Here is a 141585-nt window from a genome sequence, read left to right as displayed (position 1 = left end):
AAACTTACATAATATAGGCTGAGGAAAAACTTTTTCTTTCCAGAAGATTCTGAGCCATTGAGAGAACGCATTTGTGTTGAGATGTATCCTCAGCCTGGTTAATGCCAGTTCTTAGTGACTGGTGTAATGCTGTCTGCTAAAAATTACTAATATCTTGCAGGGGAAAATTAATTCACCAGCTCCTGTTTTAGTTGCCTTCTGGGTTTAAGTATGCAGAAGTATAGGGGAATGTTTAATAACAGGGCTCTTGTGTGCACAAGAAAACTAACAAGGGTTGGGCACGAGAGATGTTGAAAATCCTGTTGCACATAACATGGTAGTAGAGTACAACACAAACAGGTTCTGAAAAACAGGTATTTTAGTGTGTGAATGTTCTGCTTTAAACTGTTTGACATTTAAAATATCTTGTGAAAGATGATGACTTGCTTTTGTTGCCTGACTTCTGAGAACTTTTGTTGAATTTTAATACTTGTTTTTATTTTATTTTCAGGAAATTCAATCACATTTGTGAGCAAACACGATTCAAGAACTGAATACCTGTAGTCTGCAGAGGGGGGACAAAAACCTCTTACACTGCTTGTACAGTTTAAGGTTTCAGGGGATCTTCTCAGTTCCCCCATAGCAGGGAATCAATAATTTTTGCATCAGGTAGTCTGATGTAAAATTTTTAATTTGTAGAATTTTACAGCTGTACGTGAATAAGGTAGATTTTTTTTTTTTCCCAAGATAGTCCAGCAGGCATTGCATTCCATCCTCATGACTACAGTGTCCCTGTGTCACTTCAGTGAAGAACACGAACAGAAATCACCCCCACAAAACCCAGCCATATCTTGGGATGACCTAAGAATAAGGAGTGTATTTGCACTACTTGTGGAGAAACTAAGGAAAATCGTTAGACTTAAAATAGAGAAGTTTTGTAAAAGTATCTGATGGGTATTTCAAGAGCCATTAATATTTAAGAAGGAAATTGTCAGTGGATATTTGTAACTGCATTTTGTGGTAGTCTGATCTTTCGTTGCTGCCCATTGCATTTGGGCTGGAAACCACATGAATGCTCATTCAGAAAAATCCATCCATTAAACAGCTGTTTCAGCTTAAAGCTCCTACCATATGTGCAGTGTTACAGTGGAAGTAGGACAGTTTCTTTTCTTAGTTTAGACATGTTGATGTTTTTATTCACATGAAATTACAAAAAGAGTTGCACAAAAGTTTGAAAATCACGTTTAAAGTTGGGGTAATACTTGAAGCAGAACAGACTTCTGCTACTATTACTTCTGTATTGTTTTATATCAGAAGACCAAACAGTGCTTTTGACATAGAGCAGCCAGTAGGACACACTGGTTCCTTTTTTTTGTATTTCTTTTTTGGTTTGATACCGTGTGCTAAATATGTACCTCTGCAATGCAGCTGTTCTCTAGCATGCATACACTGGTGAAAATGTAGAAAAAGCTATAATTTAAAACAGAATATAGCAGCTTTACTGGAAGGAACAATCTTACACAAAATAAGTCAGTTTGGACAAATTGTAGCAATATGGAGGCATTTCTGGATAGGGATAGAGATAGGGATGATGAAGGGGAACACTGGTGTCACTGACATAATAAATGTAGATATTTTTTTTCATGCCTTCTGCAGAGCTCGTTTAGGAGATGTCCCAAGTGTCATTAAAAATAAGAAAAATCCCCCTCCTCCCCCTCCCCCCAAATTGATATGATCTAACCTGTTTCATCATAATCTGATTTACAATGTTGACAAGCCTCAACTGGGACCAATTTTTCTTTTTACATCACACCTAGAAGAGTGAAGCAGAATGAGAAGAAAGCATACCAAGTTACCTCTGTAGATACCATGTTGTTTTTGAGTATGCCTTATTTTATGAGCAGGATTTATACTTGGGTGTTAAAAAGTGCACACACGATATCTTGTGATATAATGGAGCACAAATGATGCAGCACATCGTGTCTACTGGTTGCAGTGAATTAAACAACTATTTCCAGCAATGCACATGTTAATATGAATGCTAATTAGAATTATGTCTTTCTGTTCAGATTTTTATTTTTTAAAATAGCTGTTGCAAGGATGGGTCTGTTGACCATGCCTGTATGCTATTAAAATACACTTTGGTGTGGACTTCTTTTCCTAATCTCTGGGCATTTTCTCCTGTGAGTAGGATTGAAGTTGGATCTGGAATATTACTTGAAACTTCTTTTAACAACAACAGTGTGTTTCTGTCTTTTAGTATTATTAACAATGTTCTATTGCTTCTGTATTTGTATTTTATGTTTAGATTTTTTAATGGTTATTGTATCTTCTCAGGACAACCATTCCCAGCTGGTTTTGATCTCATTTTCATCTCTGGCTGTGCATGTAGCAAATTAAGTGCAGTTGTGGAGATCAAGCCTTTGCACATTATATGCAGAAATGTGCTTTGCATTCCCATTCACCACTCCCACACCCCAGATGGGTTTTCAGCATAGGCTTGTCCCTGTTCTAGTGTTCAGGCCTCTTGTGCTGAAGTTTCTTTGTTGGTCCAGAGTAATGTGTCTGCAGTACAATGTACGACCTGCCTTGCACTTACTCGGGTTCTGTTTGTACAGGGGTGTTTTGTGTGACTATAAGAAAAAAAAAACTGGGGGGAAAACCAATCAACAGAAGTTGTGCTTAACATCTAAACTACCTGTGCAGTAGATGCTCTTCAGATTCCTTTTATAAACCCCTCTTCCTTTTCCCTGTCACAGGTCATTAATCTGCCTTTCTATGCATTTAGGGTTGCGGTAGTGCAATGGAATGAAGGGATTCTTTTATTTTTTTTTTCATTTATATTGTACCAGGAAGAGATCAGAAATTAACTTGCAGATAGGGAGGGTGAATAAATCCTGATCTTTATATGCTCTTAAGTAAGTAAGAGTATCTGTCATGGGTATTACATACTCTACATTAGACCTTTTCAAATGTATGTTTACCAGGTGATAGTTAATGTGATAAATGTATGAACTATGCTTGGTGTAATTGTTTAAATACTGTAAAGGTGCAGCATATTTTTAACCTGTCTAAAGCACATCCCCACCTCCTTTATAAGAGATGTTTGGAAGCTGAGCATGAAACGTGGTAGAATAGCTGTGGAAACCAAGGTGCTTATGATAGGATTTGACATAGTGGTGAACAAGGTATATAGTCTCTCTCTTTGAGGAAGTTCTTTTATAAAGAAGGTGGAGAGTAGTTCTTCCAGTTCTCTTTTGTGATTTATTTTTTTCCTGAACTAAGAACTTATTAATTAAAAAAAAAAAAAAAAGTTGTCTGTTTCTGTTTCTCTTGTGTCTGTCCCCTCCCCACAGAAATGGATGTAGGCAGCACTTTGCTAATGCCTGGTCATGAGCATGTTAGTTAGTTGAATGCTGGGGTTTTACAAGTGAATATCATCCCTGAACTTGTAGTTACTGAAAATTACAGGAATTGGTGTCACATGATATTGCAAAAGGTCATCAGTTGTCTCTACAGGATTTATAATGAATAAGCAAAATTAAGATGGCTTCAAGATGCTAACAAATAAAAAGGTTTGCTACTTCTTAGAAAGTAGATGCTATTTTAAATTCTTGCAACACCATAAACTCTGAAGTGACAAGCATTATACCACTGTGGACTTAACAGCAGGTTAGAGGAAATGATTGTCATATTGTGTTCATATTTGCAACCATCTAATTTGTATAAATTGTAAGGTTTCAAATGGCTATTGTTAATAGGACTTTTTCTGAATAGAACTTTTCCCTTGCTGAGTAAATAGGAGGACTTGTCTGCACCCTGTTGTATCTGAGGTGGAAGACTGATGCCAAGGTTCTTAAGCTTCAAATTGCAGTTCAGCATCCCAGGATTTTTGTGCTGCTGCCATTCCCATACTTGTAGCTGGAACCAGTTTAATGTTTGTGGCTAATCTGTGTTACTGCTCTTAAACCAGCAGTCATTTGTTCTTCAGACTAAATTTAAATGAAACTCAAATAACATAAAAGTGAGAACACTGTGTTGTTCTGTGTACCATGAAGTCAAGCTGATAGACCTTAAAACTGGTAGTTTTGGCTCGTCCTGCACTTCCATTGGTGGGTTTAAATGTTTTATGCTCCATTATATCAACAAATGACCTGTAACTACTTAGTTTGAGGCAGCTGCTGGTTTTGGATTGATGCTCTATTGAGTGATCTGTTCTGGTACAGCACAAGCTCTTTCTTCCTCTGTGCAGAATGAGGAAGGGTGGTGGTGTGATGGGAGAGGCAGTTCAAGGTCTGGCCCTTGGCAGCTGCCCCCAGGCTGATCCCAAAAGCCCAGGGCAATCCCAGAGCCCTCAGTGTGGCTCAAGGACTTGAAGCAGCAATTTTAGAGGATAATTTGTTTGAACTCTGATACCGTTTTCATTGAATTTGATAGGAAAATATTGATATTTGGCACTCCAGGGTTAATCATTAGCTCTTCATTCAGCAAACAGAACACATCCATTTCAGATCAATGTCTGGTCTTCAGCAGAGCTGGGGAGGGCAGGTGGCTTAGCCTGCAGCAAGAGCTGAGGGACATAAGTTGATTCAAGCAAAAGGACTTAGTAATTTGAGAAGAGAATGCTTAATTCCAAATTATGCTCTGAAAATCAGGTTTCCTGTGGCCCCTGAGAACCTTCTGCTGGAAAGGGACCTTATTTTGTACAGTCTGCCCTCTTAAAAGTAAATCAACTGTCACTGGAAGGTAGGAAAAGGCTCTCTTGAACATGTGGGGATTTTGCATTTTTTCCACCTATTTTGTGTAACATTCTTTCTGCATGATATTTGGGAGCTGAAATACCACTTACACAATTCCAAGGAATAACTTCTGAAGAAAACTAATTATACTATTTCCCACAGCAATGCTTAATATGCAAAGATTGCTTCTAAATCTGCTTTCCAGGTCATCCCTCTTTTCTTCACACTTCCATTTTGACTTTCAATGAGGTAATTTCACCCTTAAGCTCATTAGTTTCCATAGGAAATGAATTATAAAAAATGCTAAGTGTGCCATATGAGGTTTAACATCAAAGACATTTCTAGACAGACCATGAATATATGTTGAAGCTATATTTGGTCTCTGTTGGGTATCCTTTTCAGTGCTGCTGAGTTTCACTTGCTTTCGTTAGGTAAGTGTTGGCTTAGGACTTAACTTTTTTTTTTTCCCTTGCAATCCAAATTAATCTTTAATTGTTTAGAATAAAATCGACTGACTGGACTATTTGAATCGAATGTGTTTTGTTAGTGCCCATGTGCTGCCCTCGTGAGGAAAAAAAACCAAAGGAGTTTTGAGTAGAAAGCTTTGTAAGCAACTGCTCCTAAAGGAAAGTTAATTTTCTGAAAGGAAACCTCAGTTCATGTTTTGCTAATAAGTTATAAGTGGTCTTTTCTTGCTGAATACTACTATGAATCCTCCAAGTTAGGATGTATTACCTGCATGCTAAATCCACTGGATTGTTTGCCCTTTGAGCCTCCATTTCCCAACCATTGTAAGTACCTGACAGTAAGGAGCCTGGCACACAGGATTCTTGTCAGCCTGTATAGCTTCAAGCTTTTATTTTGAAACTCTGTTTGAAAAATGAAAACATAGGGAATGCCTGCATATTTTTGTCCTATTTAGTCTACCTAACACATTATCTAGAGGGATTGCCTAGCACATTCCAAAATAATAATTTAAAAAAAAAAAAAAAGGTGCACACTATTCAAACACAGTTTTGCTGAAAAGAATACTTCTCTTTGTTAGCTCCATAACATTTTTGTGACATTTTATCCCCGTGCAGTTGTGATTGAAATGATTTTCCTCCTCTTCAGTGAGTGTTCAGCATGTTTATCCCATTTGCTGCTTGGTTACAATATGCAGAATGGCACAGCAAACTGACTGCCCTGCACAAAGCTAAAACTGAACCTGAGCCCCTGCATGAGGGATGAGGATTTCTGTCATTGCAAGTGGCAGCAGAGCTCTCTGAAGTAATAATAGCTGTCAGGAACAAAACAAATGCCATAAGTAATACTATTTAAAAAGTAATCCCAGTCAATATTTACAGCTGAGGGTATTAGAGCACTTTATTCCACTTTCAGAATGTCTTAACTCTGCACTGTGACTTCCTTGAAGAGTTTGGGTGGAAGCCATTTGTGTTCCTGGGTGGGGGAGAAAAACATGAGAACTTATTGCTTTAGCTGTAAGAGGAAGAAAATATTTTATACATTCTTTGGAGGTTCAAAATAAAACACAACTACCTCTTTAGCAGTTGTGATCTGCCAAAGAAAAGGAAAAAACAAACTTCAAAAGGCGAGTCAGGAACTGGAGTCTCCCCTGGGGGCTCTCCAGGGCTGACCTGGCAGGGGGGTCTCTCTGTACCTGCAGCACCTGCAGGCATTGGGCTCCAGCATCTCCTGGTGCCAGAGGGCATCACCTTGGAACAGTTGGTAAATCAGGCCCGTCTGTTCTGGGAACAGGCAGCATATTGCAATATTCATCAATATTGCATATTCATCAGGAGGAGGGCTCTCTGCACATGGGTCTGTGGACAGTGCACAGTCTGATGGCTCTGGAGCTGGCCCTGTGCTGCTGCAGTGGTGGAAGGGGCACGCAGGGTTCAGACAAGCAGGATATGAAAGGAAAGCCAACTGCCCCAGAACCCCCCCAGCAGCAACCTGCACCTACTTAGCCAAATCTGCTCTTTGGTTGCACAACAGGTAGGAGGGGAGGTCAGGGTAAACAACCAGCTCCTCTGAAATCTGGCTCAGTTACTGAGGAGAAGTTGAGAGAGGTCTAATCCTCGAGGGTTTGCTCCTGTGCTCGTCCCATTGCAGCTGCTCCCGAGGCTGCTGTCCCAGGGTACCCCCCCGAGGCACCTCTGCCCTGAGCCACTGCCCAGGCAACTCAGTCTTTCAGCAAAATAAACAAAGTAAGTGTTGTTACACCGTGCAAATTAATAGTTAAACATGCTTTTATTGAAAAAGCCACTTTTTCCAGCCCTTCAAATGTAGCTATTGTCAATAACTGAACATAAGGACTTGTCAAAAGTAGATTTTAGTACTTCAATCTTTAGAAATGTAATAAGTAACAGAACATCGACTCTGAATTACAATGTGTATGAATTTAATGCAGTGGGAGTTATTGTTAGAGTGCTGCAGACTTCTAAACATTTTTTAAATCATAAATATATTAACTCTTCCCTTTGAATCAAGTAGCATTAATTTAAACAACAAAAAAATACCCCACAAAAAAGAAGCAACCAACGTGGAGCCAGACTTCTGCACTTCAAAACTACTCAACACAGTCTGGTAGTAATAGATGCAGAGACTTGTTTGCTGTTCATGTTTGAGTCAACTGCTAAAGGGCATATGTGTTTTTGCTTCCACTGCTGCGAGGCTTCTATGTCTGTGTAGACATGTAAACACACACACAAAATATAAGGCAAAACCTACTTGTGCTGCATATCTTAGACATTAATAGGTGGCAAATGGAAGCTGTAATAGCAGGTGAAATCATAAATAATTCAGTTAAATATTTCAGGAATCAGTCTTAATGCCTTCACACAGAAGGATTAAAATAACTGGGTGCACACTGCAGCCAATGCAGGGGAAGACTCGTGTGGAAGATTTCCTTCTGACACCTGTTTTATGACATACTATTGCTTCAAAACAATGTGCTGTGTCAGCTGCAAAGTACAGCTTCAGAGGGAATTTTTTTCATTTAAGAAAGAAAAATAATTCTAAATTGTGGGCCAAACATACAGGAGTCTTGCAGAGATAGGAAAATATCACCAGGAGGCAATTAAAATACTGATGGGGTTATTAAAGGCAATGAGACTAGCAGGCTTCCCTTTGGTTCAGTGCTCCATTGAATGCCCTGGCTTTGTACTCAGGGAGGCACAGCCACTTAGGAGTTAATTTCCAAAGAAAGCACTCAAAGTTTGCCCCACTTAATTTTGTCTTTTAAGTCCTGCCTGCTAAAGGAAGGGAAATAGTTCTGCAGTCAATGTGCGTTACCAGCAATAAATAGCTGGTGGATGTAGGATCAGAGCAGCTGCAAATATCCAAGGGTTGGATGCTGAAGACTATTCCTAGTATTTCAGTGTTTTTGTACACATGCTCCTGTTGCCATGAGGAGTCACTTAATGTAGTGGACTGAGGTGTTCTAAGCCTATGTAGATCTAACAAAGATAAAGCTACATCAGACTTTTATAGAACAAGCATCTGGTGTTGGGTTGCTCAGCTCGTCTGCACGCTCCTCTAAAGAGTTAGGATATGAGCTAATCATGGTCTTTGATAATAGAGATTCTAATGCTTGGTAAGCTTTGTGCTAGAGTGCAGAAGTTATGAAATGCTTAAAATTAAGTTTACAAAACTGTATGCAAACATGCATGACTGAATTCTTACCCTTGGCTTGGCAAGGCTTGGATTGTACAGGCATAGCTAAGTTAACTCAGAGCTCCCAACAGAAAGACTCAAGTGACACCACAGGGACAAGGGACTGATTTACATTTCAGATAGAAACCACGGTGTGACCATCCCAGATGACTTTCATTCCTACTCCAGATAAGGGTTTCTGCAGCCTGAAGTGCCTTTTCAGAGGATGCTTTCTTGTACAAACCACTTCAAAATTTCATGCAAAAGAAGAGAGAGGAGGTTAGTGGGCATAAGGGACGATGGCATTTGTGCTGTGCTGTGGTTTGTATCCTCATAATCTCAGTCCCAGCGTGTGGGAAGCAAAGGCTGCTCTTAACAAAGCTGCACTCAACTGCTTGGCACAGCTTCTGCTCTGGTCAAGTCCCTGTTCCCTCTGTTTTGGTGAACTGATGTTCCAGTCTTTCCAAGGGCATCACTGGACTGAAGCTTGGCATAGTGTAGGAGCAGCTGGGCTGTCACAGTCCTGTGAGGTCTCAGTAGTGTTGGCATCTACACCTGCTGAGCTCTGCTGGTCCCTGGAGGAGCCGGGGGCCTTCGTGTGACCTTTGTACAAAGCAGGAGATTTTGCCCAAAGGGGAAGATTCGATGTGAAACCGATGGAACTGTTCCCCTCCACAGTCAGAGCCACGGGCTGTTTGTCTGGCACTGCGTACACAGCACTTTGTTCTGACAGATCTCCACACTGACTGAGATGTTCTGCGAGGACCAGAGGCTGCTGATCATCCCCTTCTTCAGAAATAACAAAAACAGGTTTGTTTTTATCTGTTTCTACCAGAAGCTCCTTTGTTTTTGAACCGTTGACCAAGTTGATTTTCAGTGGGTTGGAGCTCTCTAGAAGGTTTTTGGGGCTTTGGCTGTTGACTGGAGATGCTGCCCCTAGATGTCTTGAGGGATCCAAGGACCTCACAGGTTTGCTGTCAGGGGAGCTGGCTAAAAATCCAAAATAAGGGTTCCCAAATCTGGATTTCTTCAAATTGCAGGAGGTTAGCTTCCGCTGCCTTTGTGCAGACTGAGTGAGGGGGTAGGAGGCATTACTGGCAGATGAATCAGAGTAAATGGTCTCTGATGCTCCCTCTATCTCAGTGGCTGAGATTACCTTTCTGGTCTGGACACCTTGGGATCTTGCAGCTGTAGAAAAACCCTGCACAAAATAACACAAAATTAGAAACTTTGATCCCAAGGGAACTAAAAGTTAAAATTCCTGGTTATGTTAGAGGTAAGATGCATTCTTTAGCAAAAACCTATGTTACTACCTCAAAAAGGAAGAAACATCCTCTATTAGCTTTGTAACAAGCTGTTGGTTTGATGGTTACAGTCAGGGAGACCTGGATATCCCTCCCACACCTACGGGCTCTTGCAGTGCAATAATAATACATCAATTATACTGAGTTTAAGGCATAACCAGGGGAAAAGGCACATATCAGAACACTCAAGGAGATGATCTTGCCTGAAGGCATTTTTTAATGTTTTTTTCAGGACTGGGGAAATTTCTTAACTGCTGGAAAATACGGCTTCTTAACGTTTGGGGAAAGCCTGGCTAAATTACAGTACAGTTGGGCAAAAGAATTTCCCATCCATCGAGGAAGACGGACTGAAATGTGTGGAAGTGCAGGATGGAGAGGCAAAGCAGTGGCCAAGGGGAAAACGTGTCCCAGCAGCAGTCCTGGGGTGCAGGCTCTGACCAGCACGCCCTCCCCTCCCCGCAGGACTCACGCCGCTGTCAACCAGCTTCGTGAAGGGGCTGTTGGTGGTGGTCCAGCTGCACCATTTCTTCTGCAGCTGTGGGATGGGGGCCAGGAGGTCGTGGAAGGTGCGGGCGCTCCACGTGCGCTGCCGGGGACAGGGGTTTGGGTTCTCCAGCTGCACGTTCCCCTTCTCGGCGGCTCCTGCGGGGTTAGAGCTCAGCCACTCGCACACGGAGCCCGGGCTGGTCACACTTCTCTTCAGGTTTTTGTCCTGAAAAGAGTAAAAATAAAGATCGTTTACAGCGTCTCTCATCGGGATGTTTTTAAAACACTTTAAAAAAATACGCTGTTGGTGCAAGAGGCTGAGTTATTCAGTCGTTCTCAGGGGACACGGGAATGCAACTTCTCCTCGTTGCCCTTCCAGCCAGGAGTTTGCTGGCTGCTGAAGTCTGGCTTCCCTGGAGGAAGGTTTTACCTTGCTTCCCCAGTTTTGGGTTTAACACTGGGAAATTTCAGTTATATGAGCAATCACACCACTCTCACTAACCAAATACATGAAATACCTACAGCTTAATTTTACTGGAGATACGTGACAGATCAGAATAGTGAAATTCTCTGTGTAAAACATAATTCTTCCACTGTGCTTGGCTCTTGGAAGGCTCCAGGTGTGCCTGTCTGGGGAAATGAAACTTCAGGGGGGATGCGGCCAGCTGAAAGAAATCCAGAAGCAAGAAACAAGAGAATTGGGAGTCTGAAAAATGCACAGTTTGGGAAAAAAGACTGAAGTAGTGCTCTTTATTCTATGTAAGGGAAGAATTAAGAAAAATAATTAAAAATAAAGAGAAAGGGAATAATCTGTTCTCGGTGTCTGTGCTGAATGGAACAAGAAGCACAAGGACTGGATTGGAGCCAAGGAGATTTTCATTTTGCATAAAAGATTCTCTTCAGGTGGAAAACGTGCTTTAGCAGCAGAACAAGACATCCAGACAGGGGTAAAATTGGCATCATCAGAAGGTGAGACCACATTAAATGTTGTCACCAGCCCTGTGCATAAGCAGAGCTGATCAGACATGGGAATGAACTATAGACAAAGAGCTCTTCCACACTTTATAAGTTCTGATGTTGCATTTAAAATCACAATTTTTGTCCTTAATATTGATATGGGTTTAAAGTTAAAGAATCCCTGACAGTCCTATGAATTTCCTTTCATTCTCACTAATACTTCACCTGTTATTTATATAAGCCTCCTGTTACACAACTCTATACATATTTTTAATTTTCAGCTGTGCAGATATGGTTGCCATGAGAAGAATGCCAACTCCACATTCCCAAAGTCTACACAGTCATTAAAAAGGGTCTGAAATAAATCCCACACTATCCTGGATTTAAAAGTCCTGAGAAACCAGAAACTTGTCAGTTGTTATTTCTGAGAAACTGAATCTTTCAAGTTTCTGCAAATCAAAGAAACTATTTAGTGAAAGTGTCATATTGGAAATGGATGGGCAGAGAGGCAAGAAATTAGCTACTACAGTAGAAAAAAAACTCAGTAGGAAGCCAGGAGAGGCGTCAGGCTCGGGATAAGTTTGTTTCAGTATTAAGCTCCTAGTCTCAGATTTAGTTAAAGCAACAATCTTTATTTATAAATTTATAAGCCAGCTGTCTTCTCCTCAGAAGCCCCTTCAGGCTGTCTTGGGATTTATTATTCTAATATTACTATAAATACCTCCAAATTGATGTAAAAATTAGCCACTGGTTTTGAGATAGATATACTGGAAGTAACTGTGAAGATGAATAATGTATTTTCTACATTTTGGAAAATGTTGCGGGAAAAAAATGTTTCTTAAACTTCCACAATCATTTTCTTTACTCAGACCTTTGCATCTGAAACTTGCAATGTCTGATCAGAAGTCAGAGATCACAGTTACAGGTTGGCCAAAGGCTGAATGATGCCTTAAAACAAACGGGACTTATGGAGCCGTGATCTCCTGGAGGACACCTCGGAAGCCACCCAAAAACCATCCTGCCCCTGTTTCCTCTCACTGGTCACACACAGAGACGTGTTTGCTCTCCCAGCTCCTCCCTCCTTACAAGGGACTGGTGTCTTCCAGTAGGTTTTGGGAGCTGAGAAGCAGAAGCTGGTTCATCACTGGCTCAGGCCCAGCAGAGCAGGGCTCACACTTGCTGGGTGGCACAGGGCCAAGCAGCCAGACACCATTTCCCAGTGAAAAGATTGGAATAATTTATTTAATGAAAGCTCCTTATATCTGGCTTTGTCTAGCAGAGCATTTTGGGTGAGGTGAGTCTGCTGGTGTTATTTTCTGCACCGTGAAGCTCAGGATTTCACACATATTTTCACAAAGGATAACTGCAGGAGGATCCCTGCCAAGAAACAGGCTCTGCTCCAGCGGGTAACTCATCCCACTTCCCTAGTGCTGGGCCACCAAAGCTCTGCACCATCCCCTCTGCAGGGCTCAGGGGCTGGCTGCCCAGCTGCATTTTACACCCTAAAAATACACGTTTAAAAATTAAACTGTGAACATGTTTAACATCCAGGAACCCTGAGTATGAAGTGGCCCAATGATGGCAGGTCTGTAATTAGCCAGCTGTGCTTGATTTCCACCCCCATGGAGATGATAGTCTTCAGCTGTGTGGAGAGACCCAGGGCTTTCAGAGAGGCCCTGCCATGGTTCCTGGGCTGTTTTTCCGCTTGTTGGGGGATTTGGTTGGGAGTGTGGACTCATCTGTGTACAGCACGGACATCACCAAGGAGGAGACACCTCTTGAGTTAATAATGAGGCAAGTCACTTTTATTCTTGGGTTACCTTCACTGTTTTAGCACTAGCTCTTTCATTTTATTTTTTTTTAAATATAAATCTCCTCTGAAGATGCTTGCAGAAGTGATGGTAGAATAGAAATGGGGATTATAAGTCTTCCTGACTAGGGTGGGGGTAGGAAAGAGGGTTTCCCCTCTGCCTGGAAGGTGTGTGTGTATGTGACTGCCACCAGGTGAAGCTCTCTGCCCTGGGAAGAAGGACCAGGGAGTTCAGGTGCTCAAGAGTGCCCAGTTTGGGTACAGCTCACAGTGCCCTGCTCCACAGAAGGTAATGTTTAGGCAGGGGAAGGCACCAGAGCTGTTTTCCCTTCTTTCTCTCTTCCTGTTAATCAGTGTGGCCAACTGGAGGAAAAGCTCAGCACGTGTCTTACACCAGGGTAGGAAAATCCTGACCAGCGTGGCCTCCTGGCTAACTTCCTAATCGAGTGTGGGGATACAGAATGCTTTTGTTTTGTAAACTGTGACAGAAGTATTACACAGACTGTCCTGGGCATGTGAGTTCCTTGTGCCTCTTGTTTATCCTCTTGTGGGAAAAAGAGAGGGCACTGGAGAAGAGAACATTGACCTGGGAAAGGCTTTAGCACACACTTGTAATGGATGTGCCCCGTCTGCACTCACTCAAGGCTGAAGAGGTGACAGCCAGACCTGAGGCTTCTGAGCCATCATTTGTTCCTAAACAGATAAAGGACCAGGAGTGCAAGGGAAAGGGCTAAAATAAGAACTTGCCTAATTGATTCAGGTTTCTGCCTGAATCTGAAAGGGCTCCAGAGCTTCCACTTGAAGCACTTGATTTTTTTTGGAGCCTACTCTGTTAATTTTTACATCAGCCTGGTGAGACAGTAAACTTTCTGCCAAGCTGAGGAGCCGAGTACCTTCCCTGATCTCTTGGGAGTGGTGGGCAGGAGCAGGTCTGACTCCCAGGTCTTTAAGCTGCTGCAGGTCATATTTTTAATGGAACATCTTTGCCAACTAACATATTTCAGAGGGCTGGTTCTACTGCCTGTCAGCAGACATCTGCATTATTGGCTATCAGATTCAAGGTAGACTTCTGTACTTACTCTTCCCAAAATTGGGAAGACACTGGCTTGGGGGATCCCAGCCCACATCATTCGATGGCAGCTCAGCTTGAGGGTTGGGAGAACTGCCTGGATCAGCCACTGCCCTGCCTAGAAAGTGGGTGGTAGTTGTACATGGACAGATATGACAGGTGCTGTCCAAGAGGGACATGCTGTGGCTTGCTAGAGAGCTCTCCTACCTGTATCCTGTAGGTGGTAAAGCTCAGCCCACTGGCCCCAGGTCCAGCAGAAATGATAAACACTTCGTCGCTCCCAGTCTCGGTGGTCACGGCGGAGATGGAGGAGGGCACGTCTGGGTCAGTGTCCTGAGGAGACCGTTCTGTGCTGCCCCTGCAGGAAGGGACTGACAAAGGAGGAAAATCAATAAAGGCTGCTTGCAAGAGTCCAAAACATCTGTTTCCAACTTCTCCATGACAAACCCTCCTCCCTCCCTCCCTCCCCAGGCAATCTAGAGCAGGCTTTGGCTGTCTGTCACACCAGCCAGAACAAAATTCAAGCCAACAGTTTGTTCTCCTGAAACTGCAAGTTTTTAGAAACAAAAGAGGAGAGGAGGAACACCCTTGGGTCTGCTTTCTAATACAGACAGAGGTAAACTGAAATCCTTTGTATTAAACACAAACAAGGTTGTGCAACAGATCAGAAACTTGCAGCCTTCTCAACTCATCATTTATTTGTGTTTACTCATTCCTGCTAATACTGGGAGCAGTCACCCAAAGCAGTTCCACATAGACCCACAGAAATAGTGAGCTCCAGGAGCTGGAGCTGACCAGAGCCCCTTTGAGCACTGTAAAACCAATCCTTTCTGGACAAGGTTAGGCACAGGGCAGGTGAAACTCTTCCACAGTTCATGGATCTGTAGCAGCCTGAACCCAACATCTTTGCTCTGCTAACCCAGTGTCTCTGCAATGCCTTGTGCTGTCACAGCTTGTGTTGGCAGCACGCTGGAGCTGTGCTTGTGTGTGCTCCTTGCCAGGGGAATCACCCTCCCAGGGAGGGGGGAGAGCAGCAAGGGAGAGTCCCCACAACAAAGGCTTTCTGCTGTGGAGCAGCTCTCCAGCTGTGCATGGGCAAGACAGAGAGGAGGACTGCAAGGAAGGAACTATCCGATTAACTGGCCCAGGGCTCCGGGTGCCCTGACCTGCTCCGCCGCTGCCCCGCGCTTACCCGCCTGCTCCCGGCTCACAGAGTGGTTGTTGTTCTCATTCTCCCGGCTTGGCACCACCAGCTGGAGCTCATTGATATCGACAGTGGAGTTCTGGATCCTGTTCTACAACTCAGAACATGCCCCAGTAAACATCGTCAGATAAACAGTGCAACAGCCAATATGAAAGAGAGAAACAGAAATTGCTGAAGCCATTAGCACTAACCTCCTGGTCACTGCATGCGTTGGATGAGCTCCTTTTGGGGCACGTTCTCTGCCTGAAAAGGAGAGACAGCGACAACAACAACAAGCCCACAAGTGAGTTAAAGGTCTGACGGGAAGGTCTCGGCTGTGCAAGGGGAAGCCAGCAGGTTGTGAGCTACCACCTACAGGAGCAGCCAAAATACTTGCCAAGGCTAAGGTAGCAAGGCCTGCAAACCAGGGGAGAAAATTATATGCTCATGTGGTGGGAAGCCAGCTGAAGAATAGAAGAACCTGTCATCTTCTTCCCGTGATCACTGCAAAAGCAGGAACAGAGTTCAGACCTCTGCCAAGTCCCACCAGGCTCCCCCCTCAGCTGCTCTTCCCCATCAGCAGTAGAATAGCAGGGCTGAGATCCTGCCTGGGTCTGGGCAGTGACATCCCTCTGATCCTGTTAGACAGAACATTTCATCTGCAGAGCTAATTCTGTGTGCTGGGCTATTTTTAGCAAGCAGAGAGCATCAGATGCTGCTCATTTGTGTGACCCTTTCACTAAGAGGCAGATCACTGTGGGGTGAATGTGCCCCTTGGCTGAAGGGAGGCACACGCGTGTTCTTAACCATTTTTTCACATTTTTTGTAAGACTGAGGTTATGAAACAACTAGTGTTATTAACTTTTGGATGGATAAGACTCAAAGATACCACTGGCACTAATGAATGTTACAATGACTGAGGCGAGTATATTTTGCCTTTGTGTTCAGTGGTTCTCTGTGGGACAGTAGACACATGGGAGCTTTAAGGGACTGACCAGATGGGATGCAACCAGTGTTACTGTTTTCCTACTATCTGTGCTGCTGGCTGTTGTGCTTCTCATTGTGGGGATTGGTTTAAGGCATTTAATCTCCTCCATGCAAGTGTTTTTAGTAGTTATGAGTTGAAGCCAAGATGTCGAGTTTTCAGTCACCGTTTCATTACTGTTTGTTTGTAAGAATATGGGCTCAGGGACCACCTAAGGAGGTGGCTGTGAGCCAGTGCCTGCTCTGTCTTGGGCATGATGGGTTTCATTCCTGCACCGTGTCATTGGATCTCTTAAAAAATGCTCATTGACTGACAAGTGAATTGAGGGAGAAAAAACCCATATGCTATTCCTGGTGAATACAGAGAGGACTACAGAAAAAAGAGGAGAGCAAGTTGGCACTTGGGAATTTAATCCAGAGGAGATCCAGACAGATAGCTGTTATTCCAGGAGGCACAGCCACTGCTTGGGCTTCTCAGGGAAACTCAAGGCTGAAGCAGGGAAGGCTCCTCTTTAATGCACTGATTCAGGAAGGGGGAGCAGGGAAAGGCTTCCAGTTGGCATTAGTGTTGCCTTATCAAGCAAGATCAAACAACACAGGAAATATTTCAGACTAGAAAATGTGTATGTCAATATTCAACACACACATCCCTCAGAAGCTCTTTTTGGCCACCAGAATCATTTGGCCACCAGAATCATTTCAGGAGTGATCTGGCCAAGCATACCCCAAAAAAATGAATCAGTGGGGTGGTCAAGGCATTCAGGTAGATTGTGGGAGAACTCTGTGTAACTCCCCTGTTTGTCCACATGGCAGTATTTTTTTTTTATCATCTTCCTCTCCTCCCAGCTCTTCCCTGTCAAAACCCATAGAAAAATTTAAACTATGGATAGACCGGGCAAGTTCTGCCTTAAGAAACTGAAATACCTCACATTCTTTTGGCTCCTTCCCTTTATAAATTTAGCAGACACCATAACTAACCTGAAAACCACACTGCACTTCGGCAGCATGAGCCAAAGGGAGAGTAAGGTGCCCTCAGCAAAGATGTTTCCTGTGTATGTTAGGATAAGAGAGAGAGAGAGAGAGAGAGTCCTGTTCTTCACAAAGTTTAAATTAGGACTGAAAAATGGTAACTGGCTGAAATATCACTGTTTTAATTTTTCTTCCCTCATCACGCTTTGGGTATTGAGTGTCTGATTTTCACTGAACAGTTGGATTTACTGCTAAAAACCAACACAGAGATGCTCTAGTTTGCAGGGCTGGAGACCTTAATGCTTCTTTAGCTCCTTCTCCAGCTGGACTGCAGCTCTGTGGTCCAGTGAGGACCTCTCCACCAAGGAGACCAGAGATTTGGATCAGTGCACAGCTCATGAATCTAAAACAGCCAATATGAAAAGAAAACATAACTAAAGAAAAAAAAGTTGCTTCAAAATTCTTGAGTAAACAACAACAACAAAAAATTAAGTCTGTTGGAAGCTTTGTGAAAATTACCCTGTGCTCCCCAGCAGGCAGCTCCAGACAGGTCTAGTTGTCAGAGGTGTCTAAGTAAATCAGTCTGATGTGTAGAGGAGAGAAGTAGAGGACACAGCTCCAGCAGGCAGGAAGGGGTGTCTGCATTGTGCCCAACACAAGGATGGCAGAGGAAAGGTCTGCTTTTAGCCCAGAAGTGCTGAGGATTCTCTAGGAGGGCATTACATGACAAAGGCACATTCTCATCCTCAGGTGCCAGCGTGGCAGGCAGTGACTGGCAGGGCAGCCTGTGTGGGCAGAGAGGGCAGCACGCAATGGTTTGATCACATCCCTGTCCCTGTAGGGCTGTGATGGGGAACAGGTCCTTGGCAGGCTGTGCAGATGTAAAATGCAGTTGCAATCCACGGGTTGCAACCATAGAGCAAAGGTTTGACTGCATGGGACAGGATTAGAACTAAATAAGGTGGACGTATCTGTTGTTCTGGGGGCTTGGGAAAGAAAATAAAAAATACCCCATTACTCGAGCCAGGCCTCATGGCCAAAAGTAATTAGAATTATTGGCCAACTAACAACTGAAGCTTTCATTCCTTCCCCAAGTAGCAAACAAAAGCTGCAGTGTGGCAGAGACTTGGAGTTTCCCCAGAGAGCTTTGCCCTGGCTGAATGCAATGAGCCCGAGCAGATACTGCTGACGACTTGGTGCATTGGAGGGGCAGGGGATGCCAAGCCCATCCCAGGCCATTTCTACTCCTGGCAAGGCAGAGCCTGCTACTTTTAGCTGAGCAAGAGCAGCAGATAGAAATGAGGGGGAAAAAAATCAACAGCTAAACCTGGTACCAGAGGAACAAATCAAGTATGAAGAGAAAACAAAGTGGAAGGCAAGTTTACAAGGCCAAGAGCTTCAAGGTGACTGTTGGCATCGTCTGCAATGGCACAGCCTGGCCAGGATGCGTGTCACTGTGCCTCAGGGAGCTGGTGCCAGTTCTGCTTGTGTTGCCCTGTTAAAACATTGTCATTTCCCCTGTCAGCCCACCCCTTGCCACCCTGACATTTCCTGCAGTGAGGACAGGCTGTGGCTGATACACATTTGACACCTGATTTCTCAGAGCAAGAAGCATAAAACAGAGCTTGATGGGCTCAATCTGAGAGAAGTTTAGATGTGCTCAGTGGTCTCTGCAGTCTTATTCTGAGCTGCATTAAAACCCCACAGCTGGGAGGGGTAGGCAAGCTCCAAACACTGCCAGTGGTTCTGGGGCCAGAGAACAAAATCCTCGAAGCAGTGAGCACAGCAAAGAGGAAAATAAGACTCTTCCAGTCCAATACCAGTGAGGTAACTCAGCACAGGTCACGGCATTGCTTCCACCTGGGTCAGCTCTCACTTAAATGCTTTCAGTCTGACAAGAAATACAGTGTTATAATCAAGACCTTTCTGGAATAGCATGCAGGGAATTCAGGCAGCTGGGACAGTAAACGCCCTTTCAGGAGGCTAAAGGAGTAGGGATAATCTCTGTTTATATCCAGTCAATAGCTGACTGAGGTATAGACATCTTCTTGTAAAAAAAAAATAATAAAAAAGAGTTGTAGAGCAATCAAAAGACATAAACACCAGTGTTAAAAGAAGTGAGTCTAATTCTGATCCTGTGCCATAGCGCTCTTGGTAGGATGTATCCCCAGAACACACAAACATTTGTGTGTGGGGCCAAAATCGTGTACTTTTTTCCTCTGTTGGTCAGCAAGAGCAGAACATTATTTTGTAAACATCTGACAAGCAAAAAGCCAAAATGTGAATGTGAGCAGCATGGCCTGACTTTCTAAGTGGGCTGTGCAGAGTGAACCTCAGCCAGTGGAACCTCAGATTGTCCATGTTCTTTTTGGTTTGAATAATCCTCTGCTTCATGGATGGTTACAGTGAAATTAAATAGGGGTGTTGGAGCAAGAACAGCCTACTCAACACGTGTATCAGCCCAGACTGCTGCCATAGTGAAGGGAGACTGTTTCTGTCTCTTTTGAAGATTGGCAAGGGTATAAAAATGAAGTATTTGGTATCTGGAAGACATTTTCCACCAGACGTTTTCCTTTAGAGCTAGCAAAAAAATTGTGGTCTAAATTAGTGTTCTGCAAGCTCTTTAAAAAAGGAAAAAGGTTAGTTAGATGTAACACATGCAAGTTTAACTCTTACAACTACGAAGACCTCAGACTCTGAAGGCAGGAATTTCTATACATGCAGCAAGAGAGATTATATTTAAGTTTCACCACTGTGCCTGTGTTCTCTGATACCCAGTGGGATGGCCCATATTTTGTATTTATTCGGCCAGAGCTAGAAATGCAGCCCCCACAAGGAGAAGGAAAATGAAGTTCCTCTATCAAACCACCCTCAGTGACCAGGAGTGTCTGGGCAATCCTGAGAGCTCTTGGGTTGGAGGATGCACAGTGACTGAGGCAGGGGATGCAGGAAGAGGGAGGACAGGCCAGTTGCCTGCTGGCTCTGGGAAATGAAGGCTCCTGCCAGTGCCCAGCCACCACCCTGCAAGGGACAGGGTTTGTGTCAGGTTACCCGATGTTTTCATTGAAACCGAAACATTGGAAAGGTCCTGTTTATTTTGACAAAAACCTGGGGAGCTCAGTCTCTGTTTTGAATTTGTTGGAAGGGGAAAAAAAAAATCACTGTTTCTACAAAAATGTTTTCACTAGGGAGTTAGAAAGAAAAATGCAAACATATGCTGGGGGGCGGAGAAGTGTTTTTTGGATAAATATAGAGGAAAGAAACATATGAAATAAAAGCAGTTGACTGGAGAGGTATGCTTTTGTAATTGTCTGGGTTTAGCCATTTAACTAGTTAGCACCAGGACCTGGAAATGAGCAACCCAGCCTGGCCATCAGATCCCTTGACTGTATCATTTTGGATCCCATTTGGGAACAATGAGAGGCACTGCAGTGTGGCTCTCGGCTCCTCCCCAGCATCACAGGGTGTGCAGATGACTCCTGAGCACACTGAATGCATTGGAGTTAGAATGTCTGCACAGGCTCTTGGATAAAATATGCTACAGACTGGAAAACAACTTTTAATCTTAATTCTAAGTGGTAATACTTCTTATTTACTTTTCTGCAGAGTGTTAGTGATGGTCAGTTAGAGCCAAACTGGGATCTCTGGGAAAAGATGCAGTGCCTGTCAGCTCAGTCTGCTTGGGAGACTCAGGGAAGGATGATCTCTCTGTTGTGCTTTTGTTCATTGGCCAGTTATTGTCCCAAAACTGAGGTTCAAAGGCACCACTGCCACTGAAATGAAAGAATGTCCAGGAAAGTCCTGACTTTTCAGGTATTCCTGCTGGAAAAAGAAAATAAATCTGAGGTACAGGAGCTTTAGAAATAGAAAATAGAAATAGGAGCCTGGGGCAGGAGCAGTGACTGGCACTGACCTCCTCTGTACCCACACACTTCACTGCATTTGAAGGACAGCAAACATCAGCAGAGCAAAGGAAACACGACTGTTTTCTGGTCTTTTCCCTATGAATTATATCACAGGCTTCAAGGGCTCTGATGTGTATCACCTTACCTGCAAACTATGCAGAGGGCAGAGAGCAAAGCAAGTGCAAAGACAACGATCCCTGTTACAATTGCCAGCAGCATCATGTTCTCCTTCCTCTCCTGCCTCACAGCATCGACAGCGTTGGGCTCTGTGATGTTCCTGTACTCAAAGAGCATCGCGAAGCCTCGGCCCCGGTCCGTGGTGGTGATCAGCTCCATGATAACCTCAACCATTTCCAGGGAGGAACCAAACACCATGGTCTTGTTTAAAGGGGAATTTGGTCCACAGAAGCGAGAGGAAAATGTGATGAGATCAGAAACATAGAGTACATCGTGGGGACAGATATCCACTGCTGGCTGGGGGCTGGAGGAGATTTCCACGGGCAGTGCTGTTGAGGGAAGGGTCCAGCTCTCTGCTGGAACTTCATCTCTCTCACTAGCAGCAGCTAGGTGGGCAAGCAAGATTTTCCCTTCCAAGTCATCTCCTGCTTCCAGGCCACTGGTATTTTCCCTCTGCACTGTGGCACTGCCAGCCACTGGGAATGGCAGCTCCTCTGCTTGAGCCTTGGTGATCACTTTGGGTTCCTTCATCTGCTTCGACTGGTTTTCTTCAGCTGCTTGTTTGGCTTCATCTTTTTTTGGGGTGATTCCTGGAAGTTCATCCATGTGACCAGTAAGGTCCTTTGACTCATCTCTGGTGCTGCTCAGATTCTGAGCCGCCTTTGACATCCAGGTCTGGAGAGAGGGTTTTGTAGTCTGGAGAGCAAAGTCCAGGTTTTCCTCAGAGGAAGGTGTGGCACTGTTTCCTGTTGTAACAGGGGCTGAAAAGCCATCCCAGGGGGTTGGAGTGTCACCAGAGCTCTCAAAAATGTCAAAGTCAAAAATTTCCAAGATGAGATGGGTTCTCATGGGAATGAAAAACTGCCAAACACAGTGTATCCCTGGGTAGTAGTTGTTTGGAAAACCTGGGGATAAAATCAGACCTCTTTCCATCGATTGCACCACTGCACCACAGGAATAATACACCTGGGAAATAAAACAAATCATCTTACAGATTGCCAGAGATTATACACAGGATGCAGTTCTGCTGGACCTCTGGAAGGTCCTGCTCTTTTCTTTCCCTTCAGAGATAAGACAGGGAAGTTCATTCAGCTTGTGCAAGTCTAACTCCTACTTTTGTGCAGCATCAATCTGATATGTCTAATATGGAAAGCCACTCTTAGAGACTATGGAAGTGTATATTGAATGGTCAGCCTCCACAGAAATATAACCCACATAAGTAATTCACATAATTCTCACTTCCTACTACTGATCATTTCCGCTGTTGGCAAATACACAACTTTTTGACCACACAAATGTGTTGCTCTAAACATTTGGTTGTGTGACAAAAATCTTAAGAAGCTAAAGAAAAATGTGTTACCACAGCAGCTCGAGCTCTGTGTTATTTTCACTGGAAAACCATGTTAATGTGAAAAAGAACCTTTGCATTGATGATTACCCATGATTCATCCACCCAACTCATCTTCTGTTTCAAGAACATTCAGCCTCTTTTACTTCAATAAGTGGTAAAATCTGGGTGGTTTTGATTTTTTGGATGGTTTTTCTCTTCAAATTCAACGCCTCCCAAAATAGTGATAGCAGATAACAGCTCTCTAGTAAACCAGCAATCAACATGCATTTTACATAACACAGCCACAGTTCCATGGGAAATTTGCTATTCCTTCGTTCTCCAGAAATAGCCTTTCAGCCTCCAAAGAGGAAGGAAGCCCATGAATGGTGGCACAAACTCCCACACTGCTGCTTCTCTAAAGGTACAGAAGGCTGCTTTTGCACATCATATTTACAACTGCCTTCTCCCAGAGATGCTCTCAGAGCCTTTTTCCAAGATCCTTTCATAAATTTGCAGAGCACAGGGCCCTGACTGTGCCTCGGGCAATTTTTTTGGAAAAGGGGGAGGAAAAATCCTAAGTGCTTAGGTCACAAGACCCTGTCTAGGAGTATGGGTTTGCAAGAATTAACTGGAAAAGAAAGGGAATGCTTTGGGTTTGGTGTGGTTTTTTATTGGAAATGATTAGTTGTCTTGGTCTGTTATCTATTCAAACACAAAGGAAGCTTGGCAGTAGAACAAACGAAGCTTGTGAAATCCATATAAAGCCACAAAGATCAAAATACTCCAGATTTTTTTCCTCTTGGTCCCTCCCCTTGGCTCATATTGAAATGGAAATAAAAAAAGCGCAATGCCAAATGTTAAAAGCCCCTAAATAGAAACAAAAAGCCAGACCTGTTCTGAGAGGCACGACCTTTGTTTTCCAGCAGGTGCTGCTCATATTCTGAGGGATTTCAGGATAGATGCAGGATGGCCACAGGAAAGGACCAAAACAGCAATGTGGCTGGAAACTGTGTTCTGTATTCAACTTGAAATCCAGTATTTGATTTGTAAAAATGTCATTTAAATCAAATCTTATGTTAATTATAGTGGAATAATCTACAGGTTTCTCATTTAAGGCACCTGGGCTGAACTGTGGCTTGAAGTCTCAAGTGGAAAAGAAACCACATTCATCTGCCACATACATATTATTTTCTGTTTATTGCCTTAGGAGTCCCACAGTATACAATACAAAAATAAATTAATAGAAATTTAGTGACCTTTTCTCTAGGAGGTAAAATTTTGGGGCTTAGTCTGGATTAGTTAATTCATGGTGAAAAACCAGGTGAAAATAGCAAAACTTTATGTCAATTTGAGAGGCTACAGATCCAAACATTTAGATCCATTTACTAATTCACATCTGAATTACAGACACATTTGTTGCCACTTGGATTTTACTGAAAACTAGCTGGTTTTCACTGAATATGCTCCTCTTTCCTCAGGGAGAGGGTGGCTCCTACACTTGGAAGAAGGAAAAAGGGATTTTCTGTGACTTCTCTTTTATTCCTTCCCTCCATCTCAGCACATCAGTGCAGTCTTCCCTCTGTTCTATGTTAATCTTTTGAGCTCACTTTTAAATAATATATTTGCATAGCAAGAAACAGTAAATAACTGACTTTTCAACTAAAATATGTGCCCAGTTTTGGAGGCAAGGTGTGCACCAGGGTGGCACCCCTGGCTGTGGGAGGGTCACAGATTGGCTCAAGCCTCTCTAAATTAGCAGTGATCAAGGGTGAGATTTTATTTTGAGGAATATGTGAACCGACTCTGAGAAGGGGCTGGGGGGCGTTCACAGCCCCACCTCTACTACCAGAAGACTTTGTTAACACCCAAAAGCATCGGATCAGCAGGTCCTGTGGATCAATCACCAAAGTGCTCAGTGAGTGAGTGCATCCCCCCAAAAATCCCTCCCCTGCCCTTGGGATATGCTCCCTTTCCTGCCTTCATTTTCACTTGAATCTGCACAGTTTGAAGGGAAATATCCTGCACACTCTGAACCCAAGGCTCCTTGGATGTGCCCAAACTCAGGTGTCCCTTGTTCCCCAATGTGCTGGCCACAATATCGAGTGGAACCCCCAAACCCAGGCACAGGGGGAAGTGCCATGTGTAAATTCCAGAATTGTGGCTGAAAGGTCATGGCAGTGAGGAAATTGTTCATTTATTATGGCTTGTGAGACCAAAAAGATTCAAGACTTGCTCTGAGGGAAAAAACCAAACCACAAGGGACAGGAAATGCAAGACAGATCAGAGGGGAGGGGAGGGGGAAGAATTTCTGATTAATTTATAGTCCACAACTGAATGACTGACAAAATGGTTTAGTTCATTTGAATCATCCATTACGAACCCTGAGTTTCACCAATTAGACACAGATGTTCCCTTCTGCAGCAAGTTATAGACTCGTGTGCTTTTGACAGAGGCACGCAAAAACTTCAGCACGTTTTTAATCTTTGCAAATGATAGGTTTTGTCTTTTTAAAAACAACACTTGATATATGCCCACACCAATTAGGTTAATTATGAGCAGGGAGAACCAGAATACTGGTCCTGTTCATCTGCTTTTCAGTCCTTCCCTCTCTGGCCAGGAGTCCCAAATGTTTCCAACAGTTGTGTTGAACTGAACCTCCAGCCCATCACGGTCAGACACATCCTACCTGTCTACTGAATCAGGGTAATGGGGAACAGCATTTAGTAGGTTTAGAAGAAACTCAAATCTCAAGTATTGCTGCTTGGCCACTGACACAATGTTTGGCTGTTTCAGAACAACCCAAGATGTTGCATTTCCCCTTTTCACACTAGACAGCCCACTCAGCAGCTTAAATCTGTTTTACTAAAACAGGACCCATTGTCATGCACTTGCCTCCTCCTGTGATGGTGTTTGGACTCTCTAGAAATGAGTACTTGATGTTGGCATCAGCTTTGAGCTATACCATTAAGATACACATATGTAGGGAGCTATAAGGCCTCTACACCAGGAAACACAGGGCTAAGGAGTACAAGGATGACCTTGTGCTAGTCCCTCATGGATGATTCTGGCAGTGGGTGGTGGTAAGAATGCTCTGCTGCCCTCTGAAGTGTATGTTTCCAGTAAACTCATGTATGATGCTGTTGTAGAGAGCCCGTGAGTTTTTCTTACTCTGTCATTTCTTCCCACTGGACACTGCACATCAAAGAGCTCTTTGAGCAGGAGGCCCTGAGGAAAAGCAGAATTTCCATGCAGAAAAGGGAGAATTATTGTTTTGGCCAGGTGGGTGTTTATTATAAGGCCCAATCAAGTATATGCACAGGGAAGAGTTGTTGTCATCATCTGAGGGTAATATAACCCCTAACTGTGCTCTCCACTTACACAACACCTCCAAATGTAGCTCTGGAGCACCTGCATTATTCCTGTAGGAGCATTTTCAGGGAGTCAACACATTCTAAAGGAATCCCACTCTCTCTGAGAATAATTCAGTTATGCCCAGGGGCACACACAGAACCAAGCTCTTCACTTTGCCAGGACAGGACAAGCTCTTGTGGCACTTTGCATCAAACCCTCCTGGCTGCTCCTACCAGAGTGAAGCCGAGCCCAAAACCTGCAGGACGGTCCTGCAGAATGCCATGAATGGCAAGTGGTGACAGCCTTTAGCTGGGTGATGGGTCCCAGCCTCTGCCTGCACCACTGGAAGCAGGAAGGGCTGTTTCTCTGTCTTGTCTCCAAAAGAGAAATGCTCCTGGCATGAGATGACACTGGGAGCTGTGAGGGAACGTGGGGAGGATGCTTTGACACGTAGCTGGTGAGACAAGGGGGCGTGACTGTGTGGTTCAGCCTGTAAAGATACAAGCCCTGCTGAAGAGAAGTGGAAACAAAGTGATGTGAGGCCTGGCCAAGGAAACCCTCAGCCCATTTGTGTTCCTAGTTTTTGCTGAAGCTCAAAAAGGTAGTGTACATTTTCTTTATTTATGCTAATGCTGGTTATGAGGAGCTGCTGTTTTCCACATCTTAGAGGACACATCTCTCTTGCATCCCAAAGACTGTTTATTTTTTAAGTGTATTTATTTCAAAGAAGGGGAAGGAGGACATCCTGTCTTGATATTTGATATTCCCCTATGAGCACAACCTCAGATTCTCTGGCTTGGGACCTGTCCAATGTAGCTTGTGTTCTTTTATAAAATACCCAAGAAATAGCAAGTTCTTGTGGTGCACACCCAGAGTCAGAGTGAAAGCTCAGCAGAGGAAACTGGAGACACACAGCTGAGCCACTGGATTTCCAAGACACCCTCAGGGGCCAAGCCACACACACCTAATAGAGAGACCCAGTTGCAGGCTTGCAAGGAAATGATGTGCAAAGTTCATAACCCACTTTGCCCTCATTAATGCCATGTGCACATCTCAGCTTCTGTGCATTTCTCATATGTATTTCAAGTCTCAGGCAGATTTAAAAATGTCACTTCTACTTCTTTTTAGAAATGAGAGAAGTAATAATCTACTGTATTTCAAACTGACTGAATATTTAAGAAGTGCTGCATTTATTAGTCCTTTCAGGAACAGACATGTATTAACTTCCTATCCAAGTTAAAGGACTTTTTGGTCTTTGCTAAAGACTGTACCAGAAAAATTTAATACTAGAGTAATGAGTGGAGGTGAGGATAGAAGCTTTTTATGCAGACCTTAGGCCCCTAACAAAAATCACTCTGAAGTCAAAATACTTGATTATGATCCTGTGATTTTGATGGTAATTATTTTATGTTTTGTCCCTTCTGGTAAAATAGCCCCACTGCATAAAAAAAAGAAAGAACCCCTCAGTGGGAAGATTTTTTTTTTTTGCTTAATTTAAAAATCAAAATCCACTGCAGCTGCCTGGTGCCAAAACAGGACTGCAGGCGGGGTAAGGGCATTCCACAGTAGCCTTATCCTGTCCCAGGGGTGTGCAATGAGTTTCTGCACAGAGATGGATGCAGTCTTAGAATCCAAGATTGTTCAGCCTGGATGATTAAATTTAACGATCTGAGCTCATTAAAGCATCAGTGGGATGAAAATTGTTTGGGATCTCTCACCCCTCCAAAATTAAAAACATCTTCCGTGCACACACGTGTGTTTCCTTCAAAGAGCTGGCAATGCTTTGAGGTGCCTCACCAGCTCCTGCACGTTTATTCTGCCCCAGGGACCTCTTTAAAGCTCTGGCTAAACCAACATCTTTGCTCAAAACACAGGGAGGCATCTCAGTACTGCCCCCTTCTCCCCTCCAGACATGGGAGGTTCATTCCAAGTTAAAGATCCCTCGGACTCCTGAGGACATTTGAACAGAGCCAGCCACCTGGATGAAATATGAAGTGGCCCAAACATTCAGCCAGAGCAGAAAGAAAATGCCAAACTTAGGGTTTTAGAAAGAAAATGAGAAGGAAAAAGGGAACATTTTCATTCCAAAATCCCAGCTTACAGGGGAAACACATAATATAGATAAAAGTCTTGACTTGCTGACATGGCTGGAACTGGCGGCAAAGCCACCAGAAATACAATTCTTGTGGTTCCCAGCACAAACCCCAAGTTCTCCTCTCACGATATTTCCAAGTTAGGGAAGTCTGAACTTTTTGGATGCTCGTCAAATCCAGAATCTCAGGAAACACTATCCCAAAAGTAAGATAGAAAACTCCAATCTGTTGGTTTAAGAAGTGACCACATTTACTTCACCAGCCAACTGATCTAGAGGTCAAAGCTGGTAGGACTTTTTCCAAGCAGAGGACAAGGTTGATCAGATACTTTAGAAAATTACTGCTATATTGAATTTTGCATTTCCAGCTCATCTTTGTGTGCAAGGTTTGTTTTCTTTCACTAGCATGAACCAAATTCAGCTGCAGCACATCTAACCTATTTTTTCCACCTGGCAGTACAAGAATTCCTGGAAATGCCTTGGAATCACCATTTCCCTCTTTGCCAAATTGCCTTTGCTGTAAAGCACGAGGAATGAGCAAAAGGACAGTCTCTTATCCTGCATCAGGGCAACTCTTCAAGTATCTCTGGATGACTGAAAGTAGCAGCAGATCAGACATGGGATTGACAGAGTGTAACAAAAATTGCTGACACTTTGCTTAGTTATTAGGAGAGAGTTTTCCCTGCCTCCTCTTTTTCAGCCTTTAGCCTGATTATTTTCAGATTTATCTCAAAAGAGTTCCCATCACTTCTGAGAGCATCCTGCTTGCTGAGGGCTCTCCCTTGCCCTCCCAATATCCCTGTCCCAACACAAACCCAGCTCCCTGCCCACACTCATGTGCTCTCCTCACTCCCTGAGTCATTGACACAAACAAGCTCTGAACAGGTTCAGTGTGGGATGTTGCAGCTGGGCCAAGCATACATTTGCTTTTAGTACATTTATGGTACCAGAGCATTTGCACTCCTGTTTTTAAACAAGGATCTAACACTTATTGGAGTGAGTGCAACCTGCTGGATTTAAGCAACCCCAAACCTACATTTTTGAACAGATGCTCTGTTATTTCAGTGGTGGGCAGCAGCAGTTCCACCACATGAAAGTGATCCTGGATGTGACATTTCCAGCCTGTAAATTCCATTTCCAGGAAACTGACTTGTCTTATGTTCCTTCTTGGCACACACTAAACAGCTTCGTGGGGCCCTGTTTTCACACTTATCTCCAACTTTTCTATTGTTTTTCATGATTTGCAGGACATTTGAAGAGAACAAATATGCAGGTAGGAAGGGGACTGTGAAAGCTTGTTACTGCAGGAGACAAGGAAAATAAAAATACAGTCAGAAGAGTAGAGGAGGGAAATGGGAATGCAGTTCAGCAATTAGAGCAAAGAATGCAAAGTCTGAATGAGTCTTGAGGACTTGGATGCCCAAATATGCCTCAGACTGCAGACATGCTATTCTCTCTTATTCTTCCCACATGGGACTGGGCTGCAGCTGAGCCCTGGGCTCAAACATCACAACCAGATTGCTGGGCAGGCACTGCTTTATTTCACTGGAGAACAGACAACATTCTCCTCACTCCCTGTGAAAAAAAGAATAATCAGGGAGGGCAGCAATGTTTGCTTACCCTTGAAGGAAGGCATATAAGCTCTGTTAGGATGGGAAGAGGCTGGTAGGGCTCAGGATATCCTCACCTGCTCTGGGTCTCCAGGGCCACTTCCCAGTGCCTGCCTGTGGCTGCAGCATTCCCTGAGGCAGCTTGCCAAACCGTTAGGCAGGCATGGCCACAACAAATCCCTGGGAATCAAAGCAGCTGCAGGAGAAGTGGCAGGAGAAGGTCAGTGATCTCATTAGAGCCAGGAGGCCAGGGCCCCCAGCCACAGCGAGGTCCCAGCCCCACAGCTGCAGTGTGTTTTGATACCTGGCCCTGGCAGATTGCATAACTGCACCATGAGGTCACCATCCCTCCTCCTTGATCCTCCCTGAGAACAGGAGGTGGAGAAAAGGAAAATCACAAAAAAACAAACACGGGCACTCCAGCCTCTGTGGAGAACAACAGCCCTCCTCATTTAACTCCAGAGATGCTTGCTCCCAAACAACAAAAAAATGCTTGTTCCCGGCGACACAAGCAGGGGCTGTTTTCCAAACAATCCCCCATGGAACAGCCCAGCTTTCCATAGCATGAGCAGCAGTATATGCACTTCAGGCATACATTGACATCCTGTAGTTGCCTTCAGAGCACCCAGAGGAAAGGCAGGCGAGTGCTCTTCTGCTTTGGGAGGCTCAGGTGAGAAGGAAAAGCAGTCCACTCTGAGCAGGTCAGAGATGCCAACCTACACTGCAGTTATGAGCAGTGGGCAGAATTCTGTGCAGTAGCCACAGACTTATGAGTACCTGATGCCAGATTCCTATGTAAGACAAAGATCACCCAGCTCTGGTGCAAGGTTTTACTGGCTGATTTGGCTCACCTTCCTCTGCAGGCAGAAGCCAGAGTTGTTTCCTGCAGAGGGGACTTCAGAGAAATTGAGATGGTCTTAACAGCCCTCTGAAAGAATATGTCCTCTCCTTTCAGCAAAGGTGGGACTGCAGGAGGCTTGCTGCTAACTCAGCTACCTAAAACCTCAGAGGTGAAGTCTCAGAACATTGAAAAGAGAATAAACCCATGCTAGTTCTTTCCCCCATATCATAAATAGGCAGAACTTTGTTATCCCCTTTCATTTCTTTAATTAAGATGGAGTTGGATTTACCTACAAGATGTCCTACAAGTTGCAGCTGTGTAAGTCTTGCTAAGCAGAGTTCTCTCTCCTTATTCAGTTCTTTCTGTGATTTAGATCCTCAGGGCTAGAAATGCTTATGATGGATAGTTTTTCTCTGGGCTTGGCAGTTTACGGGTGCATTTGCTACCTATTACTTTCCCAGTTTGAAGTTACCACCACAGGAGTAAGCCTGGCATTCACTGATTGCCAAGGTGCAGATATGCTTATGAAGTGAGTAAATGTTTGTACAAGCGTGAAAACCAGATAGAAATGCTCTGGAAGAGGCCTAGGCTAAGGTATAGGACATTTTTTTCTTTCAATTCACTTACATCCAGGTGCTTTTACTAGAAACTAAGGTCTTATTCTGAACTCTTCTCCATCTTCCACTACAGTCCCACATCACAATATTCATTTCCTTCTTCTCACCTTAGTTCTGAAAGGGACAAAAGCCAGACTGTTTTTCTATCAAATGATTTTAAAAATCCACATAAAATATGCAAATCTAGTGCTTGGAAAGACCCACTTGACTAGGCAGTGCTCCCTTGGGGACTGTGACTGTTACACCCACAAAGTCAAACTATTTTGAGCAGAAACCTCTCATAAGTGTCTCACAAATTTATTGTGCCATGCTCATGCAACAGATGCATGTGAGTCATGTCATTATGAGGGCAGTCTGAACACTGGCATTCCCCTTTCCTCCCAGTATTAGCTTTTATGGCCAAGGAAGCATACAGCATATTTAACATAACATCCACCAGGGAGTGCTGGAATTCCCAACAACAACCAGCCTTTTCTTGTAGACTTTTCAGACTAATCCTTGCAGGGAGAAAAAAAAAGAGCTAGCTCTTGTGACTGGACACTCAGCAGACAAATAGAGATTCTCCAACAAAGATGCAAGATGCCATACCAAATAAGATCCTACATCTATACAAAGCTGTTATCCATGTTCTAGTTTGTTGGGTTCCTTTTTCAGAAAATACCCTCATTCAAACATACAAAAAAATGTAAAGCCTTAGAAAGAGAAACAAAGGCATCATTTAGAGTGTCTCCTCAGGCAAATAATCATGAATATGATGGGACCACCGTAAATAAAAGTAAGGCAGTGTAATGAAGAGTTCAAGATGCCATGGCCATTTGCTTCAGGGCTTTAATAGGTCACATAGGTCTTTTCTCCACTAGAGCAAGTTCTCATTAACAAAGTGTACTCAACACACCATAGAAAAATTAACAGTAAACTCTAGGGTTGGTGGGAACTAACAGGGGTGATGAGGCAGTTTCCAGAAGATCAATCTGGTTTTCATTTTCTACAAATTGAACAGGCTAAAGCAGCTCAAATTAAAGAGTAGAAAACATGGTCAGATTGTTTTCTACTACTTGGTAGCCAGATGGTATAACAAAACAAAAGCTATAGCCCTGCAGTAAAACTTTGCTTGTAGAGTTCAGTGTAAAAGTCCATCGAGCAAGTTAAGTATGTCCATAGGAATCTATAAAACTAATGTTCCCAAATTAACTTTATATATGTCACCTCCCAAATGTGTGGGGGAGATTTACATAATGAAATCCATATGCAGCTTAGGTGCCCAAAACTGCTTTGTTCTGTTTTGAAAGTAGCAGAAACAGGAGACAGGAGGACTGAAAAGCAATTCCATGCAGATTTTGCTGGGCACTTCTCAGGAAACAAATTTGGATCTTTAAAAGCAAAACAAATTTGGATCTTTAAAAGCAAACAAAACACACACATACACACGTAAACTGGCCTGGCAAAAGAAGCAAGCTCTCTGTGCTTGGGTTTCCAGCTACATGACCCTATTGTTTCATTCAGACACTTCAGATGTTTCACATGTTGCAAGTCTATTGTACAGACACATGGAGAAGGAAACATTCCACATGTGAAAGCCAAAACCTGCAAATATTCTGTGCTGTCACTACCCTGCTGCAGAGCTGTTATCCCTGGGAACTAGGTTGTTGTGTCACTAAATGTCACTAGCTAGTGAGAAGGGTTATGCAGAAGACATGGATAGTGATCCTTAAAATGCAAGTAAAGGAAAACCCTCTCCCTTTCATGCAATATTTTTCACTAGGCTTCTGAAAGAGCCATTGCTGCAGCTGAGACTGGCCTTCAGAAATCTGTTCTGGTCTGAGCACTCATCCTTAGTTTTGGATGGTACACAAACAGCAGCACTTCTCTCCACCTCATTCTTGCAGGATTAGTCTCCCCTTGTACCCTCTGAAAAGGGAAATTTCCAAGACTCCACCTTTGCCAGGATTTCAGAGAGCAGGATGCTTGTAAATTTTACTTTATTGCCTACACATAAGGAGAGAGCATGAGAGCACAGCAGGGAGTGTTGGGAGAAAGCAGAAAAAAGACATCACAGATACTGCAGACAGAGGAAAAGTTGAGCCCTGGGTTTGTTGTTACAGGGTCCCAACCAGTGAGCAGTTTGTTTTTCCAAATAAATCTGCTTTGCAGACATCCTTTCTTCCTCCCCATTCAAGTTTCAACCAGGAAACCTGGAATAAGTTACTGTTGATTTTAGAGGCAAATCAAAGTGTTCAGCCTGCTAAGCTTGCATTTAAAGTTAGTCTTGATGAGCAACTGCTTAGGGCCCTTGTATTCAAATAGTGAGGTCTCAGATTCACCTGAACTGCCCACCCAAGCAGATCTGTGACACTGGAGGAAGTCAAAGGCATGGGCAGCCTGGACTTCAACCCTTAATGCTAACGGTAAAGGCTCCAAGTTTTCAGTCAAATCCAGAAAAAAAATTCCCTTTAAATAAAACAGTCACTCAAACCAGTGCAATATTTACTAACCTAAAACTAGGAGGGAGCTGGATTTAGGTAGAACAAGTGGATTAGATCTCCCATTGCTAACCCCAAATTAACTACACTACACACACCCTCCTTGGAGAGGCTGAGCAATCAGCTTCCTGGGATTTGGATCAGGCTGGACTTCCAGAGGTATTTCATCCCACATGTCCTGTAATCAGGACACTGTCCTTATTGTCGTCCTTGGCACCTGACCCTGCCTACAGTCCTGCTACTCCTTAACAGAATAAAGAAACCCAAACAGTACAGAAACAAATCAGGAAGAGACTGATGAACAACTGAAAGTCCTTCCTCAGGGCTGGAGGGAGTTCTGAATGGAGGCTTGTGCCAGCCCATTTTGTTTAGCTGGTTTGGTGGTGAAACCTGGCTGCTAATACAAAGAAATGAAAGGAATAAAATACTGGATGGAAATGAGATAGTGCAGCAGGTTATGGCTTGCATGTGAAAATTTTGCTTTTGTTTTGCCACTTTGAACACCACCCACCCCTGCTTTCTATTGGAGCATAATGGTACTACCTGTACTCCCCCAGGACCAAGGATTTAACAGAGTTTAATAGTTTCTGTAATTAGATATTTGTGAAACTCTGAAATCCTCTGATGAAAGGTTCTCTGAAAGTATTACCAACTCTTCTACTGTGAAAGGGCTCCACCCAAACCAAAATACAGAGGTTGTCCTCAATGTACATCATTGCTAATCCAAACCAGCAGTACTTAGTGACCTGATTTAAGTTTTCCTGAAATCCCAGATGACTTTTGTGAGCTCCAGCAGGGCTCCAACAATTCAAGAAAGGAAATATAGGCGAATTAGCCTTTGCTCCTCTCAAAATTGGAACCTCCTTTTCATTAGGAATGATGTAAGGATATTCAAAATGAACCATAAGGCCATTTGCTGCTGAGAGCTTGTAAGAGGAACACACAGTAACGCAAGACTGTGCAGTGCTCTATCCCTACTCCACCCTCCTCCTGCCATGAATTTGTACAAGAGGAATATTTTTTTAATTTAGTACTCCCCATACTCAAGGAAGTATCTAAACACCAAGCTGCATATTTATTATTTACAACCCTGAGATATCAGTGCATAATAATAATAGTGTGTAATGGGTAGAGCTGCTTTACCAGACCTGCTTTAGCTACACTAGTGCTGGGTAGCCACTCTCTGGTACCAAATATGCCCTGAGCTCCTTTTTTAAGAGGAAAGGGAGTCAGGAAGAAAGAGACCTGAATATTTTACCAGTGCAACAGGATTTGACAGATAGTAAAAAAAATAAATAAATTATTTCAGCGTTTCCACCCCAAGGATGGTTGGCATCTGTAGAGGCACTGCTCTCTTTTAGCTCCTTCTGCAGAAAGATTACCCACATCATTCCAGAAATCCTCTGCCATGGCCTTGTTTCTCTTACCTTGGCTTCTGCTTCCGTTGCCAGCCTTGGCAAACGAGAGAATTATGGTTCAGCTCTAAAAAGAAAGTGTCCCATGTGCTGTGCAGGACTTGAGGCCAGGCTTGTCCATCTTCTCAGCTTTCAGCTTCTTCAGTGCTTCAGTAATTAGAATTATCAGGACTAAAACACTGTGGACATTCTTGCTGCTTAGCGTGAAGCTAACAAGGGAGCGCCAGATTTACAACACTCTGGCCAGACAGAGAATTAAAAAAAAGTTACAAATCATTGCCCAGTTCCAGGGATACGTACTCCAGGATCTTATTTCGCCAGGGACTCCATGTGAACTTTAGCCTCAACAAGAAATCCGCCTGCAATTTTCTCATTTAAATACCAGTCAGACCAGTGGCGGGATGTAAACTAACATGCATGAAAAATAAGGGTTCAATGACCCAAATCAATTATGTTTTAAGGGCACTGCTCTGGACTCAGTAGGAAATATTTTAAACAGGAAAAAGAACTAAATAGGATCATTCATTGAACTGACCTGGAAATGAGGCAGAAATTTGGTAAATAAGAAGCTCAATGCAAGCCAGCTTTATGAACCAAATGCAGTGGATTAAAAAAACACCAAAAAACAACAACAAAAAAAATCAAACCAAAACCAGGGGAAAAAAACAAACAAACAAACCAAGCCCAGATACTTCTTAGATTCAAATAATGTTTCAGACTCCTGGGTGCTAAAGTGAGAAGTGCAATAAAACAAAGCAATTCTCATGCCTTCCTTGAGCACTGTAACACAGTTTAATTCCAGACATTACAAAAAAACCCAAACCAACAGTTTATAGAAACCCTGAAACTGTATCTTTATTAAAATAGGACAACCTGTAGCCCTTCTGTAGAAACCAATAATAATAATAATTTAAAGCAAAAACAAATTCTGAAGATCAGAACTGGATACTGTGACTGGATTTTTAAACCTCATAAACAGAAGATAGGGAGAAACAGCTCTACTGCTTCAGAATATATGAATATAGCTGCTCCCCAAATTGCCCAGACATCCAAACTGTCCTCACAGTAAACATCTGATCTGCCAAGATGCACTGTAAACACAACGGGATGCAGCTATGGCAATTAATCAAAATACAAAGAAAATAGGAAAGACTTATCATTTCCCTGCTCCTCAAGCCCAAAAGTACTTTCACAAACAGATTAATAGCTATTAAGCTCATTGCAACAAAACTGTCAGGTTCTTTGAAGGTGTCTTATTTGACTTGACTGGCTTAATTTCTCGAGACAGAAATACAGCCTGGTGTGCTTCACGGGGACTAATAAAGCAAAAGCTACCTGGACCTAAAAATCCCATTGAAGTGTTACTAAAATAACCCCTACACCTGGCAGCAGCTGGGATTGGAACCAGATGTGCAGCACATCTGGTGAGGAATGGGACTGCTGCTAACAAACACCGAGCCATTGGAGGAACACACTTTTCCAGTCCAGCAATTTTCTGCAAAGTCTTGGTAGAAGTGAGGCATTTTGCCTCCACTTTTCTTAAGGCAGAGGCTGACCACTAGCAGACCTATTGTGTGCCAATTTAAAACATTTGAGAAGTTCCCTGTCCTCCCGCCCCAATCAGAAGTGCATATTTTGCTGCTCCAGTTGCATAATTTACTGATTCAGCTGCATGCTTGGTTGATCTGGTAGGAGACTAGTACAGCAGTTGAGATTCTGGATACATTGCCAACTGTGCAGTGTGCTTTGTTGATCAGGGCCGTAGAATTTAATAGCTGAAATTTCATACACTTTACTAATCAGGCCACATTCTTTGCTAATTGAGGTGCATATTTTAGTAGTTGATTTTTTTTTAATCTTTCACTGATCTTGGGAAGGATCCTGCTTCCTCTGAAACCAGCAGGAATTTTGCCATAGCTCTTGCTGGGAACAGGACTAGGGCTCTCACTAGAGGGTCTTGGATTGCTAAGATTTCTTCTCTTAAAAGGAACAAGAAAGCCTTGTTTTTTTCTTCAAGCCAGCAAGTGAACAGAAGAATTCCAGATGAAGGATGGCACTGGCATAGTGACCTCCTCCACAGGGATTTGATTAAACAGATAATATTTTATGGACATACAGAGACATAATTTTGACTGTGTTACTCTTTCATCAGGCTTACATTCTTCCTTCAGGATAAACAAGCCACTTATCTGCACATCTTGTTCCATCATCTGATACAGACGCGGGAGGAAGCATCATTCACCTTATCCTCAAATTTTCTTTCATTTGATCTAACTCCTATTTTTAAATTGCTGTAGTGCTGGGTGAAGGATTCCAGACAGAGCTCTAGTTTGCCACAAAACACGTTTCAAACATCCACGCTACCTCACAGCATCCCAGAGTTTCTCAGCTCCGACTGGCAGAGACCACCTCCCTGGATGAAAAGATCAGTTCAGTTCCCTGTACCTCAGGCAGATTTTGCCCTTGCCAAGGGAGCTTCTGTTATGTTTTCATATTGTTAACTCTAAGACAGGAGACAAATAATTTCTCATAAATCTCTGAATACCTTTGTTCAGCTGATAAATTGAACTACATTTGAGCAAGTAACTTAGAGTGGGATGCGTATTTTTTTACTAGCATAGCAACACTATCAGTGTAGCCAAAAGAGATAAAAACAGTGAAGCCTACGCAGCATAGTGCAGTCCTTGATGAGTGAAAAGCAAGTGCAACTTACTCCAAAAAATAACAAAAACAGGGAGCAAGAGATGTACACATGTCTGTTTAGACAGACAGAGTTCCCTGTCGCATTTAGGAAGAAAAGCAATAAAAAATGCTTGTTTCATTCTACCAAAGAAATTGTCCAGTGTGTTAAGAGCCTATAAACAACATGTGATCAAAAGAATAATTGACACAGCAAGAAGTCAAGTCAGGAAACCAGGCAGGAGGCTGCTGCTTCTTCATTAAGGAGCCAGTTTCTTTTCTGTAGTGCTGTTGGTCAATACTTTAGTTCAGATACTGCCTGGTGGGAAATCAAACACTCTTGATTTCAGAGTTAGAGAAAAGCAGAAGTTGACTAGAAAACACAGAAAAAAAAGACAAATCAAGCTTGCTGATGCATTCAGTGTCCCACCATTGCCTCTCATGCCCAAAGGCACAGCACACAGCCAGTACTTGCTCCTCATGACTGTACAAGCAAAGTTAGAACAGAAACAGCACAGGAAGGATGCAATAATTCAGGGAAGCAAGGAAGTTATGTAGTTTAATAAGAGAGGTATGCAGCTGGGTGAGGGTAAGCTTGCAGGTTCTCCGTTTGAATTCTGACTTAAAAGAGAAACCAAAGACAAAACCCCAGAACCATATAATTCAATAGATCTTGGTAAAGTTAATACTTAGTATTTCAGTGCCAGAAATGTGGCTTAATTAAGTTCTCATCATAGCTGTCTTCACCGGGATACCAGAGTGAGATAAAACATCTTTATTTCAACCACAGCCATTGCTGTGTATATGTGCTGTGCCAGGGATTTGGTTTATCAGGCAGAATTATAATGCTGTTTCTCACCAGGGAAAGCAACCCCACGCCTTTATATATATATGTATATGCATATATATATATATATATATGTAACAAAAGACATAAATGTATGGAGTATAATTTTCTTATACTGTAGTGGCTCATGTTTTATAGATCTGATAAGAATCAAGCATCAAACCTTGGTCCTATCAGGGTCCATAGGAAAAGTTCCCTTCACTTCAGTGGGACCAGGACTGCTCACCCTTCCTAAAGCTCAGAGTGACTGTCTGCCCTGTAGCTGCCCCTAGTTTTGGGGTGCTCTGTGCTTCCTCGTCTGCCTTTCCATCGCTGCTCACCCAGTGGCTCCCAGCTCTGCCAGCATCCCTGCCCTGGGAGCTGTACCTGTCACTGGCACTGTTTGCCTGCTCCCCGAACTGCAGCCCAGGTGCTCAAGAGCGAAGGGGGTGAGACTCTAATACAGCACGAGGTGGTTTGTTTGGAGTCCTCATGCCAGGCACTGCCGTGGTCGGGGTGCCTTGGGGGATGCTCTCATTTCGGCTCTAGGCGCTGGTCTATCGGTTTCCACGGGGCTTGCACCGGATTTCGGGTCCGGCTGTATCGGTGCGGGGAGGGTGACCCGGAGTCACACTCCCGGAGCATCCTGTCTCCCGGTGCCTTTCGGACTCCGAGGCGAGTCACCGGCCAGCCCGACACCCCAAACCCCGCCGCCGAGGGGCAGGGGCCGAGGGGGACCCGCAGCCGCCCCCGGGCCGCCCCGCTGCATCCCCGCTCCCGGCGGCCGCGGCGCATCCTTCGTCCCGGGAGCACCCCGCACCCGGGACTCCCGGCAGCTCCGCTGCACCCCTCTCCCCCGGGGACTCGCGGTCCCTTCCGTCCTCCCGGCGGGGCTCCCGAGGCCGCCCTGCCCTGCCCGGTGCCGGTGCCGGCGGTGCCGCGGGGTTACCTTGGCTCCCGCCCCGCCGAGGCAGAGCGCGGCGGCCGCCGCCAGGACGAGCCCCGCACCGGGGCCGCTCCGTTGCATGGCGAGCCGTGCCGAGCCGTGATGAGCCGTGATGAGCCGTGCCGTGCCGTGCCGTGCCGTGCCGTGCCCGAGCCGTGCCGTGCTGTGCCGTGCCGAGCCGAGCCGCGCTGCCGCCGCGCCGAGCGAGCGGAGCTGCCGCGCCGAGCCGTGCCCCGAGCGGGCGCCGCTGACAACGACCCCCCGAGCGCGGCCTCCCCGCCCCTCGCCCCCTCCCCCGGCCCCTGCCCTCCCCCGGGGGGTCACCTGCGGCCCGGAGCTCGGCGGGGGCCGGAGGGGAGCGGGGGGTGCCCGGTCCGAACCCCCCCGTGGGGATGCCCCGGGGTGCATCCTCTCCGGGCTCGGGAAGCGCCGGGCTGGAGGCAGCCCAGCCCCTCGGAGCAGCCGTCGGGAGCGGGCTCTGCGGGGGAAGCGTCTCCTGCGGTCGGTGGGAGATGGAGGGGCCGGTGTGTTGGCACCGGAGGGGCAGCTGCCCTGGACAGCGCACCCGGCCGCTGCTCCGGTCACCTGCCAGACCCTGCAGCACGGTCAGGGGAGTGAACGGTCAGAGGAATGCGAAATAGGAAAACGGCTCGGGTCTTTCCAAGGAGGAAAAATCACCCCAGCTACATCTGAGCACGAAGCAAAGGACAGAAAAGGAGTATTCCCAGGCATCCTCGAGACCCCAAAGAGCAAGAGCTGCACAAAAACTAGCAGTCAGGGTACAGCAGTCCCTTAACCTCTCTGGAGAACATGGGAGGGCAAGGAACACTCCTCATTTCTGAGGCAGCTTTCTGGTTTTCCAGGTGAGACACACTCTCCTGTACCCCATCCACTCACACCTCATCCTGCCATGAGTGCCAGGCAACGACGTAATCAGTGGGAAACAGTGGCTAATACCTTCAGGTGATGTCCAAGTGGGTGCATATAGTAAGCATGAAGTTGGAGAACTGGCGTCAAAGAACAATTTTCTTTTTCATAAGTACATGGATGTACTTTGTATTTGATGTTCCACGCTATCATTTGATTGTGTAAATCAGAAGTGACATCTTGATTTTACACTTTGTAATGAAGATGGGAGAGGCTGGGCACAGGCACCGAGGCAGCAGTTTTGTGTTGAAGGCACCCTGGCACTGAGCTCATGTGTAATCCAGGGCCATTCACCTACTCCATGGGTTTGATGTCCTGTCCATAGAAAGTCATGGTTGACTCCCAGAGAGGCGAAGCCGATCTCCATTGAATCCTTGCAGTGCTCATGAGATGAAGGTGCTTGTTTTCCTTTATTGGGCACCTACAAAACGTAACAACAGGATTAGCCTAAGGCTAAGGGAGACTGAAGGGCCAGGACTCCGAGTGCTCACTGCCCACTGGGACCACGCTGGCTCCCTGGGAAATCTGCATCTGCTAATGCAGAAATAGCCCTTCCATGGAAGGGCACAGAAGGAACGTCTCAATAGCTTAATTGGGTTGTTTATACTTCTTGCACTGAAAGCAGAAGATGCAAATAATTCTTTGTGTGGTCACTTATTTCACCCTTCTTTTTTCCGGGCAAATTCTGTGTAAATGGTGTTCCTGGGCTCTGACCTTGTCAGTTATTTACTGTGACTGCTCATATTCAAATTTACATTTCACTCCTCATGGGTAATATTTCTTTGAGTTAGCTGTCAACAGAAAAAGCATATATCATAGAATATATAACTACATTATATACGTTCTGAATAAACACAAAACCCAAGACACTTGGCATCTTTGGCAGGAGGGTTTTTCTAAGCAGAACACTTCTGCCTGAAGGGCAGTCTGGTCTCTGTAGCACAGCACTGTGGCACATTGCTTTTCTTAACACTCACAGTTAAATCTCAGGGCGATGTCACCATAAATGTATGGTAAGCTTTGAAAAATCCCTGAAACAAGAAATCTACTTTTTTCTACATGAGGCTCAGTGTGACAGAAGTAAACGATGAGATTCCATCTGCTGTTTCCTTATGTTGATGCACAGTTGTTGATAAGTCAAGGACTAGCTGGCAGAAAAGGGTATTCAAAAAGTGGGTTTTTATCTTTGCTTGGACAGCACTGGAATAATAATATAAGAATATCTGAATGAGAGAGAACCAGCCCAAGTCTAGCAATGCAGTTCTCTTTTTAAGGATCTTACACCCCTGTCATTTGGATTCCTTTCCAGGGGTCATCTAAGTGCAGACACCCGTAATCCTTTGGAGGCAAAGAGGCTGCTGTGTGGGCTCTGCTGCCATTCCAAGCTGTAGACCTTGAGCATGAGGTACAGATGCAAATGTATGCCGACTTCTCATGTTTGTGTTTGCTCTGTTCTTGGCCCAGCAAATTCTGTCAGCATGTCTTTGATCCCTTATCCCAGCATCCCTTTGCTGGCAGGACCTGTCCACACCACACTTCATCACTATGGATTAGCAATGACTTAGCATCTAGAATTAAGGATCAGACATACAGTAGTCTGCTCATAAGTATTTTCAGCTCAGGTTGGTGACCCTTTCAAACCATATTTTTAGCGAGGATTATGTTTTACATATATGGTCTTGCTCTGTGAGCAGGCAGCAGGACCCTGTATGGGCTAGAACAACTTCCCACACCAGGCAGCGTGGAATTCTAGGTCCAAAAAGTGTCTGACTGCCCACTGAAGGTAATGGCTGCAAAGCCAGGCTTGTGAGTGGTGCCTGCAACCAGGGCTTCTCATGCCTCTCCCAGGGAACATCTTGCCTGTGAGCTGTCTTCCCCCAGTGCTGCCCATCAGACAGCTGTGCCAGGCAGTTGGAGGCAGACCAGTGATAGAATTACTGGAAGGATCGAGAAAGGACAAAAGGGTAAAAGGAACTTTGTTTCCTGCCCAATCTTTATTCCCTGTCTTACACCCTCTACAGCTCCACCTCTCACAGAGCTGTCACACAGCCCAGATCAGAGTTGTACCCCATTCCCACCACATGTCAGGAAGGGGAGATGCAGGTGCAACAACTGTGCACATCCCTGAACAGACAAGGCCAAGACTCTTCCACAGTCATTGAGACATCTTGAAGAAAGTAAATATCCTGTTCTCTGTGTTGGGCTCCCTGTTGAAAAATTCAAGGTTTCCATGTTCTTTTAGCAAGTCACTCCAAGGACTGGCCAGTGTTACCTACTGTACTATGCCATTTTGAGGGCTCTTGAAATGCTGAAGCAAGCACCAAATATCAGTGAAATAGTGACATTTATGAAGTTAGTGGATAGGACTTGTGTGTATAATGGCAGCACTTTCTTAACCAGTAGCCCCAGGCTGGGAGAGGAATTCCAGGAAAAAAAAAAAAAAAGATTCAGAAACCTACTGCTTCCAAAATGGCAGTAAAAATCATTTATTGTGGGAAAGCTAAGCTTGAAACCACTAAACCCCAGTCATTTCCATCAACTCTCTCTCTACCACACACACACACATACACAGATACATGGGCACAAACACACACAGATACATGGGAAGAGAACTTTCTGAATTAATTTCCCTGAATATTGGCATCCTGATACCAAAAGTAACCCTCCTTGCCCATGGAGACTATTGTGGAATGTCCCACAGAAATGAATGCAGCTCTTAGCAGTTTCTGTTTTTCAAAACAGCTGGTGTGACCAAACTGAATCCAGATTTAAACAGGAGGAGGGCATTGGCAAGATACTTTCAGTTACAAGGCCTTAAATCTTAGTTTATTCTCTGTACGCAAGAGCTCTCATCTGCAGACCTTATGGTTACACAATGTGGCTTTTTATGCTTTCCCAGCCTTCTCTTATGTAGAGGCTGCTTAAATCCATTCTGAGCTATGTTCTTATATCAGATACACCACAGTTGCATCTGTCTCCTCTGTTTATAGAAATGAGTCAGGAAAGTAACTCTTTAAATACCTATCCATGCTAGAACAGACATGCTAAAAATTGCTTAGACAGAATGCTGTAAAAATGTTTCACACATATAAATAAAATTTATAGGCAAATAAAATATTAAGGCAGTCTTTAACGAAGCCCATTTCTGAAGACCTGAATTCTAGTTCCATAATCTGTATTTAATACAAAATTATTTTTTTTTCCTCAGTGGCTGTGAGAGGCGAGCTGGATGCCTGAGCCTGATTGCAGTCTGCCAGTAATAGAGCTATTTATATGTAGTTAGCATGGGTTTCTTTTTTAATGAAGTTTTTGCAGACTGAGTGACACCAAATAATAGCAATATGCAAGCAGAAAAACATGCAATAAGCACAGGCAATTGGAACATGGTGTTGTCAGTGGTTAGAGAACAAGAATATCCCTAAGGAAATATGTAGAAAAACACCTTTGTAGCTATAAAAGCTGTAACTGGAAAGCACCACACACAGGCTTTGTGCTGTGCAGAGAGTGCCACCCTCTGCTCCTGCAGAGAATGGAGCCTTTCCCTCTTACCTGACTCTTCCTCTTTCACTTGTGCAGTTCTCACACACGCAGTGAGTCACAAAATTACCCATCTGGGTAGGCAACTCTGCAAATGGTCTGTCATTCCCCGGTAATGTTGTTAGGTCAGCTCTTTAATTTGGCATTATATGCCTTCTCTTTTTTTTGCTCAGAGCCAAGATGAATAAATTTCCCTTCCCCTTTTAGGGGCAAGGCCCTGTGGGTTCCTGAAAAAGACAGTTCCTATTAAGGTCTGAGCGAGCTCACTTGGAGAGAAGGCAGCACGAGGGCTCCTGTATGTAGTCTAGTTGCAGGGTGAGAGAATGCTGCAGCTGGCTGTGGTTAAAGGACTTGTGGTACCTTCTGATCTTTCTATTTGAAGAACAAAAGAGAGCTCTGCAAGAAGAACTCAGACTTTGGGATAAGCCATGGGCTCTTTCTCTGCTGGAGACAGAGACTGCAGTTTACACAAACAAGTCTCCTGCAAATTTACAGGAATCCCTTCACTTTAAGGCCTAATTTGTAACACTGTTTGACTTTTTTTTATGGCTTTTTAAAAAACTACCACGACATTCCTCTGTTGTGCTAAAATTTACATTGCTGATGATAGATCTCTTGCAGTATAAAGGATTCTCTTTCTCTTTCAGGCAGCCTGTTTAAGCCTGCTGCAGCTTTGTGCCAAACTTGGGCGACAGTCTCCAAACAAGGGGTTATTCCTGCAGCTGGGGCTTCAATGCCATGCAGCAGACTAATAAACTAAAAAGAGATACTTTGGAGCTTTACCCAAGCATTGCATTGTTCTAGAGAGATGAGATCAAAGTCAAGAAGCAAATATAGACAAATACTCCCAACTGAACAGCTACTTTAGTGACTCAAGAGTTATTGAGTTCTCTGTGAGAGGCACAGTTCCAAATTTTACATTCTTAAAAGAAAATCAAATCCAGATCAAAAGAATATTACGCATTCAAGTCTTCCTCATGTTCTTGACATCTTCTGTGGAAGAGTATCCAGTGAAGGTCACTATTAAAGAATTTGAAAAACACACATGACATCCCCAGGGTTTCCTCTCAAATCTCAGCAGAGGCTCACTCTGTTAACATCCCTTTCACTCAGTTCTCCCTCACCCATTCAAGTCCCACATGTGGTTTACAAGCTCAATGCCAAGCATGTGCATCCAGCCAAGAAGGTCAAACTTCAGCTCACATTGGTGAGCCACAGCCTGGGACTGCCCACTCACACAGGCATCTGGCTCAGGCAGCAGAACAGCAGGAGGCTGCTGCTCCGTGAATCCAGATGTAACCTCTCTGGATACTTGTTCAGATCCCTTATTATGTTTGTGAATTTGTGAACAGCAAAGGATTTCATTCAGTAGAGTCTCTAAGAATAGATTGCACTGAGGTGCACTCTACAAGAGTCCTCCTTGATCAAGCTCATTTAGTTCCTGCCTCTGATCATCAGGCTGGGAGCCTCTCTCACATCCATGCATTTGCACTTGAAAATAGTCCTCTTCCTGAATTAGTTTGTAGAGTAATGTTCTCTTCCAAATCACACCTCGAGGGCTGCACAGTGTGCGCAGGAAAACACCCAGTTGCTGGCTTTATCCATGTGCCGGGAGCTTGGTTAACAGGTTTGTAGCTTAAACAACGTAGACTTGCTGGTGGTTTGGGTTTATCAACCCTCCTGACTTGTGGAAAGCCTCACATCTTCCTAGAGAAACAGCTCTGGGGATTCATGTTCATAATAAGGATAATTTGGACAGGCCAATAAAAGAGGAATACCCGGAAAAGCAGACTAAGTGTGTTTACCTGGCAGTTATATTTAGTGTGACAGTGTAATGTCAGCAGCCGTTTTCATTATGAAATGAAGGGCTCCCAGTACCCACAGGACTTCTTGGATGCCCAGAGCCAGAAAGATGCTGAAAACTGTACGGATTGATTTATGAGAAAAGGGCCATCGGGAATGCTGGAAACATGACATTAACAGGACATGTCACTGGAGTCCCCAGTAAATACAGACACTAACGCAAGAACATGAATAACAGGCACAGAAGGCTGCGAGGGGCGCACCGCTCCCACAGGCAGTCAGTGTTTAATTTATGCATCACTTAAGTTTAATTCACGCGAGGAGGCGCCAGCGCGGGGTCCCGCGGGGCGGGCGGAGGGGCCGCGCTGAGGGCGGCCCGGCCCTGAGGGGGTGGGAGCGCCGCGGCCCCTCCTCCGCCCCTCCCTCCCCTCGCTCCCTCCCCGCGCTGCCGGAAGGGTCCGTCCGGAAAAGCCGCCGCCCGTGCCCGGGCCCGGCGGCGCTGCCGCTGCCCCGGAGCGCTCGGCGCGGAGCCGCTGCCGTGCCCGCCGAGCGCCGCGGGCCCCTCGAGGGCGCCGGGGCGGGAGAACCGCGGGGCGGAGGGGCCGCGCACCCGGCCCGCGGCGGCGGCGGCAGCGCCCGGCTGGCGGGGGAGGCAGAACCGCGTTGCACCGCCGCGCCCTCCCTCCCTCCCTCCCTCCCCTTCCCGGCGGAGGCAGCGCCACGTCTCGGGCAGGAGCCGGCGCCGGGCGGGCGGCCCCAGGTCCGCGGGGGTCTGGCCAGGGCGGGGGGCGGTGGGGGCGGCTGGGGGGTCTGGGGCCGGCTGAGGCCCGGGGGCGGTCGGGGCTGGCGGGGAGCGGGAGCCGCTGGTCCGGCTGCGGGCCCCGGGCCTCCCGCTTCCCCCGCCGGGCACTCCCGGGGCTCCCGCTGGGCCGTGACCGAGCCCCGGTGTCCTCTTGGTTTGGGGGGTTTTAAGCAAAATCGGTGGGTTTCGTGCAGCTCCCCCCCCATCCCCCTGTGAGGTTGGTGTGCCTGCATCTGTGTCTGTCTGTCTGTGTGCAACACAGGGATACAAAAGAATTCTGAAGCCGAAATACTCGAGCCTTTGGTATCGAGAGTGTGATGTGCAGGTGAAAGCTGTTCTCCATCACCCGGTTATTAAAACGTGTTTTATGACAAGGATAACAAACCATCTCGTGCTGGTGGGGTTTTCCCGAGGTGTGAGCAGTCAAAATCTTGGTTGCCTTTTGTCTGTAATTCCTCTTGGTGACCTGTCATGTGGTGTCTATTTGCTGTACAACGGCAGTCCTTCTGGAAGTTTTATTGTAAGATTTATTATACTGAAAGTCTTTAAAAATCAATAACAAATCGCAGTGAAGGTATTAAATCTTTTTCTGTTTGTGGAGCTTTCTCCTTTGGAAATGCTCTCCAGGTTTCTGGCTCCCTCACAGCTCACCTACATCACCGTGTTCTCCTGTGTGCCCTGAGCTGTTTGCAGCTTCAGTAATGTTTGGGAGATGGTGGTGGTGTTTTGGGTGACCAGGGCAGGGTGGCACAGTAGCAGTTACACAAGTACTCTCTGGAAATATGGAAGGAATGTTGCTCAAAGTGTTTGTGTTCATGTAAAAATGCAATCAAAATATTCCTGACTTGACATTCTCCCCACAGTTCCCTCTTTTTTTTTCTTTTTTTAACTGGGGATTTCTTAAGTTTGTTTAGTAATTAAGAGCCATAACATTTTGTAATCTGAATTCATCTGTGAGTAACTATTTGGACAAAATTTAAATACTTGAAGGGACTGTGTACAATACAACAGCTTCTGTCAGATTTTATTAGTTGGCTGGATCTTTACCCACAAGTTAGATCTGAATGCCTGAAAAATAAATAGAAAATTCTATAAACTGTGTTTTGAAATCCTCCCGTTGAGTGGTCATAGGAGAAGGCAGTGTTGAACTGCAGCCCAGCTCACGTTCTGACTGCCAGTGTGTGCTGTAATGAGTAGTTCAGGTTCTGTGCAGTGATACATACTCATCATTCTGCAGCCAAGTAAACAGTAATGATGTAATTTAATTTTTAAAAAACTCTGAATTCCGTACTGCATTCTAGCTGAATTTAAATGGGAGTAGGTCCTTAAAATGAAATATATGGTATCAAAGTCCAGACTGTCATATACAGAGCAAAATGCTGGTCTGAATACTGGCTTGCTTCTTAAAGCAGAGGCCAAAGAGGCATTTCCATTAAAAGAGGCAGTGATCTTAAATGAGCTGTCTTGCTAAATATTATCTTCATGCATTGTTATGCAGTGCATCAATGCTACTAAAAAAAAAGTGACCTTAAAAAAACCTGTTAAACAGATCACTTTTTATCCCCAAAGCTGGATTCTTGGGTGTATTTCATTGGCTCTGTTATTACCCCATGTCCTGGTTCTGTGTGTCGAAGTTGAGCTGCAGAGCAGTCTGTGGGCACTGCTTTATTTTTATCTCATATTTTCAAAGCTCTAATAAATGTTTGTAAATTTTGTTTCTAGAGGATGCAGGTCCTTGGTGATTACGGCTTTGGCTGCGAGCTGTTCTCCTGATCTGGGGTTAGCAGCTGCCTGCTGCACACCACCAGCTGTACAGCCCAGAACTGTGCTCCCCTGGAACACCTTGATGCTGTTGTTGCTGATGGAGAGAAACAGGACTTGGTAGTTCACTTGGTGGCAAATTATTCAGAAGAAAAACTTTCCAGGGATCTGGATTGTTTTTACCATGGACTCCTCATCTGTCCAGCAGGATGTTCACCTGGAGAACAGGAGCAGTAATGGGGCTCCTGGCAGCTCTGAAGAACTTTTGGATTGTAAAGCCAAGTCACAGCCAGTTATTACAGATGCAATTAACAGTAAGTTATTTCATATGCACCAGATAATTTCCCAGACTAACCCAGGTGTTTATACAGTCACATTTTATCATTCAGGTGATGCTGAAGGTCTTTTTTTCCTTGAGGTCAGGAATTTCTTGTACAGCAGTTTTAAGCGAGTTTGGTGAAGGTTCTGTATATGAGGAAAATTATTTTTGTTGTAGAACTTGTTCTTTCGAAAGCAAAACCCAACTATTAACTTAAGTACTGTTTGCTGTCAGTTGAGTATTTGTTGTTCACGATGTTACTCTGTCTTCTGATAGTGTTTCCAAAAGGGTAAACATGAAATTATCTAGAACCAGCAGTTCTGAAATGATTGTTGTGGAGGAAGCTCATGACTGGAGTAATTTGTTCTGGCAAAAGAGATTTTCCTAATAAAGTAAGTTGCTTAGGCAAAAAACAAAATGTACTTTAAAAGTCTCCCTAAACTTCCCTTTATGGAAGAGAGATGCTGGCATGTACTCTCCAAATTATCTCAAAATAACTTTTATATGTAGATGAGCTCTATAATAAAATAATCATGCAGCTGTTTACAAGAAATTTGAGAGACCACTGATCTGAGTAGGTTATAGAATCAAACTTGACTTGGAGGGGAGCTCTGTGGGGTGTCTAGTCCAGCCTCAGGCACAGAGCAGACCTGGTTCTGGAGCAAGATCAGGTTGCTCAGGGCCTTGTCCTGTTGAATTCTGGAAGTCTCTGCAGAGGGAGGTTCAACAGCCTCTCTACCCATTGCAGTGTTCAGGTGCTTTCACTGTGAAAACATTTTCCTTGGGATGAGTTGGAGTCTCCCTGTTTCCCTGGCCAGAGTGTGAGGATGTGGTGGTGGGTGGAGGGGGTGTTTTCCCCGTAGCTGTGTGGATACACAAAAGGTTCCTTGTGTGAAGGGAGGTGACGTGAGGAAGTTGCAGCCTTCTCATACCACAGGTTTGTCATCCAGTCCCAGGCAAGAGAGTGGAGGCCTGAGAGTTTATTTACATTTCTTACACTGCCCATTACCAGACTGGCAGAGTGGAGTTATGTGATGATTCATTCATCTTTTATGAACTTGGAGATCACATGTTCCTGCTTTCTCCTATGTTGGACAATTGAATTGTGGCTTACAAATAGGTAGTGTGTCTTCCTACTGTTTTTATTCTAATTGCACCTCTGCTGTTCTAAAAAGACCACAGCTGTATTGACTCTACTGCAATTAAATTACTTTGGTTCAAGTAGTGTTTAGATTCTGAGTGTTTTGTGGCCTCAGGAAGTTGCCAGGAAACCATTCCTCCAGAATTTTGCTCCAGCATCTCTTTTGTATATGTATACCACTGACAGTAGTGAAGAAAAAAATGTAAATAAAGAGTAAAACCAGATGCAGCACTGGCTGCAGTTTCTGAGCCATGGGCAGAAACGGTATTTCTGAATGTGTGAGCTGTCTTCTTATTTTTGGTTTCTTGTGGCTATTCTTAGCACTGACCTCTATTTCAGATTTGGTTTTGACAATCTTTTAGTTTGAAAATGTTAGTCATTACTAAGCAGCCTTGTCCTCTGTCCTCCTTTACATACTCGTTGCACCCTCCCTTTCCACTGTGCCTGTAAGTGTTTTTGTGAAATGATCTAAATCAGAGAACTGATTCAGGCTACAGTGGCCTGAAGATGTTTGTCTGCGTGACAAATCAGATACTCAAAAGTGTTTTGATTCAAATCTTAGAGAGTTTATGGGTTTTGGGAGCCCAAGACTGAAAGCTTTTCATTTTTACCCCCACTGGGTTTCCTCATTGGGTTCCCTCTGTGCTGGGTCACTGTACAAACAGCTGTGCTGCTGAAGGGAGGAGGCACTGCAGAGGTGGGAACAAATGCCCAGGGGTGGGAATTGGTCTTTTCCTCTTCAAATTACTCTGCAGTGAAATTTGACTGCACTTCAAAAGAAACCTTCTGCTTTCTTCAATAAGGAAAGGGAAAACAATGAAAAGATCCTACCCCCTCTACCTGTACTTTTTTCCATATGGCTCATTTAATTTCAGGGTGCACTTTAATGTTCTCCACATACATCATTGATTGATAATAGCTTTATTTTTTAGTGGTGACTTTGCTTTCAGAAGTTTGCAATGATTCATTATATGGGGAGAAAAAGTTTAATAGCAATAGGTCAGTGGGCTAGTCTAAATTAATAATTAAAGTTGTACTGAATCTTTGTAATCAACTTCCTGGCTACAGAACATCATCATAGAAACACTTTGTTTTGGGAGGATGTGTTTCTCAGTTCTAGTTTGGGTTTTTTCTTTCCTGTCATATCTTCCTTGAGCAGACTTTAAAAAAATGCAAACTGCTTATTCAAGTCTGTAGCTCTGAGAGGAGAGGAAAAACGGGAAGAGAAAACTTGATTTTTGCACTTGCAAATACTTTGTGATCATAAATGTCAAATATTTTCAAACATCTTTTAGAAAAAATAATGAAGTCTTACATGTTGTTCCAGTGAGTTCCAGTTACTCCAGTGGTACATAGTGTGGGAATAAACAGAAAGGCAGTGGCTATTTCAGTACTCTGCTCATTTGAGATCTATAGTAATTAATTTAGATACACAGTCTTTTTGCAACAGCAGGTTCATAAATGTAAGTAGTCACCAGCCAAGCAAAGTAGAAATGTGTGAGAAATCCAAAGTATAAACCTGTGAAATGTTTAACTGGTTTTGAATATGTGTTTTTTCCTGATGGAAAAAAAAAATCTAATATTAGTAAGTGGGGATAAAGTTGGCGTTAAAGTGGTTTTTGAATTGCATTTTATGTGGTAGATTTTAATTTTAATTGTAGATTTTAATTGGTAGATCTATTATTTTGATCCATGTGAGCTTTGCTGCTGTATTTTTGATGAAGACATCCCATTTGAAAAAAATGTAAAATCAGTTTAAAATTGAAAAACTGCTTGGCCCAGGCTGGAAGTCAGGATGGTGGATGCTTTCTCCCCAGTGCCCAGCAGAATATCAAATAGCTGAATCATTCAGCACAGGCCTGCAGTTGCTGAGTCTGATTTGTAGTAGGTTGCCCCTCAGAGTTCCTTACACTCGGTGTTTCATGCTTCTAAACCTAATAAGATTTAAAAACCTACCTGAAGTTTTGAAGATATTTTTATATAATCACTTTTGAGGTCCTGATTGAAGGCAGCATGGTAAAGCAGTGAAAGGTACTTGTTCTGGTCTTTCTAAATAGAGAACTAAAAGTCCTTTATAAAATTTCTCCTACCAGTTGCTGCCAGTAGTGATTTCCATGTTCTTACAGTTTAAAGGCAATAGCAGTAGCACTGTATTTGGGTGGAGGTGTGGAGATAAATGGGGTGGCTTAAGGAGTGGCTCAATAAAACTTTCTTTTCCAGCTACCAGTAATAACATCAACGAAGTGCCAAATGAGGAGGGAGGTCTGGAGATGAACAGCACAGTGGACGCCTGCCAGAATGGGCCAGAGTCGCTCTTCCCTGACTCTCCTGTGTCTTTTGACCCCACCAACTGTGAGCAGGGTGAAGAGTCATGCCCAGGTGTGACTGGTTTCCATGACAGCCTAAGGAAGTCTCAGGGAACTAGTGCTGAGGGCATAGTTCTTAGAAAAGAAGCTTTGCAGTCTCTCAAACTAAGTCTTCCCATGCAAGAAACTGAATTGTGTAAGCATCTGTTTATGGTGGTGCCCCTGCTTTCTCTTGCTCCATAAAGCTGTTTACTCTGAGCCTGGCTCTGGACTCCTCTAACATCATTTAAGCTTGAACTAAACTTCATTTTTGCAGTAAGCTTTTACTTAGAACTACAATTCATTTTCTTTCAGTAAACCACCCTCTGCTGCAGCTAAGGCATGTGCCTTACCATTTGAAGATGGCTCTTATGCTGAGGGGAACTCATGCTTTCTGGGGCTGAAGCTTTTCTAATCTTTCTGATTAGTAGGAGTAACAGGTGACATTTTAAAAAAACAAAAAACAAAAAACCCAGAACAGCAGAACCAGGGGATTTTAAGCTAAGTAATAAAGAGGGAAGAGCAGTGAAGGGGAAGCCTTTATAATAAGGTGTCTAATGCTGTGGGCATTTTCTGAAATAGTGTTTTTAAAAAGCCTTACTATGGGAAAGATTTAATGTGAGTTAACCAAAGGTAAGCAAATGTATCTAGGGAACATCCTTCCCTGACTTGTAGGGAATGAGTGGACTGCACAGGTCTTGCTTAGTTTTATAATTTTAGCACTATCAGAAATGCAGGACAGGTAAGATCAAATGACAGCAATATTTTTTTCCTTGCTGTATAATCTCTTGTCATATATATGTGGAGACACTACAGCATTTGCAAACTGAACAGTGGAAGTCCACAAGCTTTATCAGTGCTTACACAAGTCTGTATTTGAAGGGGGTAGTTTGAGGTGCATGTCAGTGGGCTTTCCTTTCTTTCCTTGCTTAAGCATGATGCATGTTGCTGATGGTAGAAGGGGCTTTTACCTTTTACATCACACTTGCCTGTGTTGGGATTTTCTATTTGACTGTAAAGAAAACCTTTCACTTGCAGGCTCAGTAGAGTCTTCACTGCCATTGGAGAAAGAAGAACAAATCAGACTTCAGGCAAGACGGCGTCTAGAGGAACAGCTCAAACAATACAGAGTGAAGAGACATCAAGAAAGAGTGAGTACCACACAACAGATCTTCTAGGTCCAGTGTTTTGTGGAGAAGCTTGAAAACTTTACCATTTCTGTGCTTTGAATGAAACCATTCAGTAGTTTTCTCAAATGGGAGAAAGCAGGTTTTTTTCTTCTCAACAGGCAAAATTTTGGTTCTCTTACCTCATCAGTAACATACCATTTTGTGCTACTTAAAATAGAGGGGACAAAACCAAACACAAAACTTAAGTGACCTAAATGTTCAATTTTGCCTGTATTTTTCAGTTAACTTTTGGAGTGTACCTTGAACATTTTCAACATGATGTACAGGACCTTGATAGGGTTGACTGCTGGTGTAATTTACCTTGTTTACAAAAGGACCTGTATATCTAATATCAGTGTAGAAGTGTAAGAGCTTTACATCTTAAGTGAGAGCAAAATAAGGCTTTGATGCTACTTCAAAGTTAACATTCTGGCATTTATTGTTGACTCTTTGCTTCTTTTAGTCAAGTCAGTCCACATCCAAAAACCGGCCCTCCAGCACCCTGGATCCTGAGCTGATGTTAAACCCAGAGATCCTGCCGAGAGCTAGCACTGTAGCAATGACAAAAGAATACTCCTTTTTGCGGACCAGTGTCCCCAGGGGGCCAAAACTGGGTAGCCTGGGACTTCCAGCATCCTCAAAAGAGAGGAAAAGTTCAAAATCTAAGTCCAGCAAGATCCGGTCCTTGGCTGACTACAGAACTGAAGATTCAGACACCAGAAACACTGCTGGGAATTTTACTGATTTATCTGGTGGGACTCTGAAGCAAAGCAGAAGTGGTCCAACATCAGTTGTTTCTGAGATTAGTCTGCCCTCTGACGTGGATGATCGAATAGAGAGTTCCTCCTTGGCAGGAGACAGCATTTCAGAGATTGACGGGAGTGAAGTGGCAATGAGGCTGGATGGAAACGAGAGTGACAGCTCTACCTACAGCAGCGTGTCAGGGAAGGGGCTGTACAGCAGTTTACAGAACTCAGAAAGCAAACAGGATGCTCCATATACAATAAATGGCCAGAAGATACACCCTGAAGCCATGGGGCAGTTCCCTTCCATCAGGGAGGTGCTGCAGGCTGCGGCAGTGGAGCATCAAGCCCAAGAGCAAGAAGTTAACGGGGAAGTACGGAGCAGGAGAGACAGTATTTCCAGCAGGTAAGAGTGTTCCCAGGGAGGCCCTTGTTAGGCATTACACCAAATACCTGTTCTTCCTTCTTTTGCAGTAGCTGTTGGTATTTTTTGGGCACATTGAAGCAGACATTTGTGGACAATAATTGTGGAGGTTTTGTGCTCCCAGTATGTCCACTTGTCTGCTTAAAATGGGATATGCAGATACAGAATTTAATGAAGTCAGCCACTGCACTTCTAAAAAACAAATACACTAGATTCTAGTTGCTGCAAATACACAAGATTAAAGTATAAAACCTTAGCATGAATATAATTTTTTTATCTCTTTGTAACTAAGGTTGTTACACTGTGGTCTGTGTAAAAAGCCAGAAAAAACATCCTACAGTCTAGGTCACACACATGGTCTTAGTCCCTCTTAATTTCAGTTAAACTTCAACCAGATGAGTGTTGTATTCTAACCCTGTCACTGTGTATGTGCTGTCTCTGTCTCCAGTGTTTCTATGGAAAGCTCTGTCGCAGGAACTCATGATGAAATGCTGCAGGTTCTGAAGGAGAAGATGAGACTTGAAGGGCAACTAGAGGCACTCTCACTAGAAGCTAATCAGGTAGAAAATGAATTTGAAATTCTGTGTTTAGCAAATCACATTAATAGTTCAAATTAATTTTCAAGAGCCTCCTTCTCATTACTTGTGGAATTGTGTTTTGTGAAAACATTGTTCAATAAGGCACTTCACAAGGATGCTGTGGTGGGCTGATCCTGGCTGGATGCCAGGTGTCCACCAGAGCTGCTCTGTCAGTCCCCTCCTCAGCTGGACAGGGGAGAGAAGAAATACAGTGAAAGGCTTATGGATCAAGATGAGGACAGAGAGATCACTCACCAGTTGCCATCACAGGCCAGAGAGACTAGAAATGAGTTTAATTTATTACTGCTCAAATCAGAGTAGGGTAATGAGAAAAACTAATCTTAGAAACACCTTTCCCCCCACCCCTCTTTTTCCCCAGCCTCAGCTTTGCTCCTGAATTCTCTCCCTCCTCCCCCCTCAGCAGCATAGGGAAATGGGGAATGGGAGTTGCTGTCAGTTCATCACAAGTTGTCTCTGCTGCTCCTTTCCTCTCATGTAAAGGACTCCTTAAACTCTTCCCCTGCTCCAGCACAGGGTTCCTCCCATGGGAGTCAGTCTTCCATGAATGCCCAGAGCACCTCCTCCTCCTTTCTGCACTGACCTTGGTGTCTGCAGGGCTGTTTCTCTCATATATTTTCACTCTTATCTTTGCTATTGTTCTTCTGCTATTTTTTTTTTCTCACTTTCTTAAATCCTTTATACCAGAGGCACTACCACTGTCACTGATGGGCTCAGCTTTGGCCAGTGGCAGGTCCATTTTGGAGCCAGCTGGCATTGGCTTTGTTGGGCGTAGGGGAAGGTTCTGGCAGCTTCTCACAGAGACCACCCCTGTAGAACCCCACTGCCAAAACCTTGCCATGCAAACGCAATGCAGATGCTGAAGAGGGTAAATATAAAGTTGTAAAGCTCTCAAAGGTTACTTTAAAAAAAAAAAAGTGGTGGGTTTGTATGTTTTTTTAAAAAGTCAAATTGAAAGAGATGGTAAATCCAGAGCAATGGTGGCAATGTCTATGTAACTGTATTTTCTCTTTTTTTTAATTGATGGTATAACACATATTAGAAAGCATTCTTCCTTAAAGTGTAGACATATGTGTATTATTAAAAATCCTGATGTGATTACTGTCATACAATGCTGTATGTCTTTTCTGTGCTTTCCTCTCTATTTTGACTTTTCAGGTATTTGGAATATCTGATAGGTGAGATGTCACTTGAAAAAAAGAATTTCCCACAAGCAAACGGTCTTTGCCTTAGCATCTTTTTTAGTCAGCCATTAGTGTATTTTCTCTTATGACTTCTCTGTTTTGATTTTCTGGACACATTCAGGCTCTCAAAGAGAAGACTGAACTACAAGCCCAACTTGCAGCTTTGAACATGAAGCTTCAGGCGCAGATGGAGCACAGCCAAACCAGCCAGCAGAAGCAGGAATCTCTGAGCTCAGAAGTGGCCACATTAAAGCAGTCTTGCTGGGATCTGGAACGAGCAATGGCTGACCTGCAAAATGCCTTGGAAGCAAAGAATGCCAGTTTGGCTTCTTCAAATAATGATTTGCAGTTAGCAGAGGAGCAGTACCAAAGACTCCTGCAGAAGGTTGAAGATATGCAAAAAAACGTTCTCACCAGAGACAGCACAGGTGGGATGATGTAAATGTCAATCTTTAAAATTTGTTTTTCCATAAATCATTTTCTTTCAACGTAATTCTGAAGTCCAGGAAGAGGAAGAAATTTTAAGTCGTGTTTAATTGATGTCATACTACTAAAATGGTATGAATTTTAAGATGATTGATTTTTATTTTGTGTCACAGATGTGCCACAGTTTGCAAACTGCCACTGCCAGCCTGGAGGCATAAATATTTAGTCCAGTCACTGTTTGACAGTGTCCTAATTGTTTTCTTAGAAAATTGTACAAATAGTGATTTGTAAGGATGACTCTACAGGACATCTACTTCCTGATGTTTAATTAGTTCATATTTTCTGCCTCTAAGGAACAATGAATGCTTACAGAAGTGATTCATTTAGTTTAATTTTATTCTGCTTATGACCTGATACTTCAGATTCTAACACTTTTGCAGGAAAAACCAGTCTTCATGTAATTAGGCAGATATGCTTTTGTTCAAAAAGAAAGGAAAAAAAGAAACTGTGAACATAGCAATAATCCTTGGAAATTTGTGCAGGAAAATAGAGCAGTGGATGCTCTAGTCCAAGTTCTCTCTTTTTGTTTCTCCAGTTCATGATCTGAGGCAGCAGTTGGCTTCCTTACAGAACCAGCTTCAGAAGGTGCAGCTGGAACGGACCACACTGACCAACAAGCTGAAGGCATCTGAGACAGAAATCACATCCCTCCAAAATGTGCGGCACTGGTACCAGCAGCAGCTCGTTCTGGCACAGGAGGCCCGGGTCAGGCTGCAGAGTGAGATGGCCAATATACAGGTATTGTGATTCACTTGCACCCGGAGAACTGGGAATCTGTTCTTTTCTGTGTTTTTATCCAGAGGGCAACCTGGTGGCCTTCTGCAATGGACTGACTGCACCAGGGCAAGGGGAGGGCTATGGGTGTCATCTGTAAAGCCTTTGACATCTTCCCCCACAGCATCCTTCTCTCTGCACTGGAGAGAGAAGGATTCAATATTGGTGGATAAGGAGTTGGCTGGACAGTCACATCCAGAGGGTGGTGATCAACAGCTCAGTGTCCCAATGGACATTGGTGCCCCTCAGGGGTCTGCACTGGGACCAGGGAGGGCATCAGGTGCACCCTCCAAGTTTGCAGGTGACCCCAAGCTGAGTGGTGCTGTTAACAGCTGAAGGACAGGATGCCATCCAGGGGGACCTGGACGAGCTCGAAGTGGGCCCATGGGAACCTCCTGAGGTTCAAGGAAGCCAAGGGCAAGGTGCTGCACCTGACTTGGGGCAACCCTGGGGTCAGCACAGGCTGGGGGATCAACCTTTGTGTTCTTCAGGTGGCAAGAGAAGGGGCCAGGTCATGTTTTGTTCTTCATCCTGAGGTATTAGTTCACATTAATAGTGAGGCATAAATTTAACCAAAGCACTTACCTTTGTGGATGAGAAGTGCCTGAAATAAGGTACATGTGGATTCAATGTGATTTTTTTTTTTTCTTTTTCTGAAACTCTTAAATTCATTGGCCAAATTTTGACCATTGGTGTCAATCTGTGCCTTTTTTTTTCCTTTCTTTAGGCTGGGCAAATGACTCAAGCAGGTATGTTGGAACATCTCAAACTAGAGAATGTGGCACTGTCTCAGCAGCTGACTGAAACCCAGCACAGATCCATTAAGGAAAAGGAACGCATTGCAGCACAGCTGCAAAATATTGAGGTATGGTTGTGGGTGGCTTTCCTGAGTTATGTTCTGTCTAGGCCGTGTATTTATGTCTTGCAAACTCAAGGCTATTCCAACAAAGTAACATAGAATTCTTACGAACTGGTTCAGATGCTGCATTATAAAAACAGTAGATATTTCAGAACAAATAAATTTGCATGGTATTATGAATAATAAGAGGGAGCATTTTCAGATGTAAATGTTGTCATTTGCCCATTCACGAACTTTTTCAAGAGAAAGCTTAACTGGAAGTTAATCTCAATCAGTAATGTGCTTTTTAAGTGTGTGAAATTGCTCAGTAATCTGGTTTGTCCCTCTTGCCCTCCAGTAAGAAAAGTGGGGTAAAATCACTTTCAGAGCTCTTAGAACCTTTAAATTCCACTGCTTTTCAGTGACATTCCTGCTCCTGAGTCTCAAAGGGCAGTAAAGCAGCAGGTTAGTGGGAGCACCCCATGGCCAGTGTTCTGATACATTGTGTAAATGACAGGAGTTTGTGTCCTCTCAGTCACTACACTGAGTAGCTGCAGCATCCCAGGAATCCCTTTTGCTTTAGAATTTTTCCAAACAGCTTAATTTTAATAAAGATTCCTTTTCTTTAAATCTTGTTTCATCAATTGAGAAAGGACATGGTGTTATTTAATAGGAATTCAGATTGTCACAAATATGCAAGACACATTCACTGTTATCGTGAGGTGTCTTAAGAATATGAGTGGGTGACTTCAGTAAGAGGATACAGGTGTGTAAGGCAGACATCAGAATTATCTGTGCTTGTGTCTTTCCTCTACAAATTTTCTTGATAATTTACTTTTTTCTTTTCCTATTTTTTTTCTTTTTCCCACTCTTCCCCCTCCATTGAAACTGTAGAAGTTGATTTCTTGCTTTTTCTGTGCAGGCTGACATGTTAGATCAAGAAGCTGCCTTCATGCAGATCCAGGAGGCTAAAACCATGGTGGAAGAAGACTTGCAGAGAAAACTAGAGGAGTTTGAGGATGAGAAAGAACAGCTTCAGAAAATGGCTGATTCTGCAGCAACACTGGAACAGGAGTTGGGACAGGTAGACTGTTGTTAATCAGCTTCCCAAGGGTTTCAAGGGAAATACTTGTTTGGCTGAAAAAGCAATAGTAAATAGATGCTGAGCTCTAAACTTCTTTTTAAAACCTGAAAGATCACTGCAAAAATGAAGTCCACATCAAAATCACTCTCTTTCAGGTGAAAAGCCTTTTTTTGTGTTGTTTTTTTTCAACCATCTTAGTAACAGTACCTTTTTTAAATTTCAGAACTACTGTCTTGCAGGTGCTGGGTTTTTTTAGTGAATTCAGTGTGTGATTATTGTAAATATGGACAAGAACTGTAGATCCATGTTCAAAGTTGTTAGGCAGTCAGGATATCATTATATACATTTACACTTAAAGCATGATAAATCTGCACTTCACTACAGAGTCCTGCTTCAACCTTGAAATGTAGGCAGCATGTCAGGGGCTGGAATGAGATGAACGACGTGACAGCTCAGTACAACATTCCATGTAATGATACAGTATTATCATCAATAATGCTGAATTTACCTGAATATCTACTGTGGACATGTCTTGCAACTAAAAATTTTGAATACAGTGAATATTATGAAGATAACATGCTGCAGAAGGCAACCAATGCAATTAATAGAGAAAATAGAAGTGGCCTAGGAAAGTTAAAAAATATTTTCACCTCCTGCTATTTTCTCCTAGAAGCTAAAATATTGATTAAAATACTTGACTTTGGTTGGAGCACATTCGCAAAGATAAGCTTGACTTTGTATTAATTTAATCTTAAAATACTTCTTCTCAGGTCAAGTTGACTTTGCATCAGCGGGATCTGCAGCTTGAATCTTTACAGCAAGAGCACCTGGAACTGATGAAGCAACTGACCCTCGCCCAAGAGACACTGCACACCAAAGAGCAGTCCCTGGATGACCTGCAAACACAGTATGACGAACTGAAGGCCAGATTAGAAGAGTTCCAAAGTGATGCTACTTCTAAAGATGACACCATCCAGTATTTGCAGAACGAGAAGATTGTCTTGGAAGTAGCTCTGCAGGCAGCAAAGGCCAGTAAAGAGCAGCTGGACGAAGGAGCCGCGCGCCTTGGAGAAGATACAGAAGCCACATCGCAGATCCTGGAACAACTGAAGCAAGAAATGGCAGTCAAGACAAGCCAGGTAGTGCATCCCTAAAGGTACCTTATTTAAAAGTAGCTGTTGCAGGGAAGGATTGCCACAGACACACGGTAGAGCCATGAGAGGAGGTTGGTTCGTGAGTTTTGTCCCTGTGTAATTGTGGGATTCAGCTAAGGGGAATGTTTTAATCTGTTCCATCATTTTCCTCGTTTGTAGAGTGACACTTTGCATCCTGTTACATCACTGGTGACCTTAGGGTTTAATATCCCATGGTACCTGTATGTGCTTGTGCATTTGCATAGCACGGGATGGGAAGCTGAGGTTAATCAGTCTTGTTTTGTTTTGTCTGTTTTCAAGAGCCACCATCTTTCTGAAATCTATCAGTTTTAAAACACAAGAATTTTGAGTACAGGTGACAGTTCAGGAAGTAATTTTTTAGTGTTCTCTTCTTCTGTGGCATTGTAAGCCAAACATCCTTCCTATGCAGTAATTTGGTCACATTTAATTGTGCCTTTTCACCAGGGCTTGTTTTCTCAAAGCCAAGCAAGGCTTTTTTCTAGTTATTGAACAAGGACAAGCCTAAAGCATATCTGTATTTTTTTTTTTTGCTTTAAATTATGGGGAGTCTTCTGTTCACACTTCAGTTTTGTAGTTGTGTATGCTCTGTATCTTTTAGAGCATCAGAGCTTCATAGGAAAAGCTTTCTTATTGAATACTGGTAGTGATGAGTTCCTGGTAATCTTTAGAGGTTTCTTTTGAAGATAATAATGGGACTTGATAGTATTACCAATGGAATTATTGAAAAACAATAAAAGTATATTTAACATGTTTTTTTTCCTTCAAAGAACCAGCTGGTTTCTTCATTTGATCATGAATGTGTGAACAGATGCCATCCAGATACAACATCTGTACACTAATGACATGTACTAAAACTGCAATGGATAAAGGGACTTTGTGCATCCCTGAGGGTTAACAAGGCTCACTGCGTGGTGACCTGTGTGAATATATTTCTGTATAAAATGTTGTGTTATCAACCACTGAGACACTTAGTCAGAAACAGGATCCTTGTTAGATTGGGCAGTTGGTACAAGGCACAGATGCTGTCACTGAAGAAGTCACGTAGAATATGACATTTGGCATGTAAAGCAATGTTTGCTTTTTTTCCCCTTTGACAGGTGGAAAATCTGCAACAAGAAAATGCCAATCTCAAAAAACAGGTTCAAAAAGTGAAGGAACAGTTCCTGCAGCAGAAGGTAAGCAAAAGCAAAGAAATTTCACAGACATAAAACCAAGGAATATACTTCTTTTTACAGTGAAGGCATGTACTTCTGGGGGAGTGTGAGAATATTTGAATCTATTGTTTATCACAGAACTATGTGACATTGAAATAAAGAAACTGTATAATTTACAGTTGAACTTCTATCTGTAACTAAAGTAAAAGCTGATCCACCAACCAGTTCATGTTTTGATAGAACTTGTGGGAGTTTGCCAAATGATCCACCATAGAAAATCTCTCTCTAGTTTGTTGATTAGGTTTGCTTTTGCCAAAGCACTCATGAAAATCTTCAAGTGTTGTCATTTCTTTGCACATTGAAAAGTGGTGTAGTTGCTTCAGTAATTAGATGGAAATTAAGTGCTTTATTTAAAATTTTATTTTGAATTTGCACAGTTTAGAAACATTCATTTAAAATTTGTATCTCATTAGCGTTCCACATATATGTGTCTTATTTATAGGGTGGCACCATTAATTTACTGCTTGATTGCTTATTAACCTAGTGCCAAAGTTTGGTTTAGCTTGTTAGGTTTTTGTTTGGGAAGGGTGTTTAAACTGTCAGTCACAGTTAAGCCCTCTTCTCATGGCAAAAGTTATTAGTGGTGTGCACAGGATGGTTAATTTTTGACAATTAGTTTAGTTTTTAGAAATGGCACATAATTAATGCCATTCCATAAAGAATGTGAAGAAGAGTATCCCAAACTGCCATGAACACTCAGAGGTGGGGTTTTTAATGAACTCCTAGTACAGAGTGTTATTTGATGTCTGAGCTTACACAAAAGTCTTTGAACCAGAGTAAATATGTTACAGCATCTAACGCTGGTTTGTATGACACACCTCCCCCAAACTAAAGGAATATCACTAAATACTTTCCACTAAATTTGTCATGAATTTGTAAGGCTGTAACAGAGGTGACATTGTCCTCTTGTAACTCCTGTGCCCAAGGTCATGGTGGAGGCTTATCGGAGAGACGCCAGTTCCAAGGACCAGCTGATCAGCGAACTGAAAGCTACAAAGAAGCGGCTGGACTCGGAACTGAAGGAGATAAAAAAAGAGATGCTGAAAATGCAAGTTGAAAAACAGTCGCTCGAATCCGAACATTCGAAGCTACAGAAGGAAGTATCTCAGGTTCACCAGCAGATGGTGGAAATAGAGAATCATCTTCAGTCGGTGCAAAGAGAACGAGACGATCTGGAAACACGCCTGCAGGTATGGGAGGTGTAAAGCTTTGCACTGGAGAGTGTTACTTCTGTTGACTTGAGAAATAAGCATAATGATCACCTACAAGATAAGGTTCTTGGTTACATACTTAACATTCTCTAGACATTTGAGCATTTACCTACCAAAATTGTGTAAATACATGACTGTTTGACCACAGGAGTGACAGAGGTGTGATGTGGAAGTACTTTCCCCAAAGTGAACTCCATCTGAGAGCAAAAACCAGACTAGAACTCTGTTCATACATGTTATTATGGTGGTGCCCTCATAGGGAAGAGTCAAAAGAAGAAATGAAAGGGAAAGAACACGGAGAACTGTGGAACAATTTATATTTAGAGATTAAAGTGATTTTGAAATTTTGTGCTTACTCTTTTATTATCCAACATATAGCAAACACGCTTTTGTTCTTACTCTCATGGGTGCTCTTTTCCTTCCTCTTAAGTCTTTGCAGTTTGATAAGGAACAAATGGAATCTCTTGCTGAGGCAAATCAGGCATTAAAACAACAAGTAGAACAAATGCAAGAAGAAGCAAAAAAGTAAGTGTTCTTTCAGCACAGACAAATAACTACAGCGTTTGTTTTTCATACTCACCTTTCTAGCAACCACTCTTTTCCTATTCCCTAGTCTCTCCTTTGGGAAATTCACATAGTCAGACTCATGGCAAAATGTTGGCTGTACACTACACAGGAGCTGCATCTTCTCTGATTCACTTATGCTTTTAACCAGCAGTCTCTGCCATACAACATACAGATTGGAGCTAATCCTAATTACCATTCACTGAATTTTAGCCTTCACTGGCTAGAATGTTGGCATTAATGAGAATCATTCTTTTTTTTCTCCACTGGTGATCACAGGGTTTTTATGATATCTGACATGTCCATCAAGAATCATAGATTAGATTGGATTCTTACTCTAAATTCAGTGTTATTTTTAGAGATAGTAATATATTTCTTCATGTTGGTATTTTAATAACTCTGACAAAGACCTCTTAATTACCCATCCGTATTTTCTTAGAATGCTATCAAGAGTTTCAGGGTATGTCTTGCCAACCTGATGGCTTTCTCTGATGGGGAGGGTGACTCTGGGACAAAGGGAGAGAAGCGAACGTTGGTTTTTGTTGGGCCACGTGAAAAAAAAATTATCTTTTAGTGCTGTTTTTCAAGCAGTTTCTGTTTTCACCTGGTGGTTTCTTTCCTTTCACTGCAGGGCCATTACTGAGCAGAAGCAGAAGATGAAGCGCCTGGGGTCAGACCTGACGAGTGCTCAGAGGGAGATGAAAGCCAAGCACAAAGCCTACGAGAACGCCGTGGGCATCCTGAGCCGGCGGCTCCAGGAGTCCCTCACTGCCAAGGAATCTGCTGAGGCAGAGCTGAGCAAGCTCAGGGCACAGATCACTGATGGTGGAAACGACCAGATTGCTCAGGTGTGCAGGTGTCCTGTGACACTGTGCAGAGACAGAGCTATCTTGTTATTGAATATAAGTCTTGAAATACTGTTTTACCCTGAAGTGATGAAAACATTTGGAATATAAAGCTAGATCATAACATGGTGTCAGTGTTCTGAGCACTGAGAATTTAGCTACATTGGAGAGAGGTGATTTGGCAGGCTTTGGTTTGGTTGGTGAGGGGTTTTTTATATTTTATTTGTATCTTTCAAATTACCAATTGTAATCCACCATCAAGCCTTTGTGCTAGATTTCCTGATTAATTTTTACTGTTGGTTTGGTTTTAGGTTTTGGGTTTTTTTAGTGGGTTTTTTCTTTGTTTTTTTTTTTTTTTAAAGGATCAGTATCTGAAGATTTTCCAAAATTCTAAGTCTTGCTGCTTTTTTCTTATTTAACTTGAGTTAAAAGTTTTTCAAGGTAACCATAACTTATTCATATACGTTATGGCTGTGATAAGAAAATTAATTTGCTGGGGGAAGCTCCAATTCCTTGGACCAGTGGAGCAAGATATCAAATACACTAACAGCAGTAGCTGGATGCAGGAGTGGAAAGCTCTGAGCAAGACCTTTAAATTAAACACTAGCACCTCATTTTGTATTTGCTGGGGAAGTAGGCTTTTAACCAAAGCAAAAATCCTGTAGATGGGTGAGACACTAACCACACATGTGATCCCTTTTTCTTTAGGAAAAGATTCAAGCTCTGAAGGCAGAATTGCGAGCTGTGAGCAGCAGTAAGTTGATGCTGGAAAAGGAGTTGCAAGAAGTGATTTCACTCACCAGCCAGGAGCTTGAAGAGTACAGAGAGAAAGTGCTGGAACTTGAGGATGAGGTGACTGCTTGAATTTGCTTGGTAGATGAGTATAAAGTGTCCAGGAGACAGGGAGAAATTTTAGTACTGTGATTTTATTCCAACAGTGCAGGAAATCAGGATCTTAGGTAGGAAACATCATGTCAGGGATACTTGCAGATTTTGCTGCCTTGTGCTGTCTCTTTGTGGTTTCATGAGTCATTGTCGTATAGGGAAAAAGGATGAGAGAGAAAAATAGTTCCTGTATTAGATACCAGCTGTGTCTGGTCATGAGACAGTGAGGATGCATGAATCATTACCTTTTGGAACTATTTGGAGTCATGGATCCCCAGTGATTTTGAGGGCAGGGTAGTGGTGTTCAATTGTAGAGTTACATAAAAAAATTATATATATTGACTATTCTTGATCTGCACCTAAACAGTACTCCTGGACTCTGCTTTCTAGCAAGCATTTTAGTCTTCCAACACAAAAAAATGTCAAAGTGAACTTATATTTAATGTTCATTAAAAAAAATTTAAAAAGAAAAACGAAAAGAAATCCCATTCTGGAAAAGCAAGACATTTAATGAGTTTAACTCACAGCTTTTTTTTATGTAGTAGACTGGAGTGATTTGGTTATGTTTGTTTGATTTGTGTTTTTCTTTGACTGTAGCTTCAGGAATCTAGAGGCTTCAGGAAGAAGATAAAACGTTTAGAAGAAATTAATAAGAAGTTGGCCCTTGAACTGGAGCATGAACGTGGCAAACTTACAGGTCTCAGTCAGTCCAACGCTGCTCTGCGGGAGCACAATAATATCCTCGAAACAGCTTTGGCAAAGAGAGAGGCAGACTTGGTGCAGCTGAATCTGCAGGTATTTGACTTTCTGACCTATCAACTTATGAAAGGAACTAACTCTTATGATACAATGTTGGTGCATTTTCTCCAGCTCTGGGTCCCCCCTGTGTTGTGTAACAGCAGCAATAGGGGGGGCTAAACCAGAGATCAGAAATGGGACTTTGTTTCCTTTGAAAAACAAATTATCAGAATGGCACTATAATATTTGCAGTAGTGAAAGTGTGGCTCACTTTAGGCAGTTGGAACGTACAGACTGTGTTACATACAGATTCCTTGAGATGGACAATTTCTATGCCAACAGTAGTGTATTCATGGGGTATAAGCAAATGGGAACGTAGGCAACGAGCTGCCATTTAACCACAGCAGCTTTAAGGGTACCATGTGGAAAGAGTGATCAGTGAACAGCAGAGAGACAGAAAGTTGGGTTTGCAATCCCTGCATTGGCTTGTGTTTGCATTGCCTCTTCTTCCAGTGAGCCCACACAAAATGTGTGTTTATTTTTGTGATGATGTGCTACAGGTTCAGGCGGTTCTAAAGCGGAAAGAGGAAGAGGATCAGCAAATGCAACAACTTATTCAAGCTTTACAGGCTTCCTTAGAGAAAGAAAAGTTAAAAGTTAAAGACCTTCAGAAGCAGGTAATGGCTTATCTTTTGATTTTTTTTTTTTGATTTTTTTTTTTTTTATTTATTTTTTTTTTTTTTAATTATTTTTTTTTTTTTGCTTAGAAGGTGATTTAAATGTATTTTAAAAGCATCTTGAAACAAAATTTGTGCTTTATAACAGACTGCTGCTTGCAGGGTCTTTGTCATGATGGATAGTGGCTGAAAGGTCAGGGATGTTGTGCCCTGTGTTAGTCATACTCACTGACTATCCAGAAAGTTCCATTATGACTTGCAATGCATGAGACCCCTTGAAGTGATGATACACCATCCAAAAATTCACAATGAAGCAGCAGTCTGGCAAACAGGCTTCTTCCATTATAATTACAGATCGTCATTAATCGCCATTAGCATTAATAAAGACACCAGCACTTAAGTTTTTCAGACAGAAAATGTCAACAGCTGCACAGTTTCCTTCTTGATTGGTTTCATACTGCTTTAGTCTAGCTCACCTACAGTGATAAACCAAAATAAAACTGCCTCTTTGTTTGTTTTTCCCCTGCAGGAAGCAGCGGCCAAGGCGGACGCGGCGCACAACCGGCGGCACCACAGGGCGGCCATGCTGGAGCTCAGCGAGGTGCAGAAGGAGCTCCACGCCAAGGACCTGCTCGTCCAGGCCCTGCAGGCTGAAGTGGACAAACTGCAGTAAGTAAAGTTCTTGGACAAGGTTCTTGGAGAACAGTAATTAAATCCTCTGAAAAAAGCCATACCTTAGTGAATTTTTGGCTTTGCCCCTCTGGAGTGGGTTATGTTGAATGTTCAGAGCCTGACTGTGAGGTGCTTTTTGGACTGCATTTTTCTCCCTTCATCATTCAGTGCACTGATGAAGTGAACTGTATTTAGGCTTCACCATCTGCTTTTTTTCTACTTTCAACACAGACTTGTACTATTTCATGTTACCAGTAAGGATTAGCATTTCATATATATCCTATTATTATCTCTTTCACATCCCTCACAAACTACATAGAGGATTAATTTGATTGTTGACTATATTCCACAATATATTAAAATTCAATTTGTTTGCTTGTATGGAAGATGTTTTCTTAAATTGTAAGAAGTTGTCAGACCTACGTGAGAATGGATATAAGGTTAACTCTATTCCTCCTAAAACCAAGCAAAATTGCTGACAGGTTTTTGTTTTGATTTTTTTACTCCATAATCTGTTGTTTGTAACTGGACTATTACCAGTGCTGGAGGAATCTTTAAAATTTTTTTTCAATATTTAATTATCTGTTTCATAAACTCTTCTTATGAGTTAACTGTTGCTGTGAATGTGTTGGCAAAGTCTTCAGTCAAAGCTATAACTAACCAGTTCCATGCACTGTCATGGCACTTACAAGGCTAACCCAGTGAAGTACTTGTTTTAAAGGACAGATTGAGTAACTGCTGTGTCTGTTGATCCTGCTGTGCAGGGCAGAGGATGAAAAACATTCCCAAGAGGTGTCACAGTTTCAGCAAGAGCTGGCAGAAGCCAGGTCTCAGCTGCAACTTCTGCAGAAGAATCTGGATGACAAGCTTAGTGAACAGCCTCTAGTAAGCCAAGAGGTAAAAAGTGAACACTGATTGTGTTCATCCCTGTTTATATTGCACTGTATGACTTTGTTTGTCTTTAATTCAGCATTTTTAATGAAGTTTTGATAGGTTTTCCTAGAACCAGGAATGGTTCATGAGACATAAAAATATAATTTAGATTTTGTGGTTGATTGCACCTGTAGATAATTCTAAAGATACTTTCTTTTTTATCTGCCCTGGTAGGTGGAAGATCTCAAGTGGGAAGTAGAACAGAAAGAAAGAGAAATTGAAACACTTAAGCAGCAGTTGGACATGACTGAACAGCGCAGCCACAAGGAGTTAGAAGGGATGCAAGTTGTCTTGCAGGTATTTAATCTGCAGCCAGTGGAGATTCTGATGGAATGATGGTTTTCCCCTGAAAACTGAAAAAAAAAAAAAATAAAACCAATAGCTGGCTGGAATTTTTATACTGTTTCTCTATCTCACATTGATTCTCTTCCCATTTAGAATATCAAGACTGAGTTGGAGATGGTGAGGGAAGACCTGTCAGTGACTCAGAAGGATAAGTTTATGCTGCAGGCCAAAGTGACTGAACTGAAGAACAGCATGAAGTCACTGCTGCAGCAGAACCAGCAACTGAAGCAGGACCTGAAGCATGGCAAGATGAAGAAGGTATTTAAATAGGAAGAACACACAGGAAAATACTCCGTTAATGCTCCTAAATTACCTGCCATGAATGTGCCTGTGATTCCTGCTCTGTAATGCAGATATGTACCAGTAGTGTGATGTGAGACTCTTTCTAGGTAGTAAAAATTACATTGATGAAATAACTTAATTGTATTTCTGACTTTTTTCCTTTAACCAGAGGAAGGAACTCAAAGGAGAGAATAACTCTTCCAGTCCTGTGACTCCAGTCAAGATTCCTGATTGTCCAGTGCCTGCTGCCTTGCTGGAAGAACTGCTGAAACCATCGACAGCTGTGAGCAAGGAGCCTTTGAAAAACCTGAACAGCTGTCTCCGGCAATTAAAGTAGGACCTTATTTATTTATTTATTTATTTATGTTATTTTCAACCATAACCTTAAAAATGCTTCCAGGAAACCAGCTGCCACCCTAAGGGAAAAAAGGATTTGGAATATGAATTCTTTTATTAGGACTATATTTAGAACAGTAGGATGCTCTGTCATTTTAAGTGCTTGCTCATATGGCCATTACCATGGCAGAAGAAGACTTTACAATAAACTAGACAAAAAGTCCACCCTAAATTGTACACAGCAGAACAAACCAGAAACAATTATTTCTAGTTTTTGCTGGTGGAAAAGCTGGTGTTTCTCTTTTGCCAACATCAGAAAGAATGCTTGCAGTGGGAGCCCAGGCAGTGGGTGTGGTAATAATTCTCTACAGTGTGGTAATAAGTCTCTACTGTCTGTGCAAAAATATGTGAGGCAAGGTACAGAAAAGCTACAACTTCAGGGAGATGGGGAGTTGAGGTTATTAGGAAAACTGAGCCACCCTTACCACCTCAGTTGATGTCTGAGGGAGTGAGGGACCCACAAGCATCGAGTCCAGCTCCTGGCCCTGCACAGGGCAACCCCAAGAATCACACCACGTGCCTGAGAGCATTTTCCATGCTGCTTTCCTCCCCTCTGCCTCCCATGGTGTTGTTCCATACCTGCAGGAACACTGTGGTTCAGGTTGCAGTCACTAAGTGCCTTTCCTGAGGAAACAGTGCTCACCATCTCTGGCAATGAGTACGTGCAGCAAAGGAGCTGCTGCATTGCTGGCCCTTACTTTGGAATTAAGCATATTGTATTTGTTTTGCTCTTCAATTAAAGGAGACAATTCCCAAGCTTCCTGTAGATTTCTTTCTCTTGTTATCAGCTGTATCTCAGGTAGTCTTGGAGTAGATATCAGGAATCAGAGAAGTAAACTTTTGATCGTGCATGTAGCTTTTAGTTTTCTGCTTGTTAATTTTTGCTTTTTTGTTCTCAATACTTTCAAAGGCAAGAAATGGACAGCCTTCAGCGTCAGATGGAGGAACACACCATCACAGTACATGAATCCATGTCTTCGTGGACTCAGATTGAGGGGAAGTTAATGGACCTTGGTTCTACCAGTCCTGCACCTGCATCAGACCAGCAGGAGATTCCTACTGTAGATGAAAAGAAAGAGAATTGTAGTGTTAATGACAAGGAAGGTTTGACACTATAACCTCCTCATCAGTTGTCCTTCTTCCTACTGCTTTAAGTATATAAACAAATCTTTATAAAAATTATTTATTTCATTTTTTTAAATAGTGTTCAAAGTTGTGCTTTTGCCTGTAGAAGCAAAATGCACAGATTTGAGAAACTGAGGTAATAGTAAATGCAGAACGTGCTATTCCAAGGGTTTGTTTGAAACCTTGCCATAATAATTCTGTCATGCTGGGGCCTGCCAAAGTGCTGAATCTAGCTCAGTTGAGGGTTTAGTAAGAGATTCACATGAAGGTTTAAAATGAAGTCAAGAGGAGCATCTGGTTCCAGGTCTGTATTTGTTCAGTCTGGGTGATTTTATTGAGGAATTACTGTTAATTTTGTAATATCTAGGTTTTTGTGTTTGGTTCTTTCTTTTTTTATTTGGGGGGAGAGGGATGTGTTGTTCTCTCCCATCTTTGGTTGTAGCCAAATTCCAATAAGTTCTCATGTCCAGCCGTTAGCAGTGGTTGAGAACTGGATATGCTGAGTATTCTCTCTCTCTTCCCTCCTGTTATCTCTTACTCTCAAAGATCAGCTTATAGATACCTGTATTTAAAGAGAATAAAACCTCATTGTAAACTATTTCCAGTTATGAAGATGACCTCTGACCTACAGCAAAAGAAATAAGACTGTAAAGACGAGCCATGCAGAGCAGTTGGTGTCTGTGGCAGATTTGCCTGGGATGTTTTCTGAAGTACTGGTTTTTCTCTTACAGTTGCAGGCCAGTAGTGAGCTTTGCTTCACTGCACAAACACTTTGCACCTTTTTAGTTCAAGTTTTGAAGTAGACAGACACCCTTAAAAAAGTATGCGTGTAAAAAAAGAAAAAAAAGTATATATATATATAAGAAAAAGATCATAATTTTCTGACTTTGAATATCTGGTTTAATATGCTTATATACTGTAAGTTAAGGCTGACGTGAGGGTTTTTGTTACTGTCATTGTTTTAATGTTACGTTTAAGTTTGTGCTTTTTTGACATACTGTACAAATGTCTTACAGAAATTGGCTCCTAAAGCCAGAGCTTTCAGAAATGTAATTATTTTTACTTTTAAAGACATAATTATAATGCCTATAAAATTATTATTTTTAATAGCTTTATCTTCCCCCCACACACTCTTGCCCTATTTTTTGCACCCTCTATTACAAGGTGTCCACCATGAATGCAAGTGTTTGGTACTGTGGCAGCCCCTCTGCAGAGCACCTTGACCAGGTGATTTTTAAAGCAGCTCATTTCAGATTCCTTCCCCTTTGGTCCCATTCTCCAAGTGGTTTGTAGTGAGTGATAAGCCCACGCTCTCCTCATTCAAAAATCCAGATGGGGGGCTCCTGCCTCGCCCAGTGTGCTGAGTTCTAAAGCACAAATCAAAATACACGAGACATTATTTGGAAGATTTAGTAGCCAATCCTGTACTAGAATGTTTTTGTCTTCGAAACATAAAGAAAACAGGTTAGTTATATCCACTATAGTTTGGTGTTTGCAAAAAAAAAAAGAAAAGAAATCTATTAACTACAGTGGCTGGGGGGAAAAAACCCTGTAGTTCATGTATTTTTCCAAAGAGACTCTTTCTGCTTTTGGATGGGTTTGGTTGTTGTGGAGGAACAGGAAGGATATTGCAGTTTGTTTAGCAGTAAGGCAAAAAATAAGCAAACAAAGAAAAAACCCAAACCCACTTATATTTATCGAAAGTCTGATTTCTCATAATTACCAATTTAAGCTCTAATCCAGTTGAACACTTTGCACTTAAAGTGTTTATACTGAATGATTTCATGCCCTTCAGCTACTGGATTTTGATTTATATTTTACTGGGATCAGAGTCAAGTGGTGCTGACAGTCAGGGGTTTGGAACTGAAGGAAGAAATGCATTTGTGTGGCATTAGGTGCCCATCCTACAGATCTACCAAACAATTCAAAGAGAAGTCAAAAGCTTTACTGACTAGCTTAAAGATGGTAGTGTCTGCACACTGCTGCAGTCTACTTTGTAGAGTAAATGGTACTGATTATTTCATTGTTGTCATTTCTTGAAGTTACCTGTATATTAAACTCAAAGAAGAAAAAAAACACCTCAGTATTGTTAAAGAAAAAATTAAAACTATTTAATGAATAATATATTCAGGACAAAAAACTACCAAATGTCCAGAATTTAAAATAATACTTGTGCAGCATTAATGTTGCTGTTCACTTTATTAAATACATTGCCTACAGTTAAGAATCTGTTATGTTTTAATCTGTTAAGTTTGGCAACAGTTGTATGGGTAAAGGTTTTATCTGGTATCAAAGAAGCCAGAATTGTTATAAACCTGCATAGTTGTTCTGAATGTCTGCTCTCCTTTTTGTATCAGTTCTGCACTGCTGCATTTCTCACTAGCTCCTGAAGCCCTCTGAGCTTGTACAGTCCAGTTCCCTTAGATGTGTTTCCCCTGTCAAGATGAGGGAGCTGTTGTGCACAGATTAGATTCCCACAGTGACCCACCTGCTTCTGGAAGTACCTGGATGAACACTGGGTATTTTTGTGTTATATTCAGCCTGTGTTTTTTCTCTAAACAAAAGCACCATGTCATTTACTTTAATGAAGGACAGACAGTGAGACTTGAGGGTCTAAATCTGGTGAGGTACTAAGTCATTGGGAAGTCTTCTAGAAGGAGCAGCAGCGTGTGATAAGAGCAAGGCCTTTTCTTTGAAGCTCATCAGTTAAGTTTCCTAATTATCCAGAGCAGTAGTTGCTGTTTTATTAAAAAGCCTCACCCTGAGCATGCTTGGTCTGCAGAGCTTCAGGTCTCTCCTGTCTAGGCAATAAAACAAACTAGTTGTAGAAAGGAAAACTGCCTTCCCCCTCTGCCTGTCACAGCACTGCCAAACACATCAGAGGAGAATCTGAATAATAATATCTTAAAGATTTTTTTATTTTCCCTTTTCAAGCACTGCAATAGAATGTATTTCCTGTGTCTGTCTCTTCAGTAGTTGCTACCTACTAAACCAAGTCTTACTGATGAAGGAAAAATGTCACTGCAATGTGAGAATGTTCCCAAGTGCTGAAAGCTGGTAAATGCTGCAGTGTTACTTTTTCAGATGCTGTTGAGTTTTTGAGGACTCTTGAGTAACTGTGCATTAAAACGAGATCACAACAAAGACCAGCAGACCCTACAGTGGTGAGAAATGTTACTGAGTCTCTGGCATTGCTGAACATTGCATAATGCTCCATATTCTGTTGTCTTCCAGATTTCTTGGAAATATTTGTGCACTGTAGTGGGATCAGCTGAGTCCCTTATCCACTCATATAATGATCCCATACTGTTTATTCAGGCAATATCATAGCTAAAATCTGTGAGACTTTCACATGTGTAAAGTAATATCAGGGATGAAAGTTCTGGTGTTCGTAATTTCATGGATTATGTATTTCTCCTTAGAGGAGAGAACTGCAGTGGCATGGGTGCTTCAGTGCTAGCTGTGACAACATCAAAGGTGTGCTGGGGACAGACTATTATCAATGTAAGTTTAACTTAAAGATGACAGATTCACTCCTGGTGACGCAGAAGATTGTGATGTACTTTTATTAACCTTGTGGGGAAAGTGGAAATAGTTGCATGTGACTTATTGTGACCAGAGCCTTTAAATATTTTCATGTGAAAGGAATTACAGTCCAAAGGAATTACTAATGCTCATCAGTATCTCTCTGTCTCTTACTTATGTGTAACACTTGAGTCTTGGGCAGCCTCATTTCCAATGCAGATGCACAGATTTCTAAGGAAGGGAAGGATGTTCTGGATATTGTAAATGAAATGGTTCTGTTTCATATATGACATTCAGTAATGTCTGCTTAGGCTGTATTTGTAAAAAAATAGAAATTAATCATTTCATGTTCTTGAATGGATAACCCAGGGGCTGGAGGAGTTACACTATGTACATTTAATGTTTATGATCATACAAAGCATGTTGATTATAAAAATTATGTGCATAGGGAATTCCTTTAAAAGTTTTGTGCAATAAACTATTTTTGGTAAAGGGCTCCATGTTGTTTCTCCTTTAAGAGTTACCATCTTCAATTTGGTTTTGGGCAGTAATTTTTATGTTGATTTTTTTTTTACTGTTTTCGCTGTTTTTTCACATGTCTAAACTTCCTTGTGCTTGCATTTGTATTGCATTTATTTTTTTCTCAGTCAGCTGAACGCATCAGGGAAAACCGAGAAATTCCCTGGCCTGAATTTGCCAACTTCTTGAGTGTACAAAGTGGAACAATGCGGAAATGTCACCTTGATTCTAGTTTAGCCAATTGCAGTGATGAGGAGAGAAATTATTCTACCTTGCCTGCAATATTTGTGTGAGTTAAAGGGATGTTATTTTCTTCTTTAAGGACAGGCTCTTAACCCAGCACGTGACCGCGCTGCTCGCGGTGCAGGTACGTGAGGCAGGAATGTTGTGCCTGGGGGGATGGCCGGTTCTTATCCGTGAAGGGACTGCTTCCCTTCTCCTGCATTAGAGGCTTCCTTCTTCACGGCTTTCCATCTCTGCCGCCTTATCCGGGACTACGGCAGCACTTCCAGCTTACTGCTTGGGCTGAGCCCTCCTTTCTAAGGAGGCCTCTCACAGTGCTTGTGCTGGCCGAGGGACGAGCGGCTGCACTTCGGGCCGTGCCCGCCAGGCCCGGGAGCTCTGGGCGCCCTCAGCGCCGCCCGCAGCGCAGCCGAGGGCACCCGGCCCCGCTCGGAGCTCGGCCGCGTGTCCCGCCGGAGCGGCAGCGCCGCGCCCGCCTCGGCTCCCCAGGGCCCTGCCCGCTGTCCCGGTGAGGCGCCAGGAGGCGGCCGGGCCCCGTCAGCGCCGGGCGGAGCCGCCGCGGAGCCCGCGGGGGGGGGGCGGGCGCGGGGCGGGGGAGGCGGAAGCCGCGAGGCCGCGGAGGTACCGTCGGTACCGTCCGTGCCCGGGGCCGCGGGCCGGGCATGGAGCGCTGGGCCGGGGCCGCCGGCGGCTGGGGCTCGCTGTGGGGAGCGGGCTGGGGCCGATGGCCGTGCTGGGAGCTCCTGGCCGCCTGCGCCGTCATCGGCGCCGTGGGCTGGCTGCTGCGGCTGCGGGACAGGAGGCCGGGCGGCGGCCGAGCGGCGGCCATCGCTCCTTGCCCGGCTCCCGCCGCCTCCCCCGCTCCCACCGCCGCCGCGGGGAGCCGGCGCTGCAGCGGGACCCGCCCAGGTGAGACACTCGGGCAGGTCGGGGGTGGCGCGGCCCCTCGGGCCCCGGGAGGGTCGGCACCGGGCACCGCCCGCGGAGGCCGCGCGGCCCTTTCCTTTCCTTTCCCCGGCCCTTTCCCTTCCCGCGGCCCTTCGCTTCCCTTCCCGCCGCTCTTCCCGCGGCCCTTCCCGCCTCCCGGCGCTGCAGCCCCGGGCGGAGCTCGGGGACCGCCCGCAGGCCCCGCCAGGCCCGGCCCCGCCGCCCTCTCCCGCTTTGTCCCGGCCGGTCCCCGGCGCTGCCCCACCCGCTCCCCCCGCCCGCCCTCCCCAGCGCTGCACACGGACACGCGGTTTTCTTTCGTGAGAAATTGTTCTTATTTCCACCCCTTCTTGTTTTCCCGTGGCTTATTCCGAGTTTGTGTTCAGTTCTCTTTCAGCCGCGTAGTTCGGAACTGCTGCTGGCTCATTTGGCCACGGGCAGTACAGACAAACCCCCCACCCTTTACCATGGCCACGGTTGTGCTGCCATGTGCAGGTCCCGGTACAGCCAAAGGCAGGATGTGACTCTCAATTCCTGCCTCTACAGACAAACAAACAAAAAACTCCGTGTTTTCTTACGTTACTAATTTATTGAAAGATTTAATGAGTAGTGGAGTACAATAATTCTGTGATCCTTAAGTCAGTCGTTCATTCTGCCGTGGGACTGGTCTTAATTTTTTTTGGAAACAGGTTCTGGTCGTTTCATGCTGATGCAGTGAGGCAAGGGAAAATACAGTTTCTGCCCATTCTTTCGGGTTTTGGTTGCTTTGGAAGAACCCTCAAACATGCGATTGTTAAAGCAGTTATTCCTATTAGTAGAGGTAACTTGCTTGGGCTTGTGTGCTGAGCTGCAGGAGGGAGCTGCGTCAGCACTGGCTGTACTCTGGATCGTTTGTAGTTACATAAAATGCATTTTAAGGTTCAGATAGTCCCCTTTTGCACCTGCATGTAGAAGACGATTGAAGGATTATCTTAAAACGGGCAGTTGCTGTTTCGCAGGTTTGCAAGTCACACCTTCTGTTTTGGGCAGATCAAAATAGGTGATGCAGGTAAAAGTCAATGAATGCTTACCCAGGGTAGCTGAAATCATCCTGTCAAATACATTTCAAGGGATTTCTCTGTTGTCCTTCCAACACTGTTTTCCCTGTTTCCACAGCAAGCTTATTGTAGAAAAACTCTTCATCCTAACAGTAGATCTTAAACCAAAGATTGGTTTCTTCACTGTTGGTCTGCTTTGCCATTTTGCTTTGGTTTAGTTGTGCCAGAGTTGTAACAGGCACACAAAATACTTTCTTTTACATAATGAGAAAGCAAATTTCGAGCATTAAATTTTAGGTGCCAAGTTCTATCAAAACATAAGAAATCAGAGAATTCACTCCTTCCCAACACTTTTGGTTGTTTAACCACAAGGCAAGAGGAAGGATTTTTGTGTGTTCCTGCCTGTTTTCCATGCATGAATTATATATTTGTACAGGTCTGCTCTTCTGCAGAATGATTGTGCTAGTTCTGAAACCTAAAAGTAGGAGCCTGAGTTAATTCTTTAAGGCATTATGTTGACTCTTTAAAGTATTTTCATTGAGTTGATTTTGCAATAAACTTCCTCACATCTGAGTTTCCATCTTTACTGTGTTTTTTTCAGTTATGCAGTCTCAAAAAGAAAATCCTTGGAACAGCGTTTTTATATTATTTTGACTGAAGGCTGCATTTTATTCTTTGATTCAAACACAATGGCACCACATTTATTTTTAAAAAAAGACAATTAAGAATTGGAAACAAGTGAGAAGATCTTTCACATCTGTCCTTGCAATCTTGAGTCAGATAATCGAAACAATGAGGTTGCTTGGAGGCTCAGGAGTCCTCAGGGAACTGGAATCCTTTGGGGAGGTGGCTCAGCAGCACCAGCTGTGGCTTTGGTGCAGTGTGGTGGGTTTGTTAAGTGGAAATACTCTCATTTCCCATCGTTTCAGCAAGGTTCCAGTTAATATTTGAAATATTCAGGAACAGAGGTATGTTCTCTAACCACAGACATTCAAAATCAGACATTCATAAAAAACAAACAACTCTCTAAGGAAAGAGCCCTCAAGGGAAGCAGCCATCAAACTCACATGACTGTCAAGTTGTAATAATTGAAAGTCTGCTTAAGTTTGGCATTAAGTATATTTTCATAGTATTTCCTTCAGTTGTGGTTTTCACAGCAAGAAATTTGTATTGGTATCATGCTGGTCTTAGTATCTTCTCATTGACCAGTGCAGAAGCTGTCAGTGTGGATTACATGGAGGGAAGTGTATTATCATAGCAGAGAGAAGGATTTTCCTTTGGAAAGGGAGAAATTCTTCCAGCTTCTGCTTGTTCTTGGAGAGGGAGATCTGAAAAGATCAGTTGTTTTTGTCTTCTGGCTGTTTGCTCTCCAAACAGGGCCTGGGAAACAACATGTTGTGCACATAATTCCAGCCTTGCACCATGGCCAGAGAAAGCCTCCCCTGGTTGCTGCATCACACTTATGCCTTAAGCTTTTGTCAGGTAGAAATTCTTAAGGAAACAATGGAAATAGTGCTGTGCTTCTAGCAGTAGGTGCTGCCCCTCTTCCTGGGGTTGACTGGTTGCCATGTCCTTGTATTCCATTGCACACATGGATTGTGCCTTTCTTGGCAGGAATCAAATATTATTCTGGATTGAATTTTCACTCCAGAAGAAATTTGAAAAGGACAAGTGAGAATAAATTGTAGGCTGTACTGTTAAGTACTTGAGAGAGGAGGAAGTAAACTTGGTATAGATCTGACAGCTTAAGATGTTTTTAATGCCTTGAGTTGAAAAGTATTTTGTCTTCTCTGCACTGTGAGAATCTCATAAAAATCAGAGAAATAGTTAGGAGACCCTTTTTTCCTTGGCTTTAATACAACTTTTAAATAGCAGAAAAAAAGTTGTGCTGTTTTTTAACAGTTTCTCTGCTGTCTTTTTGCCTTCCCTGCAGGTGAACTAACAATGGATACAATACTGTCCCGACTGAAGAAGCTTGGCCCGGATGAGCTTAGAGAAGAGATTGTGAGAGCAGGACTGAAATGTGGCCCCATTACTGCAACTACCAGGTTTATTTTTGAAAAGAAATTGGCTCAGGCATTGTTGGAGCAGCAGGGAGCACTGGAGGAACCAGGATCTGCTCTGCCAGAGGAGGCTGCTGGAAATGTCCCGGCAGCAAATCACAACGGCCATGGGAGTGCTGCTGAGGAGCCAGACTTTGGGTACTGTGTGGGTCTGAACCCTCCAGAAGAAGATGCTGTGACACACATGAACTGTTCAGCTGCAGCCTGTGGAGCAGGAAGTGTTGATTCACAAACCACAGCTCAGACACCATCCAGAGATCCTCCACTGTTCTACGGTGTCTGTCCAGTTTATGATGACATATTGGCCAGGAATGGTAAATACTCATTTCCCTTATTTCCAGTGATAAGCATTTTACAGTCATGTCTAAATAGACCTTTTCTTTGTAGCAGGGGATATGAACACCACTACACTGGTTTTGTAAGCATTGCTGAAAAGATTTTTTTGTTTCTGTAAACAGTATTTATTTGATCTTCTGAGGCATAGAAACATGGTTATAAGACATCCCAGGTGTTCTGCTGTAGTAGTTTCTACTCATGAGGGTCCTCTACCTAGTGTAGCTCAGATGAAGAAAATGATTTCCTATTGCTACTCTTGGGCCCATATTGTGCCTCTCAAGAATAAAAAGTAATCCTATAAATAAACAATTAAAAAACTATTTATACTGTCATCAGTTGAAGTTCAAAGCATCTTGTCTAAAAGTTTTCACATTTTCTTTCTGGTTTAATGCCAAATGGTATTAAATGCCAAATTGTATCTGGAAGCATCAGCCATTCTTCACATTTTATTTATGAAGACTACAATAAGGAATTACTAAATTATTTACTCTGAGACAGTAGTTTCTTTCTGTTAAAAAGTGAATATTCACATATTATGAACAATGGAATTTGAACAAATTATCGTTAAAAGGGGAGGAAGGAGAAGGATTTGATTAATATCTGAGGTTCTGTGTAGAGATTTAAAATTGTGACAGCTACAAAGTTGGACTTTCTGAACAAGAGAACATCAAAAATAATGCAGGGTGAATAAACTTGAGTTTGCATTTCAGTCTGGATGTGAAATGCTTGTTGAAGCTGGCCCATTAGAAAGGATGTTCAGGTATTGATTGGTAGGAATGGTCAAACCCTGTACGTGTCACCTGATGTGAGGAGTGTGCAGGAGTCTTCTGTTTAGTTTCTGAGAGAGAAGATTGAAAGGGGCTTTTGGTTCTTTTGGTTTGGAAGAGAAGCAGTTTGACACCAAAGCTGGAAGGATAATCTGAGAATTTGGTAACCTGTTTCTAGGATCAAATCTGAGATTATTGAAGTAGTGTAACTTTGGTTGTTCTTTATTGCAGAGAGAGTACATGTTTATGAAGATAAAAAGGAAGCTCTCCAAGCTGTTAAGATGATTAAGGGGTCTCGTTTTAAGGCTTTTACAAACAGAGAAGATGCTGAGAAATTTGCTAAAGGAATCTGTGATTATTTCCCATCTCCAAGCAAGTCCTCCTTATGTTTGTCACCAGTGAAAATGGGATCCTTTAACAGAGGTGAGGAGGTTCATCTCTGTACAGTAGATGTTATATAGTCTGTTCATTTTTTTTGTGAGAGAAGAAGCAACAACTATACTACCAATATACTAATAACAGGAAAAACTCAAAGGGTGAAGCACCTTAATAAGCTGAAGTTTAAAACAACATTTGTTTTAAATGAAAAAAAGCATTGCTACTTTTCTAAAGCTGAAATGTGGGTCATGGTCTGCATAAATATGTTGCTTAGTAGTCCCTGGTCATATTTGTTAGGATTTGGTTTTACTCACGGACTTCAGGATTTTCAGGTTTAATAAGAGACTGATAAAATTGCACAGTATGTTAAAAACATATTTAATTGTTAAGTATATTTATAAGTTCAGAAGTAAAATGGTAAGCACTGATCATACTTCCCAGTGTTCCCAGTTGCTAGATTAAAGGGATCCAGGAGTCACAGAACTGCAAAAGCAGTTGTTACCTCTTGCTGAATTTTGCTTTTAAGTTTGGATGGGAGTAGACTGGTAATTATAGAATTTACCCGTCCCTGTTAAAGCCTGAAACAGTTTTACAAGATGATTAATCATTTTCCTCTGCCTCCCTATTACTAACTACTAGTGTACTTAAATGTCTTGTTATTGACCTCTGTGTCTTACTCCTGTACATTAAAGATGCAAAGTTAATATGGAGTTTAGAGTAAAAGCTTTTCTTGGCCTGGGTCTGAAAAGAATGTATCTTAGAAACAAGTGATTTGTGTTTGATAGATGGCTTGTGCTCCCCTGAAACCGAAACTGCTAATAAAGAGAGAGCCAACAGCTATAAAAGTCCACGGACTCAAGATCTCACGGCTAAACTTCGGAAAGCTGTCGAGAAGGGAGACACAGCAACGTTTTCAGAACTTATTTGGAGTAACCCTCGCTATCTGATCGGGTCAGGAGACAATCCAACGGTTGTACAGGTGAAAAAACCCAACAAAATAGGAAAATCCACATTCCTGTTCAGTGGGGTAGCTTTTGAGGCCTGATAGCAGAGCTGGAAGGAATGTTTCCTACCTTTCCTTCAGGAGGTCTTGTTTCAGTCAGTGCAAGGTTTCCCAGTGTTTGTTGATAGTAGCTGAAAATGAAGAGAAGCCAGGCAGTTCTCTGTCCTGTGTGAGTCACCCATGATGACTGAGAGTTCTCTGCTCCAGAAGAGCTAAAGGCACTGTGTGCAGTTCTGCAGGTGAAGAACAGTTTTATTCTGTAGTGAAAGAATGGTCTTGACTTCATATAGTATTGATGTCCTCCAAATAATTGCAATCTTTTTAAAAATAGACTGATTTTAAAGACCAGGGTAGGGCCCAGGCTGTAATTAGTTGTTCCTACAGCACTGCTTACCTAACCACCACTATTAAATTTCAAAACCATGTATAAGGTGCCATTTAGCAAACACTGACAATCTTAGCTAACAAATGCCTTCTGTCAGACCAGCTTTGTGAAGCTGTTAGAGTTTTCTGTGTAATACAACAAAGCACAGCTAAATTTTATATAAATATATGTGTGTATACATATATATACATTTTCTTGCTCTTTTTATACACTCAATTTCCTACCTCCTTTTATTGTGATATCTAAATATATCTTCTTTGCCACAGTTTTGCCCTGCATGTAGAAAAAGACCATAGCTGAGTATAAGAACAATTGAATTAATTATGAGAATAATGTGGGTGTAGAGATGCATTATTCTTTACAAAAATATTAGTATAAGACTCAGTGTGGGAACCTTAATATTTTCACAGTGAAATCAGTTACATGTATGGGTGTAAGAGAGCTGTTTAGATTTTGGTTCATTCTAATGGTGGTGGTTTTTTTCCAGGAAGGGTGTAGGTACAATGTCATGCATGTTGCTGCCAAGGAGAATCAACCTGGGATCTGCCAGTTGCTGCTGGACACTTTGGAAAATCCTGAGTTTATGAGGCTGATGTACCCCGATGATAACGATGCCATGCTGAAGAATCGCATCCAATATATCGTTGACCTTTACCTTAACACACCAGATAAAATGGTAAGATTTGGGTGGTGACCTGGTTGTCATAGTAATGGAAGGTGTTAAGGATGCATGAGTGAGATGGAAAGACAGAAGGGGACACTTGTAGCAAAATGAGCTATTCATGAATATTTTTTTTGTGGGTCTTAATAATCATTGTTCTGCAGTATGGTGGGAGAAGATTTATCAAGAGCCTGGATGATTAGTCATGACATTTATTTAATTTTCCCAGTTTCAAAATCAAATGTGTAGTATTGACCTTATCGTCTTTCTAAATGCATATGAATTTTTCCCCTTGTCCCACTGCAGGGATTTGATACTCCACTGCATTTTGCCTGCAAGTTTGGGAATTTGGATGTTGTTAACGTGCTTACCTCACACCCAGCTATTGTGAAAAATCCAAGAAACAAATATGATCAAACTCCAGCAGAAGTGAGTCTCTCCATGTCCTCAACAAACACAAAAATGTTATGCCTGATCAATATTTTTCATGTTCAGACATTTAGTAAGTGCTGTAGATAAGGTGCTAGTGTTATGATTTAAGTGTAAAGTTTTGATAACACTAGAAGTATTTTATGTTGACTGTATCCGTGGAAAAGTTTTAGATTTTATAGATGTGGGTGTGTTTTAGTGGTTTGGTCTTCTATGAATTAGAAGTAGAGGGTGAGATGGAGAGAGGCCAATACTGTGACTGTTGAAGAAGACACATTACAGTTGATTTGAAAATGAGGTCTTATGCTTGACTAACAACTAAAATTATATTAACAGGTAGTTTGTGAAAGAAGCAAGAATAAATCTGCAGAATTGAAAGAAAAGCTAAGAGAGTACTTGAAAGGTCTGTATGCAGAGTTTTGTGCTATATCAGACATGTATTCTGGCTCTTTGCTGTGTCCTGTCCCGTGTGCTTTCTGAAGCAGTTCAGAAATGGTGCTGCTGTGCAGTGCTGTGAAGAGGAAACCAAAACTGAGCAGGAACAGAAAACTTGCTGTGTTTTAAGTGCTGTGGTCAGAACTCTTAGTGTGGATCACAAGGTTACCCTCCCAGCTCTGGACTCATTCAGCCAGCCTGGAGCAGAGCATTTAACCCAGAAGGAACAAAGCCCTGGGCAGGGCAGGAGAGGGATCTGTCACCCTGGGGACTCCTGTCATTTCTTGGACACAGCACTTCCTCTGTCTTGTCACATGTGTGTTCAGGGGGTTGCAAAAGGAGGTTTTGAAATTTGTTGAAGATCCTGAGGGAAGGCCTCTGTGTATCCTTGCTCACATACCATCTGTAAGCAGGCACTAAATACTGAAACAGTGAGTTTGAATTACAGCTGAATTTACTAGTGAGATAAAGTCAGGTGGTTAAGTGTCTGGGTGCATCGATCCCCCAGGAAGAAGCAGCAGGCTGATGTAACATAAACATCTCAAGGAAGCTTTGTATTCTTTATTTTAGGCCGATACTATGTGCCACTCTTGAGAGCAGAAGACAATTCCTCAGCTCCTGTCATTGGAGCTCCCTGGTCACCAGATCAGACGGATGATGGTCCCCAGAGGACTTTATTTAAATACCCTGGCAGCCCTAAAGATCCAGTATTGTCCATAAGAGCTTTTGCAGGCCCCATGAGCCCCTCAAAGGTAAGGAGAGAACTTTATACCACTCTAATGCCTATTTTTTCCTCTTTCTGAGTGAAGAACCATTAGAAGATCCTGCACAGTTCCTTGTGTGGTGTAACTTGCTCCTGGTACAGATTGTGGCTCTTTTTCTTGAGGAGATTGTTCTCCCTCTATGGAGAAGCACACAAGCCTGTACATATTTTTTTTTATTGCTGGAAACAGAATGTGGTGTGAAGAAGAAGAATGGAAGTTCAGTCAAAAGAAAGTTTTCTTCTTCCTCTTAGAATCTCTTTGAAGAGCACCTCTGTCAGACCTTTCATTTCTTACAGATAATTGCTGTAACTTTCTAACATGGGGCAAAGCCTTTCAATGCAGCTATGAATCAGGTTGAAAAAACTATGTCTTTATCTAATTTCTAGAAATTGCCACTGGATGTTAGAAGCAGTTTATCACCTCTGCTTGTTGAATTAACATTTATATATTTTTCTAGGTGGAAAAACTGACAACCAAGTAGTAGGTGTTGGGATAGTTTTGGAAAAGTATTGATTGTGTAGCAGAAAAGCAAAGTCTTTAGTTTTCAGAAGGAATACTTAGATACCTGTTAAATATATTATAAAGTTATAGGTATTTCTTTGACTCATTTATCTAATAGGAATGTACTGGAAGTATGACAGCTTTAAAAATGGTGAATAAATACAATGGAGGACTTTGTGTCATCTGGTGCTTGAATTTTTCAAGACTGAGTTTTACCAAGATGCTTAATGTTTTTTCTTCTAAATGATCATTTTTCTGTTCAACTGACAGAAATTTAAATACCATTTATACTCTGAAAAGTATTACTTTAGGGGGTAAACAGTTCATCATTTTGATTGCTGACAGATATTTTTAATGTCTGAATGTAATTCTTAGTCATCGTTGTGATTTTTGTCATATAAAGTCGAAAAGTGTGGGATTGTACCAAAAAAATTCCCTTGAGGCATTCCAACTTCAAAATAGCAAGAATATATTCTAGTAGTTGTAGTGATTCTGTGCACATAAAAATCCTAGAAACCAGTGACCAAGAGGGCATTTGAAATTAAATAAAATTATAGTGACATGGCAAAATTACAAGACATTTCTGTTTCCTGCTGCACACAAATTAAAACCAGGCAGAACTGGTGTCTGCACAGTGTTGATTGCACATTATGGTCCCTCTCTTGTCATGAGCAGTTAGGAGATCAGAGGTAACTGATCCTGGGAGGAGTAGCTTTATCCTTCATGGCTGGAGTTGAGCAATACCCGTGGCTGAACTTGAGTTCTTTGCCTGTGGACAGCAAACAACTGAACATCTTCTACACCTATAGGTAGATATTTAGCCAGGACTGAGTTGCTTCTTGTGGTGGGGGGTAGTTTTTTAATTTATTTCTGTTTTTTAAAGGCTGAAGAATTTCGCAGGCTTTGGAAAACTCCACCTCGAGAGAGAGCTGGCTTCTTTCACAATGTCAGGAAATCTGATCTGGAGAGAGGTGTTGAAAGAGTTGGAAGGTATCTAAAAGATTACCAGTATAAAAAATTGATCATAGAGCAATTAAAAGCAAGAGACTGTGCTGAGAGTCTTTGTTCAGTTATTACTGAACAACATGTTGGGGCAGAAGTTACTGCAGAAATATTAAATGAAGTATATTGTAGTGGGATTTTTACTGTATTTTTGTGTAAACACAATAGCTAAAATGTGAGACCTGGCTTTCTTAGCTTTGGCAGTAGAGACAATTGAGCTGTTATTGATAATATATATGGAATGCTTTTCTCCAACATTGACTTGCCTAATATTTCAGAGATGTACAATTACAACCTGCTTGTTCTGGGAAAGTGAGGGATTGTTAAAAGGGAGCAGAATGAAAAGATCCTAATACAAATGTGCTGCTTTATGAAAGCTGGGGGGGTGTCCTTGCTGTTAAAATACCTTTGATCAGCAGCATAAGGAAAAAACATACTTTGTTAAAAGCTGACTGGATTTCATTCTTTAAAATAATCCCTGGTTTCCTCCTGCCTCTCCCATTCCCAAATAGAACAAGCTGTTGAATGCAATAACATTCAAATTTGGTCTCCATCAGTGGGAGTTCATCTCTGTCTGATGTCTAGATACAGTCATCTTAAAGGTGGCAATGTTTGTGCTGCAAACTGTAAAATAGTAGATTAAATTTGAAAAATACTCTAGAATGAATGAGATGATACTTTGTTTGCTGAGGATGTTCTGTGCTTTTGCAGACTGTTGATTGTTGCAGAATTGTGTTGCCTAGTTGTACATTTGTGCTCCTGTTCATAGCTGATAGAATGTGATCAGAAAAGTTATTGTCAAACTGATATTTCTGTCTTCACAAATGATTCGTTTTATTTTATTTATTGCAGGGAGTTAGCTCATGAACTGGGGTTCCCGTGGGTTGAATACTGGGAATTTCTGGGCTGTTTTGTTGATCTGTCTTCCCAGGAGGGGCTGCGAAAATTAGAAGAGTACCTGAGTCATCGTGAAATGAGCACAAAGGCTCAGCAGGAGACAGGGGAAAATGAAACCTGCAACAGATATAAAACACCCCAGCCCTCGGGTAAGGAAAGGGCAGAGCTGCAAACAACACTTTGTGCCAAGGGACAAGAGGGAGAGAAAAAGCTTGGTGCCCAGGGGAAGTCCTGTTCACCTGTTGTGGTTGCTATTATTAATCTGTTATCCAAACAATCTGATTGTAGTACTGGAAAAGTAGCCAACAACACTGTGAATGTAAGAGAAGTACAACAGGCTTTATGAGATGTTCTTTATCTTTCATATGAAGTACTTTATTTGATTATAGCCCCCAAATGAAATCCCTATAAGAAAACCTCTATATTCAGTATGTTCTCACTCAGAGCATTTGGGAATTCATCCTAAAGTACAGAATTCTGTAATCTGTGGGTACAGAATAAATAACTTTTTACAATAAAAGAAGAATTATTTACAGTTGAGGGTGAAAGACAAGGAGCAAAATCCAGGAAAGCTTTTATACCTTCTTAAGCCACTACTTGCCATGTGTTCATGGAAACCAACACTAGTACCAAATCTTTGTGCTCCTTCCTCCTTTTCTGGGCAGTTAAAGATCCAGAAGGGCTCTGGTGCTGGGATAAACCTGGCTTAAGACCCTGAGGGGTAGTCATTGGACTAGTCATAAGGCTTTGTACTTTGGAAGAGATGAAAACTTAGGCTGTTTTGTATTAGTAACATTTACCTGCCCTATTCTGCTTTACCCTGAGTTTGTCCTTTGTTGCTGGTTCATGGTTGAAGTGGGGGGTGGAGGAAATGCAGTTCTCAGATGACTGGGATAGGAAAGGTTATTTGCAGAAAATACACAGCAATAATGTTGTCATTTTGCATTCGTAGCTTTAGTCAGGTTAGTTCATGCTGTTGTTACATAAATAAAATTAGAGAGGGCTTCAGGAGATAGAATAAGGCACAAAAATTGGGTATTTGCTGCTGGTTTATTTACTCGATACTTCGTTGAAAGTCTTTTTACGTGTTGCTCTTATTAAAACTGCTTTTCAGGGAAGAGCAAAAAGTCCTGCAATTCCATTTCCGTGGGTGCATTTTTGGACGAGGATGAGGATGACATGAGCTTAGAGGAAATCAAAAACAGGCAGAACGCGGCGCGGAACGTCAGCCCCGCGGCGTCGTCCCGGGAGCCCGTGGGCGACATCGCCGAGCGCGACATCCTGGCCGTGGGGCGCGCAGCAAACATCCTCCCCACGGCCCCACACCAGGGGAAGGGGGCTGCCCCCAGCAAAAATGGGTTCTGCAGCCCCGTGTCCAGTGAGAGGATCATCAGTGACAGGAAGCAGCTGCACGATGGGGAGGAACGTCTCGTGTCGCCCGTCTCCAATTTGATGTCGGAGTTGGAAAGCCTGTCCTTCCAGGAACAGGAGCTTGCAGGAGGATCCCATCAAATCACTGAAAAAACTGAGAACGAGGGGATTCTGGACAAGGCCTGCTGTGCAGTGTCACTGGCAAGTTCTTCTGAGCCAAGTGTTACAGGAAAATCTGGAGAGGCCAAGTTAAGGACAGAACACAAAATGCCATTAGAAAAGGAGAGGCTGTCTCGGCAATCTGGGATTCTGACTAAGGAGGCACAACAGCGTCAAGAACTTTCTTCCCAGAAGTTTCTCTTGAAGGCTTTACCCACAAATGACAATTCTAAGTTATTCCTGCTTGGGTAAGAATTGTCTTAATTTTGAACACTTATTTTTCCTTGGGTTTCTGTTTGCAAACACAAGATGCTTTTGACAAAAGGTTGAGGTGATGTGACACTAAACACCACTGATTGCACTCAGGCTCGAACAGTCATCTGAAAAGGCCTCAGTGCTTGTACAGAAGCTGTGCAGTTCTCTTGCACCTCGTTACCTGACCATAAAGCAGAAGGGAGAAGTTTGTTCTGAGACTTCTGTGTAATTACAGAAATTTTGGGGGGGGGGCTGCTGCACAGAGCTCATGAGGAAGCTGTGTGTGTAGAGCACAGTAATCTCTTTGCTTAGATAAAAACCAAGTGTTTTGGAATTGGGGTGTTTATTGCCTAAACAAATCCATAGTTCTCTTTTCACACAGTTGTGTTTCTGTTGTAGGGAGCAGCCCTCGAAGGTGGATGGGGATGTCCTGGCAGCTCTGGAAGGAGCAGAGATCGATGCTCAGAAATACCCAATGATTTCCAGGTGGAAGCTCGCAGTGCAGTCCTACTCCTCATCTGACAGGCAAAGGTATTGCTGCAAATGCAGTCAAATGCTCACAAAACCTTGTTTTAAATACTCAGCTGTGTTAACTGTTACTGTGTTTCTGAAGTTAATCACCAGGCCTTTTTGGCTGGTGTCTGTTCACAACCAGGAGTTGTGCTGTTGGTTGGTAGTTCACCCCTGTTGTGGATGCAGTGCAGGAACTCTGTATTGCTCTGCAGTACTGAGCTTGTGCAGAGCAATATTAAGATGAATTATTATGTTCAGCCATTTTTTTATGACTGTTTTTATTTTTACCCTTCATTACCCCAGTCCAAAGGAATTGTTCGTGTGAAGGGTGGTGTGTGTTAAGTTTTTTGAGAAAATGTCGTGTTTTGCCACACAGATAATGGACACAGGCTGCCTCTGTTGGGAGGCCTGAAGACATGTTATGCTATTTATATGTTTTATTTTTAATATTGCTGGTTTTGGGGACCCAAAGTGACAGTTTTTCACACAAGTGGCTCCCTGTGGTAATTTTACTGACATTAAGATTTATTTCCATTGTGGCAGACACTGGCCAGAACACTGAGGAGTCCCTTGCTTAGGCAGCCAACAGTTTATACACGGTCATGATGAGTTAAAGTGCTGCTCTCCTTACTGCAACCTTCTTTAAAAAATGCAACATCACTTCTTGTTTCTTTCAGTTGGCCCAGTCCAGCTCTGAAGGCAAAATTCCGGTCCCAAACCACCGCTGCTGGCCTTCCAAATGCTTCAGTGTATCCCAGTTCAGGAAGAAACAGTCCCATACCTGGAAGTCCAGGAAAACACGGCAGTGCCACCTCGTTCCCTGCAGAGCCGGGCAGCCCCGGGCGCTACAGCCCGGCCTCTGTGCACCAGGCCCTGCTCAAACTGCGCTACCCCGCAGAGCCCCCTGCCCACTAAACACCAGGCATGGCCCAGACTGCACCTTGTTCTCACTGATTGATTGGGGGGAAACTACAATGTTACTGAAGTGACAGGAGGTTTGTACTTGGCTATTTATTTTTCCTCAGTTGAGGACAACTGTATGTTTAAAAAAATGGAATATATGTCTTAATGCCATATACAAGATATATACTGGTGACATGCAAGAAGTTCGTGACAGTGCAGTTGTCCAGTAGCTACAATTTAACCTTTGTTGCCACTAACACGGTGAGCTGAGCCCTCCCTTAGCAATGGTGGGATTTGCTAGCACTAGTTATTGTTATTGTAATGAACACATGGTCCTCAACTGCCTTTCTTTACCTTGGACAGGCCAGGAAAAACATCATCAGCAAACAGAACCTTAGGAGAGGAAAGAGATGGCAGGAAGGGAAATGTTCTCCTGCTTGCAGCAGGAGCTCTGAGAGCGAAAAGGCCAAAACCTGCCTGGGTAATGCAAGGACAACTTCCCAGTAGGGAACGGGGCTGTGAAACCCTGTGCAGAACCAAAGTGTTTGTAGCAGCAGCCTGGGCTGGGCAGTTCCCCCCACACTCCCCTGTCTGTCCGTGTGTCCGTGCACAGAGAATGGACTCTTTGCTTGTTACCAACCCCGGGATCGAACCAGTGCTCTAGAAACTGCTGGGATTCCTTTCCAGGGTTGTGTAAAGATTAAGGAAAAAAAAAACAAACATAAAAATTAGCTGACTTTCCCCCCCCCCCCACAGAAGCTTTTAACATTAGCAGATTTTAATAGTTATTGCACAAAAGCACATGAGCAATAATCTCAGCAAATTTACCAGCAAGATACCTTAATGGTCTAGTTTGTAATATATTAGTGTGGTAGCCAGTGGGCCATGAGGTGGCTCCTTCTTTCCCAACTGCAAAGAGAAAGGAGTGAGGACTATAAATATTTTTCTTGAAGTCTAAGCTTTTACTGTCTCCAGCCTTGACATGGTAATGAGTTTCTGTTACAGCAGTCGATAGTTTTATTCTTCAGCCTTCTGTAAGAATGACTTGTTTGGACAGCACAGTGCTGGCAGTGAAGAAAGCTTTTCAAAACTCCAGAGTTTTCCATATCAAGCCTAATGGTTGTAATGTTGCATGAAAGGCTTCCAGAAACAGAGCTCTAAGGTAAAAAAAAAAATTAATGTGATGAGAAGGTGAGGCTCTGGCACAGCTGTGCTGGTACGAAGGGCCGGATCAGGGAGCATTGGTGCCCCACAGGCTCTGAGGAAGCACCTTGGAGCTGTCAGGGAAGTGCACCAGGTTAAAAACACCAGTGGGAGGCAGGAGGGGTCGGCCCAGCTGCCCCTCGAGGGTCCCCCCAGTCCCGGGGCTGATTCCAGCCCCTCAGCTGCTCACACGGCAGTGACTGTTCGTACACCAACTGTGCACCCTCCGTAGGACAGACTACAACACTGCACTTAATGCTTTTGCAAGTTCAGTAGTGCCTTTTGTAATATATTTTTTTAATTAAATTTTTGTTCTTTTAGAAGTTGAAAAAAAAAAAGTGGCATCCACTTACTTACTATGGGCAGATAAAACACAGTTTTTCTCTGGGCTTTCTGAACAGGATGTCTTTTAATGTCTCTTAAGTCTGATTATCTGCTGCGATAGCTCTCCACTGGGGGAGAGACTCCTCTTCTAGAAATTCTTAAAAAAAACCTAACAGGCTTATTTTGCTCTTTTGTTAAAAATAAGCCTAGTTCCATTGAGCTGGACATTAGAAAGAGCTACTTTACATAAATGCCTCTCATTCAGTCATATTCCAGACACCAAGCAGGGGCTTGAGTGGGTGTCATGCTTTAAGAGACATTTAAAAACAAAATACAACTCACAAAGATAACCTGCTGTTACATTAACTGACTTTTTTTATACAGGTATTTTTTTGTTGGTGGTTGTGTTGTTTTTTTTTTTTTTAATTTGTTTTTTTGATGCAGCAAGCTCCATGGTCTAAAACATTTTAAGGTCCCACAGTTTTACCTTGAGAGGGTTGGGGTTTGTTTGGGTTTGGGGTTTTTTTGGGGGAGTTGGTTAGTTGGTTTGGGATTTTTTTTTAATAATTTAATATTAATAAGTTAAGCCTTTATCATTCTGGAGAAACAACTCAGCTCATCCCCTGTTCCAGCCACACTGACGGGTAAGTTGCTGCAGGGGCAGCTGCTCTTCTCCACACTGGTCCTTCTGAGCTAAGAGTTTGTTACTGAGCCAGGAGACTGATACTAACACTCTAGTTCTTTGTCCTTTATACTGTTGTTATGCTTTACTTTCATTTTTTTAATATTTAAATGTATGGTACTGCTATGTACATGTAGCCAGACACCTCCACACCCCCTCCACACACCCACTCCTCCCTTTCACTTTGTAATTTTGGTTTGGTTCGCTCAAGAATGTTTTTTAACTATGTTCTGTAATGTGCATTAGTCCAGTTGTACTGCAGAGCTCATTTTTCTAACCATGTGTTACTTCAGCTATGACAAAAATAGCAATTTATGTAGCAATTGGATCATTTGTGATTGTGAAGAAAGCCCTTCGACACTGAGCCTGTGGAGACACTTTAAATCAGAGTGATAGTGCTTGAATTGTGTTTTCTTGGCCAAAAGTTCACTTTTAAAGGTGCAAAAGATTAGTTGTGGGTTTTGTTGGTTGTTTTTTAATTAGCAAAGTGTCATGTTAAAAATGCAGAACAACCCCACTTTCTATTAAAAACCAAAAGAACAGCTGGAAGTGTCACCCTGTGTTCAGTGTGTGGGACAAGGGGAGCAGGAGCTGGGTTGATGCCACGACAGGGTGACTCACTGGCTGGTCCAGGCCTTGCTCACACAACTACCTGCATCTTTGTGTGTGTGCACAGTGACTGCACTACACCCCCAGAGCTTAAAGGACTGCTTATAGTGCTGAAGAGACAGGAACTCAGAATTTGGTAAAAAAAGTATATATTTAATTTTAAATTTCATACCTTCCCCTTCACCTTAACTGTCACCAAAACTCATTAATTTGTGTACTTGTGCAGACAGGTGTTGTGTGTCTTCCGGTTGCCCACCAAAAGCCTGACACAGGGGGTGTAAGGGGTGTGTGAGAGACAGTATGTGTGCACACACACACATAAAAATACCCAGCACATTCATCTTACTGCTGTTGGTGCTCCTGTTCCACGTGGGGTAAGTGACACAGCCCTGGGTTTAGGCTCCAGCAGTTCCCTCTGTGCTGGCTCCTATCCCAGTTTATATTTCAGATGGTTGGAGCTAAAAGAACAAAGTTGGTGGGTGAAGTGTTGCCCTCAGCAGCCTGGGACACTCCCTGTGCAGCCACACCTGCTACAGCTGCTCATGCAGCCACTTGGCTGAAGAGACAGGAAAGAAAGACAGACCAAGTATTTTATTCAAAACTTTTAAAAAGTTAATAGACAAAAACTGATAAATTATTCTCATTGCATCAATGAGAGAGACGTCATGATGGTTTCTTCTTGCCCCCACCCCCTGCACTACACAACAATCGTGGTTTGTTCCCTCCTGGCCCCAGTTCCCCAAACTCCTCCTGCTGTAGCAGTGTGGGATCAAACAAGCCCCAAACCCCGTCTCCAGAGGTTGTGTGCCCCAATTATGCTTCATACAGCTCTGACAGGAGTGAGTTCAGGCTCTAACCAACATCCTTATTGATAAGAGAACCTGTGAGACAAGTCAGTTGTGTTTGCTGTCCCCAAGGCAGACTGTGCATACAGTGACATTTTGCAAGACTGCAGCTTTTAACTGAGCCAAGTTCCTCCAGGGGTTCAGGTGCCCAGCAAAGAGCTGGAATGGTGCTGAGCCCTCCCCTCAGCAGTGTCAGAGCTGTAGGAAGGAGGCACTTGGAGCATTCTGCCCCAGGCCCGTCCCACACATCAGCCTAGAAATGCCATCCCAGGGACACCTGTGCACCCCTGCAGCAGCAGCAGCAGCACTGGAGAGCCTCTGACCTGCAGCACCACTCCTGCAACTCAGGGGTGCCATTTCTCTGCTTTTTAAGTAAGGTATCAACACACACAAATCAATGGGAGAGAGCACTCAGCAACTGAAAGCACTTTCAGAAGATTGCTGCGTTCCTTCCATCTTACTGCTCCAGACTCACCTCTACAGCCTTCTCCAGACCATGTTTTAGTTAAAGGCTTTACAAAACTGAAAAACGTTATTCAGAATACCTTAAAGGACATCCTGAGGATGGCAGAACACTTAATATAAGCAGCAGTTAATTCTAGCACCACAGCTCTGAGGCAAATGGGGGTTTTACCCTCTTTGCTTTATGCTCATAACCTCCAGGCACAGTTTACATGGGCTTTTTGGGGGCAGAGGAGAACAATGACACAACATAAATATACACACTTAAGAGCTTACAAAACTGAAGCTTTATCCCTTTGTCCTTTGAACAGCAGAATACCCTGTTTGTCACTTCTTCTGCAGGAGCTGTAACAAGCTGGCTTGTCTTTTGTTTTAGCTGCAGTGAGATAAGAGGCTGTTCCCACACCAATCACTTTCCTGCACAAGAAAAATATCCACAGGAGCAAGCTTTGGTTAGAGAAATTCACGGCAGGGTGGGGAAAAAGTCAGTGCTCTTGCAACTGCTGAGCAGACATTCAATCTCAGTATTCCACAGCTCAGCTTTGAGTTCTGGGGAATACTTAAGGACTGGACAGCTTCAGGCTTACAAAAGTTTCTTCTTTTCTGGACTGAAAGGCAGATATGAATATGAAGGAGGCAAGGGGCTAAAGGACATTTTAAGACAGCATCACACCCCAAGGTAACAAAAACTCTAGTGGTACTGTGGCAGAACGTGCTAGTGCAAAGAGGCCGAGGCAGCTCCTGGACAGCCATCCTGTCTGCTCCTTCAGGTGCGAGTGATCTTGTCTGGGGGCATGAAGCCCGTGTCCCCCAGTGTCCGCAGGGCCACCCTCCCGTTGGGACGGATCACCAGGTGAGTGATGCTGCCATTGTTGAGGGACAGTCTCAGCCAGCCTTCCGGGGGGAACTGCAGTGCCCTGGGGAGAAACAGACACAGGTGTTACTGTAACGGGCCTTCACAGCATCGCCCTCTGCCCCACAGAAGGGGGGAAGGAAAAAAAAAATGGTTGGGCATTCTGCAGTTTCCATGTCAATGCTCCCAGCCAGCCTCAGAAAAATCCTCTTCTTGTGGAACTGATATAAAATCACAGCGTTGGCAACTGGACCGGGGCCAACAGTGCCCTGGGATAAGCAGAGTCCAGCAGATGGGGGTGATTAGTGCTGACAGGATTAGTTCAGGCCGGCAGAAGGCAGGAGCTGAACACAGGCAGGTTGCCGGGGGCGCTCTGAGCGACCTCAGCACAGACAGGACAGTGCAGAGCACGGCCCAGAGCACAGCCCAGAGCACAGCCCAGGCTGTGCCCGAGGCAGCTGCAGCACCACAACCCCCTGTGCAGGTGGGGACAGGTGGACAGCAGGCTCAGCACCCCAAGGGCCGCCTGCACAGAGCCCGGGCGTGGGTGGCAACGTCCTCAGCAGCCACTGCTTGTTACACACCAGTGCACCAACACAGGCAGGGCAACAACCTGAGCACACAGACAGGCTCACTCCAGGGGCCTCAGGGTGTCTCTGGAATAAGTTCACCCAACTCCTTTCCCTCAGCTACATCATTCCCTGTGAGGGGCAAGAAAAAGTACCTTGTGCCTTCTATAGAAACACAGTATCACAGCTGGTCCCCAGCTATTCTGAAATTCCTGACCCAACAGGAGCCCCATCCACTGTATTAAACAGCTGGAAAAAACACCACACTGTCTTAAACACCTTTTGCCTCAGATACTGAGGAATAACTTGGTTTTGGCTCTTATGACAGTCTTGTAGGAAGCCCAAGAAATTAAATACCAGCTCCAGGCAAGCTACATGCAAAGGAATGTTACATGGGACATGTTCAACTGTGCTGTCAGACAGCCTGGAATAGAAGAAGAAATGTTAAAAATAAAGAGGGAAGGAACAGCAAAGAGAAAAAGTATGTAAGTATTTCAGAAAAAGCCTCAGTAGGAGCAACATGATATTTTTTGGCACAGGAAAGAATATTCTGTTTACCTGATCAATAATTTTAAGTACAGCAATTTTGAAGAGCTCTAAAGCAGCCAAGAGAGCAGAAAGGATAGCACTTAACTAGCTCAGCTAAATAAAGCTCACTGAAGTTGTTGTAGGTATTGATCAGATTAAAGTTTAATCACATCTGTCCTGCTCACGACAAATGATCTTACAGACAGTGCTTTGTTGAGAGGGAAGAGGAATAAAACAGACTCAGCTGGCTGGACACAGAGACAGGCAAGGATCCAGAACTGTTTTCTCCTTCATGAACAACCCTGATGTTATCGGAAAGATCCACTGTCCCCTTAATCCAATACTGGATGTTACTGCAAAAACACACTAATGCAACTTGAACATAACTCAAAAATCTCCATTAGTAAAGAATTCCCTGAACTAAATCAATCTTTCATTATGTGAGATCAAATTCATGTCACCTTAAGGAGACACATCCAGTCAGATGCTCTATTTGTTGTCTTTTCCAACAGTCACACAGGCACTGTCCTCAGGTTTATGGAAGCAGCAGCACATGGTATTAGAGTAACTGTTCAGATGTACCAAAAAGCTGAGTCTCACCAATTTAGCCATTTTTGCTTTAGAATTAGAATGATATTGTTCTAATTGTCAAGGGTATCTTGTATCTGCAAATGAATCCTGCGATGAAGTTGCAGAAGCAGCTGCTCACAATGCAGGCACTGAGCTCCAACCCTTTCAAACAAGCCAAACCAACCCATCTCCCACCCCAGTGGTGCCATAACTCCCCAGCATTCAATAAAGCCACCCCTGTGAGGCAGAGCTGGCCCTGCAGCCCAGGCCGTACCTGCAGACGATGTAGCGGATGACGTTGGCGTGGCACACGAAGATCTCGTAGCTGTCCTCCTCCTGCTTGGCATCAGCTCTATGGATGAAGTTCCGAAAAGCTGCCTCAATTCGAGCTCCATCTTCGTAATACTGCTGAGGGCACAGTCACACACAGCTCAGAGCCCCCTGCACTGCCAGAGGGCCTCACCTGCCCCAGAGCTCTTCGTTCTGGGGAGGCACACGAGCCTGAACTAACACTGAAGGGATTCTAACTGCTCTGTACACTCACTGGGCAGGAGGAGAGCATGCAATTATCTAAAGCCTATAATTAAAAACCATCAGCTCAGACACTGCAAGTTATCACTACTGCCCATACAGAGTATACTGAAAAAAACAAATCACAAACAACGACAACAACAAAAAAAATCCTTAAAGAAACAGTTACCACAGCTTCTGGTTTCCAGTGGGAGACTGGAGGGTCTGGTTCTATAGGGGCTCCCTCCCTCAGCAGATCAGTACTAATTTTTTTGACTCCTGAAATATCAAATACACATTCAGAAAAGAGCTGTTACTTCACATGTTACTACAAACAGCCCCACAACTCTACAATCAATGCAATTTTCCAGGGAGCTTCCTCTCCATCCTAAAGTCCATTTTAGTCTCTCTCTCCAACACAACTGTTTTGCCATCAGCAAGACAAAGTTTATTTCAGCTGAGAACAGCCAGACCAGCTTGGCACAGCAAGCTGAGTCCTCCCAGACTGCTGCACTTTGAAAACATGTACTTGTACTTTTAAAGATATACTGCAAACAGGCAGAATTCCAGTTGTAGGTTTCTTTATTACAGACATTCACATAGGGCTGAAAAATGGCTAAATAACACCTCAACCTTAAGGACAAGCTTAGAATTCTACTGGAAGCACTTTTAAGGATCAGAAGACAATGAAAAATTAAGGGAAGTGTCTTACCTGGGAGATGTTTGCTTATAATTTCAGTTGTTTCAGTTGCTCTAGTCATGGAGGAGTGGATAATCTGATCAAATTTTAATCCCAAGCTTGCCAGCCTGTGTCCAGTCAGCTCAGCCTGCTCTCGACCTTAAAAAGGATTTTCATTACATAAATTGGTGACACTCCCGGGGCTCACACAAACCACAGAAAAGGAAAGGTCTCCATCAATGGCAGGGCTCTTCCTTTCAAAAAGCAACTGGAAATCATTTTTACCAGAGTCACTACTTACTCAGACCAAGCTTATTGGCTGGATTTCAAGTCATATTTCCATTGGCACAAAAAAATTCTTTGCTTTTTTTAATTAGGAAAAAAAACCCAAAAAAACTTATTGAACAACTTCCACTGAAATCTTCAATATCCCTGCCAGCCCCATCCCAAGGAAGTCACTTCCAAAAAAAGGCAGTGCTGAGCCAAGCCACCTGTCTGGGGAGCACAGAGTGACTGTGTCACACAGACCCTCCCAGGCCTGACAGTGCCCTGCTCATCAGGGCAGCACCAGCTCCACAGGTCACCCTCGGGAAAGGCTCCAGCCCATCTCCCAGGTGAAAGCACAACAGACAGGTTAAGTCATTTACTTAAGGCACAGGATGAGACAGGATTAAGATTAGACTTTGTTACCAGTTTAAGATAGCACCTGAGGCCTCAAATTAGCATTTCACTCCTGTTTGCACACCGGTAATTAAGGTTTGGGAGGAAAAAACCACCACAAGGACAATTTTTTGCCCTCTCAAAACAGTGTTGGCATACATATAATCAAAAAAGCATCCACTGCTTTTAAAGTACACTACTAAAAGTAATACCAATTAGCATTTGAGACCTACTCACAGGATCAATGAATTAACACAGACAGAGGTTACCCTCAGTTCAACTACCTGATTAGCAGCACTCCCAGAAACAGTGACAGTAGCAAAAGTGAAATGTATTTAATTAGAAAACACTCCAAAGCCTGATGCTGTGAGTGACACGTACCGAGTGGGGTCAGAGTTCTGTCCTTGTCAGCCCGGCCATCCAAATTGTACTGGGAATGACGGATAAGGAATATGTGCCTGGTGGCTTTGGCTTTGCAGTGATCCAAGCGAGAGGAAAGCTCTTCTTCCCCAGTTTCGTCATTTTTCTTTTTGAGGTTGATAAGAGCCAGTGGTTCACGTCTAAACAAACACATTTAAAGTGTCATTTCCAGGTAGGGGAGACTAAAAGGCAGAGGAATTTTACAGGTGGATACCCTTGCCTTATGTCCAGATATAACTGAAGCACTAACACTGACAATTTAGCCATTTGTATCACAAACCTTTGCGTGAGAGGTATAAATAAATATAGGTTAGAAGGTTTGACTTGACTTAGATAAATTTGCTGTTCTGTAAAAGCCACCCCTGAATTAATTCTTGGAAAATAAAAGCAAAAACACAACAGAAAAGGTTAAATCCCAATGCCAAGAAATCGTGTACACCAAAACCACAGTCTGTCTGGACAAGAAGATTATAAACACTAGCAGAGACTTTATATTTCAATTCCTGGTGATTCAGTAGTTGTTCTTGAGATTTTCAGTCACAGGTGTAACAGCAGGGTTTGTGACTAACTAATCAGGAAGGATACCCAGGAAAAGAGGAAAAGGTGCTGACTGATCATAAAGAAAAGAAAGTGCTCCATATCCCTGTGATAACACTCAGAAAATTTGCACTTTATCCATCACATTTACATCAAATGACTAAAAAACCATCCCCCAACAATATCCTAGAAAGGCTCCAACCTTCTGCAGTGCACATTGAGAATTATCTTCTGCTTTAAACCAGGTCACCTCAGGTCTCTGCAGTAACTTTATCTGTCAGCCTGGAGTGTGTCCTTATCCTTTCATCTTTTTCATTACTCTTTCCCCTCGTGCCACTTTAATCTCTCTTCCCCTTGTCACAGAGCACCTCACCCAGAGCTGAGCTGGCTCCTCCCGAGGACAGGGAGGATCTTCCCCTCTGTGCCCTGGTGTCTCAGCTGAGTGCCACTGACACCCACACTGCCCTGGCACCACCAACCCTGCCCAAACCTTCCACAGAGGAGCCCGGGCCCCTCCCTGCACTGATCCTTTACCCCACTGACACAAATCCTTTTGCTACGTTGCTCCCCCTCAGAGTGTAAATCTTTCCCTTGATCTCATACCTAAAAACCAGTTAGTTCATTTAATTCACACTACACTTCACTTCTTCCATTAAACTTGCTGATTTGTTGACAGATTTTTTAAAATCAAAAATACAACTTTTATTCAGTTTGAGACAAAGTAATCTAGTCATAGAAAATTGCTGCTTCCTGTACCTATTTCTACAGCTCACAGCACGACTGGCTTTGAAAAGCCCTGCTGCCTCCATTTGCCTTTAGTGAACACAAGATTTCCACTAAACAATGAGGCTCAACACATTTCTTAAGCTGTTAAAGTTCAGCAAGGCATTAAAAATGAAACAAGAGCCCAATAACAAGACATTCCATTCCTATTTCATAGGATACTTCTTTTGATTCAGTGGAATCTATACTGCTGGAAAGACACATTAGGAGAACAAAAATAAGGGTTTAAAATAAATCCAAGCACATTTTTAAAGCAGCAAAGGGAATAACTCATCTGATGGCTGAAATAAAGTTTTCCACATGAATGAAACCTGTATCTAGTCTTCTCCACGAACTGAGCTGTACAATTCCTGTGCAGGGGACACAGAGCAGTGCAACACTCCAGGCCTGGTATCCACACCACCAGCAAGTCTGAAATGCAAAATACCCTGCAACTCTTTTGTTTCAAACCTGCAAAGCCATCAGTTGCTAAGAACATTGTAATACCTGGTTATCTGCTCACGACTTGACTTTGTAAACACTCCCTGCCCCCAGAGGGGAGTGGTCAGATGCCCCGGGTGTTCATAAACCATTCAACGACTTTTCACATTGTTACATTTTCATGTTGCTTCTGCCAACAATATCCAAAAATCAAAACTGAGATTACAAGCAGGCACAGACAAAGCCAGAGCACATCAACCAAGCAGAAAAAACTAAAATTGATCTGTGGTAATATATTAACACTTGCACTGTTTGCATGCCATGACAAATGGTGACACTGTGCACTGTCATTGACTGCTATGCAGTATCATCTGCTCTATTTGTTCAGGCAATTGCAACAGCTCCATTGCTTATAGCACAACCTCTACTTCCTGATTTGGTTAAAAAAAAAAACAAACGAATCTGAAAGCAGCTTAGAATCCCTGAAGAAAATCAACCTTTCAGCAGAAGCAGGAAGGCCTGGAGCCACAGTTTAAACAAGCAGTTTTAGTACGTCCCTCAATGTAACTGTGTAACCAGACATAATCTTATTTAATAAAGGTTTTATTTTTATCGCTGCGGTGTACATAGCCCTACTCACACAACCATTTGATCCTGTAGCCTCTCAGAAACCAAAACTGGATGCATTATAAAATAAAAATCTGTTAGTGCTTAAGTTTGGATTTACCATGATTAAACTGGAGCCTGACATAAGTCTCCCCAGGGAGATAATTCTACCAGACAGAAGCTAAATGAGCCAAAGCTCAGTACAGATATCTGCACGTTCTAATTAAAGAATGATTAAAAGAATGCAGTTAACCCTTGTGTGAATGTGTTTTAAGACTGAAGAACACGACTGAGTCGGGTTCAAAGCACCGTTACCTTTACCAGGATTTAAAAGCAGTACCTGGTAGTCTCATGAGCAGCAGGCCCAGGGCACACCCAGCACCTGAGAGCGCTTGGCACCCACAGGGGCACTGCCACCCAACCGAGAAACCTCGCTGCAGATCCAGAACAGTGAGATATGGACTAAAAGAAAAAAAAAAACCCCACAAACAAACAAACAAACAAACCCCAAACCATAAAACCCCCGCACGTCTTCTCGCCAGTGCTCACAGTATCACAAACCCGAGGCTGAGCAGCATCACAATAAAGGGCTCTACCTGCCCAGGGGAAAGTCTCCGAGCTGTCTGAAACAAACCCCGGCGCTGGCACATCCCTCCGGAGCACTCCAGCGTTTCACGGGTGCTCAGGAACTCCACCGACATCGTGCTCCGAGCAGTCACCCCCGGAGCTCCCCCCGGAGCGGGGCCCGGGGCCCGCCTCGCCCCGGGGGTGCCCCGTCAGCCCGGGCCGGGGGCTGCTCGGGGGCAGCCCGACCCCGCGGGCACCGCCCGCCCCCACGGCCCCCCGCAGCCGGGCCCACCTGTCCCAGTTGCTGTCCCAGTAGCCGCCGCTGCCGGCGGGTCTCTCGATCCAGCCGGCGGCCGGCGGGCAGGAGGCGGCGGGCGGCAGCAGCAGCAAGCCGGGCGGTGCGGCGGAGGCGGCGGGCACGGCGGAGCCCGGCGGGCGCGGCTCGCCCTCACCGCCGCGGGCCGGCTGCTTGCCCACGACGACGGCGGAGAGCAGGACGGAGCCGCCCGCCAGCCCGCAGGCGGCGAGCGCCAGGGCGCGGCGGAGCGACATGGCGGGGCGGCCGCGTGCCCCTCAGCGCCGAGCCCGCCCCGCGCCGCCCGCCCCGCCCCGGACGGAGCGCGGCGTGGGGCAAGATTCCTCTGCGAACGGGGAGGACGGGGCGGCACAGACCCCCAGGGACCCCTATAGACCCTCACGGACCCCTATAGACCCTCACGGACCCCTATAGACCCTCACGGACCCGACCCGGGCCCCTCTCCCCTCGGCCGCGGTGCCCGCGGACCTGCGCCCGCCTCAGGACGGGGCTGCGCGGGCTCGAGGGAGGGAGAAGGGACTGCTCCTGCCTGGCCGGTCCAAAACCATTTTCCGCCCCACAACCATGTCCCGATGACGAGGAGACTGGAGCTTCTCTCTTATGACACAGGCTGTGGGAGCTGGGCCTGCTCAGTCTGGAGAAAACTGAGAGGGGATCTCATCAATCCATATAAATATCTCAAAAGCGAGTGCCAAGAGGACGGTGCCAGACTATTTAGTGGTGACCAGTGACAGGACAAGGAGCAGTGGCCATAAACTGAAGTACAAGAAGTTTCACCTCAACATGAGGAAGAAGTTCTTTACACTGAGGGTGGCAGAGCACTGGAACTGGGTATCCAGGGAGGTCGTGGAGTGTCCCTCTCTGGAGACATTCCAAACCCACCCGGACGCGTTCCTGTGTCACCTGCTCCAGGCGGCAGCACCGCCCGGGCATTCCCATCCCACCTCTTGTGCCTGAGCTTCCTCCAGAAGCCAGAGCTCATCACAGCTGCACGGCACTGCCTTGCACAGAATACATCCTGTGGTTGAACTGGAACATTAATTACCTGTATATGGGCAATGGTGCCATTAATAACCTCACAACAGAGGCCCTGGGGAAAGAGAAGCAAAACAGAGCCACCTTTTTCTGAGCTGACATCCCAAACTCAACAGTTTCTACGTGTTAGATTCAGCAGTTTGCAAATGGTGACAGAAATGCTGCTGAATGTGGACCTTGGGATGCCCTTAGATTTTACAGATTCCATTATCCAGCCTTTGCATATTTCATTATGCATTCTTACCATTCCTGTCCACCTGTTCAAGCTTCAACTCCATAACCACATTCCCCACACTACAAATTCTCCAATACTATTCCTGTTATACCACTAATATGCCAGCTGGACAGACAGTTTCCAAGAGCCAGATTTCCAGCAGCGTGAGTGGAGAGAGAACAAAGCCTGTTCCCCCCAGCTCAGCACCCCGCTGTGTCCCCCGGAGCCCTGGGCACTGACAGCAGGGCTACAAGGGCGCTGTGCCCGCCCACAAGGAATGGTCTTTGCTAAAGTTAAAGCACTTTCCAGTGGAGTGCCTTTCCCCTGTCCACCACTCTGTGTCTCTGTCTCACACACATATGGTGCGGAGGAGATACAGATCTCACTGTAGCACAGGCCCTTTGGCTCTTGGGCATTTCACAGACCAACAGTGGCTCCCAGGGGCCACTCGCGTAAATCAGACCTTGAGGAAAATTTGCTGCAGAGTAGATGATTTTTCTCCCCCTTTATCCTTCTTGCCCGTTCATTCTCTCTATTTAAGGTATTCAGCTTTCTGTTTATTCTTACATAGCTTTAAATTATTATTTTTCTTTAGATTTATCTTGGAAGTGTTAGCCCTTATCATAGAGGCAGGTGTACATATTCATGCAGCGTATGTTCTTTCTTACCAAGAGCCCAGAAGGAAAAAGTTTCGTTTCAAAACCTCACATACAGTTCCTCATAAATAGCACAGTCCCTTTTCCCCAGGTCTCAGTCTCCTGGTGTCACCAACTTATACCAGGGCTGGGCTCTGCTCACCACCAGAAAAGTTTGAGGCTGTTGTTAAGCAACAGTCAAAACTGTTTCCTCAGCAAAAAAAGTAGTGCTGAACATCTGGGTAATCCCATTGCACCAGAAAATGAAAATGGATAATATTGATTGTTTGCCTCAGTGCTGCATTTTGGATGTCATTCTCCTGTGCTAACACTTCACCATTAGGAATCTCCTGTGCCTGTGCTCACATTCTGCAGCTTGTTTTTGCTTGGATTAGGTACTAATACACTTATACAATTCATGTGCAAAAGTCTTTCGAGATTACCTTAGATTTTACTCAGTAAGTCCAAAAATGTTCTTTTTAATTAGATTATGTTTACTATTTTGTAAAACTTGTAATTCAATCAGGTTAAAAAAAAAAACCTCTAAAAATAATGTACTGAAAATTACCACTAGCTTGAAAATACAGTCCTGCATTTCATCAAGAACTTCTTAACCTCTAGCTTTGTTCTTTTATATATTTATATTGCTGCTATTGTAATCCAGTTTTATTGTGTTGTATTTCATCTGTGAGCAGAAAATCCACCTAAGAGGATAACAACCTACTGATGGTACCCACTAATGGAATTATTCTGTTAGCTAAAACAGTAAGTGCTCGTGCTACTGATGCCATAGGTCCAGTACTCGGGGATGATTCCCAGGGGGTTATCCCATTTCTGCGGTCGGATGCAGAGACACCTTCAAGGAGGATGCCCAAGGTTAGGGTGGCCTCTTCACTGTGCTGTGACCAGAACAAGGGGAAGTCAGAAAGCCAGCAGGGTTGGTGGAAAGGTCAGCACAAATGGGGCCTGACAAATGGTGCTGCTTTCCCTGGCAGGCAGGAAATCCCTGTGGCAGCAGCAGGTCCGTGGCAGCCCTCGGGGTGAACTGCCCCGGGAATACAAACAGCTCAGCTCTGGCTGGGCCCTGGATCCCTGCAGGGATGAGTCAGTGTTTGGATGTTTTACCATTAGCTACAGGCACAGCAACGGCAGGTCTCCAGCCTATAACTGGCAAGCAAAATTTATGAACTTTCAGGCATTTTTTTTGACAAAACATACTAATAAAAGGACATTTGAAACCAGGAAAATGTGGTTTTGAAAAGCCTCTTCCATGACCCTTAAAGTATTTACTCACCATGTATCACCTTCCCCATGTAAAAAAAAAAAAGTGTAAGTCTATTTTCAAAAGAGAAACAGAGAGAGAGAAAAGTTAACATTATGTCATTTGATCCACATGTATTCAGACACACACTGAGGATTTACGGTTGGCCTTCTTAAAGGAAATATTGATGTCATCCTGGCCTGCCTCAGACCCTGCAAAATTTAAATGATACACTAGTTTAAACTTTCAGGTTATAAAATTATGTTACTTAAGCTCACTTAATGCATTTTTTTTTATAGAGCAAGACAGAATGCTGCTTTTAAGCAAGTTGTTGGTATGATTTGACCAATTAAAAAAAAAAAAAAAGAAAGAAAGAAAATATTTTGAAGGGGATCCTGGCTTCCTGACTGTATCTGACTCTTCACTGAAGGGTCAGCACAACTACACAAGTTCTGCATCAGTTAAATGCGGCACAAAATTTTGGGAGATTCTGCCATGAAAGCAAGCCTTCATTTATATATTTTAGGAGTGATTCAGATCTTGAATTTAATCTAGGTGTTGTGAATCACCCACTAGAGGATTCTTCAGACCTCCCTTGACCAGAAAAAGAGAAGCTCATTTAAGATGAAAGACTTGTCCTCTTGCCCAGACACACTCTCTATAAGCACATTTAAAAGTAGGCTTTGCCTTATCTGAAGCACACACAGCCTTTCTATCAGGAATGATTAATCCATTTCTCACAGTCACCATCTTTCTAACCGAAGTAGATTGAAGGAAATGTTTTTACTAGCACTGGGCATCACTGGTAAACTGGAGTATCTCAAACAGAGCTGTGATTTGCTTTGCTGTGGCTCAATCTCTTTCCTTGCTCCTTCAGTAAGGATTGAGTGAGACTGGGACTGAAAATTAAAAAAAAAAAGTCTCCTTGCAAGGTCTTGTACTTCTTAAATTGTGTCTCACAGTTTATCACTAACAAGTCCTCAGTACTTTCACCTTCAGTCATCTAAAACCAGAAGTTTTCTCTCTACCAAACACAGTCAGAGCTGCAAATTGAAAGACGCACCAAAAATGTAGTTGTGAAAGACCTAAAAACCCAGTAATTTCTGAACTGGAAAACTAGTTTTATTAACAGTCTCTGGCCCTTTCATTAAGTAAACACATCTAGTTCTGCCCCTGGAGTCACACTTATGAAACTAAGGGTTTATAACAGCAATACTAACACTGCATTATCTAATGTAATGCTCTAATAAATAATGATGTATCACGCCAGAAGGGTTTAATTTGAAACAGATGGTCTAAGGAATGGAAACATAAGCAAAGTATTTCACTGTAATCATTCTCCAGGAAACAAAAGGGGATTTGATATTACTGCCTCAAGGAGCACACCCCCCCCCACGCTTTTGTCTTAGATAACAGTAAACCTTGATTTTGCTAATGAAGCACAGGTGCTGCTGAGAGCTCCCAACAACCAAACAGAACTCAGGCACTTCTCCTAATCCTGACTGGCAAGTGAGGATTTGCTTTTGCAACAGCATTTGCTGCCTTGGCAAAGTTCAACTGATCTCTCTTTGCACCATTTTCTTTTTTTTTTTTTTTCTGTTTTAGAAAGAAAAAAATAAATTTGTAGTTGTTATGGTCTTGACAGTGTTGGATTCTGTTGCAGTCATTACTGAGCACTTAATACTTAGGCACTGCAGTCTGTGTGCTATAGACCCAGCACTGCTTTTAGGTGCACTTGCAAACCACTGAAAGACCTGTGCTGCCAAATTCACTTACCAGGAGAGAGTGCTCTGCTGGCAGAGCCATCTGAGGCACCGTGACGTACATAATTACACACTTCAGGAGATTTCTCGTTTTAAGGATCCATGTAATGCTTTACAAGAAGTACAAAGGGAAAATTCTAGCTCCCCCAAAATATCCTTTCCTCTCAGTAGCTGTTTCAGATATTCCCTGCTTTGCAACTTCAAAAAAAATCACCCCAGGGATGAGCTTGGCACAGGCTGTTTCTTTTTCTGGAAGCAGCATTTAAATGCAGTGTTTTCACATACAAGCTGCATTGAGGATGTGTGGGCACAACCCTGGGATGAAATAGTTTTGGGGAAGTGACGCTCCCTCCAGGCCCGGAGGAGCTGTGGGATACTCAGCCCCATCCGTGCCATTCTCCGCTGGCATCGGGGCAGGAGCAGCAGCTGCGGCTCCGCCCGAGCCAGACGAGCTGTCCCAGCACCGGCCCCGCCCCAGAGACACCGGCCCGGCCCGAGCCCAGCACTCGCTCACACTGCACCCGCCTCTGAATACAGGGATAACCTTCCTGAGGCCAGGGAACTCCTCACTATTGTGCCAGCGATTAAAACCCCACACTTTGCAGGAGGAATAATGACCTTTGGAGAGAGACCATTTTTGTATTTCAAGCTTCTCTGCGATGCTGAAGATGTCTTTTCCCCTCAGAAACCCGCCCCCATAAGCAAGCATTTACTGAGACTTCAGGAGCTTGGGGCCTTAAAAATCCCAAGCATTGTGAGGACAGGCCAAATAGCTTGGAAGTAAGAAAAGTTAATGGGATATTCAACTGTTCAAACACAGAGGTGTGCTTAAGTGTCTACTGCACATTAATCACACTACCTAGTAAGCTTGGGATAAAGCCAGGAGCTAAGAATTCTTTAATATTAGTTGCCATTCTCTTGACTCACCATGTGACCACCTCCTGTGCAGTGAATGTCCTGTGAGCATTGTCCTGGGTGCTGGGCAGAGTCTGTGAGCATGGGCTCCTTTCACACCCTGTGGGGATGAACTGCACTCTGTGGTCACTGGATTTGTACCTCTAGGAAGAAGGCCAATGCAAAGATGAATTTGTCCCAGTGACAGTATTTCTGAAGAACAAAGGGGTGTAACTTGTATGACTGACTCTGCTGGCAGAGACAATGAGCATCACCCCCAGCACTGCTCTCCCCTGACAGTGTAGCTGTGAGCACTGCTTCCAAATAAGAGGAATTAGTACAGTTCCTATGTCTGATCAGGGTTTATTTTTGCCTGAACACAAAATGCAAAGTCCAGGACCGAGGAAACAGAGTCCAACCTCAGTTATGACAGTCAGCACCTGGATCCTGTGGAAGGATTCCAAGCTTCCATTAGTCTGAGACCTGTCCCACAGCATGACACACACAGTCCCACAGTATGACTCTCCCAGCTGAGAGCACCACATGTTATTTCACCTGAGAGATTCTGATTTTTTTTATTTTTTCAATCATCAAATAGAAAATCATGGAGAGCATCTCCTCATATTACAATACTCATTACTGCACATGTCGTCTCTCTGTCTCGTTCCCAACACTAATAACCACAGGACCTAATTATCCCCATTTATAAATAACTTTTCTCGTCCTATCTCTGTCCAACAATGTTTTGGCAGGCATCCTCAGCAGAAGATTTGAAATTATGTCCCTGCCAAAAACTATTGCTGCTGATGAATCACAGCACACACAATTGAAAGGCTGTGGTTGGTTTTATAAATATCTTTGCACATACATATGTATGTAAATGTATGTGTATATAAATGTGTGTGTAGCAATTTGAAAATTGCTCTACATATGGATCAGGCAAAATGGCATCGTGGCTTTTTCTCTTTTCCAAATGATGTTACTGAGCTCATTCAGTCAAATTTCTGCCAATGTATTCATGCATTTCCTAGGGGAATTGTAAGGACCTTCAGGTGAAAATCAGCCCACTGCACTGTGCTAGTCTGACCACCACATTAGCTTTAATTTATTCAAGTCACCAGCTGTAGGATTCAAGTGATGAATTTACCCTTAAGCACAGTCATGGAGCATCCAAGGAACTAGGCTTCAAAAATCAAGTCATGCCAACCCAAGCTAAAGGACAGCATTGCTTTCACAGCCCCACGCAGGGCACTGCTAATGACAGTAACAGAGGGTATATATATTTTTACATATATATATTTTTACATATATATATTTTTACATATATATAACTAGACCAAAACCAGAGAGGACATCCCAAGCCTCTTGTACCCAAAAATGTCTCTCCATCATTTGTGACATGGGGCTGTAATGCAATCCTGCAGCATCCCAGGATTTAGGGATACATGAAGAGAAGCTGCACAGATATCTCTAGAATTAGTGCACTAACAATGTTATTCCTTCTTTGACAAGTTTCATGTGCTGTGAATAAGGAGCTGTAGATAAACAGATATGTACTTCTGCACAGCACTAAAACAGACACAAAAAAAAGACAGGAATTATTAGCAGTTTTCTCATGGCAACACAGCAGCTCAGTTCTTGCTCTCAAGAGAAGATGTAAAAGGCTGGATTTCCTCAGCTGCCCATGACATGTCAATGTGTTCTGTGCCTCAACAGCACATTGCAGTGTCCCCCTTTCTGAGGTCACTCCCAACCTACAGCCATTTTTTTACTGTATTTCTGCATAAATATATATATATATATGCATATATATGTGTATTTATTTTACTGTATTTCTGCTCAGTCATTTGAGTTATTATTATATCTATATGAACAACTATTCCAATAAGCAAGCAGGGAAGAGCAGAACTGCTTAAGGCAATGAAGCATATGGTCTCTTGGAATGAGGATTGTGCAGTGTGGGTATTGTGCAGAGGGTTTGGATTATAGGGAAATATGCTGGGGGTCAAGGGAAGTGTCAAGGCAGAAATGCCTCTCACGTATTTACTAAAACAGCTTTCCTAAGTCAGTGTGAAAGAGGGAGATTATTGTCAGCAACACCCACCGCAAACACACAAAAACTTCCTCCCCAAGTATGTGACCTTGGTTATGCTTTCAGTTGAGGTTAAATATGCCCCAAATCTGCCCTATTGCTCCTGGAGACCTATGGGAGGAATCTGCTTGGCTCCAGCTACACAGCTGGTCCCAGAACGACAGGGCTGGAGCCTCCCACAAACACAACACGTTTGGGAGGTCGGGAAGTCACATCCCCCCGACACCGAGCGAGGAGGCACCGACAGACACAGGAGTCAGCAGGAATCTGCACCGGAGTCAGGACCCGCTGCCAGAGCGCCTGAAGCTCGTTCCTGTGCCTTAAGAGCAGCTTGTGTTTCCAGCAGAATGTCCAACTGGTCCCTCTCTTACTGGGAATCCCGGCTCAGTGCTGCAGAGCTGCCGCCGAGAGCAGCGCAAAGCACGTGCTTGGTGATGTAGGAGACTGTGGCCAACAACAGAGCAGTCTGTCTCCATTATGTCATAGTGTGCCTGAAAAATTAGTCATAACCAAGTACCACCTATTTATAACTACTTACTTCTCTTGTTTTTAAGTCTGTTATTTTAGATAACTGTCAATGAGACAGCAAGGGCTGATCCCAGGGCCAGATGGATTCATAATATTCAGGCTGCAAAAACTGGATCATGCTGTTACTCATCGAATTTACTCAGACACTGCAGTTTCTACAAGATGAGCTTTTCCTAAGAAAAAGTACCATTGGTTTGTATTTTAAAAAAAAATCAACAAAAACCCTTCTACCATCTGTTCCAATGACTGTACAAGAGAAAAAGCTGACAGCAAAGCTGTATTCTGCTAAACCACCTGTGCCCAGGACTAGAACCAGATTATAATGCAATTTTATCCACTTCCAAAGGCACATCAAGTATAATGAGGCACCATTACTATTAAAGGAAAAACTACCACTGATTTCAGGGGAACTAAGATTTCAGCATGAGCTAGGAATAGCATTCATGAGCTTATGTGCATTCTGAAAACAGGGATTCTCACCCAAGGTATTCAAAGCCTGTGATTTTGGTGTTGAAAGCCCTACACCCAGTCCCCACTGCTGACTGTGTGCAATGACATGATTTACTGAAGCCAAACTCACGGACAGCCTTCAGTTCCAAATCAACTGTGCTAAATAAAGGACAGCCCTCACTTGTATGGAGGGCTACTGTTCCCTTAAAGACTTTCAGGCATTGCCAACCAGACATATCCTTCCCATCATCTCTTTCAGTTATCACTGAGCTCAATGGAAGGGTTTCACACATACATAAATCCTTGAAAATCCTGTTCTTACCTCATATTGAAGGAATAGATGGACAGTCCAAGCCCCAGCGCAGGCTGGGAGTTAAAAGGTGTGAAATCACCCTCAGAGGGTAGGATATGGCCCTTATGGCTTTTACAGGGCACATACTCCATAAAGTCTGCTGAAAGAAAGGGGTTTGAATTACTTATGTTTCTAAAATTGTTTTATTTAAGAAAGGGGGCATTTTTTAAAATACCAGACTTACCTGTGGTACCCCTTTATTCAAAACTCCAACTAAACCCCTAGAAAAGCTCATGATCTGGCAGAATCTGCTGCCTAAGTCATGTTGTGCACTTCTGCCATGTAGTCTGAGGAAACTGGCCATGCCCACAAATGCAGAAATGACTTTCATTAATGAGGAGTGGGGAGACAGAATATCTTACCACAGTCCAGAAATACTGGTAAACCTCAGCAGTGCCCACAGTGCTCACACAGTCTCATACACTGTCCATCCCAGGCCAGGTGTGTTCTAGATCTAGTACCACATGGACAGGTTATGTCAGTGCTTTATATTCCTGGCAAATAAATGGCAAAATTACTGTCTGAAATATCCACACAAGGGATGCATGTGTAAAAGGTGAACAGGATGGCAACACAACATGAAATAACTTGTAAGGCAAAGAAACATGAATCATCTTCCTTACAGTCAGGAGATGAGTCTTTTCCACAGCAGCCACTTTTCTGTCTCTGGATCATATCCACTGCCTGAAGCTTTGGAAAGGTCCCTGTTCTGTATGTAGACAGAGTCCCAGGATTGCATCCCTGTGGGCAGAAAACCCCGACCCCCTGGGGGAAAGGAATCAATTTGCCCACTGGAAAGAACTGCTGCAGTCCCACCAGAGCTCTCAAGGCCACTTGTTTGAGGCAGGTTCTGATGGTCCATCTGAGGTCCCTGAAACCCTCCTGTCCCCTCCCCTGCACCCCTTCCACAGGCATCCCTCATTCTCCACTTCCTCCCAGCTTCCAGCACTGCTTTCCCTTCTCTCTGGATATTCCTTAAAATGGTGTCTCCCACGGCCTGGAACATAACCACTGGCAGAAACACTGTTTCCAGTCTATTTTATTTGCTTACATTTTAGTAAGTGATTTCAGTTCTGTATTTTGCTGCTGACACAACCTTTTTTTTTTATCAACACAGATCAGTTCCATTTAAAATACACCGGATTAGGACACCTGTAACTAGTTTTACTTGAATATATGTACACAATTACATATACATTATATACATATAGGCATTATATATACACATATAAATATATACACATATATATAAGGCACTGGAAAATGTACCATCACTTCTCTAGGACTGTTTTAATCTGTAAAAGTAGATCATATTTCTTCACATAATTTGAAATGTCTAACCAAGACATTTTAAAAATGTTTCAGGGCTAGAGATATCAGCTGTGAAATAAGCCTTGCTTTAAATTTCGAGTTATTGTGACAAGATGAACAAAACCTATTCTAGTAGTAATTCTAATCTATTTATTATAAAACTGCTTCTCTCTTAAAAGATATATTCACCTGTATAAATAGTTTCCTTTGTCTCTCCTTATTATGTTCCAAAATGTGAACTTAAACTTGTCCTGCAGAATAAAAAATAACAATAATGAAGAAACAAATACAGACTTGGATAATTTATCCATTACTTAGAGGGAGGAAAGCCAAGATTGCTGTAAGCCAAGATATCTTTAAATAAAATGTATTAAAACAGATCATGAGCTAATATAATCCTCTTTGATGTTGCCAACATCAATGGGGCCTGGTGATTACAGTTTGGGCCATTTCATATAGGAGGTAATCTCTGCCACGTGAAGACACGACAGCACACAAATATGACTGGCATTTCTGATGAACATGCTTGAATGGATCCTTGCTTAATGCAATTAGCCTATATATGCAAATTATGGCATCAGAAATCCTGCAGCAGCTGCAGGGCTTGGCAACTGTGCGTGTTGTAAGCCAGCCTGACAGATCAAATGGACATATTTTCAAAGACCAGAAACAGGCAGATGAAGATAGACTAAGAACTGTACATCTTTGGGATTTATAAACCCAGAGGATCTGGACAGAACATTGCAGCAAATACCATTATAACATTTTTTTTTCCAGTGGTTCTGTAGCAATGATTCGCAATTGTCCTGGACCACAGGATCCCTATAAGCCCCACAACTTGAATAAAGAACAGTACAGAAAACTTCATTTAGTGTTGTTTCATGGACCACTTGCTGTGACCTCACAAACGCTGTTCATTGGTCACAACCAGGAGACACTCTTTTAAAGACAGCATATTTCCTACTCTACCATAAGCATCTTGAAAATGAGATTTAACCTGCAGTCACTTCTTTTAATGTTTTGTCACTTGCAGACTTTGCACTGGGACTGGCCTTTCCAGTTCTACTCTTTCAGTGCACGTTTTGCACCAGTGGAAGTGAGGAAGGGCAGAGCACCACGAGCCAGCTCGGCAAACGAATGCACCGAGGCAGAAACGGACACTCGAAAATACTGAAGTGACTCAAAGGTTTAAAAAATATATATGTATTACGAGAGCCACAAAAAAGGTTACAGACAGAGCTCCACAAAGCCTGCACAGATACATTCCAACAATTCAAGGTGGCAGAACAGGTGAAATACAGACCATAAAAACGGTTCGACATCAACTTCCCAGACTGTCAGAGACAGCAAGCTTGACCCCATCTTTCCCACACACACAAAAAAATATTGACTATATATATATATCTCTCTATATATCTCTAGTCTGGCCCACAGATATAGTCCAAAGAAAACCACATTGCAATTTCCACATTAGGCTTGCAGGAGAGTAGGAACGTCCACGGGAACACCCAGGAGGGGATTCTCTCAGGCCAAGTTGCCCCAGCGTTATGCTTGGTTAGCAATTAGAGCAGCAACACAGCACAGCTCATTTGCTGCACGTGGCCACTGACACACAGCTCTGTGCAACCCTCAGAGCTGCCTTCAACCAAACTGAGTAAATACATTTGTTTTGCTTAATTTAAAAAAAAAAAAAAAAAAAAAAAAAGCAAATGTAAGATCTTAGGGCAGTTCCTGCTATCACCTTCCTTTAAAATTCAAGACTTGAAGAATTCTTTAGTGTACTTGCTTACAGACGTATTTTGAGACTGTATTAATGATCTTCAGGAAGATATGCCACCCTGAGGCTTTTTCCCTTGTTCACTTCAGGTTATGTCTGCATCCAGTTTTGACATGGGGGCCAAATGCTGGTTGTCTGTCAGTGCAGTATTTGGCCCGGAGTTTCAAAGTCTTTGCTATTCAGACTTTCCTATGAGGTCAACAAACAAAGTAGTAAAAAAAGAAAATATTAAGGCTTCAAGTAAAAATACTTCCTCTCTCTCCCACCCATGTAGTAAGGTACATTTAATTTCATAATACTCAATATATTATACAATTAAAGATACAGAGATCCAACTTTTCAAGGCAGGTTGTACTACAATGAAAACCTGGAGGCTAAATGGGAGCGTATGAACAGGGAACAAACTGCTAATAAAATGCAATATGCAATGAAAACTGATGCATAAACTAAACAAAAACTATTGCTGTTTTTTAAATAAGTAATACAATCCACAGCTACAAATAAAAATGTTGACAATATTTAAGACTTCTGACACGTGAAATAAGCATGACAAAAATAAAGAAGCTACTTTACAGGATGTGTTAACTCGTGCTGGATTTTCATGGCTGATCCCCACCTACTACAAATTAGCATCAATTAAATGATCTTTGATGGAGCCACACCAATTTATACCAGCTGAAGATTTGGCCTGCAGCGTCTGTTAAAATAGGCTTTCTGGGCAGAAGAACCTTGCTGCTAATCTGTAAACTGCTTAAAGAACTATACTTTAACATGGGCTGGTTCTGCTCAAAAACTAGATTTAATAAATAGGTCCCCAGTCCCACAACAGGAACTATGGAAACAGACACTTAGATTTATGAGAAAATAACTGCAGGTTCAGTGGCCTGGATGAAAATGAGGCTGGATTTGCTGCATGCAATCTCCTGTTAACAGTTCTGCTTAGATTATTCTTTCAGAAAATTTGAATCATTTACTCCAGGCTATGTGCACTGAACTAAATGCAAACCTCAAAAGGAAAAAAAAAAAAAAAAGACTTTGGTACCATTGTAAACCTATGAAGAAGTTGAATGTCTCTCAACTGTGGGCAAAACTACTCACAAAATACATAATCCTTACTTCTGAACCTGTACTGACACAGTGCATTCATTTTTCCCTCCCTTACCCCTTGTGAACTATGTCAAAATAACCCTGGATATTAGTGCTCTATACACACAATACTGTGTTTAGTCTTACTGAGAAATTCTCTCATGAACTAATGTAGTTAACTTCAAAGGCTCTTTGGCCCTTCAAGTTCCTCAGTAGCTTTTTCATTTATAAATGCAAGAGAAAGAACGATCAAAGTGGAGCATCACTGGGATGCAAATCTCAAATGTTACACTGGTGCAAATTTTCAGCCTTGCTTGCATGAATTTCATGTAGGTATTCAAAGATACATGATCAGATGTGCCCTTGTCCAGCTCCCGAGCCCAAACTCCCTGTGTCTCATATCCCCTCTTTTTCAGGGCTTACATATGGCATAGGTGATACTTTAAAAACAAGTAATTCTTGTGATACTCTATGCACCAGAGTGAATTCCAGTCCTTAAGGAAGTACTGCATCCTCCTGAGGAGTTAACATCAGGGTAGATGGCAGATTAGTAACAGTTAAAGATGGAAGAAATCTATAAGGCCATCTGGTCTAGCCTCTTGTCCCCACAGGCTCACCTCTCACAGAAGTTCTTTTGATGACTTGTCCAAATATAGTTTGACTGTACTGAATACTTTGGCTCCAAAACTCTGCCTTGGAAGACTATTCCACTGCCCCTTCCCCTCCAGCTTCTGTGCCCCGTTCTAAATGGAGACCATTGGTTACTAGTGACAACCCTTTGATTTACCTTTGGTTTTGCAACTTTTAATTAACAGATTTGTACAATTATGATACTTGATTTCCCCTTCATTGCCTCACCAGTGGCACGTTTTAGCCCTTTAAATCCTCTCATTAGCCAGCCCAGCCAGTCCTTTAATACATATTGCTCCATCTGTACCTGATCCAGTTTGCCAGCGTCTTTCTGGTACCATGGTGCCTCCAACTAAAGACAATATTCTACATGCCAGGGAGCAAATCTGCATAGAAGGACTATTGCTTCTCTGCTCTGCAATGTCCCTACAGTAGGCATTGAAAATATCACTGATTTCTACTTCCCTCTCTCAGAACTTTGGCCTATTGCAGGTGCACTGCTTTCCAGGTTTCTGCCTTCAGGCAACACAGAGCATTCTACAGAGAGATGATTAACTTTCTTATGTTCTCTTCAACCTTTGTCCCCCCCAAAATAATGTGATATACAAGGGACATAATAACCATGTATTGCAGCAGATGTCAAGATTCATCAAATCAAAATATAAATTTTAACCAGGCAAAACTAAGGTCAGTATTTGCCTTCTGGAACAATTAATCTCAACATACATGAAAACAAATAAGATGTTATCAACACATTCTGAATTGCTACCAAATACCTGGAGAGCTCTTCATTATAGTCAAGGATTGAAAAGGATTTAACCCCTTGAAACAAATATCCTGAAAAATGATGGATTTAGCTCTCTAGTCAAAACCATTCACCAGGAGAACCAGGTGGAAGTCAAGGTTTCATATGCTGACTGGCTCAGTGATAAAATAATAATTTTTAGTGACTTTGGCAACAGTCGCTCAGGATATTCTTAATTGCACACGTGATCTGGCTAGTTAGCATTGGTCCAGATCTCAGTACTTTTGACTTCTGAGGTGGTAACTGAATAGGAAGAAAAAGGAGATAAGGAACAGAGAAATAAAAATCCATTTGTCCCAAAATTAGCTTTGCCAGAGTCCTCATATTTGTGATAAAAGTAATGTACCCCTTTCTTGTTTTTTATAGTAAAGTTGTCTTTAAATCCAAAGTAAATGTACTTTTCTGGAGACACGAAAAGGAAACCTCAGAATGTTAAATAGATTTGATTGATACTATTTTAAAAAGTTGTTCCCCGGGGAAAAAACCCAAATGGAAAATCCTTTGTCTAACAGTATTGAAGACCAGAGGGAATGTGCTAGTAATTAGGCAGACAGAAAATTTATATCCTTTAGATGTACACTTGGCTCAGTTACACACACTGTAAATTCAACAGCTCATGACAACCTTGCTGTGGGATTACACAGACGGCACCAGGGCAGGGCAGTAAACCAGGTTATTGCCTAAATCCAATGGGGAACAGGGAGGGTGCAGGGAAAGCAGCTGACGGCTGTTTAAAGTATGTTCCCATCCAAACATTTCCTTTCTTATCTGCTTGGTTTTGCTTCCAAGTCAGAGAAGCCTTTAGAACCCAGAGGGAGCAAGAGGTCAGAGTGGAAGATCCTTCCTGGTCCTTTTCCACGAGAGAGACACACACACACAGTGTCACACAGGGAGGAGACTGGCAGACAGTGAGAAGCTGTTGAGATCCCTTCTCCTGCTCCCATCCAGGACCAGGGAGGCTTTTGAAGACGACATGGTGTTTGCAGCCCAAGTGGCCTTGCCTTGCTCCTTCCCAGGAGAAGGAACCTGAGCGGCAGCGCCGGGGGGATGCGGGGCAGTTCTTGCGCAGGAAACCTGCTTTCCATGGCAGCAGGAAAACAGCAGGTGGTCCTCTGGCTCCTGCCGGACACATGGCTGGCCAGGAGAACTGGGAACAGGCATGGGAAAAGCTGAATGACCCCGGACTGACCGTCACAGCACAACTGGTGCACGACAGACTCGCTGGACAGCCGCGCGATGGCTTCAGCGCTCCCCCGCAGGAAGGAAACCCTTGGGGCCGTGGTGTCGGGTCGTAGCCAGTTCCTGCCAGTTCCCTTCCCTCTTCAGGAAGAGTCTGATAGACTGTACAATTTCATTCCCTCAAGAATAAGGCTGCAGCTGGTTTTTGGCCAAAAGAGAAAGATGAAAACAGAACAAACCCAAAACAAGAAAAGGAGAGTGGCCGGCCGCTGCTGCTCCTTCTTTGTTGTTGTTTGAGTCTTCACAGTGCTCCTAGCTTCATGGCTGGCTGAGTGGATGGCTCTTTATTTTTAACTAATTTTATTTTACACTGAAATTTCATAGGTTGTTCCACCAACTCCAGACACCTTCTTAACATTTGAGTGTCTAGCAGGGCTGACAGGTGTCCCCTGGGAACTTGATGTGGAGCCCAACCTGACTATTCCTTTTGGCTGTCCATTGATTTTACTGTGAGGTGTCTTCAACTGCATGTCATCCCTGCATCAAAGGAAACATCAAAAGATGCAATGTCAGTGACAAAGTGTGATAGCAGAATGGCTTCACTCAGGATAAACAATTACTCCTGTTACCCTGAGTCCCAGGATTGCAAAATATTCAAGCCTGGGAGCAAGCTGGTTGAAGCCAATGCACTGGATGAAAAGCCACTGAAATGAGAGAATTTATTTGGCCATTGGGTTAGTGGATCAGTAATATTTGTTCATTTAATTACTTGCTTAAATGCTTTGTTGATTTAAATTAATTGCATAAACATCTGTAGGATGCAGAAGGGTTTAACTGTCACCACTACTGACCTTAAGCCAAATTGTGTCTTACAGTCAGAAAGAAAATATGTAGAAAAAAACCCATTTCCTAGCTAAATATTGAGATAAAATTATGTTGCTCATCTCTAAAACACATAAGACAGGTGGATTGGTAAGACTTCTTTGTGACAGAAGACATAAACTGAATCCAGTCAGGAAGTATTCTAGGATGCCTGTAATTAAAGACCATAATCCAGATGGACTCTTTAAAATAATTTCCTTTTCTCTGACCTAGTGCCAGGGAGCATGGACAACAGGCTCTCCTCAAAAGATCTTCTAAATCTAGGCTACTACACACTAAAGCATAATGTGTCTCTTCCCCAGGATTCTTGAAGTAATTAGAGAAAAACCTACAAAAGAACTTGTGTATGTTGTGGAAGTATCAGCATGACTGGGGGCTGCTGTGTCCTCAGAGTGTCCTCCTGCACAGGGGATGGATGGTGCCTGCTGGGCTTTGCCTCAGTCCTGCACAGGGGATGGATGGTGTCTGCTGGGCTTTGCCTCACTCCTGCACAGGGGATGGATGGTGTCTGCTGGGCTTTGCCTCAGTCCTGCACAGGGGATGGATGGTGCCTGCTGGGCTTTGCCTCACTCTCAAGTTTAAGAGCAGCTCCTGCCAAAAGCAGTGACCGGGGGCTGACGTCCCTTCCAGGACAGAACACTTCCTGCTGCCTGCAGACAGAGGCAGTCCCAGCTATTTCAGACCACCCTGACCTTTCCTGGAGGCCAGAGGGTTTGGGGTTTCTGCCACTTTCTCTGTGGCAATCTGGTCTGACAGCTGTCTCCTGGAGCTGGAGCAGCAGGTCCATCCGCTCCCACCAGCCCGACGTGGCTGAGCTGTGCTTCCACCAGAGAATGGAGCTGTGGGCATCTGAACCAGCAAAACACACAGACAGAGATGGAACTAATGGGATGATTTCATAAAACACTGCTGTGTCCCCAAACAGCTGAAATATGTAGGGACCAAATGCTAAATTTACCTCACCAGAGTATTATCAAAGCCCTAATTTAGCGCTGAGCTTCTCCTGAAGAACACAGTCTGCCTCCTGAAATGAGGCACGAAGGAGCTGGGGAATCTTAGGGGAAAGGGGAGAAGGGAAAGTCATTTGTAGTGTTACTGCCAGAGAAAATGTGCCAGGTTTACAAAGCACAGAATGCTTGTGGAAGGTTTACTCCACTAGTTTATTAAGCTATTTATTTATCTAGGTACTTGACTTTAGGAACTTCAGTAAAAAAGATCCTCTGCAATGTCCTCATATGTCTGCCACTTTCTTTAACACCTGATGGGATCTGTAGCTATTTTAATAGCTAGACCACTTTTGCCAGACGTTGTATTCTTCATAACCTCAAAGAGCTGAAGTGAATTTACAGGCTCTGCCTTTTAAACAAACACAATGTAAAAGCAGCGACAGAACCAAGAACCAGAGACGGAGAAAAAGCAAACAGCTTTTCCTATCATCATCTTTCCTAGAGCAGCAGCTGACACAGCCAGGTCTCAAACAGAGGGCAGAGAGGCAAAGGGAAGTCCACAGGTCTTCTTTCACTGAAACAGGCTCATTTTTTAAACACATATGAAGAGGAGAAAATGGCTGTCTACCTCCTGAAAGTTAGATCTTCCAAGTAATCTTTAGACAAATAATCTTTATGACTACAATTCACTGTGACTTTTACAACTGACTCAACCACCTGCAGTTCAAGCTACAGCAAATGTGCAAATGTTTTGTCATGATGACGTTGCTGTGCAGGTGTCACCGAGCTGAAGAGCACCCACAAACCTCCCACCCTCATGGCCTACAGCAAACGTGTCACCTGGGTCGTGCCTCCAGCCAAGGGCAGGTTGCCATGGCCAAGCACCCCTGGGGCAGTACGTACCTCTGTGCTCCCACTGCTTGCACCTCTGTGATTTCCACAGTGTTCACGAAGGAGACAGCCTTCGGGCCTCCGTAGGAGGGTGACCTGGGCATCCCTGTGGGGGACGATGGGACCTGGTGGCCCGGGGATTTGTAGGAGCCATTGCTCACCCTGCCCTGCAGCGCCTGATGGGACTGCACGTTATTATTGGCTAAATCAGCTTGCAGAGAGGTTGTGGAAGTCCTTGGTGCTCTTGTCATTGCACTTGAGAGTGAAGACACTGAGGACTGCAGTATAGGGTTCCTTGTGCTAAAGCTGGTGGCGGCCATCAGATTGTCCCTGGACCCGTATCTCATGGCCATGCCGCGCGGGTCCTCGGACAGCGTGCTGACCTGCTGCAGGCTGTAGGAGCTGGGGGTGTCATAGACACCCGAGTCTGCGAACACCGAGTCGGGGTGCGAGTGAAGGAGCTTCTCCCTCTCTTCCATCTCCTTCCTTTCCTGGATGGAGGCCATAATTGTCTTGGAAAGGTTATCGTAGCGCACCGGGGAGGGGTCTCGCTGGTGCGGAGCCGGAGCCCCCAGCACGGGGCTGAAGCTCTGGGGGGGCTGGCGCTGCAGGTCGCTGCCCCGCAGGTGGCACATTTTGGCTGACAGATATGGGGAGTGGTACCCGACAGAGCTCACTGCAGAGTGGGCCATGCACTTCCTCCCCGAGGGGGACATGGGGTTCAGCAAACTGTCATAGGAAAGGCTCCCGTTTCTGTTGGACAAGGAGTTGGGAGAAAAGATGCTTTTGTACGGGGTGGAAGCCGCCCCTTCAGACTTTATGGGATGAAGGGGCACTTTGTCTGTCCCTCTCCTGCCAGCAGATTTCAGGCTCAGGGATCGTGAGTTGATGGCAAAGGAATCTATCTGCAGTGGGGAAGACTGATAGGTCTTGTGGAGGGAGCTCTTCCTGTAGCTGGGGATGTCCAGGCTGGGCTCAGACTGGTAATCAAGGCTCCTGCCATCCTCTTCTATCAAAGCCCCTTGGCTGTGTCCCTCCTGCAGGGTGATCTAAAACAGAGGTGAACATGAGAAACAGAAGCCAACGTCATGTCAGTACAGGCTTGCTCTGCACAAGGAGTGCAGGGGAAGGAAAGAGCTGGAGGTCTTCTCTCAGATCCCAGCTATGACACAGGTTCATTACAAGGAGTCTCCTCAGTCCTGTTCAACACCTGGATTAGCACCTTAGAAGCAAGGAGGAGCTATCCATACTAAGTCCTAAATAATATTGACAGTAATAGATAAGTTAATACATGGACACTGAAAACACTGAATGTGAGACCTAAACTGAGACTCAAGTCTCAGTCAAGGTAAATCAGATTGTAATCTGATAATACTGCCCTTGGAAAAACCACTGCACTTAGAGTTTTCTACAAATAGCTCTTGAGTTGAGGGATGTCTGGTTTTGTGTGCTGAGACAGAAATACTTTCTGCTTCATTTCAATACACTGGGGACCAGAACACTCTTATCCACTTTACTCCATGCTATGAATATTCAGTAATTCTGAATTTCTGGTCATAGGTCTTCAAAATTAGGCACATAAGCTTAATTAAAGCAGAGAGGCTCCTTCCTACCATTTAGACAACAAAATGAAGCAATTTTCTCTTTTTTATTGCCTGTGCAGGAGAAAGTGGCCACATCAGAGAAGGAATCAGAGGCCATAATTTATTTATGCAGTGAAAACAGATAGGACTTCACTTTGTTTTACTCTGTGAAAATTGCTTACAGTTCTGTTCACTTAAAATGCCATTCTGTGCTAAGCAAATAAGTTTTGCTGTTATTTTTGAAGAAGAGTTTGCCATAATGCACAATAAATTGGCTACACTGGTTCTGCAAACAGGAATTATTATCAGTCACATATTTAATCACAAATGCAGCCAACACAGGTTGTTCTTTATCTAGTTTCTTTCAAAGGAAAGCTATAAAGAAAAAGCTAAATTATAAAAATCTGTTTTATTGTGAAGCTTTTAAAGGTTTTTTTCTTTGAGTTAGAAGATAGAGAAATATGCAAAACAGCTCACTCTCTTCCAGAGCATGGTGCTAAATTTGGCCTTCTCTGGAAAAAGGAGACCAAGTGGCAGCCTGTAGAGGAGGATGAGAGAGCAAGGACGTGATTTATTTGTGCTACTTATTCTTCTGTCCTGATCCCTGTTTCCTACCAGCCTTTGCTGCTCAAAAGCAGAATCACAGTGACAGGTGAAGAAGTGCCACAGAACAGACACCAGGGCATCCCTCACCCAGGCCTGACTCCTTCCCTCTGTGCCCTGCTCAGGCTTGGCAGACAAAGGCATGCCCTCCCATCAGCTTGCCAAGTGAACTCCACTTCAGGATATTCCCATTGACACCAGACAGTTGTGACTGCTACAAAATTGAACAAGTCCCCAGAGCTGGTTGTATTCACACCAGTCAGCCCACAGCCACAACACTGTTGTAGGTCAGGATTGAAACAGCAACTCAGAGAGAAGGTGCTGGACCCTGTTATCACTTCCCAGCACTGCCCAGGCTCCTGGCCTAACCAGAACCTCTCCTGGATCTATATTGCATCTCTGGCTCTGGGCTGAATGAATAAAACAAGCCTGCTTTCCTTGGCTCTCTGACTTTTGGCATTATGACTCAGGATGCCATGGCTTACACAGCTCAAAATTGCTAGATGATGCCTGTAAATAGAATATTTTCAATTGGATGTCAAGCCATTTTTCATGTAATAAAGTGAAAATGATAGGATATTAAACTTTTAGGATGCAGAAACACACTGTTGTTCTCAAGTTCCCTTTCACAAGCCAATCTTTTCTGCACTAAGTGGACAAGTCCAGAGAATAAGATTTACCATTCCTGCAGTAAGACTAAAACTTGAACATGGTGGTAGCTGGAATTCCACCATCTATCACCATCTTTCTTTTCAAAATGGGAAGCATTCACAAAAAGCTTTCCTCACCGTTTAAGGAACATTCTTCTCACTAGAGTGTTGCTGCAGACAATTATATTTCTCTACCATAACTTCCTCTCCTTACTTCATTCATAGCACTCCTTCCTATCACCCCCTTCTTGTTATTCCAGGGGTGACACTGGAGGGGTTGATGAAATTAATGGTAAGAAAAGTGCACTGTGTGTGGTGTGTGTGATTTAAGGGCATCTCAACTGGTGGGTGAAGACTTGGATATGTAGTGCAAATATACAAGTTAGACCAGTGATTTTCAAACTCCTGTCCTCAGGTCCTGGGGGACAAGGAATATTATCAATAAATCCATGAGAAAATATGCTCCAAAACTCCTAAAAAAAGAGAAAACTGTCAAAAATCCAGAGCATATCTCTCTAATTCTTTGGACCTCAGGTTTTTTTGTAGGAGAAAATGATGCCAAGTGTAAGGAAGGTGGTTTTTTTCCATATAACCCAATTGTGTTGAAAAGGTGCTAAGGAAGGTCAAACATGAGGAGTCTTCCACTAATTTTAACTAAAATATCTCTTGGGATGTTTTAAAAATTCTTTCTGTTTTGCAAGCTGTCATCTTAAGGAATCCATGAGCACAGTGACTGTTGGCTGAGGGGTCTGATCCAGAGGAGAGCTCATCATGCCCAGCTCCTCTGAGGGGAATGTGGGGTGGCCCCTGTGTCAGGAGAAGCCAATGGGAGGTGACACTTGTCAGCCTCTCAGGATCAGGCTGAGACACTGGCCCAGCAGCAGGACAGGCCCAGCAGCAGGACAGATGTGCCACGCTCAGCGGAGGAGAGCTGTGACATCAGCCCTGTGTTCATGGGGAGCACAGTGACAATAATGCAGTGTCACACAACAGTGCCACGTGTCCTGACTAACTCTGACACTCTGACACTCACTGGGGCCCGGCAGGGAGTTCATCCCCAGCTCCACACTGCCCTGGCTGGGAGCAGACACTGCCAGGCTCACTCACCTGCTCGGCCGTGGCGTGGTAGTGAACTTTGGGGTTGTTGCTGAAAGCAGGTCGGTACTTGTACATGGCAGGAGTGGGGGGGCTGATGAGTTTGGGTGAAAGGCCACCTTCTGCAAAAGAAAAAAAACAAAAAGGACTTTCTGTTAGAATGGGTGTGGACAGAAAGCTACCATCCATCATTCCTCCCTATCTGTGGTCCTCCACAAACAGATCTGCTCTGGGAAGAACAAAACTTGCAGTACTTTTATGCAGAATTCCACAAAAATCAAGGAGCCCCTGTGGAAGTAAAAGCACATTGCTGCCAGATCAGCAAGGTAATGGGAAGAAGAAACAAGGTATAGTATATTAAGTGGGGTGACATATTTTGGTGAGTAGTAATTTTGCCTAATTTGAAATACTAGGTCTTTGGGCTGAAATCAGCTACTGGATTGATCTGAAAAAAAAAAAGGTTCTTCTAATAGCATCAAGGTGTTAAGTTCACAGTTTTAGAAGTTAAATAATTCAGTTTGTAATGCTAATAATTCTGATTCCTTAGTTCAAAATCACATTTTTCATTTAAAAATTATCAAAAATTTAAAAAGGGGGTTAAAAGAGTTTATAAACTCTGCAAAACTGATAGAAATATCCAACCTAAGTTTGAATTAACCACTTCGAGCTGACTTTTCTCTCCCTGTCCTGCTGTAAATTCCCGTAGCTTGGAACTCCTACAAATAGAAAAAAACCCTTCACCCAGATCCCGTTAATGTTTTGAAAGAATACCACAAGGCTTTTATAGAGGCTGAAATATTTTCTTATTAATAAAAATAAAACACTGATCATGCAACTATACCTTCACTGGCACCCAGCTGCCCTTTTAGCTCCGAGTACTTGCTTGGATCTCCTTTGGGTGGGAGAGGTGGTTGGCCCTCCAGACTTTTATCCTCCAGACCTTCCAGGCTAATTTTAGACTGAAAATGGTTAAAAAAAAAATCAATCATCGCATGAAACTTGGTTAAACAGCAGCACGTGTCAGAGTGCTGGATGTATCACAGAACAAGAACTATCCATACCTATAATGACAAGCAGGATTTAGCACCCACTGCAGACCAGGACTGTCACATGTCATAACTGTCACATGTCATAACAAGCCAGTATAATTTTAACTGCACTATGCTGGTCTACTTGGCATGCTAAATACCATTATCATCACACTAGTTCATATGTGGGAGAAGACAATGGTGTTTTCTAGCATTTTTCAGCAACTTTCCAGGTAGCTCTCAGCAAGCAACTCTCCAAAGACTGTAAGAAGTAACTATCCACAATAATCTTGCAAGTTGGCTTCTTTTGAATCCACTGCTTTCTATAGGACTAAACAAATCCTTCTCTCTATTTCATGCCAGAAGAAAATGAAGAAAGAAGAGGAGATAAGAGAACTCAGCTTCTGAGTCAATATTCCTTTCACTGGACCAAAAGTGTTCCTGCAGCCTGGAAGCTCGGAACATTCTTTGAAACAGAAAAGCTGACCTGGTGGTACAGGGTTTCATTAAAATTAATTTGAACATCAAGAGGTGACAACTCTTGGGACAGAAAACAACCACTGCAAAGAACAGCCACCTCTGCCAAGAGAAGCCCAGAGGCTTTCCATTCTAGAGCTGCCTGTTACTGACTGCTCCTGGATCAGGAGCTGCTGCTGCTGAACCTGGGTTACCTTCAGAGGATGAAGTATATGACAAGACTCAACCATTGTCACCTTCTCCAAGAAATCCATCATCATCTCAAAGAGATTTGTCAGTGACAGACTCATTCCCATATCCCTTGATAATCCCTGCCCTTCCAAAGCAGCTCCTGAAGGATGCCTCACCTTGCTCCGGTTGAGGTTGGCTTGGATCCCGTTGTCACTGATCTTCACTGTGATCTGTCGCTCAGATAAATCAGGTCTGAGGAAAGGAGGCTTCACACTCACAGCTTGCTTCTTCTTGGGCTCCACTACGTACCTGATTCATTGGGCAACAGTCATCATTAAAATAAACAATAATCTAAGAACGAGGCTTAGAGACAAGCAAATCTTCCTGCTTCCAGGTTATGATTTAAGAATGTGTCAGAATCTAGGTAAGCAACCTCCATTTATTTCAACAGATGTGATAACTGAACAGCAGTAAAAAGAACAATGGGGCTTTTTTAGTGAGCAAAAGGAGAGGATGCAGTAAAAAAGCACAATTTTTAAAGCACTGGTGGACAAGAGCATGAAGAGAGCAAGAGAGGCCTATCACCAACAGAAGTGACTGACCAGATCTCACCCAGTTAACATGAACCAGCTGCCCTGCAGTGGGAGTCCAGGAATGGGGAATAAGACCCAGCACGTGGGGAAATGGCTGACTTCAGATCTCTAATTTCTTTCCAGTGGAATAGAATTCTGTAAGTGAAAGTGGCCAGTGGCTGTACAATGCCTAAACATCAAGACACACACCAGCTTTCTCTTTTTTTTGTAGTGAACAGGACATTCTAGTAGTGATGGCTCAGTGATTTCAATATGCAGGACAATGTGAACAGGTCTTTACCAAACACTAAAAATCTGCTTGTTACAATTCTGTGAATAGCCACAATGATGGTACTTACACCCCTCTCTTAATACGAGTATCTCACAGTTTCTAATATCTGGCTCTTCTAATGTATCTTGACCTGATTCTCATGTTTTGATAAGTTTGAGAAGCAGCTACTTCAGTGTCTTTACATTAACACATGTAGCAATCCTCTAGGACTTACCTGTTGCATAATAAAGGGGGGGGGAAGGCAGATAACAGTGTCAGGATCTGGAACTGCTCAGTACCCTGAAAAGGCTCAAATAAGTCTTGTAGTAAGATTATTAATACGTTTGCAGGGTGGACAGCTCAGCAGCTAGGATATTTATAGTCCATCTGATCTTCTGCATTAAGATCCTGATTTCAAAATGTGGCACGATAAATCCATTTCCCCAAAAATAGAAAGCCATTAATAAAATCCCAAGTTCCGTGATGTAGACCTCATTGATGATCTGTTTTATGATAATGAAAGTGCCAGTGAGATTGAAAACCACAGAAGACTTAAATTAGATTTAAGTCTTAAGGAGAAAGGCTGATTTTAGCTTCCTTCCTTTTCTCCTGCAGACCAGACCTTGACTGCACAGTGTAAGGAGTCGTGTGGGAACATGACAACATATGGAAACCTCCCTTGTTACTGATATCCACTGGATAAACAAGTTATTGAAGACCAGGGTATCAGCTCTTGACATAATTTGATATGTTCATTCCAAATAAGTATTTCTGGGATAAGGGTTGTGAATTCCATGAAGAAAGCCTGGACAGGTCACAGCCATGCAAAAGGGAAGAGCCACCACAGAGCTCTGCCTTCGGGACTGTTTCGCTTTACTTTCCTCTTATTTCATCAGTGATCTTTGGCTTGTGAGCCCAACCAAGCACATTTTCTTCCTCTGTCCCAACGACTGCTCTATCTCCCTCACTCCCAGTTGCCAGTTTCTCCTACCTGGGAGCCAAGGGGCTGCAGAGCACGTGTTCCACATTCCCACAGCATCCTCGGGTGAAAGGATTCACTCCCCCACGGAATTTACCTGTCACCTGGAAACACAGTCAGGACAGTGCTCAAACCTCTGCTTATACCAAAGTCATCAGCCAACCCTCAGAAAGCCAAGAACAAGTCTGCCTTGCTCTGACCCTTCTGTCCTTCCCAAACAGATCACGTTACTTTGAAAGCTGCACTTCCTCTCTCCAGCTCTAACACATCACCTCCATCAGCTAATTCCAGCCAGGAGGGACTCAAATGAAGATCCTTCCCAAAAGGACAGTGTGCTCAATGTGACTGGGTTTCAAAGTGCATATGTTCACCTCTCCATGCTGCTCCTGCCTGGATTTGTGCCTGCTCTCGCCAAACAGCCCGTTTCAGCTCCTTTCATTCCCGTCACTTCCACTCCTCTGCCTTGGCAAGTCCTCTCCAAACCAACAGGAATGTCAAATCCACGTTTGTAATGCTGGATGAGAGCAATGTTTCCTCTCTCTCAGATCCCCTCCCTAGCAGCAATCAGTACAAACCACTGCTTTATGCAGGAGGGTGCCAGAACTCCCCGGTGATTACAATGTTTGCTTGGAAATGAGCACGTTTAATAAAAGCCAAGCCTCATCAGACTGGAGGGACCCATCCAAGGCTTCACAAGCATTATAAAGAGTTTGTACTCTACAGACAGATACTTGAAAGTAACCATATGGGGACAGATCCCAATAAAGCCAGGGAGATTAATAGTGGTTGCCTCTAAAAGCATTACTGTTGCTGTTTGCATGTAAGGCTTTTTAATCAGCTCGTAGTTCTGATGGAGCAACAAGTTTACAGAGTACCAGAAATACTTTAATTACTTTCACATGAAATAACAACAATTTAAGTGACTTTGCAATATATTCTGCTGGCATTGTTGATATAACATAAAACTCTTGAAAAGGCCAAGAGAGATATGTTGGAAGTTCTGAGAGTTGGAAGAGTAACCTGATGACTAAAACATGGGCCTGGGCTCTTTGGCACATCTGCATTCAATCCTAGGCTTAAGCTGAATTGTGCCAGATGCTGGCAAAGCATTTTATCTCTCTGCGCCCATTTTCTCAAACACAATGAAAATAAAATTTCTCTAACTCACAGATTACAGTACTAATTATATCAATTTGGTTTCTAAAGTAGTTTGAAATCCACTGATAGAAAGCAGTCTCAGAAGGAAGGATATTTATTTACTCTATTCAGAAACTAAAAATACCAGGATATAAGCAGATGTCGGACTATGGGTTATTTTGATTCCATAAAAGAATTTCAGAGGCATTCAGAAAGCTCACAAACATCTAAACTCAGCCACTATGCACATTTAAATCACAGTCTGCCTACTATGAATGCTCAGAACAAACTCTGGAATGAACAAATACCAAAAATTTGCAGCAAAAACCCAAAAATGTCTGTACCACTGGTCTATAAAATGTACTGCGAAAAAAGGACAAGTGAAATGGAGCATATTGCAACTGGAAAGCTGACAACAAATAGCTACCAGTGCAAGAAAAGAGAATCAACACTGGCTGTAGGAAAAAAGTAAATGTTTTAGAACAGTGGCAAATCCAGGAGCAGATCTCATATCCATCACTCCTGGTCTGGTGCTCTAATTACTTAGATATACTTCCTTTGAAAGGGACCTGAAGGCTGGGAACATCCATCTTCCAGTTACAGACAGCCACTACATATGACTAAACAGAAATTAAGACCAGATCATATTTAATTTTCAGAATGGCACGGGAAGATAAATTAAATCTCAAGTGGTTTGGTAGCTCAGGAAACCAATCCAAGCTAGGATACATTTTCTAACAGTTGTTTCAATCAAGTTAAATGAGAAATTCTCAACCTTCCCAAATGTTAGTGCAGCCACAAAGACAAGAAGTTAAATTTTAGTTTTTTTGAAGTTAAATTTTTCCTTCTTCCTCAGCCTAAAATTTTCATCTCTGCACAAAGACAAGCCTAAGGCAAACCACGATTTGGGCCAGGAGTCCAAATGCCCTGAGTTTCGTGCTACTATTGTAAGCACTATCAAACCTAGTACTTGGCCAAAATCAATTTTAAAATGAAGAGCAGATGATTCTGAGCAGGACAGAGAGAAGCATTTGGAGATGACAGCTATGGAAGCCTGCTTTGTTCAAAGGCCATGTTAGGCAACCGTTCAGGATGACTTCAGACTCCTTGCTTATGTAAACCTCCCCCACTATTGTGGATAAGAGTTTTTATTGTCTCTGGTGGGACAGGACACAATGCCATCTCAGTTTACAGGGCCTGGCCTCAGACAGATGTCTCCAGTGGCAGCCCTGCAGCTCCACAGGCAGGAAGCCAGCAGCCCTCAGGACTGCCAGGACAGCTCAGGGTGAGCTGCAGAGCACCCAAGGGTGCAAGGGCAGCAAAACACATCTGAAAAAGAAACAAACCACAAGGGAAAGGAAGTATGATGGGGCACAAAAGGTGAAAAAAGCCCCGATGTGAGGGGTGCTTTGGAGCTGGAGCTGTGGCAGGGTAAGGCACCAGAATGCACACAGTTAATGAGCCTGGGGAAGGTGGCTGGAAGGGCTGTGTGAGCTGGCTGGCAGTGCCTGCCCCAGTGCCAGGGGTGCCCTCAGGAACGGCCAGGACGTGCCACTGACCCCAGACTAGATCTGTCACCCACACCGAGCCATCCATGTGCACATGTGGGTCTGGATCACCCTCACAGGGACTGTGCATCATGGACACTGCAGTGCCTGCAGGGGAACTCAGGTTTTACAGCCTGTTTGGCACAAGATGCCGTGTTGGCACTTGGTTTGGAGAAGCAAAACAAGTTGGGCACAATCGCGCCGAGTGTGTGTGTGCTCATACACAGGACAACAAGAGAGAGACAAAGAGCTAACTCAGACCTTATTATGTGCAGTGTGGGCTTGCTGGGGGAGTTCAAAATATCAGGAGACAGGGCAAAGGCATGATTTAATCTTTTCCTTTCTTTCTTTCACTCAGTCTCATGGATTGTTCAGTCTGACTCATAAAGTTTGAACTTCTGGGGTGGATGGTATTCACCACATAAAACCTCTTTCAAGGCCATGAGTGGATTTTAAATGATAAATAAGCCTGGGATGATTCTCTGTGGCTAGAAAGGGGAAATCTGCCTGCAGTGCATTAAAAAAAAAATCTGAAAATAAAAAAAAATTGGCAATCTTCCTAGATCTTCACAAAAGCTCCAGTAAGAGTGTTACTGCTAAGATTTGGATCATTTTTTTGCTTTACCCAAGCTGACTTGCTGACTTCCCAACTCCACAGCTCAGCCACAAACACAGAGAAGGGGCTGCTTCTTACCTGTTCATTCGTCGTGCGCCCTCGGGCCACCAGAACTATGTGGAAACCAGTGAGACCAATGACTGGGATAAAGAACAACCCAGCCACACACATGACAGCCATCCTGCATCCAAGAGTTAAAGAAACTGGGGGACTGAGGGCAGAAGAGGTCATGAAAGACAGAGAGAGGAAAAGGAGGGAAAAAATCTTAGAAACAAGGAGAGTGTCAGAGAGTCACAGAATGGTGTGGGTTGGAAGGGACCTTAAAGATCATCTCATTCCACCCCCTGCCACGGGCAGGGACACCTCCCACTAGCTCAGGTTGCTCCAAGCCTCGGCCAACCTGGCCTTGGACACTCCCAGGGATGGGGCAGCCACAGCTGCTCTGGGCAACCTGTGCCAGGGCCTCACCACCCTCACAGGGAAGAATTTCTTCCTCATATCTAATCTGTGCCTGCTCTCCTTCAGTTTAAAGCCCCTTGTCCTGTCACTCCAGGCCCTTGACCAAAGTCCCTCCCCAGCTCTCCTGTAGCCCCTTTAAACAAGGCTAACTAAACTTTGTCTCAAGGTTAAGTCCATCTGCTCCTAGTCTGAGTCCTTACCCTTGAGTTGGTAAAAAGTACTGTGAACTCATTGACTCTGGCTCCAACCATCCTGTAAGGAATGCTCTGCGCTGCTCCAGTAAGAGCAGTGACACCCCTCAGAGCACTACACCAGCAGACAGGGGCTGATCCCAGAGCAAACTCTGCTCTAGAATACAGTGACAGAGTCTTAAACACAGTAAACAGCATCCAGCAGCTCTGAGTCACACCTGACTGTGAGTAAAATTCAGGGAGGCAGCATCTCCTTCTGCAGGGCTGTCATGACAAAGACTGAGACAGACAAAAGGTCAGCCACAGTTTCTGGAGTAAAGGATGTGAACACAGCACGATGGGGACAGAGGGAAACCTGCACTGGGCATTTCCAGGAGAGGAACACTGGGGGATCAGGAGAGGCCCCAGCAGCTCCAGGAGGACAAAACCTCAGAGTCTTTCTTTCACATTTTCCTCAGTCACCGTGAGTCTTGGGAGAGCAGAAAGAAGGATACGTGATGGTGGTGTGGGCTGCTCCCAGCCTTTCCATGTGGTTCAGCACGAAGATGAGCCCGAAGGTGAACACTCCAACCATGTGTGTACTTAAGGACAGCAAGAAGAGAAAAAAATAGCGGTAGTTCCTCCGTCCTATGCAATTGTTGACCCATGGGCAGTGATGGTCAAAGTCCTTGTAAAGAAAGGGAGACACAGGGAAAAATATCCAAACAGTGAAAGAAAATACATTGTCTTAGAGATGAATCTAAACCACTGTCATGTAAAATTACATCGGACTAGTTCTGCAGCTTTACAAAATGCTTGACTATCTTTGTAAGACTCTTTTTAGGACCAAGTTGTTTCACTGTCTATGGATGGAGAGGTACTTGAGTGTTTATGGGGTTTGAAGAGAGGATATATTAAAAAAAAGACAGTCTATTAATCTGCTAGCAGCAGAATCCCTAATTTTTTATCATCCTTAGCACGAGTCAATTAGAATGAAGTTATTATAACCTAGAATGATTTCAAGATGCAATACTGCTGCAGAATTCCCTGCCCCACATTTCAGTATTTATATATCACTGAATTAATCCACTCTAAACAATGGACATCACCAAATATACTTGTTTACCAAGTAGATCCACACAGAAAAGCAACAGCTGGATCAGACACAGGCAAAGTTCTGCACAGGTTCATTAACAGTTATGAACCCACACCTGACTATTTGTCTCAGTCAAAAGACCAAATGCCTTTTAACAGGAGATTTAATAATGAGGGCAAGCCAGAGACACCTTTCAGGGGCCTTTACAGAGTTCTGTAAGCATGTAAATCCACTGTCTTCAATGGGATTATTCTTGACATGAGGACAAGATCAGGTGCAAGAAATAACCCCTTCTTACCTCTGTGTTCTGCAGAACAGACATTACACACCCCCTGCATCAGCAAGAGAACTGTTTATTTGCTTTGTGGCAGTGCTCTATTTAAACACTGCTCAGTGATGGTTTGATATTTCTAAGTTTTGCACAATGTATTTACCAAAAATTTACAAAATACAAGAAAATGGATTAGAGCTTTCTCAAAGCACATTAAAAAATGGCAGGGGCAATTTAATAAATATCACTTCAGGCTGTATATGAAATGCTGATATAACATCTGTCTGTTACACAAATCTGGTTGTATGCAGCCCAAAATACCTATGGAGTAAGAGACTATAAGTACTCACTGCAAACATTTCAGTAAAGAAAACAAAAATCTGACTACTTTTGTCACAGATCCATTTTTGGCTCCCTCTGGTAACAGCAGGCTTTAGGCTTTAACTGTTTTTATTTCTGCAAGTGTTGTCTGCTTTTGTTGTTTATGCATTTTTATCAAATTAGTTCAAAAGTTTTATATTTAGGAAAAGAATTTTTATTGGACATTCTAGGCTGAAACTGAAAACACGAGAATTACAACCCTGAATGGGTTCCATGGGAACATCAGCAGAGAGGCTCCCACTGCCATCTCAGTGCTGGCCTAAAATAGACAGGTGAGTGGAAAATAAGCATCACAAGAATCAATAAAACATGCTGTTTAAGACCATGATTTATTGATTCAGAAGTCATTAATGCTTTTTGCCTATATTCCTCCACAGCAGTCATAATTTAATTACAAGGAGAGCTTCTTACTTGTGCCCCAGAATAGCAGGGAATGTTCAACTGACCTGACTATCAATAGAATTTCTGGAGGGCTACCCAGAGTCACCTTGCCTTCTGCTATTTTCTGCAGGTTCCCTTTGGATTCTCTCCCCTGTTCATTGCTGCTGCAGAACTGACTCCATGGAGGCTTTATGGCAGCATGAAACTTAAGTGTTTATACCACTGAGTTTTGAGTAATCTTTTCCTCAGAAAACTTCATTTGTTGCAAATGAATTTTTATGCTGAGCCACAGGGGAAGGCGGAAGGAAGAAATTCCACGGGACAACTGAGAATTTACCATCATCTAAACAATCCTCAGGATCTAGAATTAGTGAGAACATTTCTGTTTTAAAACCAGGAATATATGATTCAAGTTTTCTACAAAAAATCCAGCTCTATTCAACAATTCACAGCAGCCTAAACAAATTTCTGTCACCACTTATGAATAGCTGTGGCTATTCCCCTCTACCCAGGGACCTTGGCAGCCCTTGCTCTCAGGCTTCTGAAATCCCACATCCTTCCAAAGCCTTCCAGAACAGGACAGCCTTGTCCTATTTATCGATGGTTCCCAGGCACAGCACTGCTTCCAGATAATTATAACTTAGATATATATTGCCCTGAAGGAGAAAACGACTGACACAAGATAAATCCAGGCAGCCTTTCTCTCACATGTAACTGTGCTGCTTTCTTTGGGACTATTCCCTTGCTTATGGCAAAGAGGATTAGGACAAAGGTGGTGTGTACAGCATTCCAGCTGACTCGGGGATTTTTTCCTTCTCTGATTAGTAATTCCTTTCATTTTAATGGCACAGCTGAATATATTTTAGACATAGTAAAGATTTCATCTTTCTATTGAAAAAAAAAAATAGACCTTGCAGCAGAAATGATCCTTAAGAAGTGAAATTTTTAGCTCAGCAATAAAAAGTGTCCCCTGGCAATACACTGCAGTGAGTACAGGGCTCTGTACTTACATGTTTGGGAGATTCTGTAGCCCAGAAGCACATTTACTGTTAGGGGTTATTTTTTAAAAATCCCTGTGACTCACCCAGACCTTAAGGGTATCGAGAATCAGGAAAGTCCCATAATTCAGAACAACCAACATTAGAAACATGAATGAGTTCATAGTCTGAGCTGGGGTGTTGAAACAATGGGCTCCTTCCAGTGACTGGAGAACCACTCCCTGAATCCTGAGTTTGGTTTTCCCAAAGCTCACACACCGTTCTTGCTTCTCTGTTTGTCCACTAATGTAGTCACCAGTTTGCTCCCAATTAAATGATGAGCCCTAAGCTCAAACAGACAAGTTACAATGGTTCACCCCGAGTTTCCTGCTCTCCTGAACTCTGCCTCTGAACTGACTCTCCCATTCACCCCTTGTTTTACATTCACAATCCCATGGCTACTTCAAGGAAGACACAGCCAGCATTATAAATGTTTATTCTGATTAGCCCTGGTGACAAAGCTGCCGTCAATCTGTGTGTGTAGCACACACAACTGAGGGCTGTGCTTCAAAGGGCACCACCCAGGAGGAGTCCAGCAACAAGGCTACAGCTGTGAACCTCCAAGAACTGGAATGCTGGGGAAGCCCCCAGCTGCACTGCCCAGGGTGCCCCGGGTGTTACCTCGACACAGTTGTCGCAGACGCTGCAGTGGGAGCAGCGCGGGGGGCGGTAGAAGTGGCAGGTCGCGCACCACTTCATCCGAACTTGGATCCCTTTGATCTCCACGTTCTTGTAGAGCGGAGCTCGGAAGTCGTCATCTTTGTCCTCATCTTCATCTGCTGCTCAAGGCAAAACTAAACGTTAGTGGAGATAAAAGGGAGCAAAGAGAAAAGAGCTCATCCTGTCGGTACCCTGGGTGCAGGGGCACTGCCTGCAGAGCGATCCCAGAGTGGGGAGTGATGGGCTGTCAGAACCCCCCAGTGAGCAGGGCTCGTGTGGGCACCTCCCCAGGGGGCTGTGCAGCCTGACCACCAGTCTCTGGGCAGAGAGAGGGGTCTGACTCCTACCTTAGCCAGCATTTACAAACTGAATGAGTAAGATGAGGTGCAGCACAGAGTCAAGGAGGGGGCAGAAATCACCCCAGCCCTGGTTGTGAGAAGTTCTGCTGCATCCATTTGGGATTAATTCAATGCCAGCCTACATGCTAGCTCATCAGCACATAATGGGAAACAAATTACAGAGGCATATATTAGAAGAATGTTGTGCTAGCTCAAACCCCCAAAATCAACCCAGATGACCCTCAATCATCCCAAAGACCTGTTGTTCCAGGGAGTGTGAGGCTACAGTGGGATAGCCACGTGCCCATGAAAAGTCCTTGCATCAGTGCTTACTCCTGTACAGCATGGCCTGTGCTCACCTCCACACTGCCCACCTGGAACACTCTTGCTTTCGGAACAGTAAGGAACTGGGAGGATCCCACCTCTCTCAAAGGCAGCACAGTTTACTGATCTGAGCACAGCACTGGCACTCAGGAAGTCCTGTGTTTTAATTTTCTCCCCCTGTGGCCCTGAGCTACTCATTTAGCCTCTCTTTGCCATTAGTAAGATGAGGATGACATTATCACAGTCACCTCATTAGGGACAATGCAGAGGGCACATGGTTTATCATCTCAGCCAAGCACTGCCCTGTTTAAGAAAAGAGTCCATTTAAAAATAAATGCACAAAATAAAAGATTGTCTGTAATAGACGATTATTGGGAAGAAAATGAAAAATATGAGAATGATGTTCATGAAAGTTCATCTTTTATTTTAGATTCCTGTGATCTTTATTTGTTTCCTCTTGACAGAGAAAATCTAAGAAGCTCACTTCTATTTAACACCTGGTTAAACATTATAGTGCAGCTGGCATTGGTTGACTGGCTCCAAATTAGGTGGAATTTGATAATATTGTCCCAGCGGGGCATCAATTACTGTCACTCACTTCTATATTAAATCTTCTCTAGATGTGTTATCATGATCCAATTTCCATTGACTTCAGAGGGAATTTCTCCCTTCACTTAGACGAGCTTGGGATCTGGCTCAGCTACAGTATTTATCTTGCAGGAGTATTCTCTGGATTAACGTTTGTGTGTGGAAGCAGAGTGCTGTACTGGCACCATTCCCTATAATTTTCCTTCATAACTAGGCAGTGGGACTCAGAGAGAGCTAGACTCTAAATCCCTGAGGCACTTCTATAAATACAGTCTGTAGGTTCTTCAATACCATTATAAACCTACCCATGCTGTGTAATACATGTGGGCAGATGAAAACAAGACATTGGAACAGTCAAACCATTTAAGCTCTTTGTAAAAAACCTGACTATGCAGACAAAAAGTCTGTACATTCCATATACTTACATGGATTTAAACATGTTGCTCTTGCAGAATTCACACACGGTTCAAGAGTTTGTGTAAAACAGATTCACATCAAAAATACTGAAAGCCACTTTGTACTTGGTATAATTAGCCAGCACTGAACACTGCCAGCCTCAACCTAGACTGTAAATCACATTTTTCAGGGCAGCCCCAATTTCAGTCACTTCACATTTCCTTTCCTTCTCGTTCATTTTTGGTGTATTACCAGAAATTCATTCACAGAGCCAGTCCTGATTCACACCAGAAACATTCAGAGAGCCCCCAAATTAAAAATATTCAAAAACGAGTAATGGCTCTGGGAGTTTGAATGAGGTGCTCTCAACAGGCTGGGTCTCCACAGCCCAAGTTCTGTCATTTCCCCCCATAACCAAGTTCTATCTGCAGAAAACCTGCAAGCTCATATGACACAGCCAGAAATGGGCTTATTTCCAGTTTTCAGGGACCTGAGCAGAAGAATACACTGACAGAGGAAAGTATCTTACTACACAGATTCTCATATTGGATCCACTGACACAGAGCAGACAAATCTCATGTTTTTATAACATACCTTAGGATTTTTGGTGGCTTCCTTAAAGGAATCCTGTGATTTCAATAGAATCTCAGCTTTTGTATTGCTCATTTGTTGTTTTGGTTTTGAAGTAAATTCCTAACTATTAGAAACGTGCAAAGAAGTTTGAAAACCAACAAGACTAAACCTAATTTCAAAACCAGAAAGCAAACAGACCAATTGTATATTCATTTTGAATCACTCCTACAACTCCTGAACTCCTGGCACTGGCAGCCCTGCGGGTGGCAGGGGGTGGTGATAAGCTTTCTTCACATGCACACTTGTGGTCTGAAATAACATCTTCTCCTCTTCCTTCCTAGCACTAGTATTTATAGTCTTTTCCATCTTTCCCTTATCAGTTTGCTTCCTTCACACATCTAAACTCCTACTCCATCACTTTCTTCCAGGAAGAATGCACCCCCTTCCTCGTCCTTTCCCCACTCCCCTCGTTCCCAGCATCTTCCACACAAAGCACAGGCACAGCACAGAGATAAAAGGCAAAGGCCACAAGGGAAGAGAAAGAGCCACGAGAGTGGTGAGCTCCAGGAGTTCCTTCTCTTCCTGCTTTGCTCCCTTGTGTGAAGGGAGGTGGAAGGGAGGGAAGGTGATTGAGGGAGTTTCTACTTGGTGTCCCTGGGTGTTTCTTCTTTAAACACAAAGTCCAAAATGAAGAACTTGTTTGCAAAAGGGAGCTGGAGAAGTGCAAAGGAAGGTCTGAACTGCCAACACCCCCAGCTCTGCTCACTCCCAGGGCAGGGGGATGTGTGGCTGCAGGCTCTGCTCAGAGGGAACTGCCCTGCACACAGGTGCTGCATTCTCAGCCCGGGATCTTCAGAACTGAACATCTTTATTTAATCTTTCCTCCTACCAAAGACAAGGGGCACTGATGCCTTTAATAACCTCACATCCCACACAGGTTTAATTAACACCTGCTATCTCTGCTGAGAGGAGGAAACTAAAAAGTCCAGGAAACTCTTTAAAAGCTCTGTGTGCTTGAGTTCTCTTCAAACTCACTAGCATTTGTACCTTTAAGCACCTATACACTGAATACCTTGATCTTGCACAAGTCACTGAATCTTGCCTTTGCCTGAGTTTACCTTTACATACAATTATTTGCTTAACTGGAGTGCTGCAACACTTAATCAGGAGTTCAGAAGCTTCAGCTGAAAGGAATGGCAGACAGATGCTTATCATCAGACTCTGCTACCTGGTGAAACCTGGCACTTGCTATTCAGGGGAGCCAGCAGGACAAGTACCTCGTTCTTGTCAGGTAGCAATTCAAAACAGATATTGAATTCAGTGAATAGAGGTGAAAAAGCACAGCTTGCAGATAGCACAGACCCATTGGTTTATAGAGACTGCCTAGAGCAGTCTCTGCTGCAAACTGCACGAGAATAATTATTGGAAGAAAGATAAAATGAGGTGATAATTCTCTCATTAGGATGTGTTAAAGGAGATAGCTGCACTGTGGCTCCCACTACAAAAGCCAAGCGATCTTTATCCTATTTAATCAGCTGTGAATCAGTACTAATTTAAGCAGGAATATATTTCTAAATGTATGCATTTTTAGACACTCTAAGGCAAGCCTTAATCATTACCTTTTTTAGTGCTCAGTGCTTTTGCATTTCTTTTAAGGTATTCTGGAAAGTCTGCTTTGATGAAAGTTTAGCCTCTCCCCTCTGCCATGCTCTGCTACCTATTGTGAAGACAGTGACTTAAATCCAATGTGCCAGCATGACACAGGGGATAGCAATCAAAATCACATCCCTCGGGAGAGCTATTCAAGGAGAACCATCCGAAGCAACCCTGTGCCCCCGACTGCCAGCCTGAGCAAGTGCAAGGCCAACTGACACCTCTGAGCTCAGAAGAGAGTTGGAGGGTACCCAGCACTTCACTGCCATCCTACCCCTACTGCCAGCTGAGAATAATAAAATAAGAAAGAATATAAGAAAAACAAAGGGGGATTAGTTAGCAACTAGTGTGTTTGGATACCTGGCACCTCCTTTGGCTTGGATTTTCAAACCCACCCCCTCACACACACACCAGTCCCATTCTCTGTTACCTCGGGGGAATACTCCAGGGTCCATGAAAGTTGCCATGCTGAAGTTTGCCAGTACAAACAAGAACACGAGCCCATTGTACACTGGGATGGCTGGGGAGATGGCTTTTGTCAACCAGGGGCACCTGTGGAGAAGAAAAGTTTTGGGTCAGGGCTCTTTCAGCTGTACCACGGAGTTCTGCCCGCTCACCATCTCCCCTCGGGCCCTCCCCACGGCCATGCAGCAAGGCTGGATCTGCAATGGAACGGAAACTTCCACAGAGCCACTTCCAGTGATCACTGCAACACCCTCTGTAAAGCTGCTTTGTTCCAGAGCACAGAAAGCACCACTGTTCACAGGGCTCACAGGCCTTTCCGCCCTATTGCCTTATTTACAACCTGGCTACTCAGAGTTTTGCTACTCTATGTAAAGCTTCATCCCACTGTTGCATTTCTGTCACCTTCCCTACAGCCTTGTTGCAGTTGGTGTTACTTTCACTGGGGTAAAGCAGAACAGGATTCAAATCACTGATCTCCAGAGCACGGGCAAAGAGAATCACACTCGCTTCTCACTGAGCTTCCAGGACTGGTTTGCAACACTCAGAACCAGCACTACAAAACCTCTCCTCGGGGAAAAGCTTTGTCAGACCAAGTAGGGGCTTTGCAGGTGTCAGCAGAATATAAAAATGCAACATCAAAATGAAAGTGGAGGGCATCCCACAAATGAACAATTTTCAGAAACACCAGAAAGACCTGTTGCTCACCTGGTGAGAACTGAGAGGAACTGAAGACAAAGGGTGAAGGAGGAAAAAATAGGAGACTTTGGGGAAGAGTATGGAGAAATGGCTGTCAGTTATAGGAAAATTGTTCTAACTGCAAAGAAAGAACACTTCCCATCAGCAGAGAAGGGCAGGCCCGAGGCAGCAAAGAGCCTGCCTTGCAGGCAGCTTCTCCCAACAAAAAGCAGAGTTGCATTCACTCAGCCATTCACAGCCTCTCCAAACACCACACCAAAGCCACTGCTCTTGTCTGCAGGAGGAGGTTTGGTGTTACAGGGTTGCAGAAGGAAAAAATCTGATCAATCTCATGAATTTTGCAAATATAAATAAGGAATAATGTAGGACCAGGTATGTCTTCGAAAAAAGACCCCTGACTTTCTCCTCAGATTTCCACCTGCCTTGCCAGGAAGGGGCTCCTCCAAAGCTGCCAAGCAGCCACTCAGCAGCAATGCCTTGCTGCCATTAGCACAAATCCTACCCTGGCCCACGTCTTCTGGATGGTATTTTGCCTGAATTACATCCACAGTTAAACCTGGTTGTCTGCCAGGCTGAGGTCTGTGGAAAGAAGGAAAAAACAACAACAGACAAGCAGCCTTCTTCCAGATCTAATTCTCACTGGGCCTGCTACTGAGAGGCTGTTCTGAGCAGCTGAGAATGGTGCTGTTGACCTTGAAGGGACACTGCTAAACATGCTTTTGTGGCCACTGGTAGAAGGGCACCACACTTTCTTCTCCCATTTCTTTGTGAGCAGTAAGGGAAAAGATTGTTTTGTGCTCCCCTCCTCTTTGTAGCTGGGCTTTTAGCACTGCTGCAAACTGCCTTCAAAAGGACCTTTCCCTGTGTGTGCTTCAATCAGCCCCACCTGCAGTGAGGAAAAGATGGACAAGTCCTACCCAGGGTGAATGAACTGTAGAGCCAAGAGTAAGACATGTCTGTGGCCAGGGCCAAACCTCCAGGCTGACTAGGGCAGAAGGACAAACCAAACCAGCTGAAGA

At 43.6% G+C, this 141585-nt stretch overlaps 6 protein-coding genes across 15 annotated transcripts in view; 3 read left to right on the top strand and 3 right to left on the bottom strand.

The window, feature by feature from the left end:
* The window catches only part of CHFR (checkpoint with forkhead and ring finger domains), a 22655-nt gene extending 18987 nt beyond the window's left edge, over window positions 1-3668 (top strand). The window contains exon 18 of the mRNA XM_027652148.1: window positions 491-3668. Within this exon, the coding sequence (XP_027507949.1) occupies window positions 491-533 (43 nt within the window). The 3' untranslated portion in view covers window positions 534-3668. The remainder of the gene's footprint in view (window positions 1-490) is intronic.
* A 2496-nt stretch (window positions 3669-6164) lies between these two features.
* On the bottom strand, window positions 6165-22143 carry LOC113951305. Its single transcript, XM_027652147.1, has 6 exons — window positions 21188-22143; window positions 15397-15448; window positions 15194-15296; window positions 14209-14372; window positions 10149-10391; window positions 6165-9576 (listed from the first exon to the last, which is right to left on the bottom strand). Exons 1-6 carry the CDS (start codon window positions 22066-22068, stop codon window positions 8848-8850), a joined length of 2172 nt encoding a protein of 723 aa, XP_027507948.1. The 5' UTR covers window positions 22069-22143; the 3' UTR covers window positions 6165-8847.
* A 24190-nt stretch (window positions 22144-46333) lies between these two features.
* On the top strand, window positions 46334-74422 carry GOLGA3 (golgin A3). Of its 2 annotated transcripts, none has more exons than XM_027652269.1 (24): window positions 46334-46433; window positions 48198-48550; window positions 51917-52075; window positions 53080-53192; window positions 53674-54359; window positions 54826-54937; window positions 56279-56585; window positions 57179-57381; window positions 58145-58282; window positions 59178-59339; window positions 60110-60478; window positions 61612-61689; window positions 62655-62918; window positions 63370-63464; window positions 64135-64351; window positions 65057-65200; window positions 65831-66028; window positions 66532-66648; window positions 67178-67317; window positions 68085-68217; window positions 68428-68550; window positions 68692-68856; window positions 69050-69213; window positions 70187-74422. In XM_027652269.1, the coding sequence occupies exons 2-24, from the start codon at window positions 48421-48423 to the stop codon at window positions 70392-70394; spliced, it is 4425 nt and encodes a 1474-aa protein (XP_027508070.1). In that variant the 5' UTR covers window positions 46334-46433; window positions 48198-48420; the 3' UTR covers window positions 70395-74422. The 2 variants fall into 2 exon arrangements, with proteins under 2 accessions (XP_027508070.1, XP_027508069.1); XM_027652268.1 differs by having other exon boundaries at window positions 51917-52198.
* A 656-nt stretch (window positions 74423-75078) lies between these two features.
* On the top strand, window positions 75079-91169 carry ANKLE2 (ankyrin repeat and LEM domain containing 2). Of its 2 annotated transcripts, none has more exons than XM_027652271.1 (13): window positions 75079-75196; window positions 78586-79029; window positions 80050-80241; window positions 80982-81175; window positions 82072-82260; window positions 82552-82674; window positions 83011-83077; window positions 83680-83861; window positions 85258-85364; window positions 86229-86422; window positions 87388-88051; window positions 88458-88589; window positions 89249-91169. In XM_027652271.1, exons 2-13 carry the CDS (start codon window positions 78597-78599, stop codon window positions 89484-89486), a joined length of 2715 nt encoding a protein of 904 aa, XP_027508072.1. In that variant the 5' UTR covers window positions 75079-75196; window positions 78586-78596; the 3' UTR covers window positions 89487-91169. The 2 variants fall into 2 exon arrangements, with proteins under 2 accessions (XP_027508072.1, XP_027508071.1); XM_027652270.1 differs by lacking the exon at window positions 75079-75196 and adding an exon at window positions 75336-75597.
* A 1255-nt stretch (window positions 91170-92424) lies between these two features.
* On the bottom strand, window positions 92425-101868 carry PGAM5 (PGAM family member 5, mitochondrial serine/threonine protein phosphatase). Of its 2 annotated transcripts, none has more exons than XM_027652273.1 (6): window positions 101594-101868; window positions 98350-98528; window positions 97342-97467; window positions 96820-96908; window positions 96394-96524; window positions 92425-94516 (listed from the first exon to the last, which is right to left on the bottom strand). In XM_027652273.1, exons 1-6 carry the CDS (start codon window positions 101851-101853, stop codon window positions 94366-94368), a joined length of 936 nt encoding a protein of 311 aa, XP_027508074.1. In that variant the 5' UTR covers window positions 101854-101868; the 3' UTR covers window positions 92425-94365. The 2 variants fall into 2 exon arrangements, with proteins under 2 accessions (XP_027508074.1, XP_027508073.1); XM_027652272.1 differs by having other exon boundaries at window positions 96394-96527; window positions 101594-101853.
* A 9996-nt stretch (window positions 101869-111864) lies between these two features.
* The window catches only part of ZDHHC8 (zinc finger DHHC-type containing 8), a 114173-nt gene continuing 84452 nt past the window's right edge, over window positions 111865-141585 (bottom strand). For 5 of the 7 annotated variants that reach the window (XM_027652033.1, XM_027652032.1, XM_027652037.1 and 2 more), the window contains 10 exons: window positions 139836-139957; window positions 135495-135652; window positions 132223-132395; window positions 131157-131259; window positions 127791-127882; window positions 126133-126265; window positions 125122-125239; window positions 124293-124402; window positions 120362-121398; window positions 111865-118166 (listed from right to left, as the gene is read on the bottom strand). In XM_027652033.1, coding sequence (XP_027507834.1) covers window positions 117995-118166; window positions 120362-121398; window positions 124293-124402; window positions 125122-125239; window positions 126133-126265; window positions 127791-127882; window positions 131157-131259; window positions 132223-132395; window positions 135495-135652; window positions 139836-139872 — 2133 coding nt within the window. In that variant the 5' untranslated portion in view covers window positions 139873-139957 and the 3' untranslated portion in view covers window positions 111865-117994. The remainder of the gene's footprint in view (window positions 118167-120361; window positions 121399-124292; window positions 124403-125121; window positions 125240-126132; window positions 126266-127790; window positions 127883-131156; window positions 131260-132222; window positions 132396-135494; window positions 135653-139835; window positions 139958-141585) is intronic. The other 2 variants (XR_003529094.1, XR_003529095.1) reach the window with 2 other exon arrangements.

Source organism: Corapipo altera, unplaced genomic scaffold (assembly GCF_003945725.1).
Source record: "Corapipo altera isolate COAL_440 unplaced genomic scaffold, ASM394572v1 67, whole genome shotgun sequence".
NCBI lineage: Eukaryota > Metazoa > Chordata > Aves > Passeriformes > Pipridae > Corapipo > Corapipo altera.
The sequence above is the reverse complement of the archived record's forward strand: the minus strand, read 5'-3'. Positions and strand labels throughout refer to the sequence as shown.

Excerpts from the sequence above, each read along its gene's own strand:
- LOC113951305 (XM_027652147.1), bottom strand. The coding sequence starts at position 22,068 with ATGAGAACCCATCTCATCTTGGAAATTTTTGACTTTGACATTTTTGAG. Across the intron at positions 15,449-21,187 it reads GCCCTCTGCATAGTTTGCAG|GCAGAGAACGTGCCCCAAAA; the intron begins GTAAGGTGATAC and ends TCTCCTTTTCAG. Across the intron at positions 14,373-15,193 it reads TGTGAGCCGGGAGCAGGCGG|TCCCTTCCTGCAGGGGCAGC; the intron begins GTAAGCGCGGGG and ends CTCCTTTGTCAG.
- GOLGA3 (XM_027652268.1), top strand. The coding sequence starts at position 48,421 with ATGGACTCCTCATCTGTCCAGCAGGATGTTCACCTGGAGAACAGGAGC. Across the intron at positions 59,340-60,109 it reads TGGAACAGGAGTTGGGACAG|GTCAAGTTGACTTTGCATCA; the intron begins GTAGACTGTTGT and ends ACTTCTTCTCAG. Across the intron at positions 65,201-65,830 it reads TGCTGGAACTTGAGGATGAG|CTTCAGGAATCTAGAGGCTT; the intron begins GTGACTGCTTGA and ends CTTTGACTGTAG.
- ANKLE2 (XM_027652270.1), top strand. The coding sequence starts at position 75,351 with ATGGAGCGCTGGGCCGGGGCCGCCGGCGGCTGGGGCTCGCTGTGGGGA. Across the intron at positions 83,862-85,257 it reads GCCCCATGAGCCCCTCAAAG|GCTGAAGAATTTCGCAGGCT; the intron begins GTAAGGAGAGAA and ends TGTTTTTTAAAG. Across the intron at positions 85,365-86,228 it reads GGTGTTGAAAGAGTTGGAAG|GGAGTTAGCTCATGAACTGG; the intron begins GTATCTAAAAGA and ends TATTTATTGCAG.
- PGAM5 (XM_027652272.1), bottom strand. The coding sequence starts at position 101,853 with ATGTCGCTCCGCCGCGCCCTGGCGCTCGCCGCCTGCGGGCTGGCGGGC. Across the intron at positions 96,909-97,341 it reads TATAAGCAAACATCTCCCAG|GAGTCAAAAAAATTAGTACT; the intron begins GTAAGACACTTC and ends TTGATATTTCAG. Across the intron at positions 94,517-96,393 it reads ATCCGCTACATCGTCTGCAG|GGCACTGCAGTTCCCCCCGG; the intron begins GTACGGCCTGGG and ends GTTTCTCCCCAG.